We start from the raw sequence: 144,179 nt of genomic DNA on the forward strand, positions 1-144,179 counted from the left end.
TTTTTTCAAAACTTAACTATTCAATGAAAATAAATTATATTTAGACAATCTTCAGTTATTTGTGCATCATCTTTACAGAACTGTGCTTTCAAAAAAACATTTTGTAAAAGACACCAATTTCACAATTAAAACATGTATTAAACACTTGAAACTAATAAAAAAAAGTAAAACAAAACATGTATTAAAAATGGGAGAACATTCAACAACATTAAATTAGTAGGAAACATATCTCATAATGCTGAGAGTCATGCTTTTCTTTATCAAATTAATTATATTTGTATTCAAAATAACATGACTTTTAACTATAGACAATTATTTCTTGTCCATTTCAGTGATTTCCTGGATCCCAAACAAAATCTGTGTATTTATTTCTTTGAGAACGTCATTCGTTGACTGTCCTTTCACTGCCATGGAATGATTTGCCTTCTCAATCCAGTAGATTTTATTAGGAGTTTGCATTTTCTGTTTCTGTTTCTGGTTGCATTTTCTGTGCCACTTTGTCCAACTAGTTCTCCAAGGAATATACCTGCAAGTTTATATTCTCCTGAGGCCTTTAGGTAACTCAAAACTGATTAATATGCCGATTAATATGTATTCTATGTACAATATTAAGGCCTTTACAGGTAAACCTCAAGCAAAAAACAAAACAAAACAAATACATGAGATGCAAGACCAGATGCCAGTGATATCAAAAGAGGAAGATGAGTATCTCCTGTTGCCCCGTGTGTAAGAATTATTCCCTATGTTAAGCTCTTGTGACGTACCAAACAGGGTCTAGTAACTTATTTCCAAAAAGTATTTTTAATTTAGCCTCTGCATGACTCATTTTCACTGCCGAATGACAAACTTAAAGTACATTACATCTGAGAAGCAAAGAATACAAGATGTGATCAAAAAGTACAGTGAATGTTTAAATTTTTAAAAAAAGAATGTATTACAGTAAAAGACACATTGCCATTATCCCCCTCAAAATACTCCCCCTTGCTTTAAACACACTTATCCCATCGTTCTTACCACTTCCTGAAGCAGTTCCGGAAGTCCTCTTCGTGAGTGTCTTTAGTTGCGCTGTCGTGACTGCCTCCATGTCCTGAATCGATTTAAAACGTTTACCTTTTATGGTCATTTTGATTTGGGGGAAGAGCCAGAAGACCATGGTAGCAGATCCAGTGAATAAGGTAAATGAGGACACCCCATAATGTTTTTATTGGACAGAAATCGCCATATATCAGAAGCGATGTGTGACACAGAACATTGTCATGATGGAAGCTGATTTACATCACACTTGAACACACACCTTCTCTTAACCGTAGCTCATACCTGACTGACTGCACCGAACAAGTTGAAACTTGTCACACACTGTTGCTAAGGTTTGACGTGCCACTTTCCATATTGAAGATCCCTGACTTTCTGTTGGATGGCAGCATTCACTGTAGTTTTTTATTATGAAGGAAAGCCTCCATGTCACACATTGCTTCTGGTATGGCAATTTCTGTCAAATAAAAACATTATGGTGTGTCCTCATCCACGTTATTCACTGGATCTGGCCCCGTGCAACTTCTGGCTCTTCCCCAAAGTCAAAACGACCATGAAAGGTAAACATTTTGAATCGATTCAGGACATCGAGGCAGCCACCACAGCGCAACCAAAGACACTCATGAAAGAGGCCTTCCAGAACTGCTTCGAAAAGTGGCAGGATGATGGGATAAGTGAGTTCGAAGCGAGGGGTGTATTTTGGGGGAGATTAATGGTAATGTGTCCTTTACTGTAATAAATTCTTTTTAATCTAAACATTCACCATCTTCGTATTGTTTGATCACACCTTGTATCTCCTGGGGAAGGGAAAGTGGCTGGGAGCACCTAACCACCCTCACTCCTTTCAGAGAGCTAACTACCACTGAGAAAGTCCTTGTTTTTGTCTGAAATTCTCTTTGCTCTCCTGGAAAGCATCCCTCTTGCTGCTATTTGACCTAATTTCCTCGGGCTTAGGTCTCAGTGGGAAAGAGGAAGCCCGTAGGACAAGAAAACAAGAAATTTCTTCCCTGCAGCTCAACTCTGGGTCAACATCTGCTCCCCTGACCCCATGACCCGTGATTCCCTGGAGAGCTTCAGATGGTTTGACTAGTCATGGGCAATGGGGTAGAAAGAAGGAGCTTTCGCTTTTTTTTTGCAGGGACCATCTGTGATAAGAGTTCGCCTCCGATTTTTTGCATGAACTCGACACCAACTATGGATGAGAACCTTTTTTACTTGGTTCACATAATCCTTTTCTCCTTGAGGTAAATACGGTAACAACCTTTCTGGCGTGCCGTCATCCCTGCCTTGATGTGGGAAATCTGGATGAATGGCAGCGCTCTGTCACCATAAGCGTTTGACCTTATGGCAACAGAGAAGGACACTGTCTTTTCCTTGGAACAGATGTTGGCATCTGGCAACATCACCACCACATTCAAGGTTTTCAGCCTCCCTACAACCCACTGGTCAGCTCGACTGTAGAGAGGAAAGACAGGAATTGAAAACTGCTGATTTTGTGTACAACCTCTCTGATCTCCGACTGCTCCCAAAAATACACACTATTTGCTCTCTGGCTCAAAAAGCCCAAGAGAGGGAGGCTCTGGTTTCTGGAGTAGGTTGGTGGGGGTCTAAAGGGACACCTGAGATTGGTTATAGGCTTGAAAGCCTGGTGCATGACAATCCTGGTTAGCAGCTGACTGGTCCTGTGGTAGGGCTGGAGAGAATCAGCGCTCAGGCCCCAGCCAGAGCCTGCAGTGTCGTTGCCATAGCGACCAGTCCCTACAGCGGTGAAGAAAACCCAGGTCTCGTTCCACACAGGCCAGGAGGAAGGCAGCAGCAGAGCTGGACCCTGGCTCCCATCCTCTGTTTCACTCCCATCTTTGTCCTTATCTCAGTCCGCTTGGGCTGCCATAACAAGTTACCATAGTCTGGTGGCTTAGACGACAGCAATTTATTTCCTCACAGTTCTTGGAAGACCAAGATCAAGGCTCTGGCCAATTTAGTTCTGGGTAAGAGCCATTTTCCTGGCTTGTAGAAGGCTACTTTCTTGCTGTATCCTCACATGGGCTTTCCTTGGTGCACACACTTGGGAACAGAGAGACAGAAATTCAACATATGAATTTGGGGGGACACAAACATTCAGTCCATAAATAGACCTTTACTATCCTAGTCCATTCAGCCTAGGGAGTGACATGTGGGCGGGGGAGACTTGTCTTCTATCATACAAACTTTACAATTACTCGGACTTTATTGAGAACATTTTGCTAAAGGTTAAAAAATGCCAGCTTTAAAAATAAAACCTGATTATAGTCATTTATTCATTTTTAGATGCATAGCAAAGACGTTAATATGTATCTGGGTGAAAGACAAACAGTTCCATCTTAGGTCATGCATCTTTCCTATGGAAAGACACTTTAGCACAGGATATGAAGGGAAAACAGGGAAATTGTCCCTCTGGTCAAATTAATTAAATATAGCTGATTTCACCTCGACTCCCTTTCTTCGAAGAGGACTGGCAGTGAGTGGCAGCTTACCTGAGCCACAGTAAAAAGTAACTGGGCAGAAAACTCCAGGGTCAGTGGCAAAATTGTAGTCAAGGATATTTAGTATTCTGAGTCTGGGGACCAGTGAGGCCTGCTGCAATCCCAGTTCTGCTTATGGTGTTAGCAATGTGGTTTACTACCCACTGGATGCTGCTCCTTCCTGGCTCTGGTATCTGTGCCTTCCCTGCCTTACCCTTGCTCTCTCAGAGCAGAAGGGAAGAAAACCAGGAGTTAGTGTGAAGGGGGCCCATCCCCAACCCCAGCAGTTGTGATGTCTAACTGGGGGCCATGCTGAGTCCAGGTAACTGGAATGACCTCCACTGTCAGCTGGGCTTGCCCAGGTGAGATCTCCTCCCCTGGCAATGACTGATTCAGTCACTCCACCAGGATTTCTTGAACCTCTGTTATGCAGTAGCACTGGGGCTGGCATTAGCTGAATGCACAGAGCCTGTTCTCACGCATTCATAGTCTAGAGAGAGAGAGACAAGTCCGTAAGCAATGTAATACAGTGCAGAAATACACTCAGCAGGAACAGAGGGAAGGAAGGGACAACCAACCAGAGAGAAGACTTCCAGGAGGAGGCGATCCCCTGATAGGTATCTTCAGGGAGGGAAAGGCATTTAAGAAAGAGCAAAAGTAGAGCAGAAAATAACATCATGGTGTGTTACTGTGGTACATCTAAATACAACGAAGTGTCTTGTTGAGAGTGACTGAACTCTCTGAGGAATAAGAACCATGACTACTTTTCTATACACTGTGTGTTACACTTATATACACAACCCCAAACTATAAAATGTTCCCCCAAATGCCCACCCTACTGGAAGCCTGTCCAGGAGAAATGATCCAAGTTGACCAAGTGCTCCCAGTTATCCCAGGGTCTTGTCTTCTCCCGGAGGCTTCATTCACCCATGGTCTCTGTCCTCCCGCTCACTCCACTGGCTTGGGCATTGCAGGCAGGCGAGGTTAGCCTGGTATTTGATCCTGGCGGTGGCTTTCTAGGCTGACCAGGCCGCCCTGTATCCTGTGCGATGGTGCCCCCTGCAGGCACACAAGGAAGGTGCCCTGATTCCACCAAGCACCCTGCCGTTTGTCGGTGTGTCTCATCTGTTGCTCATAGATTCAGTGGCTTTGCCCTTGCCTATGGCTAAGATATGACCAATGTCTCTGTTAGTGGCTTTACAGAATCACAGTTGCAAGGAAGTAAGTGTGTGGTTTCTCCAAGTAACTCAGGAGCTACCACAGGGAGTGACCAGGAGGCCCTGGGTACCCCAGCCCTCAGCCAGCACTGCTCTGTCTTTCCTATTACATTCAGCTCCACATAAAGCTTCAACCGAAAATCACAGCTCTGCTGTGGAGTTGGAAGGATTTTACAAGCTTCCCTGATGCTAGACAGAAGAGGAGCCACTTCTGAGCTGAGGGCTGCTTGGAAGGCTTACTTTCATCTATTCCTGTCCTTCTCCTATCCCTGTCCTCTTCACCCTGCTGCACTCATCCCTGCCAATTCCTTATTATTTATAAACACTTTATTTTACGAATACCAAATAGCCTCAGAGCCTCACTGTGGTGGTTAAGGTTGAAAACTTTCCATTCATCATTTCTGTGGAACTATTTAATACCAACTTACATGTGGTTTATATCAGTGGTTCTCAAACTTGAGTAAGCATCAGAGTCACCTGCAGGGCTTGTAGGTACAGAATTTGCATTTCTATCAAGTTCCCAGACCACACCTTTGAGAACCAGTGGTTTATATGAATACAATCTAAAATTTGCACAAATCATTCCTGAGGTATGAAGAATGCAGATAAGCTTAGGAACTCAAGGAAAAGGTGACACTGAGTAGCGGATGGAAAATTTGCTTAACTGGAGGTAGGCCCCCAAAAGTGACAGACATGGTGAGTGAAAAGGGGGATGTCATGCAGGGTCTCTGTTTCCGCTCCCCGTACAAGAATGCAGGACATGGTGAGGCCAAAAAGGAAAACCCACGGAGCCACAGATAGAGGAGTCATACCACTATATTCTCGCTGGCAGCTGGGTTGGAGACACAGGAAGCAGGAGCCACACAATCTGCAATCTGCCAACTGCTTCCCTGCCAACTGCTTCTCTGCCAACCAACCAACTAACGAAGCCACGGCAGTTATATCAGTGGCTAATGGCTAACTGGTAACAGCTGATGGCCAACTAGTCACAGCTGATGGCCATCTGCTACCCGAGCCAGCACCTTTCCACGTGAGGCCGAGAGCCTGGAAACTGCTCTCTGGGACTCTGTCCCCACAGGGGGTTAATAGAGAGAGGGATGCTGGGGTAGGAAGTGAGGTTAAAGATTCCATGTGATATATAGAAAGTCCCCGCTCAACTCCTTTCACACTGTAGGGACTCAAATTATGTTAGGTCCCATATCCTTGTTGACAATTATATAGCGCTAAAGGGGATTTTAAAATATTGTCATGCATGTTCATTCATTGACTTGTTCATTAAATATTTGTGTCCACTACTTTCAGAGCACAATGTGGGGACATTGTGGATACAATGACACAGTTATCTTGCCTGCCTTTGAGCTTCCTACAGTAGGTGAGCCAAATGAATGAACACACACAATAGGGTGTGGCAGAGAAGGCAGTGGTGGTGGAGGGGGGGGGTGGTGATTGTGATGGTGGAAGTGACCTGGTGGCAGTACTAATAATATCTTCCTCTACCAGGCTCTACCTGTGTGCCAGGCATAGGGGTAAGCACTTTCAATACCTTATTTACTCTCTCACAACACTAACAGACAGGCACTCTTATCCCTATTTTATAGATGTCGGGCCCAACTTGTCCATGGTCTACAGCTCAAAATTAACTGGCAAAGCAAGATTCACACCCAGGTCTGTCTCACTGAGAACTCCCAGCCCTTCACCACCAGTCTGTGTGGCACCAGATGTTTTCTATGGGCACTGGGCCTCGAATTTTGTCAGGGGAAAAAGATGCGGTTAGGTCAAGTCTCCCAGAGGATGTACTTCTGTTTGAGCCATGACCATGATGGGCAAGGTAGAGGAAACCTCTCCAACCAAAAGAGCAGTGTTCAGAGTTTGAGACGTAAACCTGCTTAGTGAAAACTGCCATGTTTTAGAGAATCAAAGTTTAAAGAATGTCGACGTCGCTAGGCTGCCCAGACAGACTTTCCAGAGAGACACTGAGAGTCTGCTTCAGGCATGATAAGTGAGGTTCCTGGGAAAGTGGAAAGGAGCTGAAGTTGGCCAAACGACAGCTACACTCCGACAAAGAACATCCATCAAAATGAAGGCAGTCGTGGAAAAGTCTGGAATTCAGAGTCATAGGAGGGACAGTGGGGGCATCAGCCAAAGAAAATTATAATTTAAAAATACTCTGGAGAGAGATGTTTCTAAAAGGTATATTCCACAGATGGAATTGCTGAAGCACTTCCATATTTGTAAATGGAAATTCAGTTACTATGGCTGCCTAATGAGCCACCCCAACTTAGTGACATGAAGCAGCTATTTATTATGCTCACAGAGTCTGGGGGTCAGGAATTTGGACAAGGCATAGCAGGCACAGCTTGTCTTTGCTCCCTGGTGGCCTCAGCTGAATGACTCAAAAGCTTAGGACTTAAAATCAGTTAAAGGTTTATTCTTATACATGTTGGTTGATGTTGGCTGAGGGCCTCATTTCCTCTCCACAGGAGCATGTGACTTCTGCTGGTTTAGTTTTGGGCTTCCTAGGGGCTGGGTACCAAGGGTGAACATCCTAAGAGAGAGAGAGAGAGAAAGAGAGAGAGAACTAGGTAGAAAACGTCACTTTGTGTGATTTGGTCTTGGAAGTCATGCACTACCACAGGTGTTTTTCAAGCCAGCTACAAAAGCCAGCCCAGGTTCCAGGTCCCATGGTAAGATTCTGGAAAATATGTGGGACTGGAAATATTGCTTTGATGAACTTTGGAAAATGCAATCTGTCACAACAAACAAAAGAAGTAGACTCTACACTAAAATTAATCTATAAACATACTTTAGTCTTCTCTGTGACTCGACTTAGCTGTGGGATCATAAGCTGGTATCCTACAGTCCACACATTCCGGCTGCTGTTTACATTTTTGTATTTAGCCTGCATGAGACTCAAGAGTACAGATAGTCTTGAAAACTCAGAAGATCTTGCAATATGAGCTGAAATTCTTGCATGTCAATAATCTGAGCAGCAGTATCAGCTGTTCCATTTAAACCAAGCATGTCCCCCCGCTTTACCTATTCACTACAAGCCCTATCACTTGGATGTGTTCCTTGGTGAAATAGGCATTTCAGCCTATTTCATTACGTGTCTGGTCCCCGCAGATGTGGACTTTATGATCCTCGGCATAGAAGATTTGGCTGCCCCTCGTCTAACCACCTAGGGTAACTAGCAGAAGAGATCAGGTCTAAGGTTGATCTTCAAAAGCATGAATATAGGTGAAATCATTCCCTTTAATACACGTTTGAATTGGCTACCGTGTCTGCTTGTGTTTGTCCTAAATTTGCCTCCCTGAGACCTGGTAATAAAAACATTATTTGCTCTTAGCTCTAATTGTCTTGGATTTGAACAAAGATCTGAGGAGCATTGGGGTCTTGAAGGGACAAACAGAGTTTACAAGACCTTTGTGTTACCGGAGCTGAAGGAACGTCAGTAGATAAGCCTAGAGTAAGGCTTTCTTATCCTGGGATCAGGGATTACGGAGTCTGTGAATTCCTGAAATTATAATACATAATTGTATGGATTATGTGGAGAAAGAGCACATATTTGTATAGGTTTCTCAAAGAGTCCCTAATCCCAAAGGGAAGGGAATGCTGAGCTTGGGGCAGGCAAGCAGCTAGTAGGGCAGGAACACAGGCCCAGAAGCTTGTGCAAACTTGCCTGAAGCTTCTCTGATCAAGGTCACCAGTAACGTCCATGTTGTTAACCCAAGGTCAGTTCTCAGCCCCACCCCCCTTCCCCCACTTGACCTATCAGACAGCTGGCCAATGGATCATTCTTCATCCTTGAAATGCTTCCTTCATCTGGCTTCCACAATTTCAAATTCTCCTGGATTTGTTCTGCCTCACTGGCTGCTGCTTCTTAATTCTCTGCTGGGTCCACATCTTCTCCCTGACTTCTAATCTTTGGAAGGTCCTGGGGCTTTTCTCTTCTCTGTAAATATTCACTTCCTTGGTGATATTATCTAGTCCCATGGATTTAAATAACACCTATATCTGAATGTTCCCAAGTCCTCTCTATTTATGTCTATTATATCTTTCATCTTAACCTTTTTTCAGAACGCCATACGTAGAGACCTTCTGCCTACTCTGCATCATGACATGGATGATATAAAAGGGATCTCAAACTTTCCAAACTGAACTCTTGTTCCCCTTGCCTCCCCTTTCCCCGACCAATTTCTCCCCAAGGCTTCCACCTATAGTGCAGGAATCCAGAACCCTCTCTTACCTCAGGTGGCACTGCATGCTTTCCTGAATTTTTCCTACTTGAGATTCAGGGCTGCCACAATCAGACCAGGGAACCAGAGATCACCTGGCCAGTCCACAGTTATTAAAGGTGGACAGGGAGAAAGAAAACACAAACTTCCCCGTGATCCACCAAGTGGACCCCAAATGAGGGTAATTGACATGTGGCCAAGGAGCAGACCACCTTACTGGAAATGTCAGCCATGGCCATCTCCCAGAAGAAGCTTGAGGAACAGAAACACACGAGATGTGAGCCTGAAGGTTGCATTTGTTTTAGGAGAAGCCTAGTGGGGGACGTGCAGGAAATGAAAGTTGTAAAGGCAGAATATGAACTAATCAAGAGTAACACAATTTGAAGGATGTTCAGTCTGAGCAGGAGACAGGTGGCAGTTCCCCCAAGAGATGGAGTGGAGGTCCTTCATGGGGTGCTGGCACCTCATGCAATTATTCTATTAATGACCTGCAATAAAAGAAAGGAAAAGGCCCTGATGTGTTCCCCCATGCACATAGTTACATAGGTTTCTCAAAACATTCAGAGATGAGCATTGTTTATAAATTGCTTAAAAGGAACAGATGATAGGCTGGAAACCATCGTTATTATTTCTGATTCGCTGTGTAGTTCTGCCATTTATACATCATATATACGGTCTGAGAGGCAGCTGGTTCCTGTAAAGCAACGCCTCCCTGAAAGCACACGCAGTTTTCCCCAGACCAGATGATGGCAGAGGATAAATATGATGCCCAACATGTTTTTCTTTCCACAGGGCTTCTTTCTACATATCCCCAGGCCCTGTGGCTCTAGATTTTGACATTTAGGAATCAGGTAAAGGATCTATTTTTCCAGAATGTCTTTCCTGATGTCCAGCTGAATTTCTCCCTCTTCTCTACTCTTTTAGCACTTTATCCAGACTTCCACTAAAATTCTCATGATTTTCTACCCTTTATATAGTTGCTTTTTGTGCCTATACTTTCTCTCTTCTTAGAATGTGGTGTTGTGGAGGGCAAGAACTGTATTTGATTCATCTTTGATTCTCTGGCATTTCCCAAAGTGCCTCCCACCTACAGATGTTCAATAAATGTTTAGTAAATAAAAGAATGAACAGGAAAAATTAAGGCAGAGACTACATCTAACAGTGCTCATGGTAGAGATAGCTACCATTTTGAATGTTTACTATGTCTCAGGGCTTAAGCTAACAACTTTATATCTGATTCTAAAGCCAGACAGAATATGAAGTCGGACAATTAAGTTTGTGAACTCGTCCTAGAAAAAGTGCTACTTACCTCATTGCTGAATATCACTATGGTCACCTTCAAAGTCCTCCCCTTGGGAAGCTATGCACTGATGCCAGCCCCTAGTCCACCCTTCAAAGCAATTTTGGAACTCGTTTTCAGGAATAACCACCAGAGCTGTCATCGTATTACCCTTGATGTCCTGAATGTCATCAAAATGTCTTCCTTTCAATATTTCCTTTATCTTCGGGTAAAGAAAGAAGTCATTGGGGGCCAGATCAGGTGAGTAGTGGGGAGGGTGTTCCAATAGAGTTATTTGTTTATTAGCTAAAACTGCCTCACAGACAGTGCTGTGTGAGCTGGTCCATTGTCGTGATTCAAGAGTCATGAATTGTTGGCAAAAAGTTCAGGTCGTCTACCTTTTTCATGCAACCTTTTCAGCACTTCCAAATAGTAAACTTGGTTAAGTGTTTGTCCAGTTGGTACAAATTCATAATGAATAATCCCTCTGATATCAAAAAAGGTTAGAAACATCGTTGCAACAAGTTCGCAAACTTAGATACCAGCCTACATGGCACGATATGAAGATTCCTTAAAGCTTTCTGCCAGCCTGTTTGAAATGCCCAGCAGAAGTTTTCACATAGGATACACTGAAAGGCAAAATTTCAAAGGCAAAATTGTTCATGGGAAACACATCATATTAATATGAACAAATTAACTTTGACTCAGAACTTATTAATTTTTAAATTAATTGTCTTAGTCCATTCAGGCTGCTATAACAAAATACCTTAGACCAGATAGCTTATAAACATGAGAAATTCATTTCTCACAGTTCTAAAGGCTAAAAGTCCATGATCGGGGTGCCAGCACGGCTGGGTGAGGGCCCTCCCTCTTCTGGGTTGGAGAAGCCTAGTGGGGGCTAGGCTAGTCTGCTCAAGCTGCTATTAAAAAATACTATAGAGCAGCCTAGTGAGTCTGCTCAAGCTGCTATTAAAAAATACTATAGACTAGGTGGTTTAAGCAACAAACATGTATCTCTCACAGTTCTGGAAGCTGGGAAGTCCAAGATCAACATCCCAGCCAATTTGGTGTCTGGTAAGAGCTCTCTTCCTGGTTTGCAATGGCACCTTCTTGCTGTATCCTCACATGGCTGAGAGATCATCTCTCTCATGTCTCTTCTTATAAGAGCACTAATCCCACACATAAGGGTTCCACCCTAATTACCTCCCAAAGTCTCCCACTTCCTAATACCATCACATTGAGCATTAGGACTTCACTGTATGTCTTCTGGGAGCACATAGACATTTATTCCATAGAAACCTCTTATTTTGACTATAAGCTACTGAAGAACATTAAATGTATGTACAAGAAACTGTTAGGAAACCATTCAAGGCAACCTATAATCTCTGAAATGCTTTTATAATTTTTTTTTCTAGAAAGGTTGTGTGGTGCTTACAAAAATATATATTGCCAAAAGGAAAAAATTAAGGGTGGAAGGAATTCAGGCAAAGGAAAAATAGGGCTGGAGACTAACTAGCAGAGACCAGTGAGATGCAAGAGGTCTGCACAGATCTGCCTTGGAACCTCCTTGGAGCGAAGAGGAGCACCTGGCCTCCAAGTCTGTGAGGCAAACCCAATCCAGTTCTTCCAGAAGATGCACTGCTTTTCCAGCCAAGACCTGGTGCCAAGTGGAATCTTCCCATGGCTCCTCCTTGGGAGACCCCATTGTGATGGGGTGTCGGGTCCTAAACAACACCCTAGAAAAGCTACAATCAGATATTGCTCAGGGCTGTTTCTCCTGATGCTCTGGAGAACAATGACCATTCTGAGCAACTGTTCAGTGAAAGTGATTCTATGAGGGTCAAATTCATTGGTCCAAGAGCATAGCTGTTGCATGATCTAGCTGATCCAATCATAGAACTTGTAGATGAATGAAGAAACTAGGTGTTCTTCCTTCATCCCCCCACAAACACGATTTCTCATAAATCAGGCTCTTATAATGAGTAGAATGCGCCAGAGTTCATGGCTGTCGCCTTTTGTGAGAACTGAGGTATAATTATTGTGTTGCTGTAAGGGGCAAGTCCATGTGCTTTGCCAATCACCTGGAGAGGACAGGGTTAAATTTCTATTTAGAAAATGGAGGGACCTAATTAAGACTGGTGCCTGGAAATAGTATAAAGGGAGATAACCTCCAAACAGGCACTAAATTTGCACTTACAGCAAATGTGAAGGAAAGGAAGAGGAAAGGGAGAAAACCTTAGGCAATCCCTGTCACCCAGGGGCACTCCACCATGGCCTCGTCATTACCCTGTTGTTCTAAATGATAGCACAGCAGCAGTGCATTTCTCAGGGGCACCCAGCCAAGAAGTGGCAGAGACAATATCTAAGCCAGGGCTCTTTCTACTCTATTAATTTGAATGCTAAATCCAGGCACTGATCCCTCTAACTCAAGATATGATGGTGCTGTGGGCTTAAATTTCAGGACTAGCTTAAGTCACCACTGAAGATTTGGCCTAATTGAGAAACACAAATTGAGTTTAATGGAGAATTCAAGCAAAGAAAGAGATGGGATTCTGGGGCGGTCAAGTTATGTCTGTATCCAAGTGAATGACTCATAATCACATCAATTCCACTGCCTCTCAGGCCCCGTTTCTCTGAAGTGAGAGAATCAGAACGGATGGTTATTTTTCATGGAACATTATCTCCATATGAACTATGCTTGTTATTAATCTCCCTTCATGCTTTAGCAATGGGAAACTGACAGCTCCTTCCTTTCTATAAGGACTAAAGTAGATGAAAGGGGAGTTTAAATGATGCCCTTGGTGTTGCAGGACACATGCATTTCTCTCTTTTTCAGAGCAAGAAATGCTAGGAGAGGAAATGTGCTTTGTAGTAACAGCGGGAACCGGGGCGGGGTGGGCCAGCAACGTCAACATTTCCTTCTGAGTACACATTTAGCTCTATCAAGGGCAGGGGGCTAGGTGGTCTCCTGCCTTTCTCAAAGCATCTGCTACGGAATTAACTGCTTGACAAGGAAGGTAGCAAAGAAGATATTATTGCACTAAATACTAAGGATATGAGCCACTAACATTTGGAAAGAAATTTGCATTTTACTGCATTCTCACATCATCCTGGGAGCAAGCTGCCATCCACCCCATGTGACAGCTGAGGAAACCTAGGCCCAGTCCCCATGGTCTATGATCTTGCTCAAGGTCGCCCTGTTTGGATGTGCTAGGGCGAGAACTTGAACCCAAATACACAAAATCGTGCTCCTCACTACTGGAGATTTGTCAGCGTTATAGGAAACAAAAGAGGAAAGTGATATTTAAGGACCTGAGACTATGAATTAAGCGTTGTCCCACAGTCATTCATAACATAATAAATAGCTGCATTGCTCTTTTTCTCATGGACCCAGGATATGAAGAGACAAACGGAAACTGACTGTAAATTGGAGTTTTGGTTTTGCTTGCTTGTTTTCTTTATTTGCTTGTTTTTCATTTGCTTGTGGAGGAGAGGATAATGTGTAGTAACTTACCCAATTCGAGCAAGTAAAAATCAAGTGTTGAGCACCCATTGTTTTTTCAAGTGGGAGAAAGTGAGAATAAGTAACACAAAGCCTCTAAGAGAGGCCAGAATCTCCTAATCTAGTGTGGGAGAGAGTTACACACATGAGATCTTTAATATATCTATAAAGAAAATGCTGTGGAGAAGTGGAAGGGGAATTGCTGATTGCACCTGTGGGGATCTGGGAAGGTTCCTAATAGATTTAAGCTGGACCAGGAGACTGGGCATAATTTGGAAGGACAGTGTGGGAAGGGGAGGTGGCAGCTGAGGGAGAAAGAACAGTGTGAGTGAGAGGGCAAGAAGCTAGAACAGTGCTGGAACGTTTCAGAAACTACAAGGAGACCAGCATAGGGGCTGAGGGAAATGGTGGTTATTATCTTGAACAACAAAATTTGCACAATTATTTAGGAAGTGGGAAAATTCCAAGTGAGGTTTAGAGTGGCCACAAGTAACAATAATTGACTTCCTTAGAAGACGGTTTCTAAAACAGGGCAATTAGCAGAATCAGAGCCTGCAGGGTTGCAAGGGTGTAGAGGGGTCGTCTCACCCCCTTCCCACCATGCAGCACGTAAGCCAGATCATTCCTTAACATACTTGCAAACATTCAGCCTCCACTCTCACCTCTCACCACCGCCAAAAGGCGCCTCTCGGAATCCTGATGACTGCCCGCAGAAAATGCTTCCTCCCACCGCGCTGAAATCTGTCTAGATCCAAGCCCATCAAGGCTCATTCCCGTCCACACAACAGCCTCCTCCACAGGTGAATACAGGCCTCCAACCCCTCCTACCCAAACCCTGAATCTTCTCTTCTCTGGAGTAAATGTAGGGTTCCTTCAATAGTTTCCATTCACCAGTTCTCCTCTGAACACGTTCATTTACTTCTCCTAAAGTCCAGCTTTGCCCTTTGACACCGGTCTCCCTACCCCACCTCGTGTGTCAGTGTGCACCCCTTTTAGGCACTGGGAACACAGCAATGAAGGAAACAGGCCCCTTGTAGATATGAGGGGTGGGAGAAGGCGGGGTGTGGAGAGAACTGAGGTTTATTGATCATTTACTATGTACCAGGCATTATGGAAAGAGCTTTACATGTGTTTTGTCTTATTCTTACAAAATGGGTTCTTTAAACCCATTTTGCAAATCAGCAAACTGAGGCTCGGGGAGATGAAATGATGCAACCAAAGTGAAGTAAGTGGCACAGCTGGGATTCAAACACACCTCTGTCTGACCCCAGACAAGCACACAGCTATGTTAGACTAGCACTGTGTCCTAAATATCTTTGAATATCCACATTTAGAACAGTGTTTTGGACATAGTACGTGCTCAGTGGTAATGACCATCTTTTGAAGGCACTGACTATTATAAGCAAAACACATTCTAGATGTATTTCCTCCATATATTTTATTTCTTTCTTTCGCTTTCTCTCTCTTTTTCTTTTTTCCTGCTTCAGAACTACAAACTTCTCCATGTGAGCGATCTTTCCCTTTTCCTGGTAGGCTGCCTTGGTGCTCTCAGGCTTCTGACAGCCTGTTAAATAAGTATGTTCTGTCTTCACATGTTTTATGAGTTTTTTCCAATGACCCAGCGCAGGAGGTAATAGGAGGATGGATATAGCGGTATTCATCCAGGACTGATGGATGTGCCTGCAGCCTTCAGCAATTTTCAAGTGGGACTAAAATTGAAATTCAAGAGAAACACTTGTTTTTCCTCTCTCTGATTTATTTGGCCTCCGTGAAACAACTCCCTCTTGCTCAGCTTGGCCAGTGTCCTCAGGTACATAACCAGCTCCAGTGGGCTCTGGACTGGAGCCCCTTTGTATGGTGACAAGAAAGCCAGGATGAGCCCAACCTTCTCTGTCCTCATCACCTGCCTCCTCTCGCCTCTCACGTTGAGTCTCAGTAAATAAAAAAGTGGTAAAACATGTCAACTCAGAGGATCACTTTCCTTTTGAGACTCTCATGCTTCGCTTCTCTGTCTAAAGCACATTTTCTGCCTTTCAGTTCAAGCACATTCTCTTTGGCAACTCAATGAACTTTGCTTTTTCCCTAAATTGAGAATTGTCTTCCTCCAGAAAAGAGAGAAGGATGGAAAGAAAGGAATTGAGAGGGACAGGAGGAGAGGAACTAACATTTGCTGGACACCTAGGCTTTTTCCATGTATAATATCATTTCAATTCCCACAGAAATTATTGTTCTCAGGGTACATACCAATGAAGAAGTGGCAGTATTGTCCTAAATCATGGTGTTGAAGGCAGAGATGGAAATGGGCGGGCTCTCTCTTGGAGATGTTTGTTGAGTGTGAGTTGTTTGTGGACCGTGAGTGGAGCTGCTCAACAGACAGTCAGAAATCAGGGCGAGAGCTCTGCGAGTAGACGTGGCTGGAGATGCACTTACGGGCTCAGTGACATCAGCCTGTGCCATGCTTTCTGAAATTGCTTAACCCCCGTGGAACAAACTTCTTCCCATCTCTCCCCAACCTCCACACCCACAATCCCCCAAGTGCAGAATTTTCAAAACCCAGGGGACAGTGACTTTGTTATTCTATGGGGGTCTTCCTTAGAATGTTAACGGTGGAGGAGCAGCGAAGGGTAACAGGCAGGAAGGGCTTAAGTGGAGTAGACTATGAAACAGAAGGAAGAAAGTGAGGTTAACACCTTGGACGACCCTCATAGACAAGGTCCATATACAGCGTTCTCAGAAATGGAGGCAGCAAGGGAACAATAAGGTAGCTGTAGTTGGGGTCCGATCCCTGGCACTCCCCTGTTAGCCTGCCCAGCTGGTCGCAGAAGGACTTTGAGCAACTGCCCAAGCTTATTCAGCATAGCACTGCTCAAATCCTCTGGCTTTATTACAGTATTGTTCACAGTGGGGAGTGGAGGCAGAAAGGAAATCGAAAAAAGAAGTAAAATGAACAGCCAGTCAGGAGGTGATTGCTTGCATACATCATTGTAACTTTTACTGGTGGTATGCCAGCTTTCTGAAAAAAACCAAGGTCCTGATTTTTAGTGTTTGCCAATTTCCATGGTCTAAATTCTACCATTATGGATAATTTCAAGCTACTTGTGACGTTATAAGTAGCTTACAATATTCTTGAATATTTAATAAGTAGCTCTTGCAAGATGTAATTATTAAATACCAGATGATTCCAGAACACCACTGAGTCTTGCACTTAGCCATTAAGAAAAATGAATTAGAACCATACTAGTTATCTTGGAACTATTTCTGTAAAATGATTGATTGAGATGTAAAATGATTGATTAAGAATAACAAAGTTAGAGAATTATGTCATATGATCCCATATATATGAAACAAACAATGCCTGTGTGTGTGTGTGTGTGTGTGTGTGAGAGAGAGAGAGAGAGAGAGAGAGAGAGAGAGAGAGAGAGAGAGAGAGAGAGACAGAGACAGAGACAAAGACAGAGACAGAGAGAGAATATGAGCACAGAGAAAAATGTGGACTAGGTTGTGACCATGGGTTGCCTGGTGGATGGCCGTGTGGAAGAAGTAAGAGAAGAGAGAAAAAGGAAAGCAAGCAACAAAGTAAAACACTAAGTCTTTTTATCTTTTTTTTTTTTGAAAAACACACATAATATATGAGACATAATTACATTTATTTTATGTGAAATTAAATATATGTATTAAAAATTTTAAAAACAGAGGCAAAAGCAATGTAAATAAGGTCAGTGGTAAACAGTACATATAAACTGCCATATGATGAGACTTTTACACAATAATTATTAAGGAGGAAGAATAAATAATGCATCAATAAAATAATACATTATATTTTAAAAATTCTCACTAGGGACAACGTGGATGCTGTTTGGGAAATGAGGGGAAGATAAGAAGGGAAGTCGGAAGGGAGGAAGTCTGTCATCTGATGCATGTTGACCTTGTGTTCACAGTGGACCACCAGGCAGGAAGGGATCCACACACAGATCGTTGCTCTCCTGGAGAAACAGTAAGACAAACCCTGACCTTCCCTGCCCCAAGGTGGCCACAAAGTCAACCCTGGGACAGAGAGGAGGGTTCCTATCACCCAAGTGATCCAAACTTACTAGAGAATAACTTTTACAACACTTCTAAATGAACTATAACATTATATAAAAATACACTTGTGGATATAAAAAAAATCAATTCACACAGTCACAGAATCACTCACTTCAAGAGCTGAACTTTTTGGAACGAATCACTTAGATACTTTAATGCAGCAGCAATAAAATTTTCCCCCTGACATTAGAACATTCTCCCAAGATCAGAAACAGATATCCCAAGAACTTTGGGCTTCACTGTGCATCTAGAATTCCCATACAACATTTAATTAGTTTAGCTCTGGCCAAGCTACTCTGGGATTTAACCCATAAGTCAGCTTGAAGAATGCTTCAGTGTGGGTTAAAAATACATTCAGAACCTATACGGTTTCCTAACATGATAGGGCACCTTATACTTGGTGTTCTGAAAGTATGCTATAAATACCAGAGCTGTTTGAATCAGCAGGGAAAGGCAGAGGGCTGAGTTCGGTTTCCAGCCTTGTCAAGGACAACTTATCATCTGCCCTGGGACCGGGGCAGTCCCTTCTCAGTGTGCTTTCTCTGAGAGTAGTGGATGCAGCCACCACTGCATGCCACTTCCTGGATCATGGAGAAGCAACTGGGATGGTGAAAGCTTCATGCAGTGTGACAATTTGGAATAGACTGAGGAAAACAGATTATGTGCATGGACGTGTACACACAGGTGTGTGTAGAATAGACAGATAGCAAGTGTGCATGTGTGCTTGACTGTAAAAGCCTTTCATCACAACTCTTTGAGCCCAGACTAGCCCATGAACACCTACCTGCCCTGATATCTAGGTAAAAGCACAGAATGCAATGTAGATAAAATGACTGTTATGTGTAATGTTACATGTTGGGAACTTGAAATGCATAACATGCAGTTTCTCTTTTCTAGAGAGAAAAATACAGCCTATAATAAACTGTCAAGTCATCAATTTTCCAGAACCTTCCAGATGGAATAGTGGTCCCAGCATGAGTGTTAATGATAGAACCGCCTTTTAATGCTTTCCCACGTAGAACCCCATATTTTCAGTGTCCCATGTCTTTCTCCTTGATATGTTCCTCTCTTTCCATGGAATACATCCTGAAGTAACTTCTTAGGAAAGGATGAATGTGAGGTGACTGACATATCTGAGTCCTTGTATGTTTACATCCAACTTTAGTCTACCCCCACCCTTTAATTGATAGTTTTCCTGAGTATGGGTTTAAAATAAATTTCTCTTAGAATTTAAAAGCTTTGTTGATTTCTTTAAAACTTCAGTATTGCTCTTGAAAACTCTGATGTCAATCTTTTTCATATTCCTTTATGTATGTCCTAGTATTTTGTGTTAATGTTTGCAGTCTTTTGATATGTTCTCTTGTCTCTCTCCCTCTTTTTCTTTTTCTGTTCTAAAAGTTCATAATGATGTACCTAGCTATGAGTCTATTACCATTTATAATATTTGATTTTCAGTGAGTCCTTTGCTGATTCATGGCTTTCAGTTCTGGAAAAAAATTCTCATTTCTTTGAAAAATTCCCTCCTCCATTTCCTCTGTTCTCTCTGTTCAGAACTCCAATTGTTTGGTATATTAAGCCTCTATTTTTTCCTCATACTTTTGTCTCTGTCTTTTTGTTCTTTCTAGGGCATTTACTACCTGTTTTTTTAAATTCTTTTGCTGATTTTTTTTGTTTATTTAATTTTGGCAAGCATATTTAAAATTTTCAAGATCTTTTCTTTATTCTCTAACCTCTCTCCTAGTATCCCAGTGGTTTTCAACTTTGGCTGCACATTAGAACTACCTGGGCTCTTTTAAAAACCCTGATGCCAAGGCCACACCAACAAATTACATCAGAATCTTTGGGGATAAAACCTAGGCATCCACATTTTTTAAAGTTCTCTAGTTGATTCCAATCTTTATCTTAGTTTGAGAATCACTGCATTATCCCATCCCTGTTTTAGACCTACAATATCTTTTTCTTTAATATTATATATAAGATAGATAGATGATAGATAGACAGATAAATTATCATCTTAAAATGTAATTCCTGCCCTGTCTATAGCAGGCATAATTCTCAGACCATAGACTCAGGTATGCAAATATACCAGGGGTACCAAAAAAATGTATACAAGTGGACACTTTGGTCAACGTTACTCAAGCAGTAGTTCACCGTAATCAGAAGTGTCTGGACACTGATGGTAACCACTTTGAGCACCTCTTGTAATTGCAGAAGTCAAACGTGGCTTGTATTCATCTTTTGTTATTACTATATATTGAGTATTACAATTTTAATAAAGTTTTCCTTTCTTAAAATGTATATACATTTTTGGCACCCTCTGTATATATACTTTTGTTTTGCCATAATTAAATTTATTTTTTATTTCCAGCCCCTATCCTTTCAGATAGAAGAAACTTAATCTTAGTCACTTCAATTTTTATTTCAGTTCCGTATTTGGATATGCAATGTCTTTTGACTCTCTCTTAGGTTACTTACTAGGGAGAAGAGAGAAATGTGCATGGTCATTACTTTTAAACTCAGGCACCTCTTGAATAAATTACTGGATGTCAAAATAAAGTAGGGCTATCAACGTTTTGTATTTCCTCTTAAACTTTATTTATACTAAGAAATGGATGTCATTGGTTCTGATACACCATAAATATTAACGTATATTCTGTCTTTTATAAAAAAAAAAACTTCATTTGTCCCCATTAGTTTCAGATGTATAAAACAATGTAATAGTTAGACATTTATACCCCTCATAAAGAGATAACCCCCCTCCCTCAATCTACTACCCCTCTGACATCGCATACAGCCATTACATTTCTACTGTCTCTATTCCTTATGCTGTATTCCAGTTCTTGTGAATATATATATATGTATATATATATACACATATATATGTGTATATATATATACATATATATATATATATATATATATATATATATAAAATTATAGCTGACATTCATTATTGTTCAGCTTCAGGTAATCAGGCATCTACACCATCCCTAAAGTGGGCTCCCTAATAAGACAAGTGTTCATCGGATAATTGATATCTTTATACTATTGATACTTCCCTTCCAGAAATAGGTATTTCTCCACGTTTATTAAAGCTTTTTTTTTCAATGCCCCCAGTAGAGTATTAGTGTTTTCTTCAGAGAGGTCCTGCGCATTTCTTGTTAGGTTTGTGACTATGTGTTATCCATTTTCTGTAGCTATCATGAATGGGATCGCTTTCCATTATCTTTCCTAAATGGTGATTGTTTATTGAAGGGTTTAAACAGGGAGGTGGGTGGCAGCTCTTCCAGGGGTGGTGGGTACACAGAGGCCTGGCGGTACACAGAGGTCTGGTTAGGAACTACGGTGTCTGTAGGGTCTGTTGTCAAGGGGAGCAGACTTTGATGCTCTGTGAGATTTATCACTTCTATTATCCCAGTTTTTCTCCTCATTGGCAGCTTTTTCTTTCCTTGGGGGCTCCTTTGAAGTAAACGCTTCAAAAGGGTGACTCAACTCCCAGCATTTATTTAACCTACCCTCTGCAAATAGGCCTCTGAAGCCAAGAGTTAGAGGAGCTGTGCTCATTGAGAAAATCTCAGAATGACATTAGAACCCTTCCCTCTGAAAAAGTCAAAAGATTATTTAAGCCACCCACCGCTTTCCTCCTTCCTCAGACTCTAGCACATTCAGAGATGGCTGAGCTCTCAGGAAACTGCTTCCAATTAGTTTGGGGCCATTAGGTGTCGTTCCTCTGCCTATTTCTCAAAAGGGAAGCAGTTTGAAAATATGGTGAGATGAAAAGTCACTCCAGAGAGAAAAGCTGGCAGATGCCTCTCAGGAGTGTGAACAGACTGATTTCTTCCTCCTCCTCTTTCCTCTCTTTAAGTGCCTCTGAGAACTAGGCCAGGAGAGAACAGGATATTTTTTAAAAAATGAAAATGAAAAACCCCTAAAGAGTTTCTGTATAAAAAGATTCCAAGAGATATGCTTATGTGGGGACCTCCTTCCTTCCTTCTTTCCTTCCTTCCTTCCTTCCTTCCTTCCTTCCTTCCTTCCTTCCTTCCTTCCTTCCTTCCTTCCTTCCTTCCTTCCTTCCTTCTCCTTTCCCCACCCCATCCCTTTCTATCTATGTTTAACATATTCAGGCTGCATTTTATCTAAGCGTGTGTGTGTGTGTGTGTGTGTGTGTGTGTGTGTCTCCGATTACCTACTTATCTATATTTAGCACATCTTATGAATGCTGCTGTTGTCTCACAAGCTACTTCCATCTACACTTAGTTTCTTTACTCTATTTGCTTTCTTGTCTCTAACAGATTCTAACCTTCTCATGTTAGATATGTGTAACATAGATGTCAGATATGTGCCATATATAATAACATGGCATATGCACATGACAGATATCTTTTTTCATTGATTTTCTGTTTTTGTTTTCACTCCATTGAATTCTGATGTAACATTTATCTTCCCTTGTGTTTGCTTTTAAAAAAAATTTTATTAAATGTATTGGGGTGACATTGGTTAGTAAAATAATATAGGAGGTGCCTTTGAAGTATTAAGATGAACCTCTGTTTCATTTGATTTCTGTTACTGGGTTTCTAATCCTAGCAACCAAGCAAAAGCATCCTTGTCCGGCCATACATACCTATTGCCCAACCTTAGGTCTGAGGAGCTAGAGAAACTCTTAAAAACCGCACCTTTATGATAGAACAAAACAGGCTTTCAAACTTTTAGCCAGCCCCTGGCTCTGTGTTGGTAGAAGCAGGTAGAGAGAACATGTGTGAAATCCCTACTATGTGCCTGCCAGACCTTGTATTTATTAATTCCCACCAAACTCCCTTACAATTGTCTCATTATATTATCATTATTTCATAGGTGAGAAAGTCAGATGGGCAAATTAACACACTAGTCAAGCACACTAGTTAAGAGGATGGGCTTTAGAATACAGCTCCATGTTTGAATCCAGCCCTATCCCCTTCAAGATTTATGACTGCTTGTTTTTCAAGTTCTCTTACAAACTTGTTTCCTTCTCTACGAAACAGAAAAGAATGCCTACGTTACAGGGCGTGGTGTCAATTAAATGGCTGCTGTACAAGCACACTTGGTGAACATTCAGTTGCTTTAGTAAAGCCCAAAGAGACAGAGCTGGGTGTCACATTCAGGTCCTTCTGGGTTCAAAGCCCTGGCTCTTACTCAGGTTGGACTCTTGATTGATTCCTCAATCAAGTCAATGCAAGATGTCTGGCACTGAAGAAGCAAGGCATTTTAGTGAAGAAGGCTGTTACGTTACCTGCTCTGCAAATCTGAGAGCTGAAACTAACATTTACGTGTATCCTGGATTTCTGCCCAGTTATACAATGTTGTTTTACATTGGAAAATATTCAGGAACGGGAGAAAGAAATCACTGAAATTAGCCTTACTCTGATTCTTCCTGAACCTGTCAGGCTCAAATAGGGAATTTGATCTTGGAGTAATAGTGCATCTAAATCAGACCCGTTATATGCCTTCCAGATGTTAGTTTATATAGTGAAATGCTGCCGCTTTTCCTCAAAATTTACTAAGCCCAAAGACCAGTTTTGGAAATGTAATGCCGCTCACATCTGTAAGCACATTTTCATGTAATTTTAAGGCACTCATACATGTCCTATTACGTATTAACCTTGATCCATCCTGAATTTCATTTTCATTAACTTTGAATAACCTAGTACTTCCTATGTAACTGTTGCTATGAAGAAAATTGAATGTAAACGCACCTTATAATTGTCAAGTTGGAGGTAAAAACATTTTAATATCGGAAAACAAACTAACACTAGTTGGGGTGGCCGGTTAGCTCAGCTGGTTAGTGTGGTGCTGGTGACACCAAGGTTGTCAGTGTGACCTGTGCCCTTAAAAAAACAAACAAAAACCCCACTAGTTAAAGTATTCAAAATTCTCCTGTGTAAATAGCTCAGTCGGGAAATAAAGTACGGAGTATGAACATGGAGTTGAGACCTGGGCTCCATTTTCAGCTCTACTCCTGACTCAGGCTACATACCTGTGTCCAGGATTCCACTGTGAAATGCTGGAGTGAGTAGTGAATAAGGACTTCGAATGGGTCTCTATCTGTAGAAGGCTCACTTTTTGGTCCCAAACTTTCTATCAAAGTGATACCCTTAACATAAGAGCCCAGGTTTAGGAAAACTCATTTCTCAGCTGTGTAGAGAGAGACTCCCACTTACCATATATATATGCTCCAAGATAAACAAACAAGCAAAATTCTATTTCCAAAGGTTTTATTTCATGTATTACTTGGTGTTAAACTTTCCTAGGCTTTGCATCTAATGTGTCAGTGCGCAAACTCTATCTCATTCAACAGAAACACGGCAGTTGAGTTTCCAGAACACAAGTGAGTGTCACATGCTTCCTAGGCACACTTCAGGAGCTCTTGTCTTGGGCCAACAGAAAAGAAAGGAGCACCTGCAGAAGTTAAGGGATACCCCATGCTCCCTCAGACACACAATTGGGGCACTTCCTGATTGATGACACTCTTTTATAAAACATGGGGTCCAAAATGGAACCCCCTGAAGCTTTCATCATACTCAAAAAAAAACACAGATATCATGAGTTAACTGACCTTAAATCAATGTTAGAGAAATAAGGAGAAAAAGCTGATGCACAAAGAAATACAATACACTGAAGAAAATATACAATGTTTTATAAGCTGCATACATTTCAACAAAAAAGTTGGGGACACAGATTTATTTAGATTATTAAAAATATCTATTACATGAAGATTCCCTTTCACATATTAAAAAAAATATGACCGGAAACAAAGATGGAAACTGGGTTAAACCAATCCCCAAGTCCTTGGGGGATCAAATAAGGTATCAATAAAGGACAAGATATTTTGGAACTTAAAATTAGGGGAGACTATACACAATTTAAGTAGGGGGAGAAAAAAAACTAAACTAATCAAAACGAAGTCAAAATGATCATTTACATTTTAGTCTTTAATTTAAGCACATAAAACTGTACTACTTAATATATTTCTCCATGAACTTTTTGTGAAATTCAGATCGCAGCGTATCATTTACAAATCTTTTGTCTTTCTTCTGATCATCTACACCTTTTGCACAGTTCTTGAAAACGACATCATCATCCCACCTGAAGGAAAAAAAAAGAATACTCTTATTTATCATGCGTGAATCAGGAGACAACACTGTGTGAATTGCAAAATTAGTCACTACACAAAAAGATGCCAGCACGGACCATGTTTCCCCGAAAACAAGACCTAGCCAGACAATCACCTCCAATTCGTCTTTTGGAGCAAAAATTACTATAAGACCCGGTCTTACAGTAAAATAAGACCCGGTCTTATATCATGTAAGACCGGGTCTTATAGTAATTTTTGCTCCAAAAGACGCATTATAGCTGATTGTCCGGCTAGGTCTTATTTTCAGGGAAACAGGGTACATCACTGGATGCAGCAATTACACACAAAAGAATAAAGTAATTCTGAATAGGTTGTAAGCTTGTTTTATAATAGCAGAAGGAGCAATTCCTATTTAGAACATATAAAACATTCTTATTACTTCTCCACTATAAGAAGCTTTGAGTTAAAACACAGAAATACATACATTTTAATTGCATAAACACTGAATGTGTTCAGGTCGAAAACAAAGAAGAAAAAAAAAAGAAAACAAAGAAGAGGCAGCACGTGGTACCACCCCGATTAGTACAGACAGCTCTAGATGGTGAACTGACCAACTTACTGCAGTTCAGATTAGGTTGTTTTCAGGATGTTATTTATATGCTGCTAAATTTATATACATTTAGTAATCATCCACTGTATTTAGATTTTAGGATAACAAAAGTAGAAGAAACTACTAGGGTCTAACAATTTAACAATTAAGTCTCATATGGGCACACATCTACATTAACAAAGAAACAGCAGCTGAAGAGCTTTGGCAGGACTCTGGTTGGATTCTTCTGGTTGGATTTCATCATGTACAAGCATAAAAAAATACTCATGGATGGGCCATAAAATACATGTTTTATAGATAACAAAGAGTATAATTTCAAAACATCATCTAAAATATCATATAAAAGACAAAACTGTACATGCAATATATATACTCACAAATAGATATAAAATGAAAGCCCATGTAAGAATACGTTTGTGTGTGCATGTCTGCATGTCAGAGGAAACTGCACATGGAAAATAAGCAAAGAACGTGCGCATATTTGGAAAAGTGTTAGCCAAGTCATCACTGCATGACACAAAAACTTGAAAAGCTGAGCACAGCTGGGTCAAATGTGACCTGCATCTTAACACATGTTCCAATCTCCAAACAATTCCATCTGCATCCAAACAAGGCAAAAGAACAAACGATACAGTTTGGTATTAATATAATCAATGTAGCTTTATTCCTCTATCCACTCTCTCAACTCGCTCCCGAAAGGCTTTTTAATCCCTCCATCTCAACACCAAAACTGCTCTCCTACGTTGCTATGCCAACAGCCACGTCACAGTACTCGTCTTGTCATCAATATTTGATCTGGATTATCACTCCCCTCCTCTTGAAAGCAAGCTTTGTTTGTTTGGCTTCCCAGACACCCAACCCATCTCTTTTGGTTCTCCTCCTTCCTCACTGGCTGCTAGTGACTTCTCACTCACTTCTCAGCCTACTTTTTTTCATTCAAAATTCACTCGATCCGTATTTACTGAACACCTAGTACATACCGGGCACTGTTCCAGGTATTGATAGCTAATCGTCTACCCAACCTCTAAACATTATCCCAGGCTCAGTCCTCTGACTTCTCCTCTCTGACTATACTCATTACCTCGGTGATCTGGTTTTATAAATGTCTGTTGAAAATAAATTACTTTCTTTCATTCTTCTTCTTCCATTATTCCCAAATCTGATAGAGTAGCAGTGCAAAGCAGGATTTTAGAAACTTTACATAATATCATTTGCTATAAAACTCATAACCTGTGTGTATGTATTTCCAGCCCATTATTGAATAGTACCTTCTTTTAACTTTGAAGTTGGCCTGAGGCTGGGATGGGCCAGTGAGATTAAGGAGAGGGTTTCCACTCAGAATGTTTTCCATACGAATCCTTTCTTCTTCAGCTTTTTGTTCTTGTTCCTGTTAATGACAGGGGAAAATTCATATGTACTTATATTCACTCCAGGGTCAATCTTCTTCTACAGCTCATATTTTAAAAGATTATTAGGGATAAACACCAAGGTCGTGTTGTTTTTTGTTTGTTTTCAAGACATACCACAAAAGTCTCACCTAGCAAAATAAATTTAGCACTTCTATTATAAATATTTCATGGCTTGCTATTTACACATTAATTAGTTTCTTCTGACTCTGTAATTCTTAAGACATATTTAAATCTATTTTCTTTCTTGAAGTACATACAAAATTGCTTATTTTCAGAAAGTATACCAATAAACATATTCTAATAATTTAAGAACATATTAAACATCAAAGACATGTTTAGTAAAACAATTACTTCAACTTTTAAAGAAGGGCTATATATAACTGTGATTAAAAAATCACTTTATTTTGAATTGACTAACAAGGTAAACTTGTATCTCTAGGATTGAGACAAGTTATTATTAACAAAGAAGTATTTCGTAAAGTAAGACAAACTACTAAAATGTGTCAGTGTGCATATATTCAGTTAACATGCATTTCTAATTTACCTGAGGTTTATACATTTTGTTCTTATGATTTATTATTATTGACTTTCTATTTTTATACCTCTCATACCTTTTCAGTTACAAGCTTGTCTTTCTCCACTTTTATTTTAGCATTAACCTCTTTAAATTCAAATCCCTTTCAGTTTCATTCTTAGAACTAGGAATATAAAGTGTCTAAAATCCTTAACCATAACTTCTAGTTCTACCCGATTCGAAGCTATCTTATACCAAGATAAATCCCACTTTGCTGCATTTTGGGGATAACCAGAATTGATGATTGAATAGATCAAGCAAAAAGAGACTTTCTGGGAGTCCATTGAAAATAAACCTGTTAAACCAGTTGGAAAAACAACCTGATTTTCTATGCAGGTTAATGATAACTTCACTTTAATATCCAAATGTAAACATTAGATTTCATTTTTATGATGCCAAATAACTGGGAGGTGAGAAGATACAATTCTCGGGGGGGGGGGGGGACGGGGAGAATTCTTTTAAGTCACTGCTCAGATCTTAAACAAAGGAACATCCATTATACATTAAGAACAGATAGCTTTCTAAAAACTAATTATTTTTAACAAATTATATTGATGCTGTAAGTAAAAAGACATTTCTCTGAGATGTTAGAAAACTATAAGCTCAAGCATATAATGTATCCAGACTTATAATTAATAATGTGTGTGAATATAGTAAGGTCCTGGCCATTCTATGTTTGAAATATTATTTCCTTTAGAGTCACTGGTTGGTTGCTACACACAGCTCTGGAAAAAAAGGTACCAATTCTTTTCATACTTAAGTTATCAGGCACATTATACTTCATGAATACAGGCAAAAGGTTTAACAGCCTGTGGGTCAAATCCAAACCACTCCGTTTTTGTAAATAAAATTTCACTGGAAGATAGTCACATTCATTTATTTATGCACTGTCTATGGCTGCTTGTGCTACAACAAGCAGAGTCTGTGTGGCCCGCAAGCCTAAAATATTTACTATGTAGCCCTTTACAGAAAGTTTCCCAGCCCGACATAGGCTGACTGGTTTGGAAATGTTACTTTGGGACACCTCAAAAATCAGCCACTACAATGCCAAACCAGAAAACAGGGACAAAAGACATAAAATTGTCATTCAACCCCAAGAAACACCAACACATTTTTGTACAAAAATTAGATGAAACTCACAAAATTTCTTGTCTAAAATGCTTATCTTCCCTAAGGGTTAACCAATGTATTTAAATTGCTCATTTCTTTATGTATTCAGAGCTGTTAGACAAGCCAAAAATTTGGAATAGAATTGCCCTCTAGTGGTGTGCAAGTGATATCAGGAATGTTCTTATACTTGGATTTCTAGATATAAAAATTACAAGCTATTACAGAAGTTATTCTACCCTATGCCAAACTTTGATGAGAATTGTATTTTAAAATATTTTTCTTCTTCCAATCTGAATTCTAGCAGTCTTCAAAGCCTATCCCAAATTTGAGCTCTTTTCTGAATTCTTCCCTGACCCTTCTGACAAACATGATTCTCATAACTGTATGTGAGGATTACTAGAACAGCCTCCTAAATCAGTTCTTTCCAATTTACCCTCCATACTTCTGCCAGAATAATCTTTCTAAAATGCATATCCAATCTTACGAATCTTCTGCTGAAACTGACTAGCTCCTCGTATCGTTCAGATACATTCAATATCGTTCAAAAAGATAAAACTCCTTTAGCATTGGTTTGAACCTCTAAAGCTCTGACCTGTTCTTGCTTCCCCAGTTTCATCTTCCATTTTTATTACTTTAAAGGTTTAAGGTATGTACTGTGGATCCTATTAAATCCTTATAACTACCTTTGCATTAAACACTCTTTTCTTCCATTGTGTAAACTGACAAACTGTGGAGACTCAGAGAAGTTAGGTAAACTACCCTAGGTTATATGAAATCTATTGACAGACAAGTTCCTGGAAAGAAGGCTGAGGCAGGAAACAAGAGATGAGGATGGCCTCATTACATCCATGGGTTCTTTGTATGCTACAACTATATTTTAATCATCTTTGATTCTTGATAGACTAAATGTTTGTTGAACAAATGATCAAACAAGTGACTGAAGAACAATTTGATGAGTATTATTAAGCATGTCTGAACTATTTGAGAGAATTTCTAACATAACCAAGACACTTAGGATGTCACAAAAATTATCACATTTATAGATCTGCAGCTGCTGTAATATCTAGACATGGCAAGAATGATTTCTAATATACAATTGGAATTGAAAAATACTTCCACTTTAGTTATGTAAGATGTAAATATTGAACACTTTAATTTTGATTTTACCTTCCTGGCTTGCTCTTCAGCTCTTTCTTTTTTAATTTTTTCCAGTTCTGCAAGAAGAGCTGCAGTATCGTCATCATCACTCTCCTCTTCAAAATCTTCATCTTCATCTTCCTCCTAAAAAAGAATGGTGATGGTCCAGGAGATTGGAGAGAAAATGCACATTATTCATTTTTATCCAAAAAAACCTGCACTTATCAAATCTTAGATGCAGGACTAATTTTCCTAATGGGAAAGATAAATGCACCTAAATATGATTGAAATCAACAGCCAACCAAAAAATAAAACTCCACATAAAAGCTTATGAATTCATACTAAAATGTCAACCCCTGATGTGTTTTAGAGATAATAGCAAATAGTATAATAAAGTACCTTTCAAATTTACATGGTCAAAAGGGAATTTACATACGAAAATATTTCTAAAACCAGAAAAGGAACACCTTACACTGATGCACAGCATGTATTACCCTGAGAATAAAAAATAATTTTATAATATACAGCTCGAAACAACCTTAAGGTAGGAAGTAAGGATGATCAAAAGTACAAAAAGGGTGCTAAAGTCTCAGATAAAAACTAATTTCAAATGAAACTTATTTCAAACTATTTTCATTAAGTGTCTTAAAATTGAGTTCCTTATATTTAATTAGTGAGTTATTTAATTCAATCTGTCAACTCTAGAATTAATTGCTGATATATAGAGGGTGCCAAAAAAAATGTATACACATTTTAAGAAAGGAAAAAACTGTATTCAAATTGTAATACTCAACGATAACAAAAAATGAACACAAGTCATGTGTATATTTTTTGGCACCCCCGTAGGTGCTTAATTAGACGCTACTCATGAAAGGTGAGATTTTTCTCACTGTATGTAGAAAAATGCAAATTAATTATAGACTATGGGTCCCACTAAATTTTAATATTAATTGAAGTGCTAATCCTTAAAAACGTTCCAGTTACATCACTTCCCTCCCTAAGCATAGAGAGCACCATTAAGTGCACTGCACATCTGGAGGGGCATTACTGGTATCTAATGTGGAAAAGCCCCTGGGTTCAACTCTAGGAGGCGCTGCCCACTATGGAGTGCTCTCTGGAGGTCTACAACATGTTAACCCAATCTTTATGATTTAATATAGAGAATTATTTCTTAAAGAAGCATATTCTTTAATAGACCACTTCCTTATTTGGTTCTCCAGAGATCAAACTTGTTCTTGAAGTTTGATTAATCACGTAACACTTTTTGTTTTAAAATCAATTATAAAGTTTAGCATTGAAATCAGGGCTGCATTTGAATAACAGCTAAGTAAAAACAAATACAGGGCAATGAAAGCCAAAATAAAATAGTATTTCAGAAAACATGATATAAATAAATTACTACATGGAGACAAAGGAGTTAACAAAACATACGTCTGTTAGAGGATCATCTGCATCGAGGTTGGCAGCAGGAATCTGGTCTAACCGAGGCTTCTTTGACACGGAAGAGGAGGTTGTATGTTCTGGAGAAAAACAAACATCACTTAGCTTCCTGAAACAAATACTGTACTTCTTAAAACATTTTTGGGACGTGGGCACAAAGAGCTTCGACTATAACCATCATGATAACAGGGATCAAAACCATGGTGCCTGGCAAATAAATCCTTGTTAAATATTTGTTGACAGAATGAACGAAAGTATTGATTTTCATCTGGGAACTGCAGCCTCTCTCAGGGGAATTTAGAGAATAGTTTACATATGCTGGAAATATAAAAGACATTATGTTAATAACTGATGTCCCTAAACCCCTTCCTATAGCCAGTGACAAAAATGGGAAAATTTCATAGACTGAAATCAAGGGGCTCCAAAAAGTGTGGCTCTTGTAAATAATCAATAACTCCTTGATCTGAACTGAAACAATGGCTGCTAAATAGCCCCAATCACCCTTTTCCTTCTAATATAGAATCATAAAAAGATGGACCTGAAATTGACCTCATTTATTACCTCTCATCATTTAAGAAAGTTTTGCAGGTCATAGCAATATTTAAAAGAAAACAGAAGACATAATCTATTCCAATTACTCCATGAAAGAAAAACTACTGTCAACATAATTTTATGGGACGAATGTCGGGGTCGTGTTTGTACCTCGGGCTGGACGATCTCTATTTTTCTCTCTGGCAGCAGCTCGCTCTCTCTCTTCCAACTCCCGCCTGAAGTCCCGGTTCCGAACCTCTTCAGGGGCATCCTGAGTGGTCTGTCTAGAAACAAACCAGGGTAAAAGTGTTAAACAACAACCCCAGGATGTAGCAATGGAAGATAATTCACAAAAAGCAACTTTGTCCTCGAGTCCCTCAAGTATCAAAGAGGGAACTGGACAAAATTATTATCCTAATGTGAAGGTTATTAACAGGCATCCTTGTGATACTTCCATATTTCAAGAAGCCCAAACTGAAATCATATATGTCCTTATAAGGCTGCAGATTGATGTCTTTATTTTTTTGTTAGTATGTTAACTCAGGTCCTGCTACAGTAATACTTTTGATCTCATATTGATTACTAGTAATAGTGCATGGTCCCTCTGAGTTAATATATTAGTTATTGTTCTATCTACATACAGAAATTCCTGGTTAAACAGGAATTTCTGCTAGTATTTTACAATCACAGAACGTAATTTTAGTGTTATACACTACTGCATTCTATTCCCATGAAAATAGATAACTTAAGCAATGTAAGCTAAACATGCTACTATCTCGTGACCATGCTATTTAACAGATTTGATTTTGCTTTGTGAACACGAAAAAAATGAAAGTCTTCATTACCTGTATTTTATCTTTGTGTGAGAAGGTAGGTCTCTACTTGAATATTGCTTTGAGAGTTGGCTCAAATCACCTTCTCCTTTTCCTCTTCCACCTCTTGCAGGTTCAAAAGTTGGCCTAGCTGCTGTTGTCATCTTTTACGCTTTGAAGAAAAATAATATCACATTATTTTCCATATGACAAAATCTCATTTTATAAAGTATTAATCAACATTCACCCTTGTGAAATAATTTCCGCAGCTCATTCCCCAAAACTTACTTAAATAACCTCAAACAAAAGTTCTAAGGGGAAAAAAAATGAGGTTCAGGGGGGTACAAGGAATATGGCTTGGTAGGCAGCTCCTATCTGGTACAAAAAGTTCTAGTCACGAAGATCTGAATTTGTGTTCCTGTTCTCCTTCTGGTTCTGTGGCCTTGGGCAAGTCACCAAGCTTAAGTTTCTCTCATCTGTGCAATGGGGATATTCGTCATAGAATTATTATGTGATTTGACATGGCAAACTCTTGTAAAATATAATACTGCCATGACTGAGGTTTAAAAATTCTCAACTCAACCTTACTCCACCAGACTCCTTCAAGTTCGCATTTTATCTATTAGGTTGGTGCTGTTTAAAAGGTTAAAATTTGCAAAAACCGCAATTACTTTTGCAACAACCTACTAAACCCCACGCAACAGAAAATAGGCTAGTAACAAAACCAAAATATTTTAAAAATCACAAAAAAGATACCTTAATTACAATCACTGAGTGTCCTGGAGAAAAGTGTGCTAAACTTCAACGACAGTTACATGGGAAGAATTGTCCCACAACCTTCTGTTGACCCCACTTTCTCTTACAGCAGCCAACGGCATCTAAAATCACGTCTTTTGTAGGTTATAACTTCAGGAATGCTCAAAGACAGGAATCTCACCCCCCAAGAACTGTTGTAAGATCAGAGACTCGTTCTTGACGTTACTTTTGGTTCTGAACAGTCGAAAGCATACCGCACCCAGCAGCCGTGGCTACTAACATCCCGTTACGGGTCAGAAAACCTAGTGCGTGGAGGAAGGTGGGGTAACTAACTGGTAGTAAACGTCTCTAGATTTTCAAAAAAGGTAAAAGGATGTATCCAGCGGAGGAGAAACAGGGCTTCCTGCCGCTGGGGGCGCCGCTGCCTCCCACACCCGCTCCGCACAATTGTCACTCTGGCCACCCGGGAGTTCGCCTTCGGGAGGTCACCGGGAACTCGCGGACTCTCCACCTTGCCCTACCCCGCGGTAGATGCGAGGCCCAGACCCTGCTTAACGCGGTCTGCAGTGTTGCCTCGGCGCTGCTCTCTCCGGGGCCCCCGGGACTGCAGAGGCGCCCACAGGTGCTGAGCTCCACCACCCCCCACCCCAGCTCCAGGGCCTGCTCCGCCCGCGCTCGGTTCTCCGTCGGCGACTCCGATCCAAACCGCCCTTTCCCGCCCCAGTCGGATAACGAAGACAATCTGCTATCTTCCCACCGCTCACGTTGGCCGAGCTCCGATGCAGCAGCCGTGGAGGATGATTCAGACACCATTACAACTCCTGACTCCCAGAATCCTCTGCGCCAGGGGCCAAAGCCGAAGACCCGGAAGCGAACCGCTCGCGCCGTAGCCGCCCTGCAGAGGCGGAGGCCTCGACCAATCCTCGGAGACCGAGGTGGAAGTCGGCGTGACGACAGCGAGGGGCGGGGCCGAAACAGCCCAGGGGGCGGGCGTTTGAAATCCGTGCTTTAGAGCAGACCCTAAACATGATTTTATACCTTCAAGAACCAATTACTTAATGTCTCTTCCGTCTTTTCCTTCCCCGACCCCCTCCCAGACTCCTTCATTCCGGTACTGCGTGGACGGAAAGCCCCGGGTAGCCGACACCACGTCCCCGGCTAGCGAGAGAGAGCGTAGACAAGGATTCCACCAAACTGTTTAAATCCAACGGCTCCTGCTGCCTTTCTCCTGAGCTAGACCCAACAAGCCTAGAGAGTTGGGCTACGGAAAAACTAGTATTGTCCTTTAATTGGATATGAAGAAAGAACAAATATGTACGGGGGCAACCACGATCTTTATAAAGGTACCATTCCTGCAAAAATATTAGTCTTCAAAGCAAAGGTTGTATTCGTATTGTTGGGGAAAATTTTTTACTTTTGAAAAAAGCTTAAGTTCTAGCGGGAGGGGAGATGTCACTATGAGCGATTCATTGACTTAATGGAGCGTTTGGAACGGTGGGCCCAACTGCCAGGGGCACGAGATGCCATGATTGTAAGATGGCTACTCATGCGTCAGGTGAAGTTTTAAAAAGACAGCGACCAGGGGGAAAAAAAGCATTAATTGTTCTTCCGTCTCTCCTCCGCCCCTCCCCACCCCCCACCCCCCCAAAAAAAAAACACTCGGGGCGGGGATCTCGTTTGCTTAGTTTATTTTGGTATCTCATCACTTGGCCATAGTAGGTCCTCAAGAAATGGTTAAACACATGAAAATTCAGCTCCTTCAACTTAGTTTCAGATGTAAAAGAGCTTGTAAAATTAAACATCGCAATGATTCTTTGCCCAGAACTCTTTCTTTGAAACTTTTAAATGGAAAAAAAAAAAAAAAGTAGAAAAACTCCTTCTCCATAAAATTCAAGATGTAAATCTTGATTTTTCTTACTGAAGGGAGTACTCAAGTCTCACACATTTCACTAACGGACAGTACTATACTATTACCGAAACCCAAACCCCAAGGCTTCTACTTAAATTGCTTTCTCTTCACTCTTCACATCCAGTTCCTCTGCAAGTCTTGCCAATTCGACCTCCAAAATACACCCTAAATTTCATTCTACTGCCAATATCCCACATGGATTGTTACTGCCTCCTAATGGGTCTTCCTGCTTCCACCTTTGTCCTACATTCTACGTGCTACAATTTTGCATGTAGCAGTGAGAGTGATGTGTTTAAAATTAGGAATTACATAGTGTTACTGTCCTGCGTAAAAAATCCATCACCGTTAGAATAAAATCATATTTCTTAATTTGGCCTGGGGACGCATCAGGCCTCCCCTCCTGCCTACCTCCCTGACTTCTAATCAGTCCCTTTCTTACACCCTAAGTTCTAGCACCGCCAACTGGGCATCTCGGTTTCGCAAACAAGGAAAGTCTCCTCTACACTCGCTCTTCTCTGCTGCCTGTGCTCCAAGATAACTCTATTTCCGTCCTTCCAGTCTCAGTCCAAATGTCACCTCCTCAGCGACGTTTTCCCTGACATCTACGTTTGCATCGCTACCCCTCCAACACACAAATATTGTCACATCACCCCGTTTTATTTTTTCATAATACTAAACCTACCTGAATTTGTTCATTATTTGCTTATTGCCTTATTTATTGTCTGAAAGGGCGGCATAGCAAAGTCATTAAGAGAAAGAAACCTGTAGCTCGACAGGCTTGGTTCTGAATTCCAGTTCTGCCCTTTCCTGGCTGTGTACCCTTAGGCAAGTTACTTTCCCTTTCTGTGCCCTCAGTTTCCAAGTATAAAATGGGAAAATTCTACACTGTACTTCATAATGTTATTATAAGGATTAGTTGCATTAATGTTTGTAAAGTGCTTAAAACTGTCTCAGCAAACAGTACTTGCTAAATAAATGCTAGCTATTATTATTATTAATATTATTTTTATTATTGTCTATCTCCCTATATTAGAACATAAGTTCCAGAAAATCAGGAACCTTGTCTCTCTTGTTCACTGCTGTACCCTCTGCATATAGAACAGTGCCTGGCACATAATAGGTGCTGAGTAAGTATTTGTTGAATGAGTGAATGATTGATGCACTATGAAGTGGAGGAATGAAGTAGCAATGACAAGGTGGTGACACAATTATAGAAAATACCCTTGACTTTTGTGTTCCAACTGCCCTTATCAACCCTGAGCCAATCACCCTGATTCATTTAACTACTGGCCCACGGCCTAATCTTTTGATCATTATCCATGGTTAAACAACCACGCTTGTAATTTACCAGCAGTGGTATAATTAACACCAACGTGCAATATAATCAGTCCACAAAATTAAAAGTTTTGACTTAAATGTTCTGAAAGTAGTAATAAGAAAAAGAAACTAATTTTTTTTTTACTTAAGTGATTGTAAAATACTAATAAGAAAATGAAACTGTAAAGCTTTTGACTTAAATGATTTGAAAATCTTAGAAAAAGAAATGAAGAGTAAGTTTACTAAAAATTTAAAATTCATCCTTTCGGCTACGCTTGCTGGCAAAAATCATTTATTACCTCCCAAGAATTCTCATTTTAAACCTATTACCACAAAAATCTAGTTGAACCCTTAATTCTGCCTGCCAGTCCTCTTATATTGTCCTAATTGTTTATTTTCTCACTCTGCAATATATGATTTCTCACGTTCCTCTCTTTCCTCAAATCCGTGTGCCTCTTCTACCTTCTTGGCCTTCCTCATCTTCTTTCCCAAGAGTGGACAATCGTCTAACTTTTTAGGGAAATAAAAGCTCTTAAACAAGGATTCCTCATCTGCTCCCCAGCAGACCTACTAAGCTGCCTTTGACTTTTCCCATGCCCTCAGCTTTCCGTGTGTTAGAGGTGAGGTGACCCAACCCTCTCCCTTGTCCTCTGGGTCCCAATCCCTCCAGTCTGCTTAGTGACTGGCATCCTACTGTATTTTCTGTCTCTCATAATCTATTACACCATCCCTTTCAGTTCATTCCTACCAGCTTTTGGATATGGTGTAGTACATATTAACCTTAAAAATTGCTCCTTCGTTTTAACATGACACGGTTGTATTTTAATTCAATATGAAAAGGATGTTTTGTATAACTATGATAGCAAAACTGACTATTCTTATAGCAGGATGTAATGTAGGAATTCTAGCTTCAAAGCCTACACAAACACTACGTCCAGTTGAATTAAACACCCCGAAGGAAAAAAGTAACTGTAGAAATCTAAGAAGGAAATTTAAGACTATTTATACAAACTAGGGTTTGTAAAAGATAAACTCCAGATTAGCAGGTGAATTCTGTAATGTGTCTAACATATGAAGGATTACAACTACCACCACTATTATTAATACACACATAATGTAAAAAATACAAACAACACAATAAAAAAATTGGGCAACGAATGTAAGCAGGCTATTAAGAAAAAGCAATTCCAAATAGATAATAAACATGAAAGACTCAAGCACCTCATTAAGAAAATGAAAGCAAATTAACAATTATCACATTATAACATCAGCTTGGCAACAATTTGAAAAATTAATAATGCCGTTAGATGCAATTGGGCACAAAGGGGATCCAGTCAGACAGTGGGGAGGCATTGACTCCACTTCCCTTACAGTCAAAGTCAAAGGTGCTCACAGTGACTTACAAGGCTCTCCTCAAAGTGTTGACCTCTCTTGATCATGCCTCTCTAGACTACACACCTTCCTAGTGTTGTTTGAGCATAGCTCCTTCATTAGCTGTTTCCCTGGCCAAGAACACTCTTGCCTGTCTTATTCAAGTCTTTGTTCAAATAAGGTCAGCCAATTAAGACAGCCCTGTTTATAGCTGGCAACCCTCCTCCGCCTTTGTCCTGTAACATCCTGCACTCCTTATCTCGCTTATCCTGCTCTACTTTTCCTTTAGCACATATCATTTTTCATGATCCTATAAATCTAGTTATGTTTATTCTTTCTTTCTCTATCCACATGCAGGATATAAATTCTACAAGGGAGGAGTCTTTGTTTTGCCCAGTGATGTAGTCCCCACATCTAAAATAATGTCTAGCACCAAAAGGCGCCCATAAACCTTTTACAAAAGAATGAATAAATGAATGAATGAATGAATGAGTTTTAACGGGGGAGGGATCACATTTTGATGTAAAAAGGATTGCCTTAATAGTTTTATATTTTAAAGGAGAAAAAGGTAATTTGTGTTCTGCTAGTCTGAAATTCATATTTGAAATGAACATACACCAAGACCCAGAAAGATGATTTTTCAGGAATCTCTAAATGAAAAATCATGTGATTATCAGGCATATATGTCCCTCAAAATTCTAATTCAATCAGCCCCACCCCCAATCCAATCCCAACTCTAATGTAATCCAACCTCCCTCTTCTTTAATTGAATTAATTATCCCCAGTTCTAGTAAGTCCCCTTATTTACAAAGTCATCAGCCCACAAAATGTGAAAATTTTGCTTGAAAATGTTTCTTTGAGACTTTTACTAAGAAAACGGAGGGAAAAAAACCCAATGGGCATAAGGGGCAGAAATCACATTTTAAAATAAATTAATATAAATAATGGCATCTGTTAAAATGTAACTTGAAAATGACCAATTTTCTAATATGAGAAGATGGTGCTTTAATCTGTTTTGACAAGCGAAAAGAATAGAAAAATAAGGTAGCTTGCTTTCTACCAACAAAATCCTGATTTTAAACGAAGACATTCTGGGGCCCAGAGAGATGATTTCCTGGAGAGAGCCTCAAAATGAAATTTGCTGATGGTCCAGGCAAGATTACTGGATAATATTAAAATTGAATCACCTCTTACCTATTCTGAGCACATGGCTACCTCACTAGCTGGCTAGTCCAGTATTACTCTGACAATTAAATACAAATGTTAAAAAACAGTTAAACCTAAACAACTAGAATATAGAAAATAAAGGGATAGAAAAAGATACACCAGGCAAATTCTAAACAACAACAAAAAGAACTTTATATAGTAATATTATCAAAAATATTTTTTAAAGAGAGTAGCATTAACAAGGACATTTATAGGGGCATTTCCTTGCATCACAAAAATCACTAGTGAAATACTACCATCACGAACATGTATGCAACTAACTACATACTGTGTTTCCCTGAAAATAAGACTGGGTCTTATATTGATTTTTACTCTAAAAGACACATTAGGGCTTATATTCCGGGGATGCCATCCTGAAAAGTCATGCTAGGGCTTATTTTCCAGTTAGGTCTTATTTTCCGAAAAACATGGTAGTCTGGAAAAATATGAAACGAAAATAATTAAAAGGGAAAACTGACAAATCAGCAATTATGGTGGGAATTTTTTTTAACACAAATTTCAGATTGATCGACAACTTAACATTGATGAATTATGTGCATAGATATGTATGCTTATTGCATTTGTATATGCATTTATATTTATATGTTGTAATTATTATATGTATATAAAATCCTTCAACCAAAACAGGAGAATATAAATTCTTTTCAGTGAACACTGAACATTTACAAAATTTAATCAAATATAAAGCCATCCCATACATTTCGATAAATACCTATGTATTCATTTCTAAATCATAATGTTTACTCTTGCCAATTTTTGACCTTTATATAAATTTTCAAAATGTCTATACATAAATGAATCATATGTGTTCTTTTCTGGTTTACTTTTTTCCTTCTACTTTATATGTAGCTATGGTATATACTATATAGAATTTCATTGTATAAAAATACACAGTGTAATTCTAATAACTATGTTTCTGGTGGGGTATTACTATATTAGTTTGGTGCAAAAGTAATTGCGGTTTTTGCAATTGCTTTTAACCTTTTAAACCACAATTACTTTTGCACCAAACTAATAGATAATGCCACTATGAACATTCTTATAAGTGTGCAGAGGTGCATGTATGTGTATATATTCTATTAGAGCGCTAAGAGTTCTCCTTTTTCCATAATCTCACCACTCTTGATGTCCAGCTTTTCAGTTTTAGCTCATCTGGTGGGTGTATAATGATATCTCATTCCTAATTTGCATTTCTTTGATTACTAATCACCTTTCATATGAGGTTGAACAATTAAGTTCGTGAACTTGTTTCAACTTGTTGCTAACCTTTTTTGATATCAGAGGGATTATTCATTATGAATTTGTACCAACTGGACAAACGGTTAACCAAGTTTACTATTTGGAAGTGCTGAAAAGGCTGCGTGAAAAAGTTAGACGACGTGAACTTTTCGCCAACAATTCATGTCTCTTGCATCACGACAATACATCAGCTCACATAGCACTGTCTGTGAGGGAGTTTTTAGCCAGTAAACAAATCACTGTATTGGAACACCCTCCCTACTCACCTGATCTGGCCCCCAATGGCTTCTTTCTTTACCCAAAGATAAAGGAAATATTGAGAGGAAGACACTTTGATGACATTCAGGACATCAAGGGTAATACGATGACAGCTCTGATGACCATTCCAGAAAAAGAGTTTCAATATTACTTTGAAGGGTGGACTAGGGGCTGGCATCGGTGCATAGCTTCCCAAAGGGAGTACTTCGAAGGTGACCATAGTGATATTCAGCAATGAGGTATGTAGCACTTTTTCTAAGATGAGTTCGCGAACTTAATTTTCAGACCTTGTGTGTTTATTGGCCATTTGGATTTCTTCTTTTATAAAGGGTCTGTTCAAGTTTTTCTACTGAGTTGTCTTTTTCTTATTGGTTTCTATGAGTTCTTAATACTTTAGGCACCAGTTCTCAGTCTTTTTTGTGCTACACGTATATTTTCCACTTCTTGGCTTCTCTTTTGGTATATTTTGATATACAAACATCTTTAATATTAAAGTAGTTCAATTTGTCAGTCTTGTCCTTTTTGCTTAATGCATGGTATTTCTTAATTAAGAAATTGTTCCTTACTTTGAGCTTATGTTGATATTCTTAGGTATTATCTTCTGGAAGGTTTTATAGTTATGCCTTTCACAATTCCACCAGGAATGCATTTGTTTACATGGTGTAATGGAGAGGTCTTGTAATCTGGTAAAGCAATTCTTCTTACCTTGTCTTTCTTTTATGAATGCTTTACTATTCTTGGCCTTTTGCACTTCAATATAAAATTTAAAATGTTATGTGCTACAAAAATACTTTTGAGATTTTTATTGGGATAATGTTGAATCTATATCGATTTAAGAAGACTTGACATTTCTGCAATATTGAGTCTTAAATCTATTAACAAGTTATGTCTTTCCATTTATTTAGGTCTTTAATTGTCTCTAAATTTATATTATCATCTTCATAGAAGTCTTGCACATTTTTTTTAGCTTTAGCCCTAGGTACTACTTAATTTTTAATGCTATTATAAATGGTATCTTTCTTAAATTTTGATTCTCTGTCTACGTGCACTTTATTCAATTAAAAACATCCCTACAATTTTTAGTTTGCTAAATGGATGGTGAATTTTATCAAACACTGTTTTGCATCTAATGAGATCCTCTTTTAATCTGTTAGTATGTGTTATGATATTAATTTATTTGACTATCACCTCACCTTTCATTCCTTGAATAAACCCATCTTAATCATGATGAATATATTGCAGGAATAATTATTCTCAGATTCTATTTAAGACTTTTACATCTATGTTCATAAGTGAGATTGGCCTATTCCTTTCTCATAGTGTGTTTGTTGGAGACTTGTATCATAAAGTTTGTATCATAAAATGTGTGGGGAATAGTCTTTCTTTTCTGTTCTCTGGGAAAATTTGTCTAAGATTGGAATTAAATTTGCTAATGTAGCCATCTGGGCCTAAAGTTTTCGTTGTGAAAAGAGTTTTGACTACTGCTTCAGTTTCCTTGATGGTTATAGATATACTCACATTCCATTTCTTCTTGTGTCAATTTTGCAATTATGTTTTCTTGAGAATTCATTTATTTATTCTAAATTTTAGAATATTGGATTAAAGTTGTTTAAAGTTTTAGCATCTATGTTGCTGACCTCTTTGTCTTTCCTAATACTGGTTGTTTGTACCTCCTATTTTTTGGTCTTTACCGTTTGCACCAGAGATTTGTCAATTTTATTAGATTTCTTTCAAAACACCAACTTCTGATTTTATTCATCTCTCTATTTTATATTGGTTTTCTATTTCATCAATTTCTAGTCTTACTTTTATTATTTTTTTCTGTATTCTTTACTGTACTTTTTTTTCTAACTTCCTGTGATGGATACTTAGCTCGTTTAGTTTTCCAGCCTTTCTTTTCTTAGCTGTTGATTTTAGTCTATAAATCTGTTTATCAGCATCCCATAAGACTTGAAATGTAGACTGTTTACTTTCATTTAGTTTAAAATATTTCCTAATTTCCATTTTTTTTTATTTCTGATTAAAGGTGTATTTAAAAAATGCGTTCTTTTACAGAATTGGGGGTTTTCTAGTTATCTTTTTAATATTAATTTCTCTTTATTATTTTGTGTTTAGAGAGCATGTCCTTCCTGCTTTCAACCTTTTGACATTTGTTAAAATTTGTTATATGGCCACAGTTTTATGGCCAATTTTGTAACGTTTCCATGGTACTTGAAAAAAAATTATAGTCTGCAGTTTGGAATTACCAAATTCAATATATGCCCATTAGGTCAATTTTTAAATTTCATTGCTCAAATATTCTATATTGCTTTTCAACTGCTTTACCAATTAGCAGGGACCTGGCTTATGCCTGTCTTCCCTGAGTCCCTGTCACTCTCAAAGTATTTCAGATTAAGTGATAAAAGATAGGATGTAACTTAGAGCCACTCATTAAAATATGAAATAACTGTAGAATTTCTACAAACTCAGTCAATGTTTAACATTTTACTAGAGATCATATTTAATTATGTAAGACTTCCATTCCTTCCCAGCTCCAAAATAAACAAAATAAAATAAAGAATAAGAGCTATGACCACTGGAAAAGAAAAATTAATTTTTGTATTTTTTTCTGAAAATATGAATACATGGAAAACTCTAGAATCAGTGTTCAAGCTAGTAGAACTAATAGAAAATAAGAGGTGTAAGGTTTGAAAAGAGAAGATTCATAAATAATAATAAATAATAGAAAAATGTATCCATTCACATAGTACTCAGACACTCAAAAAATTATAAAATTCCTAAGACTATATGAGGTCTAACAATTAAGTTCACAAACTTGCCACTGTGTCCTTACATTGGCAACACTGTACAAACAGCTCGGAAGGTTTCATAACCTTGGTATATCAGTGACTCACAGCTGTGTTCGTGTTGACCTGTGGCAGTGTCTTGCTGAGTGGTGTTCATTATTGTTGTATGTTTTTGTGCCATGATGAGAATGTCTGAGCTTGAATTAGAGCAATGAACAAGCATTTACATTTCTTGTTAAACTTGGCAAGAGTGGAAGTGAAATCAGGGACATGTTAGTCCAAGTTTCTGGGGATAATACCATTTGTACAGTAGTGTACAAACGGATTGAACGTTTTTCTGAGGGGAGAGAATGAGTCACTGATGAAGAGAGGTCAGAGCAGCCAGTAACGAGCAGAACTGACAAAAACATTGCAAAAATTTATCCACCTGTGCATCAAAATCATTGGGTGACTATGAGAAGCATAGCAGACCAAGTAAATATCGACAGAGAAACAGGAAAATTTTAACTGAAAATCTTGGCATGAGAAAGGTGTGTGCAATAAAGGTCCCAAAGGAGCTCACTGATGAACAAAAGTAAAAGAGAGTCAAAGTTTGCCAAGACCTTTTGGAAAGGCAAGACGATGTTTTGGGCCATGTTATCACTGGTGATGAAACATGGGTGTACCAATACAACCCTGAAACAAAGCATCAAAGTTCACAGTGGAAATCAGCCAATTCTCCATGACCAAAAAAGTTCCATCAGTCCAAATCAAGAGTCAAAATGATGTTACTAACCTTTTTTGATATCAGACGGATTATTCATTATGAATTTGTACCAACTGGACAAACAGTTCGCCAAGTTTACTATTTGGAAGTGCTGAAAAAGCTGTGTGAAAAAGTTAGATGAAAACGACCTGAACTTTTCACCAACAATTCATGGCCCTTACATCACGACAATGCACCAGCTCACATGGCACTGTCTGTGAGGGAGTTTTTAGCCAGTAAACAAATCACTGTATTGGAACACCCTCCCTACTCACCTGACCTGGCCCCCAATGACTTCTTTCTTTACCTGAAGATAAAGGAAATATTGAAAGGAAGACATTTTGATGACATTCAGAACATCAAGGGTAATATGACGGCTGCTGTGATGGTCATTCCAGAAAAAGAGTTCCAAAATTTCTTTGAACGGTGGACGAGGTGCTGACATCGATGCATAGCTTCCCAAGGGAGTACCTGGAAGGTGACCGTAATGATATTCAGCAGTGAGGTATTAGCACTTTTTCTAGGATGAGTTCACGAACTTAATTTGTCAGACCTAGTATCTAAGGAAACACACATTATTTTTATGGATACAGTTTATTGAAGCTTTATTGAAATACACACAAGATTTGAATAAATGGAAGAATATACAAGTTAATGGATAGGAATACTCAATATAGGAGCTATGTTCACCCCAAATTTTTCTTTAGCTTCATGCAATTTCAATTAAAATCAATAGGATTTTTATAGAACTTGAAAAATATATTCTAAAATGACTACTGAGGTTTAACTGTACTAATCTAGCCAAATTAATTCTGAAAACGATGTATAAGGACACGGACACTTGCCTTACCCCTTACCAATACTAAGTGTAAAACTATGGTAATTAAGACAATAAACAATACAGTTTCAGCATAGATATGAACAAATAAATCAATGGACTTCAATGAAGAGTTTAGAAAGAGACCCATGCTTATATTGGAACTTGGCATATGAGACTAGAGGATTCCAACTAGATGGGGAAAATGGTGGTAGACTATTGGATTTCAAGAAAAAAAATCCCAACAGCAACAACAATATAGATTCTTACCTCTCAACAACAATGACATAATGTTATAAATGGGTGAAACAAATGAAGATGAAAACCAAAGAAATTAAAACAATTAAAAGAAAAGAAAATATTTGTAACTTCAAGGAAGAGCAGATTAAACAGGATGTAAGGGAACAAATCATAATGGAAAAGATTAATAAGTTTGATTGCGTTTGATTTTTCAAAATATCTGAAAAAAGACACCATAAACAAATTTAAACGGAGGTGGTGACCTGGGGTAAGATATTTGCAACAATACAATAGACATGGAATTAATATCCAAAATATTTAAAGAACTTTTACTAATCAGCAGGGGAAAAAAGCAAACCCTAACTGAATAAATGATCAAAGGATATAACTGGTAATTCACAAAACTGAAACCGCCAAAAGGCCAAAAAATCAATGAAAAACCAGGTCACCTCACCAGAAACCACACAATAGTAATAATAACACAAAAGAAGATAAATTTTTTTGCCAATCAAATTACCAACAGCTAAATATTTGACTTTATCAGGTGTATCTGGGGGTGTGGAGAAAGAAACTTTCCTACTCTATTAGTGAGTGTATTAATTAGGAAAATTACTAGGTAAAGCAACTTTACAATGCCTGACATGTAGTTTCTATAGCACCTAAAAATAACACTTCAAATATCTACTCTAGATAATTTCTCACATATAATTACAAGGACACATGTAAAAGGTTTTTAATGCAGAATTGTTTATAATAAAAACACTGAAAGTAATATAAATACCCTCCAATAGAAAAATGCATTAATAAGATACAGTCTTATGACAGACTATATGTATGTATATATGTACATATGAATTATCTTGAAACTGTTAATGTTAAATTTAAAAGTTGCAAAAATATTAGCATATTTGGTATAAAATTTGTATAAAATTTAAAATAGCAGATACACAAAACAATACTCTTTATTATTAGAGGATACACAACACACACACACACACACACACACACAAATGAAAAGATAACCACAGATAGGAAATGCACCAAATTCATGATAGTTGTTGCTTATGGGGCTGGAAAGGAGAAGGAACTTAGAATTTGGAGTTTGGATCTCAAAGGGAATTCCATGTCATCTGAAATATTTGTTTTTAAAAACTACTTGAAGCAGGATCTAGAACTTCAGATGTCTGTTGTCACTACTTTTATTCAGTATTACACTGGTAATTAGGGCAGGCCTAGTCAGGCCAGTAAAACAAGGAAAAGAAAAGGCACCCAAATTGGAAAGGAAAAACGTACAACTATATTGACAGGTGACATGATTTTATAAAGAGAAAATTTAAGTAACCAATTAAAAAACTGCTAGAACTAATAAGTTCAGCAAGATTGCAGGATACAAGATCATACACAAAAATCAACTGATTCCTATACTCTCACAATGAAGACTCTGAAAGTTAAAACAATTCCACAGCAACAAAAAGAATAAAATGCTTAGGAATAGGAATAAATTTAACAAAAAGAGTGCAAGCCTTATACACTGGAAACTACAAAACATTGTTAAAGAAGAGCTAAATAAATGAAAGACATTCTATATTCATGGATCAGAAGATTTAATAATGTGAAGATGGCAGTATTCCCAAAAGTGATCTACAGATTCAGTGCAATCCCTATTATAATTCCTGCTGCTTTTTTTTAAGAAATTAAAAATTGATCCTAAAATTGACATATAAACACAAAGGACCCAGAATCGCCGGTCTTGAAAAAAAAAAACACAAAAAAATGATGGACTCACACTTTAAAAACTTACTACAAAGCTATAATAACCAAATGGTGGTATAAGAATAGCTATATAGTTCAATGGAATAGAATTGAAAGTTCAAAATAAACTTACCATTTGTGGTCAATTGATTTCAACAAAGGTTTCAAGACAATTCAACAGTGAAATCATAGTCTTTTCAACAAATGTTGCTGAAACAGTGGCTATCCACGTACAAAACAATAAATTTGCATCCCTGCCTCACAGCAGACACAAAAATTAAGTCAAAATTGATCATAGACCTAAAATATGAACTGAAACCATGAAAGTCTTAGAAGAAAACGTGGGAGTATATCTTCATGACCTTGAACTAGGCAACACCAAAAAGCAAAAGCAACAAAGAAAATAAATTGGACTTCATCAAATCTTAATAGTTGTGCACTTCAAAAGACATAATTAAGAAAATGAAAAGATAACCCATAGACTGGGAGAAAATATTTGCAAATCATATTCAACAAGGGAATTATATCTATGACATGTAGCGACCTCTTGCAAGTCATTAAGACAAAAAACGAGCAAAGGATTTGAATAGAAATTTCTTCAAAAAAGATACATGAATGGCTTGCAAGTGTAGGAGAACATGCTCAACATCATTAGTCATTAAAAAACCACAATATCCGACTTCCACTTCTAGTCCACCAACTAGAAGTGCTATTTTAAAAAAGACAGTGTTGTTGAGGATGTGGAGAAGTTGGGACCCTCATATATTGCTGGTGGACATTTAAAATGCTGCAGTCATTTTGGAAAAACAGCATAGCAATTTCTCAAAATGTTAGAGATAGGGTTACCATATGAGCCAGTAATTTCACTCCTAGGTATCTATCTACCCAAGAATAATAAAACCATATGTCTCACACGTAGACTTGTATATGAATGTTCATAATGGCATTATTCGTAATAGCCAAAGAATGAAACCAACCCAAATATTATCAACTGATGAATGGATAAATAAAATGTGATATTCACAACAATGGGATGTTATTCAACCATAAAAATACTGATATGTGCTCTACCGTGGATGAACCTCAAAATCGTGCTGAGTGAAATAAGCCACACACAAAAGACCACATAATTGCATTTATATGAAATGTCCAGAATAGGCAAATCTGTAAAGACAGAAAATAGATTAGTGGTTGCCTAGAGCTGAGCGTGGAAATGGGCTGTGGCTGCAAGTGGGCACAAGGTTTCTTTTTGGAGTGATGGAAATGTTCAAAAACTAGATTGTGGTGATGGTTGCGCAGCTCTGTAAATACACCAAAAATCACTGAATTGTACACTTAAAATCGGTGAAATTTCTGTTATGTAAATTATATCTCAATAAAGCTGTTTAAAAAAACCACTTGAAACAAGTATGACAAAATATTAAGATGTCAATTCTGAGTGTTTGGAATCGATTGGAAAGCAGGTTTTTGTTACACTATTATTTCTATTTTTCATGTTTCTCAAAAACAAAAAATTAAGACATCATAAATTCCTGGACCCCAATTTCAACTCAGATTGATGCATAAATTTTGAGTCTTTTCATTATACTTACCTTCACATACTGACAATTGCCCCCCTCCTCAAAGGAAATGACTGGATCCTTGTCAGAGCACTCTCAGGGGTCTACCAATCCTTCATAGCAAATGCAACTCGTTAGTGCCTGGCTCTTAAACATAAGCCAAGAAAAACTAGACACGAGGAAGGCATTTTACGTGAAAGACAGAAACAAAAAGACATCTTGGAAGGATAAATTCTGAGGAAACAGACACAATGTAGAGCAAATGAAACTTAAAAAGAAAAATCCTGATAAATACTTCTAAAGAAAGAAGAGAAAATATGCAGCCATGGAAAATATCAGAAATCTGTAATAAAAGGAATATTCAGAGGAGAAAAAAGAATTTGTGGAAATTAAAAATAATTGCTAGAAGGTTTCAAATATAAAATATTACAAAAGAACAAAAAGATGGAAAATAGGAGAACAAAGTTATGAAAATGAGAAGGTCAGTTCAAGAGCTTTCATATCCAACTAACTGTATTTACAGAGAGAGAACAGAAAATATACTGAGAAGGAATATATTGATTAGAGAAAATTTCACAGCAACGAAAACATGAGTTTCTCCATGGGAAGGTTAGCACAATAGTTGACAAAAAAGACCAATCATATCTTAGTGAAATCTCTGAAAATAAGGTGCAAAGGAATATCCTAAATATTCAGAGTAAAAACAGATTGCACAAAATCGATCAGAAAACAAATTGGTTTTGGATTTCTAGTAGCTGGAATTCAGTGAAACAATGTCTTCAGAATCCTCAAAGAAAAGCTTTAAGGATAGAACAAAGATACTTTCAGACATGCGAACTCTGGTAGACAGTAATATTTGTGACCCATCGGTAAGTTTAGAATTCTCTTCTTATATTTGGGGAAATCCCCACATTATGAACCCTGCCTTGCCAGAGTTGAAGTCAGAATAGCATCTACTGCAGCAAAGATAGGCATATGAACTAAGCTCTTTCCATCAGACACTTCCACAGCAGTTTGAAGAAATAATTTGAGGAAGTTGATTTTGCACAGGATCTGTTCCCAGAGGAGGGAGAGGAGAGACAGTGAGCTTTCGGAGGCAGCAGTGGTTCTAGTTGATAGTGTCCCTTACTCAGGGTCTTTGGTGTCTTTGACCAGAGGAGGTATTGGAATATCTTAATACAGATTGTTGGATGATTTGGGCATCGTTCCTGGCTGCACCGTCTCCAAACCCTATTCTCTAGCCTTCTAGAGATTCTGTGAGCTACTTCATAATCCTAATGAAGCTTCCAAGGTTGCCTCTGGTGGATATGCTCCACTGGAACAAGGGAGTAAACCAGGAAAGAAAACTGAGATGGAGAAACCCAGAGGACATGACCTACTAAGAAGGAAAGGGAATCCCTAGGATCACGGTGACTAGAAATTCCAGAATGCAGGCTGTGCAACAATCTAAGGATTAACCAGTCCAGATTCAAGTAAGCACATAGAAGCTCCAGGAAGAATATTTCTGAAAAGAGAAACTTGGTTTCGTAACTGATGTGTTTTATGTATTTAGAAGAGATGTACACTACTGGAAGTGAATTTGGGAATGAACGTATAAACCAAATAAATGGAATAATGAAACAGGATAATTTTTTTTACATGAAAGGCAATGCAATCATAGTAAACTACATGGTTCAGCTGTAACTAGTGTTACATGGTAAATATTCAGACTTAATAAAAAATGTTGATATAGGTATATGAGAGGATGGGTAGGGGAAAGTCTATGTGTGTTGTGATGGAGCATAAGAGAACTAAATCAATGTCTTTGACAGTATGAGAGTCCACAATATCTAAAACTGAAAAATCTAGAAATATTGGGGATAAAACAGAAGAAACAGCTAAAATACATAAGAGTGATTGCATTTGAGGAGTGGGAATAAAGGAGAGGAAGTATATTGGTCAGGGTTCTTTAGTTGCATACATAGAATTCACTCTATTTAGTATAAGCCAAAGGAATTTTTTTTTTTTAAGTACTAAGTAGTTTGCAGAATCTCTGGGAGAGTGCAAGAACCAGGCTTACATGCTATTCAAGAAATGTGTTTCAAATTTACTGACAGTTCAGAGATGTACATATGTTAAAAGTTGCCTCAAAACTCAGTAGAGTGGCAGTGTCTTGGAGATAGAGGGTCCAAGAAGACTTCTGGTTCCTGCCTTTCTCACTGCCAGACACCGCTGTGACTGCCACAGTATCCACGTAACAGGAAAGTTGTTGATGTGAAGGCCAAGTCCCAATCTTTGTCATGATTTAGTCTATGCTGTTCATGCTTGACACTTCCCACCATGTATCTTTCTCTATATCCCCACTCTTGGATGTTCCTAAATAGGAAATCCACACCAGATCTTGGCATTTGAGGTACAAAGGGTGCAGGAAAAGTCACCTTTTTTTTTTCTTTTAATCTCTTTTTCATGCATCTTATCAAGAAGGGAATGTTGAAGACTGGGGGGCAGAAATATGCAGATATCTTGGAGAGAGAAGCAAGCACATCTCATGGCAGGGATTTATTATTTTTGACACGTACCCATTAGAGGTGAAAGCTAGCTGTCAAGTAAAACATTCTGGAGAACTCCCACCTCAGCAGTTTGTATTAAGAACCCAAACCCAATAAATGGTCCAAGCAAATAGTTCTCACGGAGTGTAGAAGATAGAATCTTCACTAGGGGAAGGATAACTCCAGTAGGAGATTCGTCTGGAAGGCAGTGGTCATAATTTAGAAAAGGGTAGAGAGGTGAGGGAGGAAATGCATAGGAAAAATGTCTAGAAATATTTGACTGGAGCCAAGAGTTTGTATAAGGAACTATTGAGGGATAAAGGTAAGAAAACAAAAAGAGATAAAGACGGTGGTTTAAACACAATCATTTACTTTGCTCCCTCCCAAACTCCACTACAATGACATGAACAAGATTTTTGTTTTAAGAAAAAACTTACAAAGAGAGAACTGGTAAAGGAGATAAGATAGGAGCAAAATTTGAAAACAGATGAATAAGTAGGAGCTAACTGACTTACCAAACCCTGAAAAGTTGAATCTTAAATTGGCAGTGAGGAAAGCCAAGAAAGAAGCAACACAATTCTCTCTACAGAATCACAAAGGCTTAGGATTTCACAGCACTGCATACCTCTGGATGTGGTAGTTAAAATGAGACTAAGGAGGATTCATTGAAAGTCCAAGAAGAGATTAGAGCCTTAGATCCCCTCCCTTCCTTTGGGCAGCAGGGTAAACTGCTCCTCTCTCACCCTGACAAGACTAATCTTCATTTTCCAGAGAGGTGACAAAGATGGCTTATGGACTGGGAATTTCCAGGAATCATTAAGACTGTGGTTGTCATAGGGAGAACAAGTTGATTTAGTTGACTTCATTCCCTTTCTAGCTTACATTTCCTACTTTTCTAACAGAATTATTTGATCAAACGGAGAAATTTAGCCATTCTGAATTTTAGCCATTCGGAACAGAATCGAATACTGCTCTTTTTCCATTATCAACCTCATGTTCTCATTTCCTTTTTCACCCAAACTAGATTCATTGGCCCATCATCATAAGTATTCTCTTGTCCCTCCACGCAGTCCATTGATACCCTCATCCTCTCTCCCTGAGATGTACTTGTTTGGAAAAACCGTAACCCTGATGCAAGCCTTACTATTTGCTTTCTTCCCATCTTTTGAATGCTCCTTTTCTATGGGGAAAAATTCTGTCACACTAAATTAGCTCTTGTGGGGCTGCCACCTGTTGTACAAGGTGTGGGGAGAAATACCACAAAGTTATACAGTGTGAGCTAAGGAAACGCATCAAGACTAAGGTACACACAGTCTCTGCATTTCTTCAGCATCCCCACAGAGAGGCATCCCATGTTCAGGAGAGATGCTGGATATGCCTTGGGTTTTGTTCTAGTGGAGGGGTCCCTTCCGCCATTGTTCTTCCTTCATATAGGGCTTCGATGACAGCAACATTACCGGGAAAGAGCCATACAGACTGCTGGGGGGAATCAAGCTGCTTAGATGTCATGCCAGTCATATACAGGAATTGTCTGGGAAAGCCAGAGGCCCTGTACTTCAGGAGGCAGGTGGGGACTTTGGATCCTTTTGGATGATATAGTCCTCCAGCCATAGGAAGGAAGCCATGATTCCCTTGGGAAGCTGTTTGAAAGTGAGCACTTCTCATCCAGCTGATAAGGCTCTGGGCTAGCTCATTGTTCAAGCATTCCAGTCTGAACATCTAGGGTCATTTTGGATAAAGCTGTTCCTTCATAACAATCTGTCCCTGACACTGAGTACTCGTCAGGTATATTGAATAGGAAAAGAGCGATGTTATTTGATTTCCACTCAATCTAAATTAATTGGCATTTGTCATACTCCTCAAGGATAAGCCAGATTGTCATCTAGTTCCCCGCCCCTCACCTCCATTTATTAGCAATAAGTTCTATAGAGACCTAGAGATTGTTTCACCAGCTGTAACCCTCCGTTCATCCTTTGACATTAAAGTTGGAAAAGGAAAGGAGTGTACTGACCCCCTTCATCTCATCCTCTGCAGATTCCTTGGTGCATGAGGGTCCAACTAGGGCAGAGGTGCTACTCACGCAAAAGGCCCCTGCCATTAGCATTTGGGTCAGTGGTAAACATTTACTCTCATAAAAGCCACAAGTGGGTAGTTACAGAGAGCAAGCCCTTCCTTGGCTGTTTTTGCTCCAGACCTCAGACCCAAAGGAAAAAGGATTTATGTTTGCTCAAAGAAGCCAATTTGTAGTCACCTCCCTAGAGATGGAGGTGGTGGAGGATTGAGCCCCAGCCCCAGCTTTCTCTTGTCTGAACGGACCTCCGTCCGGTGCCAAGACTCTAGGAGACCATGGGAGATGTGGGGGTGTTGGGAGTCTATTATTTTGAGCAGTGGCAAGCAAACTGATACTTTGTAGTCTTACTGGGAGACTGCAGGCTGAGGAAGATTAAATGCCTTGATCTCTAAAGGGAATGGGGTTACCTCTTCCCCAGGAGTGCCTCCTCTCCATGTTTCTTGTGCAGACCTGAATGTTAATGGAGTTTTGTGCCCTGACGGTTGTGCTGGCTTTACTGTACTACTTTTTCTCCCATTCTGGCAGCTTTCCCAGGGAACTCTTTCTATTCCTAAGAGGGCTCTGAAATTTGTATAACCTCAGACCCCAAAAACCCTGGATTTGTTCTTGGTTTCTAGCAAATTTCTAAGTAATTTATCCAGAACCAGTAACTCAGAAATTTCAAATAATTTTATAAGGTGACTCCAAGTGGATTCAAAACCTCTAGGAAGTCTCTGATTCATGCACCAATTTAAGACAGGAGGAGGCATGGTGAATCAAGGTAATTTTTCTTGTACTAGGGAGCCCAGCATTAACCCTTATCTCCTGCCAGCCAGTCCTCTGTATTCGGTTATATGCTGTCTTTTGTCTTCTTAGCAATTCCTCCAGACACAGTAGCTCTCTCTGGCTGTGGAGGGAGCTGTTTGTTTGAGCTTACAAATTGTTTTTATTTTTTAAATATGATTTCAGATTTGTTGAGGGGTGGCAGTCCTTTCCGTCCTAGATTTTCTTGTCAGTAATCTCAAAGAAAAAAATTTTAGGCAAAATACCTATGTTTTGTGAGCTGATAACATTGACGATGAGGGCATTTACTAGGACAAGGAAAGGTGGTTCAATTGGGAGTGATAGATAGCTGATGGATTCAACTGTGATTGGACTAGGGATGATGGAATGAGGGTGGGGCTGATCGGACTAGAATTTTGAAAAGACACATATATGGGTCCTGATTATCAGTACATGTTTCATTTGGAGGTTTTCTTCAGAGAAAAGTCATCTCTATTTTTTTTTCTAACACAAGACTATCGGAGACCTTACTGAGAAGGTGATATTTGAACTGAGACTTGAGGGAGGTAAGAGTTGCCTGTGTGCAAAGACCATCAGGCAGGAGAATACCAAGCATTTCTGAGACACAGCCAGGAATATGGTTGGAATTGAGAGGGCAAAGGGTGGAGTAAGAAGAGGTGAAATCACAAGGTAATTGTGGGCCAGATCAAGTAGGGAGCTTAGGGAGCTTTGAAGGATTCTAAGTGCGATGTAGTAGGCGTGCCTGAAGTTTGAGAGAGAAGGTGAAATAGAATATTTGGAGAGTGGACAAATTTAGAAATTAGGAGAGTGTAAGAGGATTACACTCTTAAACAGTATTAAGGAATCACTTGAGGTTGCATTAATGAAATAGTTTGCTGATGCGTCTTTTTTCTAACTTTAAAAAGAATGTTTCCTTTGTTTCACTATTAAGAATGATACTTGCTATTTATTTTTTACATTGAAACCCTGTACCTTACTTACAGACATTTTTCTTAATGTTTTACAAGGAAAACATTTTTAAATGATGAATCAATGTTGAATTTCATCAAATGCGTTTTGGTAACTACAAGATGATGATATTTTTCATTTCTTTTGTTAATATTCTGAATTATATCAATAGATTTTCTAATCTTGAATCATTCTTGCATTCCTGGGGTACGTCCTATTTGGTTGTGATGTATTATTCTTTTACTATACACATAATGATGTACTTGACTGGATAATATTCTACTTAGCAAGCTTTCATCTATGCTTATATATAAAGATGGCTTATAGCATTATTTTCTGTTATCCTTTTCTGATTTTGCTATCAGACATAAGAATAGACGCATCTGAGTAGCTCTCAAACTCTTACTATATACTCTGAAAGAATTTGCATACTAGTAGTTAACTGTTCCTTAACAGTTTTTTGGGGTCGTACTTTGAACCAGATTTTTATACTGGGGTGTTCAAGCTTTCTAGTTTTTCTTGGATCCATTTTGGATGTATTTCCTCTCTAGAAAATTGTTCTCTTTTGAAGATTTTGATGTCAAATTGCTAAGATTCTCTTTTGAGATTTAAAAAATTATCTACTATATTACTAGTTTTGTGCACTATTTAATTCTTAGTATTGTTTATTCCTAACTTCTCTCTTTTCTCATGATCATGTATGCCCAGGTTTGTTGCTTTTACTAGTCTCTTCAAAGAACATGTTTGGTCATCATCTCTCTGTTTTGCATGCATTATCTTTCATTAATTTAATCTTTATTCTTTGTTATTTCTTTACTCTTCCTCCTCCTACTTTTTTGGCTTTTTCTTTTTTTTAGCTGCATGTTTAGTTTTTTTAAAAATATTTTTATTAAAATATAGCTAACATACAATATTATATTAGTTTCAGGTGTACACCATAGTTATTCAACACTTATATACCTAAAAAAGTGATCACCATGATAAGTCCAGTAATCATCTGACACCTTACTATACTATCACAATATTATTGACTGTATTCCCCATGCTGTACTTTATATCCCAAGATTTATTTGTTTTATACATGGAACTTTGAACTTCTTATTCCCCTTTATATTCTCCCCCTTTTACATTTTTCAGTTATAGCTGACATATAGTCTGTATTATTTTAGATTAATTTCAGGTGTACAGCATAGTGGTTAGACATATAATTTATGAAGTGATTCCCCTGACTAGTACCCATCTGGCACTATACATAGTTATTACCATATTATTAATTATATTCCCTATACTTAACTTTACATCTCCATGACTAATTTATAACTACCAATTTATATTTCTTAATCCCTTCACTTTTTTCACCCTGCTCCCAACCCCATCTATCACCTGGATAAATCTAGTCCCCATCTGACACAATACACAGTTATTACAATATTACTGACAATATTCCTTATGCTATACCCTACATCCCCATGACTACTGTGTAACAACCAATTTATACTTCTTAATCCCTTCCCCTTCTTTTCCCATACCAAACCCCCTCCCATCTGGCAACCATCAAAATGTTCTGTGTCTATGAGTTTGTTTCTGTTTCATTTGTTTATTTTGTTCTTTAGATTCCACTTATAAGTGAAAGCATATGAAATTTGTCTTTTGCTGTCTAACTTATGACATTCAACAATATGCTCTAGGTCCACCCGTGTTGTTTTAGATGGCTAGATTTCATTCTTTTTTATGGCTGAGTAATATTCCATTGTATATATTTACTATCTCTTTATTCATTCATCCTTTCAGGGACGTCCAGGTTGCATTCATATCTTGACCATTGTAAATAATGCTGCAGTGAACATATGGATGACCATGTCCCTTCGAAGTAGCATTTTGGGTTTCTTGAGATAAATCCCAGAAGTGGGATTACTGGGTCCTTTTTGTCTCCTGTTCTAGCCTTTGTTTTAAAGTCTATTTTGCCTGGTATAAGTATTGCTACCGCAACTTTTTTGTTTGTTTCGATTTTCATGAAATACCTTTTTCCATCTCTTTACTTTCAGTCTGTATGTGTCTTTTGATCTGAAGTGCGTCTCTTGTAGGCAGCATATGTAAGGGTCTTGTTTTCTTATCCATTCTGACTCCCTATGTTTTGATTGGAGCATTTAATCCATTTACATGGAAAGTAATTATTGATAAGTATGTAGTTGTTGCCAATTTATTATTCATACATATATTTTTTTCATCTTAAAGAAGTCCCTTGAAGATTCCATGTAATACTGGTTTGGTGGTGATGAACTCCTTTAGCGTTTTCTTGTCGGGGAAACTCTTTATTTGTCCTTTGATTCTAAATGACAGCTTTGCTGTGTAGAGTAATCTTGATTGTAGGTCCTTGCTTTTATCACTTTGAATATTTTGTGCCAATCCCTTCTGGCCTGAAAAGTTTCTGTTGAGAAATCAGCTGACAGTCTTATGGGAGCTCCCTTGTAGGTAACTACCTGCTTTCCTCTTGCTCCTTTTAAGATACTCTCTTTGTCTTTAACCTTTGACATTTAAATTATGATGTGTCTTACTGTTGGCCTCTTTGGGTTCATCTTTTTTTTTTTTTTTAAAGATTTTATTTGGGATGGGGAACAGGACTTTATTGGAGAACAGTGTGTACTTCCAGGCCTTTTTTCCAAGTCAAGTTGTTGTCCTTTCAGTCTTAGTTGTGGAGGGCGCTGTTCAGCTTCAAGTTGTTGTCCTTTTAGTCTTAGTTGTGGAGGGCGCAGTTCAGCTCCAGGTCCAGTTGCCGTTTTTTTCCTAGTTGCTGGGGGCACAGCCCACCATCCCTTGCGGGAGTCAAACCGGCAACCTTGTGGTTGAGAGGACGTGCTCCAACCAACTGAACCATCCGGGAGCTCAGCAGCAGCTCAGCTCAAGGTACCGTGTTCAATTTTAGTTGCAGGGGGCGCTGCCCACCATCTTTTGCGGGACTCGAGGAATTGAACTGGCAACCTTGTGGTTGAGAGTCCACTGGCCCATGTGGGAATCGAACCGGCAGCTTCGGAGTAAAGAGCATGGAGCTCTAACCGCCTGAGCCACTAGGCCGGCCGCTTTGGGTTCATCTTGTTTGGGACTCTCTGCACTTCCTAGGGTTACATATCTATTTCCCTCACCAGGTTAGGGAAGTTTTTTCATAATGACTTCTTCAAATAGATTTTCAATTCTTTTTTTTTCTCTCTCTCTCTTCTCCTTCTGGTATTCCTATGATATGAATATTGGTATGCTTAATGTTGTCCAAGAGGCCTCTTAAACTATCCTCATCTTTTTGTATTCTTTTTTCTTTTTGCTATTATGATCGAGTGTTTTCTGCTACCTTATCTTCTAAATCACGATTTGATCCTCTGCTTCATCTAATCTACTCTTGATTCCCTGTAATATATTCTTCATTTCTGTTATTGTATTCTTTACTGCTGATTGGTTCTTTTTTATGTTTCCTATCTCTTTGTTGAAGTTCTCCCTGAGATCAGTGAGCATCTTTATTAACCAGTGTTTGGAACTCTGCATCTCGTAGATTGCTTGTCTCCATTTTCTTTAGTTCTTCTTCTGGAGCTTTGTTCTGTTCTTTTATTTGGGACATGTTTCTTTGTCTCCCCATTTTGGCTGCCTCCCTTTGTTTTTTTTTATGTATTAGGATGGCTGCTATGTCTCCCGGTCTTAGTAGAGTGTTCTTATGTAGTATTTGTGCTGTGGGGCCCAGTGGCACAGACTTCCTGGTCACCTGAGCTGTGCACTCCACGTCTGTCCTTTGTGTGGGTTGTGTGTGCCCCCGTGTTGTTGTTGAGCCTTGGTTGATGTTTGCACATCAATGAGAGGGACTGACTCTCAGGCTCATTGGTTGTAAGGACTGGCCATGACTCCAGTGGAGGAGCTTTGGTATAGGGGCTGACCCTACAATGCAGAATCTGCCTCAGCAGGGCTGTGGTACACCTCTTGGGTGTGTCATCCTTGGAGGCAGCTGGGTGATGCTCCAGCTCATTTCAAAGCTGGCCACTGGGCATGCAAGCCCCAGGACCACCTGGGAGGGGGCCCACTGCAGGTCAAGTTCAGCTGCAGCCCATGCCCCACCCAGGACCACCCAGCAAGAGCCACAAAGCTATTGCAGATGGCCACAACCTACACTGTGCTTGGAAGTGCATTGAGAGGCCAAGCTGCAAACCAAGGCCAGCTGCCACTAGTGCCGGGCTTAGGGCTGCTGAGCCAGTGGTATGGGACATGCTTCAGCCAGATGCTGCTTGTCTGGGTTCTGCGAACCTTTGAGAGACCCTAAGAAAGTCTGCAGCATGAGCCAAGGCAGGCAGTTTGTACAAAAAAAGCCACTGGAAGCGGCTTAGGTGTGCCCGAAAGATGGTTGAGGTGGGGTTTTATCACAAGGGTGTGGTGCACGAATGGTGTTAGCCAGCTTGATGGATACTCAGATATGGCAGCTGCCTGCTTCTGCACACCAGGAAGTGGGAGGGCTCAACAAAGAAATAATGGCTTCCACCATCTCCTCCATCCAGGAGAAATCTGCCCCTCCAGCCCTTGTCCTGCAGCCAGACAACTTATTCGCCCCACCCCTTTTGTCCCTGTTGCCTCTCCAGCTGCTGCCCCAACACTGGAGCTCAGAGCGAGTGATTCTGTCAATGGAGTAAGACTGTGCTTGGTACCTTTAAGAGGAGCACCTGGGACTCCAGCCACCCTCCGTCTCACTTGGCCACAATCTCCACTGGTTTTAACAACCAAATATTATGGGGGCTTCTCTCCCTGGCACTGGGTTGGAGGGCCTGGTGTGGTGCTGGGACCCTTTGCTCTTTCAGGAGTAACCTCCCTAGTTGAGATATCCCTCCCAGTTTTTAATGGTCGCACGTGGGTATGGGACCAGCCTGTTCCACGTCTCTGCCCTTCCTACCATTCTCAAGGTGGCTTCTTCCATATGTCCTTAGTAGTAGGGCTTTGGTTCAGCAAAATTTCAGACAATTCTCAATGATGGTTGCTTTGTAGTTTAGTTGTAATTTTGATATGGTCATGAGAGAAGGCACGCATAGCATTTATCTACTGCGCCATCTTGACTGGAACTCCTCTAGCTTCTTCAATTGAATGTTTAGTTCATTTATTTTCAATCATTCTTCCTTTTCCTTTGAATACAGTGCAATATGTTTCTTACTCTTCTTTAATGCTCTTCATCCTAAACTCTATTTTAAAAATAAATACACAGAAATTTGTGAAAGTCATCATAACTTGATGAATTATCACATTAGCTATTGTGATGGCTTTATAACTAGCACCTAGGTTCAGAACAGATTATTAACATCACTTCAGGGACCCCCTTTTGCCCTCATTTACAATCTCTTTCCCAAAGGTAACCACTACTCTGACTTATAACATAAATTACTTTGCCTCCTTTTAATCTTGATATTAATGGAATTATAGAATAGGTATTATTTTGAGTATGGATAATTTTGTTCAGAATTATGTTTATAAAATTATTCCTATACTTTCGTGTAGTTTTTCTTTTCTTTCATGTAGTTTTTGTTCATTTTCATTGCTGTACTGAATTCCATTGTGTGAATACACCACAGTATATTTACCCATTCTAAGGCTGATGGACATTTGGGTTGTTTCCAGTATTTGACTACTAGAAATAAAGTAGTTACGAACGTTCTGGAATGTGACTTTCAGTTCACAGCTGTACACATTTCTTAGGCATGTGGTAACAGTTGGATCATAGCACATGCATATGTTCTCTTTTACACATGCATATGCTTAATTTTAGTAAATAACTGTCCAGGTAGTTTTCCAAAGTGAATGTAATGATTTCCATTGTCTTTACTAAGGTATGAAAATTCTAATTGTTTCACATCCAACCATTTCTTGTATTGTCCATCTTATAAAATTGTAGCCTTTCTATGACTGTGCAATAATATTCCATGGTGGTATTTTATTTGTAGTTACCTAATAACTTTTTACAACCATTAATTTTCAATCTTTCTGTATTCTTTCTTGTAGGTTTTGTTGAAACACTGCTCTGAAGACACTACATTTAGGATACATATGCAGGACTGGGTGATTCAATAGACCTTAAGAGGACAGAACCAGATTCCAACTGAGGAACATAACAGAGTTGCAGGCTCAGCCAACATCAGTTCTGGGCAAAACTTCTGCCCAAACTTCTGCCCAGGGTAGAGTCTCTAGGTGAAATCAGCAAGCCAAAGAGATATTATCATCTCATTTGCATAAAAGTCCACTGGTAGGTCCTGCTGGCTGGCTCATAGATACTCAAACCAAGTAGCATTTTCCAACATCCTCAACTATCTAAAAAATACATAAAATCTTGGGAGTCTGTTACTCATTGATGGAAGCTATGAAGTCTAAGGCCAACCGCGCTCAGAACCCAAGTTGTAAGATAATGATATTTCATCCAACCAAAGAAGAGTTTCATGATTTCGATAAATATATTGCTTACATGGAATCCCAAGGTGCACACCGAGCTGGCCTGGCCAAGATAATTCCACCCAAGGAATGGAAAGCCAGACAGACCTATGACGATATCAACGACATCTTAATCGCCACCCCCCTCCAGCAGGTGGCCTCTGGGCGGGCAGGCGTGTTCATTCAATACCACAAAAAGAAGAAAGCCATGACAGTCGGGGAGTATCGCCAGTTGGCAAACAGTGGGAAATACCGCACCCCACCACACTTGGACTTTGAGGATTTGGAGCGAAAATACTGGAAAACCCGCCTGTATGATTCCCCGATATACGGCGCGGACATCAGTGGCTCCCTGTTTGATGCAAACACTAAACAGTGGAACCTGGGACACCTCGGAACCATTCAGGACCTGCTGGAGCAGGAGTGTGGCGTGGTCATCGAAGGCGTCAACACGCCCTACCTGTACTTCGGCATGTGGAAGACCACCTTCGCCTGGCACACGGAGGACATGGACCTGTACAGCATCAACTACCTGCACTTCGGGGAGCCCAAGACGTGGTACGCGGTGCCCCCGGAGCACGGCCGGCGCCTGGAGCGCCTGGCCCAGGAGCTGTTCCCGGGCAGTTCGCGGAGCTGCGAGGCCTTCCTGCGGCACAAGGTGGCTCTCGTGTCGCCCACTGTCCTCAGGGAGAACGGGATCCCCTTCGGCCGGATCACTCAGGAGGCCGGGGAGTTCATGGTGACGTTTCCCTACGGCTACCACGCCGGCTTCAACCACGGCTTCAACTGCGCGGAGGCCATCAACTTCGCCACCCCGCGGTGGATCGACTACGGCAAAGTGGCCTCGCAGTGCAGCTGCGGGGAGGCCAGGGTCAGCTTCTCCATGGACGCCTTCGTGCGCATCCTGCAACCCGAGCGCTACGAGCTGTGGAAACGCGGGCAGGACCAGGCCGTTGTGGACCACGTGGAGCCCACGGCGCCGGGCGGCCGGGAGCTGAGCGCCTGGCGGGAGGGCCGCGCGCCCGGGAGAGCCCCGCTGGGCCTGAGGCGCCTCCAGCCCCGGAGGGCCGCACGCACCCCGCGGCGGGCGGCGACCAGCAGTGCGCCCCGCCGTCGCCGGGCCCCTGTGCGCCAGGCGTCCTTGCGCCCCTCGCAGTCCCGGGGTTCCGCCTCGGCGGCCCTGTGTGGGGCTGCTGCCGCCCGCAGCTCCCCGGAGCCCGGCCCGTCATCTGTGCCGCCAACCCCGGGTCAGTGTGCCGCAGATCTCCAGCCAAATGGTCGATGTGGTCATGGTCGTCGTCTTCGGGAACAGGAGACTCAAGAGTCCGTTGTCCAGGCCCGGGCTAAGAGGTGCCCCTCAGTGGGCTCCGCGCGCACAGCTCATGACCTTGATGCTGAGCACAGCTGAACCCTGCCCATCCCCCAACCCCTATCTCTACATCGTGCAAAGGCTTCCGGGTGGTGCTGTGCCCCTGTCCCTAAAGCCCAGGGTATGCCTTTGTTTCCTACTGCTCTTGTGTTTGGAGACTCATTGATAGTGGTCACATTTACATCTCAGAGCTTTGGGCACATTTGTAGGTCACTGGCCTTGCATGAGAGTCCCCATTGTTGCCTCTGATCCGGTTGAACCTTGGTATTTACCAAGTTTGCTATGGTTTGTTCTTCCTTCCAGCCCCTACAATGTCTTTGGACATTGCTAACTCCTGTGTTGCCAACCGAGGTTTTATCCACTGGACACTCTTGTATCTTTGCAAAGTAGGTTCTCCCGAGTTTGCCAGGGCCTGATCTACCCAGACTCCCACCCTCTGGGACAACTCTGAATGCTGCCCAGCTTCTGAAGAATCCTGGCCTTTGGTTCCCCTCCAATCTCCCTCCCTTTTTTCTTCCTCCTCCCCCTCCCACTTCCTTGCAACACTTGGCCTTTTTGACCAATTAGGTCAGTAGAGCTCAGAAAATAATTTATGGTCTTTCTGAGTTAGTGATGTATTTAAAATGTGTTATCATCAGTATTTGTTCACAAATATGTTAAAGGTAACCAAAATGTTAATATCTGGCTTTATTTCTAATATTGTCCATTCAACCAATTGTGAAGCATTGTGGTTGTTTTCTTCACTTTTCTTAATAATTATATCAAACTATTTTAAGCAAAACTTGTTTTTATGGGCTGGTGAATTGTGTGGTGTTTGTGAATGAAGTTGGAGGTGGCAGTTGGGTTCTGGCTGGCTGGCTGGCAGGTTGTGGGGATTGGGGGGGGGGGCGGATTGTAGCCATTTTCTTAAAGATGAGTTCTTGGAAATCATCTGGTACTTGACTGGGCAGTAGATCCCAAATTGCTGGGAGAAATGAAGAAGCATAGGACAAAAGTGCCCTCATCCAAATAGCTTCCCTCCAAGTCTGCACTGCTGTTTCAAGCCTGTATGTATATTTCCCATGGTTAATTCATTGATTCATCCTAATAAACAAGTCCACAAATAAGTGAACAAGATAATCTTAATTGGTCATAGGTACTGTGAACAAATTAAAGGGGATGGGGCAACACAGCAGAATGGGCAGGGGTTGGCCTGGGTTCTAATGATCAGGGAAAGCTTCTTAGACCAGGAGACCTTTCCGAGACCCAACTGACAAGAAGAGAGGTCCAGAGCTGATTTCCACTTGAAGGAACAGCAAGTGTAATGGACCTAATGGGGAACTTGGTGTTTTTGTTTTTCCAGGAATAGAAAGGAAGCTCATTTGTGTCTGGGGTATAGGAAGGAAGAAGGAGAGAAGCAGGGTCTAGGGTATGCAGGACCTTGTGATTCATGTTAAGCATTTGAATGGTTTTCAACTTGAAATAAGAAGGCATTGGAAATTTAAAACAGCACTTGACACGATCTAATTTGCATGTTTAAATAATCAGCTTAATTCTGTGGACAATATGGGGAAAGGAGAAGTAGTTAGAAAATCTAAGTAATACCAGTGAGAATTGGGGTTACTTAGACTTACGTGTTAGTACTGAAAATGCACAGAAGTGGACAAATTCAGAATAAATTTGGGAAATTGAAAATGATAGTTTGGATACAGAAGGAAACATTTCAAAGATGCAAACCACCTCCCCTCCTCCTAGTTATCCGCCATAGAATTTCAGTAAGGCTCAGGAATTTGAAGCACCATATAAAACTGAAGGCAGAAGTAATGAAAAAGTAGTGATTGTTTGAAGTTCTGATGGAGGAGCAGCAAAAATCCATGTCACACCCCTTCCACCATGCAGCTAGGCAACTTTATTTTTCCTAATGTAACAGGAAATGGAAGTGTATTCTGTGGAAAATCAAAGCTGAGAGTCTGAACTCAGGAACTCCAGGCATAGTGGAGGAAGGGAGTGAGATACTTAACTGAAAAGGAGGTATTGAGATGGTGGAACCACAAGATGGAAGCAAACTGGAATCACTTGGAAGGTAGCGGCCCTGGAGAGCAACTGGCAAGAAATAAACTTTTATGTGATAAGTAACTGAGATCCTAAGTGTTTTTTTTTTGTCGTTCAATTTAGGTTAACTGTGGATATGGTAGTGCAGAGAAATAAAGAAATTCTGAAAAATTCTCTCTGAAGACAGTAGAAACTGAAATTTTTCTTGTTCAGAAATATTACAGTCTTTTCCCTGGCAGATAGATACTCTGGAAATCCTAAGATAAAAACATTTGGGTTTTTGAAGAATAAGAAGAAATTTTTTTTCCAGAAAATATTGCTTTCATTATACTCATATATGTTTTCACTCAGTTACTTTCATACATTTTTCATTTATTTTTGTCCAATGAGGACACGCAATATTAAGAATATAGTTTAGCTGTACCAATAAACTGGTTTCTAAATTACTCTTCTTGGAAGGACAGGGAACTGGGGGTGGTGCTAAAGGAGATTCTTCAAACCTATTCAAAACTCTATTTTCATATCTACACAATTTAGACACTCAATGTGGACCACTCTTCTCAGTAAAAGATGCCCGTATCCAGCTGTTTCTCCACATCCAATAAGTTTTTGCTCTACTTGGTCTTGGAAAAACAAAGGACATTGATCATGAAAATTATGTGAAGGCAAGAATAGAGCCACCTTTATCTCGCTGCCATGATCTCTCTCCTAGGTCTCTCTTCACTTCTGAGAAATAACAACAGGAGTTTAGTGTATATTCTTCAAGTTTAGAGATGAACGTCTTCATAGCCAAAAGTCATATGTCGTGTGCTTTTATCAACTTATCCCCAACACCACCATCTTTTTAAAAAGTCAATATTATACTTATAAGATCTAAAGACATTGTTATATATAGATCCTAGTCAGTCCAGCAAAGTCAACTAGATCTGTGTAATTTTTTATTCATTCCCCTGCTGGTGGACAATAAGATTATTTCCAAATCTTTGTTAATTTAAACAATGCTTTACTAAATAGTTTTGTACATAGAAATAGAATTATTGGGTTGTATTTATGTTCATTTTTGACTTTTCTAGGAACAACCCGATTGGCCTCCAATTTCTACCTCCATTGGCAGTGTGGGAGAGTTCTGGTTTCTCCATATCTTGGGCCATTTTTATATTGTCAGACCTTTTCATTCTTCTTCATCTAAATGGGTGAAAAATACTACCTTGTTGCATTTCCCTGATTACTAGTGATCCTGCACATCTTTTCACATTTATCGGCCATTTGGATTTCTTCTTTTGTGAATTGCATACCCTAAGGCTTTGTCCACTTTTTTGAGGTTTTTATTTATTTTATTTTATTTTATTTTTTTAATCTGTGGTAGTTTTGTGATTTTCAGGATACTGATTCATTGTCTATTTTATGTATGATAAAAAAGTTTCCCCTGGCTTGTAATTTCTTTTAATTTTTAAAAATGTTATTGTATTAGGGTTCTGCAGAGAAACGGAATCCATAAGGGAGATACAGATATATATATATGAGGAGCTTTATTACAGGAATTAGTTCAAGTGGTGATGGAGACCAAGAATTCCCAGGATCAGGCAGATCGGCTGCCTGCAAGCTGGAGAACCAGGAATATGGTGGCATAATTCCATCTGAGTCTGAACACCTGAGAACCTGGGTGCCAGTGGTATAAATCCAAGTCTTGGGCTGCAAGCCCAGGAACCGCGAATACCTAGGAGTATGTAAGCTGCCCCAGGGTAGGCAAAGAAGAAGGTGTCAGCTCCAGCTCAAAGTGAATTCGTCCTTCCTCTGCTCTTGTGTTCTATTCAGGCTCTGAATGGTTTGGATGATCACACATGTATAGGTGAAAGCATCTTTACTCAGTCTAGTGATGCAAATGCTAATCTCTTCCCAAGACACCCAGGCAGACATACCCAGAAATAATGCTCTACCGGCTGTCTGAGCATCTCTTAGCCCAGTCAAGTCCATACATAAAAATCACCATCACATTTGTCACTACATTGGAATCAGGTAAATATATCAGACATTTCCATCTTGGTGCTTTGGTTCTTTAAGACATTTTTTTTCACCCTGAGTTCATAAAGACATTCTTCAATATTTTCTCTCATAGTCTTTTTAAAAAGTTATGTTTTGTATCTTCAGTCTGTAATCGATCTAAATTTAAGTAAGTATCACATATTGAATAGTCCTTTCCTCCCCACCAGTTTGATATGCCACCTCCATTATATACGGGGTCCCACATACACATATATTGTTCCTGGCCCTTCTGTACATAGATGTATTTATCCACTGGAGCTCAAATATTGCAGTTTGATAAGGGAGAAGCCACCCCTCTTTGTTCTCTTCTTAAGAATCATCTTGGAGATTCTTATTTGTCTGACTCCACCACTGACTAGATGTGTCACCTTGAGTAAATTGCTTAATGTCTCCTTGACTCAGTTTCCTCATCTGAGAAATAAGGCTAATGGGATTTCCCTTATGGCTAATAGAGTCATTATAAGGATTAAAAGAGTTATTATGTGCAGAATACATTGAACAGTGTCTAGCATTAAATAGTCACCATATGTGTGACTTTTAATAATAAAGAGGGACTTCTGTTCATTAAAAGATATGAAAAAGAGAGTGAAAAGAGAAATCAAGGAGTGAAAGATTGTATTACTCATATCCAGAATATATAAAGAAGTACTATAAAGACAGAAAGACTGATAGCGCAACAGAAAAAAGGACAAAATATTTGATTAGGCACTTCATGAAGGAGCATATCCAACTGGCCAATAAACACACAAAAAATTGCTCACCCTCATTAGTAATCAAGGAAATGCAAATTATAATCAGACACTCCTATGCCTTCACCTGATTGGCCAAAACTAAAAAGGCTGATTATCAACAAAGGTTTGCAAAAGTTAAGAGCAACAAGCACCCTCATATAAAGCTAGTGAACGTGTAATTTGGTAAAAACTGTTCAAAAACTGTCTGGCAAAATAAAGTTTGAATTCACATAACCCATGACCAAGAGATCCACTTTTAGGCATGAGTGAGGGGTGCTCCAATATACAAGTGGGAGAATGTTCAGAGCAACGGTGTAAGAGGCCAAAAGTGGAAACAACCCAAAGGCCCAGCAACAATAGAAATGTTCGTGGAATTGAATACTTTACAGCCCCCAAGCTGAACAAAGTCCAGCAATATGCAACCACATAATGAAGGAAAAATACACACAAAAGAATACATTAAAGTACATGAAATATGAGTCTGTTTCTTAAGGTCTTATAACATTTTCAAAAATGGGTATAGTTTTAATTTTGTATTCTTTACGAAAACGAATACGCCTGTAATTAGGATAGAGTTATTCTAAGAGGCAGATGGGGCTGTCCTCCCAGAGGCTCCTGGGTGCTTGGCAATGCTGTATTTCTTGACCTGGATGGTGGTTCCACTGTTGTTCACGCTGCAGTTATTAATAGTTATTAATATATGTACAGTTAAGCTGTACATATATGCTTTATGACTCTGTAAGCTCATTATAGTTTATAATTTTAAAGTGTTAAAAAAAACCTGCTTTCTACTTTAAAAAATTATCACGTAGTGGTTTATAGAATCATTCGGTTTATAGTGTGTTGTTTTATAGACTTTTAAAAATCTAAATTATATTTCTAATTTTTTTCATTCTAATATTATTGATGCCTTCTTTTATTATTGTGTTACATTTAGTGATACTGTTTTTTCAGAACAGTTTTAGATTTACAAGAAATTGAGCAGATAGTTGGCGATTTTCCATATAACCACCCCTAACCCACCCACTCACATTTTCTTCTGTAATTAACATCTTACATTACTATGGTACGTTTGTTACAATTAATGAACCAATACCAACATGTTACTGTTCATTAAAGACCATCGTTTATTCAGATTTCCTCAGTTTTTACCCAATGTCCTTTTTCCAAAATACCAAATTACATTTAGTTTTTATGTCTCTTTATGATTCTCTCAGCTGTAACAGATTGTCAGGACTTTTCCTTATTTTCAACAAAATGTACAGAAACATGACAATTTGGGGAAGTATTGTACACGTATATTTACAATGCCCCTCTTGGAATTTGTCTGATGTTTTTCTCATGATCGGCTTGGGTTTATGCATTTTCTGGAAGAAGATTACAGAGGTAAAGTGTAATTTTTATCACATCATATCAAGGACATATACTATCAATATAATTTAGGACTCTCGATGTTGACCTTGCTGAAATAGTGTTTGTCTCCACTATAAAATTACTATCCCCACCCTACTTACCACTCTGTACTCCTGAAGACAGTCAATATTCGTAGGCCACACTCAGTGGGCAGTGTGTTACACTTCCTTCCTTTAGGGTGGAGTACTATATAATTTATTTAGAGTCTTCTGCAAGAGATTTATTTGTCTTCTCCTCCCAATTTTTGATTTACTCAACCATTTGTTTATATCATTATGACTCATAGATACTTATTTTATACTTTGGGCTATCATTTAATACTACTTTACTTTGTTGCTGAAATTGTTTCCTTTGGTTCCTGTGCCCTCATCAATGTGTTTGTTTTTAGCACATCCTTAATTTCAGGCACTACAAGATGCTTCAGGCTCATGTGTATTTCCTGCCCCAGTGCTTGAAACATTTTTTCCTTCATCAGTATCACCAGTTTTTTATTTTAATTTTCTTTGAAAGTATCGTATTTCTGTTTTTATTTATCATCTATAGTTTTGTCTATGTTTGTTTTCCCTTTTGTTTATCATTCTATCATTATATTTTATCTTTCCTTTTCTTTTGCATAATTCTGTCTTATTTTTTGCAAATGACTTGAGTTGAACATAAAAATCAATATTTTTTTAATGTTATATCAATATTGTAGATATTATGTGGATATTAATTTTCAAATAATATGTTTCGGTTCAGTATTTTTATTGGTTTTTTTTAAAGATTTTTATTGGGGAAGGGGAACAAGACTTTATTGGGGAACAGTGTGTACTTGCAGGACTTTTTTCCAAGTCAAGTTGTTGTCCTTTCAGTCTTAGTTGTGGAGGGCACAGCTCAGCTCCAGGTCCAGTTGCCGTTTTCTAGTTGCAGGGGGCGGAGCCCACCATCCCTTGCGGGACTTGAGTAGTTGAACTGGCAACCTTGTGGCTGAGAGCCGACTGGCCCATGTGGGAATCGAACCGGCAGCCTTTGGAGTTAGGAGCATGGAGCTCTAACCGCCTGAGCCACCGGGCCGGCCCCAGTATTTTTATTGTTGACTTTCAATTTTATTTCATGTGGTCAAGATTGTTCTCAATATATTGATTCTATGGAATTTTTATTGATATTTTTGTGGTCCTACATTGGTACATTTTTGTAAATGTTTTATATGTATTGAAAAGCATTTTCCATTTGCTATGTGATTGTTACAGGTCAACGTTGTTAAAGTTGTTCAAACTTTCAGAGCATTATTAATTTTCTTCCCTGCTCATCTACCAGTTTCTGAGAGAATGTTTAAAAAAAAAACTCCCACCATGATAACAAATATGTCAAGTTTATCTTATAATTCTCGGTCTTTGTATTCTGTCTCAGTCTACATGGTTAGATGCATAAAGTTCATCACTGTAATATTTTCTTAGTGAGTTTTTTTTTTGATAACTATAAGAAGTCCTTCCTTTACCCTAAATACATTTGATATTAATTACTGCTTGATCAGGTTTTTGTTGTTGTTTAATATTTGCATGGTTTTACTTTCCCACTCCTTTATTTTCAATCTCTTTGCTTGCTTTGTTTTAAGATTGCTTCAAAGAAACAAAAGGGCATCTTCTCTTTTGGTGGATGCCGCTGAGTAAGTATGGTTAAAGTCTCCTCTCCCATGGTCGTCCTGTCTAAGGTGGAGTCTCCCAAGAAGCCAGAACAGCAGCAGAAGTTCTTCATTGGAGGTTTGAGCTTTGAAACAACCGATGAGAATCTGAGGAGCCATTTTGAGCAATGGGGAATGCTCACAGACTGTGTGGTGACGAGAGACCCAAACGCCAAGTGCTCCAGAGGCTTTGGGTTTGTCACCTGTGCCACTGTGGAGGAGGTGGGTGCAGCCATGAAGGCAACGCCACACAAGGTGGAGGGAGGAGTTGTGGAACCAAAGAGGGCTGCTCAAGAGAAGATTCTCAAATACCTGGTGCCCACTTCACTGTGAGAAAGATTTGTGTCAGTGGTATAAAAGAAGACGCTGAAGAGCATCGCCTAATAAATTATTTTGAACAGTGTGGGAACATTGAAGTGATTGAAATCATGGTTGACCGAGGGGGTGGCAAGAAGAGAGGCTTTGCTTTTGTAATCCCTTGCTGTCCTGGGACTCTGTCCCCACAGTGGCAGTTGTGGTGGTGGAGGACCTGGTGGCAAGGGATTTGGTAATGATGGAAGCAATTTTGGAGGTGGCGGAAGCTACAAAGATTCTGGCAGTTACAACAATCAGTTTTCAAAGTGTATAACCTGTGATGACCATGACTCTGTAGACTAGATTGTCATGTACAAATACCATACTGTGAATGGCCACGACTATAAGGAAAGCCCTGTCTAAGCAGGAAATGGCTAGTGCTTCATCCCGCCAAAGAGGTCGAATTGATTCTGGAAACTTCAGTGATGGTTGAGGAGGTGGTTTTGGTGGGAATGACAGCTTTGGTCATGGAAGAAAAGTCAGTGGTCGAGGTGGCTTTGGTGGCTGTCATACAGGGTGTCAAGCGAGGTATCTGGTCCCGTTCCCCACATAAGAACGCATGATATGGATAGAGCAAAAGGAACAGCCACGGAGCCATAGATAGGGGGTTCATACCACTATATTCTCGCTGGTGGCCTGGTCAGACACACGAAGTAGGATCTACATAATGCACAATCTGCCATCCACTCTGGCTGCCAACCAACTAACCGACACAGTCATGGCAGTTATGTCAGTGCAAATTGGCTAACTGGTTACAGTTGATGGCCAATCAGTCACAGCGGATGGCCATCTAATAACCGAGCCATCACCTTCCCACGTGAGGCCGAGAACCTGGAACTGCTCTCCTGGGACTCTGTCCCCACAGTGGCAGTTGTGGTGGTGGAGGACCTGGTGGCAAGGGATTTGGTAATGATGGAAGCAATTTTGGAGGTGGCGGAAGCTACAAAGATTCTGGCAGTTACAACAATCAGTTTTCAAAGTGTGGACTCATGAAAGGAGAAAATATGGGAGACAGAAGCTCTGGTCTTTATGGTGGTAGAGGCTAGTAGTTCGCCAAACCACGAAACCAAGGGGGCTATGTTCGTTCCAGAAGCAGCAGTAGCTATGACAGTGGCAGAAGGTTTTAATTATTGCCAGGAAGCAAATGTAGCAGGAGAGGAGAGCCAGGAAGTGATAGGGAAGCTACAGTTTCGTGAATGCAGCCAAGCACCGCGGTGGCAGGGTCTACCTGCTACAAAGAAGACATGTTTTAGACAACACTCATGTGTATGGGGAAAGAACTTGACGACTGTATTTGTGACTAATTGTATAACAGGTTATTTTAGTTTCTGTTTTGTGCAAAGTGAAAAGATTTCCAACAAAGGGTTTTAATTATTTTTTTTTGCACCCATGCTATTGATTGCTAAATGTAATAGTCTGATCATCATGCTGAATAAATGTGTCTTTAAACACACACATACACACACAAACAAACAAACAAAGGGGCATGGACAAAGTGAGATCACTAAGCAGGACACTAGCTACAGTGATTACAGAATGTGGTTACTGATTAGATTAGCCTTTTACCCAGGTATAAAGCCAGGCCCATCAGGATGTGGGAGGCTAGTTATCAAGACCACACTCTCTCTGGGTCCTGCAGGAACTTCACCTGGAATAAGGATTTTGCTGGTAGAAGGTAGGTCACTTTATTTTTGCTATTTGTGCTTGCAAGCAAAAGAATTATTTTCCTATTACATGTTTAAAGAAGTGACTATAGTTATATACATGAGATTATGTATATTATATATAATTATTTATTATATATATACTATATATAATGTATATATAGTATATATATAATATATATGCGCATTGGGGTATACTTTCCTTGAGTTAAAACAAGGTTTATTTTTAAACTGTTTTTCAAACTTGTGGTGTTAATTTTTTTCTTAGTATTTTCTTGGTAAAAGTCACAAAGATTTTCAGGAACAAGTACAGCATTTAGGGTGTTGGTATCAAATGGAAATAAGAGCATTTCTAGAACTGGGAAAGGAATCAATCAATTGGAAGGAACTTGGAAACTATGTGGGATTAAATTAGAGACTTTGATTGGATAATGGGGGTATTGTAATTGGGACATTGTTGATTGCATTAGATTTGTTAAGTGGCCTGACCTTGAGCAGAGCATGTTTCATTTACAGGCTGAATCCTTAAAGGAAATCCCGGGCAACCACTTTTCTATTCTGTTTCTATAAATTCCACTCGCTGAATTATATGGTAGTTCTATTAATTTTTTGAGGAAACTCCATACCATTTTCCATAGTGGCTGCACCAATCTGCATTGCTACCAACAATGAGGTAGCAATAAGTTCTCCCTTAAGTTCTAATTGTGAAATTAACATTGCCATGCCAATTTTCTTTAACTTGGTGCTAAATCAATATTTCTTTTGCCATTTACTTATTTTCAAATATTCTGTACTTTTCTTTCGGTTTAGCTTTTAATCTTCCTTGAAGAGACTTTCCATTATAGTGTGATAAGAAGCCATCCATGCACTCAAGCCTGTGACTCAGGAGAGCCCTCAGTGATACCAACACCCCAACTGAGGAACCTCACAGAACTGCAGCTTGAGCCGTGACTTGGTTCAGAGTGCCTGCTCCCCTAGGATATACTCCCATTTCCTTTGGGCACAAAATGCTGACCAAAGTTCCAGTCAGCGAGCCTGGAAAAGATACCACCTCATTTGTTTAAAAGCTCAATCAAGTCTGAGTAACTGCCTCACAGATTCACGAAACCGTTTTTAAAATAAATAAGGAATAGTGAAGACATTACTCCCATCATTCTCAGAACTCTAAAACATACCTAAGAACCTGGGAGCCCACTGTACTATATTGCAGCCATGAAGCCTAATAAGCACTGTGGTACCCAGGGTTCAAGTTATACAATCATGACCTTCCATCCAACCATGGAAGAATTTAAAGATTTCAACAAATATATTGCTTACATGGAATCCCAAGGTGCACACCGAGCTGGCCTGGCCAAGATAATTCCACCCAAGGAATGGAAAGCCAGACAGACCTATGACGATATCAACGACATCTTAATCGCCACCCCCCTCCAGCAGGTGGCCTCTGGGCGGGCAGGCGTGTTCATTCAATACCACAAAAAGAAGAAAGCCATGACAGTCGGGGAGTATCGCCAGTTGGCAAACAGTGGGAAATACCGCACCCCACCACACTTGGACTTTGAGGATTTGGAGCGAAAATACTGGAAAACCCGCCTGTATGATTCCCCGATATACGGCGCGGACATCAGTGGCTCCCTGTTTGATGCAAACACTAAACAGTGGAACCTGGGACACCTCGGAACCATTCAGGACCTGCTGGAGCAGGAGTGTGGCGTGGTCATCGAAGGCGTCAACACGCCCTACCTGTACTTCGGCATGTGGAAGACCACCTTCGCCTGGCACACGGAGGACATGGACCTGTACAGCATCAACTACCTGCACTTCGGGGAGCCCAAGACGTGGTACGCGGTGCCCCCGGAGCACGGCCGGCGCCTGGAGCGCCTGGCCCAGGAGCTGTTCCCGGGCAGTTCGCGGAGCTGCGAGGCCTTCCTGCGGCACAAGGTGGCTCTCGTGTCGCCCACTGTCCTCAGGGAGAACGGGATCCCCTTCGGCCGGATCACTCAGGAGGCCGGGGAGTTCATGGTGACGTTTCCCTACGGCTACCACGCCGGCTTCAACCACGGCTTCAACTGCGCGGAGGCCATCAACTTCGCCACCCCGCGGTGGATCGACTACGGCAAAGTGGCCTCGCAGTGCAGCTGCGGGGAGGCCAGGGTCAGCTTCTCCATGGACGCCTTCGTGCGCATCCTGCAACCCGAGCGCTACGAGCTGTGGCAACGCGGGCAGGACCAGGCCGTTGTGGACCACGTGGAGCCCACGGCGCCGGGCGGCCGGGAGCTGAGCGCCTGGCGGGAGGGCCGCGCGCCCGGGAGAGCCCCGCTGGGCCTGAGGCGCCTCCAGCCCCGGAGGGCCGCACGCACCCCGCGGCGGGCGGCGACCAGCAGTGCGCCCCGCCGTCGCCGGGCCCCTGTGCGCCAGGCGTCCTTGCGCCCCTCGCAGTCCCGGGGTTCCGCCTCGGCGGCCCTGTGTGGGGCTGCTGCCGCCCGCAGCTCCCCGGAGCCCGGCCCGTCATCTGTGCCGCCAACCCCGGGTCAGTGTGCCGCAGATCTCCAGCCAAATGGTCGATGTGGTCATGGTCGTCGTCTTCGGGAACAGGAGACTCAAGAGTCCGTTGTCCAGGCCCGGGCTAAGAGGTGCCCCTCGGTGGGCTCCGCGCGCACAGCCCCGAACCTCAAGGCCTGGCCTCTGCCCGCGGATGCACTTTCCATAGACAACCTCGCGCCGCTGAGCCCGGGGGCCCCGCATCCTGTTAAGCCTTCCGGGTGCTGCTGTGCCCCTGATCTTCAACCCTTGGGGCCCCCATTGGATCCCGATGAACTCATGCACCCTGGCCATTGCCTGCAATCTCTGGACAGTATTACAGCCACTCTCCTTGACAGTGTCCCACTAACTCCTCCCAATGTCCTTGGGACTCAGAGATGGTTTTCCAGGGACGATGCTGGAGACTGCAACGCCCCTGTGAACCTCCCTGAGGTTGTAAGGATGGACCACTCTTATGCTCGAATGGTCCTGGCCCCGGATGCCGTTCCCAAACTCTCTTGGGCCCCTGACTGTGATCTCCTGGGGCTAAAGCTGGAGGCAGCTGCTTCTCTTGAGCCCTGGAACATGTTCACCACCAACGGACAGTCTTCAGTCTTTGAGCCCATGACTATTGAAGATTTTGCCCAATATGACTGTATCTGACCTTCAGTCCTGGGAACCACAGAATCTCACAGCCAAGCAACAATGTGGGCTGGACTTGTCTCCAGTCATGATGCTTTAACTTCTAGAAATGACACATTTCCTAAGCTGCTAGATGTTTCTACTATGACAACCAGGGCTCCCAGTTGCCACTGCAGTGGACTTCCCCATCCGGAGAGCTGTCATCAAATGCCATAGTACCTCTCAGGGATTCTCAGCTGACTCCTGAATATTGATGGGCTTTTGGCCTCTGTCTTGCCCTAGATGCCATGGACACTGCTTGTTTTGATGGCATCCTCAGAATAATACCTCCTTGCAGTGGTGTACCTCAAGGAGAAAATTCTGAGATGTTCTAAGTTAAATTATAGCAGCCATAGAGTGCGAGAGACAGAACTGTTAGTCAGTTCATAGCTGTGGGCCAGCTACTTCTCACATTCCTGTGGATGTCTGTTGGAATTTCGGATTAATTTCCAGATGGCTATTTCCTCAGATTGTTTTATCAAGGCACCATCGAACTCCAGGAGCCTCCATGTGTTGTTTACATGTGGGCTTTCCCTTCTGCTACCCACTGCCAATCTACAGGAGCAGACATTTCTTTATGCGGACTCTGCGTCTATCCCACAGCTGGTCTTGTTTTACCTTCCACCCGTTTGCCTATGGCTAATGTAAATTTCTTTCAGCTTACCTCTTTCTTCCCTTTTTCCCCTACTTGATGTATAAAAATGCGGTAAAACTCTGGGACAATGGGCATGTCTTTCCTACCTAGCCATGCCACTGCTGATTTAGACTCCATGCTCCAAGATTGGTCTTCCGTTTGTGTAGCATTTGGCTCAGTAAAACCTTACTTACAAAAAGACGTTAGGCATGGAAATTTAAGATTGTTTGTTTGTTTGTTTAACAGCTTCCAGCCCCCAATAATCTGGGGCAACATTGGATGATGCTGAGCACCTGGCTGTGCCCTTTCATCTCCAAGTTGCATCTGGGTCTCTGGGCCCCTGGCTTCCACTGGCATTAATTGCTACGGCCACAACTGAGCCCCAGGAACTTTTCATAGTCCTGCAACTCTGACACACGCGACCTTCCAGGCCAACACACAGGCCACTGCTCATGCTGAAACTAGACCTTTTGCCCAGTGAGTCTGTCAGTCAGTGCTGCCTCAGGAATGTTCGTAATTTTATTGATGTATATTAAACTTGTTATCATAGGTGTATCTGCAAAACAAAGAAAGGTAAAATCCAAAAGAAAATTTTTTTTTAAACCAGAATTATGTAAAAGGTATATCTTGTTACAAACAAGACAACAAGGACCAAAATGGAGTCACTTATGCTAAGCTTCACATCACCAAACCAAGACTTAATTACAGTTTCCGTTTTTCCAGAAATGGAATCTTAAACCCATCAGTCAGGAATCACCTGATCAGCACTGCTGATAATCTGCCTGACAGAGCCCTGCCATCTCCTAAAGAAAAGTAACCTTACATTAACTAACCCCCGTGTCTTGCCTCATAGTATAACGTTCTTCCCATTCCCTTTTGAGTTTCATTTTGTATAGTTCTTCCGAGCTCCTTTCTATTTGCTAGATTGGATGTTGCCCAATTTGAATCTATTTTTGCTCAAATAAACTCTTAACATTTTAAATATGCCTCAGCTTATCTTTTGACAATCTAAAACAAAGTGATTTTTAAAAGTTAAAGGTAAAATAACAGGCAAAACTCTATCAAGCAAAATACAAACAGAAAGCAGGAGTTCTGTACCTAAATATCAGACAAACTAGAACTGAGTTTCAAATGTACTTTATAAAGCTAAAGGCTAAATTTCACCATGAAAATATGGCACTCATGAATATCCATGCAACTTTGATAAAGTATAAGTCACAGAAAATAAAACGAGTTAAAAGATGCACATTAAAATACGATATTATATGTGATATTGTGACTTATAATATTTGGTCTTCATCCTAGATTCTGTCACAGGGCTTCTAAAATCCTTGGAATTTCCTAAGAGATAAAGTTATAAAGTTGTCTTTTGTTATGTTAGTAAGGCAACTTTTGGAATGCATCTTAGTCACCTAAGGATGGGGATTTGTCACCAGAGAGACCAACAGAGTGATTAGAGGGTTGGAACTTTAAGTCTCACCGCCCACCCCACCCCCCACCCCCGTCTCCCCCCCACCCCCCAGACCCTGGGAGGGGAAGGCTGGAGGCTAAGTCAATCACCAGTGGCCAGTGATTTAATCAGTTATATAAGTTCTTCACAAAAACCTCCCTAAAAACCCAAAAGAACAGGGTTCGAGGATTTTCCAGGTTAGTGAACCCGTGGAGGTGTTGGGAGAGTCGCATTCCTGGAGAGAGCATGGAAGCTCCATCCCCTATCTCCATACCTTGCTCCATGCCTCTCTTCCATCTGGCTGTTCCTGAGTTATGTCCTTTTATAATAAACTGGTAATCTATGAGTAACATTTTTTCTGCATTCTGTGAGATGCTCTAGCAAATGAATTAAACCCAAGGAGGGGCTCATGGGAACCTCTGATTTAAAGCCCATCTGTCAGAGTACCTGGGCTTGTAACTGGCATCTGAAGGGCTGCTGGCAGTCTTGTAGGACTGAGCTCTTACTTAACCTGTACAACCTGATGCTGCCTCCAGGTAGAGAGTGTCAGAATTGAGTTGAATGGTAGGACAACCTGCTGGTGTCCCGAGCATTGTTGGTGTTGGTACATTGGAATTGGGTGTTCAGAAGCTCCTTTTTCCTCACTTAGTACAAGACAGAAAAAGATAGACAAGCTTAAGGATACAGAAAACTTAACATTAACAATAAGGTAGAATTTTTGTACCTGGTAATAGCGTACTACCTTTTTTCACGTGCCAACAGATCAATAACAAAATAAACAATATATTAGGGTGAAAAGAATATCAATAAATCCAAAATAAAAAATAAAATCAAACTTCTTAATTTTCATGCAATAAAAGTAGACATTAATTTTTAAAAAATCAGAAAATATTTCTTTCTGGTTTCTTTCTGGAAAGTTAGAAATTCTCAATGGAATGATTTGTAGATTAAAGGACAATAACCAAATTCCCAGGAAACAGAATATTTAACTCTATGAACTCCGGAGACAGACTGCCTGGTTTTGAATCCCAGATTCACTCTTTACAGTTTGTGTGACCTTAGCAAATTACTTAACTTCATAGTGACTCAGTTTCCTCAACTGTAAAATGGAGATAGTAATAGCACCTTCCTCATATGACCGATGTAACAGTTCTACGAGTTAATTTTCTAAAGCACTAAGATAGATACCTGGGGCAAGCAATAAGCATTATTGAAGAGTTTTTAGATTTAAAAATGAATGAAATACATATAGGAATATACACGATTCCGTTAAAATAGCACTGAGGAAAATTTACAGTCTTAAGTGTGTTTTTATCAAAAAAAATTGAAAGAAAAATTAACTAGATTCAGCCTGTCTCATAAAATTAGGAAAAAACAAAATGGAAAAAAAAATAGCAGGAAGGAATTAATAAAGATATACACAGAAATTAATGAGTTGGAAAAACTATACAATGACATAACTAATAAATCAACAAAAAGCTCAGATAATGTGGATACTTTTCTAGGAAAAATTAATGAACTAAAAGTGATTTCAGAAGAGTTAGAAAATCTGAGACATAAATTTCTATGTGAGAAATATAGAAAGATGTTAAAAGATCTGCGTCTTCAAAAATCACCAGTACCAGATTATTCCAAGGAAATGTGTAAAACCTTGAAGAGCAGATATTTCCAAATCTATGTCGGCATTGAAAGAAAAGAAAAACTCAAGGTTTTAAGCTAAGCTCAATGTTGATAGAGAAACCTGACTAATTGCATAATGAGAAAAAATAATAGACAAGTTATTTATGAACATCTATGCAAAATTTTAAATTAAAATTAGCTAAGACAACAGAACTACATTAAAAGAATAACAAAATGACTAAATGGGGTCTATTGCAGAAAGGCAATTATGGTTTAAAATAAGGAAATCAGCATTATAACTTATCTTAGTAATAGATCTAAGAAGAAAAGTTATATGGTCATTTCATGGATGCTGATAGACATTTGACAAAATTCAACAGTCAACCTTGTTTTAAACCCAAACCTCATAGAAATCAATGAATACTTCCTTAAAAATGAAAACATTTTCTTTATTTATCTACTTAGCTATTTTAGCCCCAAAGCCAGTATTTTACTTAAGAGGGAAATATTTGAGCCATTTCTGCCAGTAATTAAAATAGAATTAGAAGTATTAACCAATACACAAATATTAGCGCTGTAAGTGATAGAAAGGAAATGATAATTTTTTATTTTTTTAGTGGATATGATTGAAAACTAGGAAAAAGTGGTTAGTTATATCTTTTTCTCTTTTCACCTTTGCAGGGCTCTGTGCTGCCCAGATTTTACTTCTTGCATATTTGGGACACAATCAAGAGCATTTCTGTAGTGAGAAGGCAGACATTAATCCTAAACCAAAAAAGTGAGGGGGAGGGGGATTGGAGATGGAGGTGGGGAGGAGATAAAGCAGAACTCAATCAGAACTTTCAGTATATCTAAAATGAATGAAAATAAAGGGAAAGAACCAAAGAGGGGCAAGCATTCAGAGCTTGTCAATTAGGTAAAAAACTATTGGGTACTATTGTATGTACACTGAAAGGGTAGTCAGCCTTAGTTAAGGATTCTTAAAATCAAGATTTCAGAAAAGATGAGATTACAAGGGTGACTCAGTTGGGGTGGGGAAAAACACCATTTAAGAAAGGGGAGGTGAAGGAACTGAGACGCGAGCCTGCTGAGCATTGTTAGAAAACTTTCTCAATATCTTTCACATGTTTCCCATTTATGTCAATGGTCACCCACAAGCAGTCAATATTTCAAATTTTCTACGTTTCCCAGAGCTTCCATTTTTATTACTCCTCTCATTTTTAGGCACATGACCTTGACCCCTACTTCCCATGATGGGACCATACCAAGCATAAAGATGAGCAGTTCACTTAATACACAAAATCACCCTATGAGCTAGAGACTATCATTATCTCATTACATGGCTGAAGAAACAATTATAGTAGTGACCCCTTATCCTTGGTTTCATATTCTGTAGTTTCAGTCAACCACAATAAAAAAATAAATAAATAAAAAATTCCAGAAACATATAATTCATAAGTTTTCAATTCCACGCTGTTCAGAGCAGCGTTGATGAAATCTTTCACCACCCCTCTCTTTCCCATCTGGGATGTGACTTATCATTTTGTCCAGCATCTCCATGCTGTATACATTCCCCTTTAGTCACTTAGAAGCCATCTAGGTTATCAAATTGATTGTCAGGGTATTGCAGCCCTTGTGTTCAAGTAAGCCTTATATTACTTATTGTTATATTTTTCTGTTGTATTATTAGTTATTGTTGTTAATCTCTTCCTGTGCCTAATTTATAAGTTAAACTTCATCATAGTGTGTATCCATAGAAAAGAAAGACATGATATATATAGGGTTCTGTACTATTCCTGGTTTCAGGCATCCAAGGGGGTCTTGGATACCAAGGGGATACTTGGATAAGGGGAACTCCTACATAGAAATGTTGAATAATACTTAAGGTCACCACTTAGTAAATATTGAGGTTAGTATTCAAATCCAAATTATCAATTAATGCTAATTCTGCACTTGTCTTATCTTCCTCATGGAAATAAACACCTTTTCAGGAAAGTCTAAGTCTTGATATATTTTTTTTTTGTATTCTCCGTTGAACCTATATTGATCCCTTAAGCATGATAGTCATTCAATTCATATTTATTTGAACAATGACTAAGTGAAATTATCTAACTAGAGTTTCTCATTTTTCTCCTGACTGAAAATTTCCCTGGATCCTCACCTTTCAACTTTTTTTTGTGGCTTTTAAGTTTAATTCTATCTTGAATTACAATGAAAAGCCATGGGATTGGATTAGGATATGGTTGATTTAATTAAAATATTATTGGCCTAACAGCTCATTCCCTTTCAGGAAAAAGCACTGTATGAGGCTGGGATTGTCTCATGTGAAACCAGGATTTCAGATTAGTGGAAAGTAAGTAGGCTATGAATTATTCTGTCCATTTTTCCTTGTTAAATATGAAATTGATAGAAAGGGAGAACTTTCTTTGTTAAAAATTTAAAACATTTATTTATTTATTTTTTAATTAAAGTTTATTGGGGTGACAATTGTTAGTAAAGTTACATAGATTTCAGGTGTACAATTCTGTATTACATCATCTATAAATCCCATTGTGTGTTCACCACCCAGAGTCAGTTCTCCTTCCATCACCATATATTTGATCCCCCTTACTCTCATCTCCCTTCCCCCTCCCCCATACTCTCTGGTAACCGCAAAACTCTTGTCTGTGTCTATGAGTTTTTGTTTCTCATTTGTTTGTCTTGTTCTTTTGCTGTTTTTGGTTTATATACCACATATCAGTGAAATCATATGGTTCTCTGCTTTTTCTGACTTATTTCACTTACCATTATAATCTCACGATCCATCCATGTTGTCACAAATGGTTCTATTTCATCTTTTCTTACTGCCGAATAGTATTCCATTGTGTATATATACCACAACTTCTTTATCCATTCATCTATCGAAGGACATTTTGGTTGTTTCCATGTCTTGACCACCGTAAACAAAGCTGCAATGAACATTGGAGCACACTTGTCTTTATGTATAAATGTTTTCAGATTTTTTTGGTAGATACCCAGGAGACGGATTGCTGGGTTACAGGGTAGTTCTATTTGTAATTTTTTGTGGAACCTCCACCCTGCCTTCCATAGCAGCTGCACCAGTCTGCATTCCCATCAACATTTATTTTTTTTAGTTGTGGGAACATTTTTTGTTTTTACATTGGAAACTGCAATAGATGATGTTTCCATTTCTCCTAGATTAAAATGAATATATTAATTTTATTAGAAATGAATATATATACATGTATATGTGTATATATATATTTAGCTAGTTTTGTTATGTTGTCATGTTGAAAGTTTTAAATACAGATTTTTATCAGGCAAAATCTTTTCATTTCATGGAAAACTGAGGGAGTAGAGCAAAGCTGGATATGAATGATTTTGGAGGATGTTGAAGGATTAGATATGGATGATGCTAAATGCATTCAATTTTTGCTGGAACACCTAGAGCCAGACCATCAATCCATGCTGCTTCATTTTGAGATTGAGTCCAAGGGGAAAGCATATTTTTGGATCTTGGAAAATGTTCATGTGAAATCGGGATTTCATATTATTGGGCAATTGCCTGCTTATCCCTCTATACTTGTTTTTTATTTTTAAAAATGTTCAAAGAGATTAAGGCAAGAACTATATAAACATTTGAAATGGACTTAAAAATGTTTAAACCTTTACTTTTTGTTTTGGTGATTAAGTTATTTTATTTGATTTGATCAAATTTTCAGTTTATGGAGGCATGTATGGGTTTTTATATCTTTCTATGTTCAGATTTCAAAGAAATATTTTCACTCAAAATAGTTTCCTTTGGTAAAATGATGGACTGAGGTTTACTAGCAGTGGAAAAGAACATTTTGGAATCTGCGATTGATCTGACAATGGAGCTGATTGAATAAAATCATTTTTTCAATCATAGCTATCTTACTAATATTTTTTTGACTAAACTATCAGTCAAAAATATTTTCTTTTTTGCAAGAAATTGCTCAATCCAGGATTCAGTTCCTGGATGAATTGGCAAGCTGGGGAATATTTTTATAATTGTAGTCGCTTAAAGAGTTCAAGTTAGAAGTGGTGGTGGTGTGTGACATACATGAAAGGTTTTATTGTTGTAGACGTTAATAGTTACGCTTTATATGATAATGGTGTGAAGTGGATACTCATGCAACTTCAGCTATGGTCAGAAAATACCTTGGGATTTGGGAGTTTGATGTTTATTAATTTAAACCAGAGCATCGGAAAAACACGGCATCTAGAATCTAAGATTTAAAATAATGACATTTCATCCAGTTGTGGGGAAAAAAATTGAAGTATTTCAAAAATGTGTTGATTACATGGAATCCAAAGACACGCAGAAGTGTTGCCTGGCTAAGAAATGCGAAGCCAGGAGGTCTGACACCATTGTAATAACCACTCCTGTCCAGGAGGTGGCGCAGGGAGGTGTGTTTACTAAACGCAGGAAAAGGAAAAGCCCTGGAAGCGGGGCGATAGCGACACTTTTGGGAAAAGGCGAAAAGTATCAGACCCACGCACCTAGGGTGTTGAAGATTTGCAGAGAAAACATTTGAAGAAACCCTTATGCACACAAGCAAATTCCAAAAAGAACAAGACAAACAAATGAGAAACAAAAACTCATAGACACAGACAATAATTTAGTGGTTACCAGAGGGTAAAGGGGGGTGGGTGATGAGGGTAAGGGGGATCAAATATATGGTGATGGAAGGAGAACTGACTCTGGGTGGTGAACACACAATGGGATTTATAGACGATGTAATACAGAATTGTACACCTGAAATCTATGTGAATTTACTAACAATTGTCACCCCAATAAAATTAATTAAAAAAAAAATCAATGACTCCTCGTGTGATGAAAGCTCTGAAATCTGGCAACCGTTCAGGACCTGCTGGAGCAGGAGTGTGGCGTGGTCATCGAAGGCGTCAACACGCCCTACCTGTACTTGGGCATGTGGAAGACCACCTTCGCCTGGCACACGGAGGACATGGACCTCTACAGCATCAACTACCTGCACTTCGGGGAGCCCAAGACGTGGTACGCGGTGCCCCCGGAGCGGGAGGGCCGGGCGCCCGGGAGAGCCCCGCTGGGCCTGAGGCGCCTCCAGCCCCGGAGGGCATGGTCCTGGCTGTCGTCCTTCGGAAGAGGAGGCTCAACAAGCCACTGTCCAGGCCTGGGTCAAGGAGCTTCTCCGTGAGCACAGAGCACGCAGCTCGGGACCCCAAGGCCAAGGCCCAGCCCCCAGACAATCTGGACCCCCGAGACCTGCAGCTTCTCATCTTGCTAAAACTTGCGTGGCTGAGGGTCCTTTGGTGGCACCCGGATCTGGCTTCCTCCTGTCCCTCCGCACTTGTTCCTTGTTACCTCGTGTGGGCCATCACTTAATACTGTTAACAATCATTGGAGCTCTGGGCCAGAGTGAAGTTTGCAAAACGCTATTATGTTTCTGATAGAGCTCCAAAAACACTGCCGAACACTGCTGAATTCTGGATTTCTGGCAGTAGCCGAAGTCCCTGGTTTCGTTTGTACGTCTGAGCTGCTTGTGGTTACGAGGATTAGGTTTGGCATCCAGCAGATTCACACCCTAACTCTGTCACTCACTGCAAGTTATGGGAACTTGGGCAAGTGAATACACCCTCTCAAAGCCTCACATGCCTCATCTGTGAAATGTGGATATTATGCCCATCTCACAGTTTGCTGTAAAGACCATATTAGCTAATTCATAGAACCATCTTTAACTGTGCCTACCATATACTAAGGGTTCAATTACCAGTAATTATCATTTTACCTTGATTGACTTTTTATAGACGACCTGGGAATAGACGTTCTGCATGACCTTTGGACAAGTCTGGGTAAGGCCAAGAGGGCCTATAATTACCATCGGGGAACAGAAATGGAGGTTAGACTAATAACATTAAGACAAGAGCTTTGTAAGGTACTGAAATTCTGTGTGTGTGTGTGTATTACCTCCTGCTTTCTTGCAGCAATAAGGAGTGAAGCCTTTGTTTTCTTCTTGGAGCAGCAAGGAAGTAGGGAGGTGGTGAGATGTTGTCTTCCTCTCCAGCCAGGTTTGGAGATAGAAGAATACAATGGGTGCTGCAATGAAGAGGTACAGAAGATGAGCCGAATCTCTGGGATGCAGTGTAGAGAAGAAAAGACACTTGGGAGGCTTGCTTGGGTCTAGAGAGATCTAGAAAATTAACAACGAAACAGCCTTTGTGCTATTCTTCATGCAGTGCTGAGGAGAGGGACTTCCCCGTTCTCTTAACAGCATAATCAGAACTGTGGAGAGAAGTTCTGGTGTCTGTAGAAATGCCAGCTGTAGGTGTCTGTAGAAATGCCAGCTGTAGGCGGCTGTATGGGAGAAGGTCTGTCTGCCTCCTACTAGGGATTCTGTTGTAAGACAGGCCTCAGGATGGCGGGTTACACAATATCTTTGGGGACCTGAGACTTGCTATTGGCCAAGGAAGACAATCAGTCCTGTGGGTGGAGAACCCTCTGTAGTGCCTGGAGTTACAAAGGACATCTTGCAGCACCTGAGATAAAAAGTTTAAAAGGTTTGAGTCACTGCAGTGAGGGGCACTAGGAAGAATTCATGTGCTGGACTGGAGTTTTAGATTGACTGTCCTAAAACAGAGGCATTGGGAGCATGCTGGAGTCCTGGATAGCATGAAGCTTTCTACTCTGAGCTCTCCCACTGCTTGCCCTCCATCACTCTGCACGTCTGCACCTTCTTGCCACTTCAGTCCTCCCATTAGTAAACCCTGAGCCATGAGGCCTGCTTCAAAGTGGTAGCTGTGATAACTAACCCAGATTTCCCAGGTCTGAGCCACTCCCTGCATTGCCACCAGGCTGTGAGGCAATCTTCCCTGGCCTAGCTCCAGAAGGCAGAGGCTTTCCTCTTCATCCTCCCAGAGAGGGTGACTCCCAAGGGTCACCAGGAAAGTCTGACTCTGCTTATCCATTATGAATGGCCTTTCATCCTTGGGCAAAAGGATTACTCTGGATAGTGATAGTGATTCTCCATTTGTTATTCCTTTCCTATTGCCTCTCCCACACCTCTCATTTTTCTTTTAATGATGAAGTGAATAAATGATGATGTTGTTTATGGGATTTATGTTTTCCCTCCATCCACGTACTCAATCCTCGACATATCCGTTCTGTATGCGTATGTGCAAAGTTGATTCTGTGGCATAATGTGTTTAGTAAAGGAAACCTTTCCGTAGTCACTGTATTTACCTTCCCAGCCGTTAGTTAGAGGGGAGAACTGGACTTCGAGTCAGAAGAATGTCATTCAAACTTACACTTTGCCACTTTCTGGCTGTGTGACCTTTAGCAGAGAAATCATTGATTTTCTCTGAGCCAAAGTTACAGTGCAAGAAGCTTGTGAAGATGCTGTGGGATGTGAAGGTGGCGGGCACGTAGGAGGCGCTCAGTCAGTTTGGAAGTGCCTCCATACACTCTCCCTACCTCTAAGGCCAGCACAAGGCCAAGGACGTTCTCTCACATTCTCTCTTTCTATGATGCTCAGTTCCACTGTTGCTCTCATCTCCACCCCCATAGGCTTGGCCATTACTTTTTTAAAAAATCAAGAGTTTATTTTTTAGAGTGGTTCACAGCAAAATTAAGTGGAAAGGACAGAGAATTTCCACGTACCCCTCCCCTGCCGCCTCCACCAGGATCCATACCAACCTAGTAAATTTGTTACAAGTCATGAACCTTCACTGACACATCATTATCCTCCAAAGTCCACAGGTTACATGAGGGTTCGTTCTGGGTGTTGTCGTTCTATGGGTTTGGATAAATATCCAGTGGCATGTGTCTGCCTTCTAGTACCACACAGAACAGTTTCACTGCCTAAAAATCCTCTGCCTGTTCGTCTCTCCCTCCTTCCAAACCCCTGGAACCACTGATCTTTTCACTGCCCTCATCGTTCTGCTTTTTTTAGAATGACGTCTAGCTGGAATCCTACAGTATGTTGTCTTCAGATTGGCTTCTTTCACTTAGTAATATGCATTCAGGTTTCCTCCATGTCTTGTGGTTTGATAGCTCATTTCTTTTTATCTCTGAATAATATTCCTTTGTCTGGATGGACCACGATGCATTTATCCATTCACCTGTTGAAGGACATTTGGTTGATTCCAAGTTTGGACAATTATGAATAAAACTCTCATAAATATTCCTGTACAGGTTTTGTGTGAAAGTAAGTTTTCAACTCATTTGGGTAAATACTAAGGAACAATTGCTGAATCATATGAGAAGAGCATATTTAGATTTGTAAGAAAACCCATTGTTTTTACTGGTAGAAACTATTCTATTTTCTATCATCTACCACATAGTATTTGCACAAAAGGTCACATATGCTTATTTGCAAATTCCACTTCTTGTCGTATTTGGCCGGTTTGCAGTGTTACCAAAGCAAGGTCAAGATTTCAGAAACAGTCAGCAGCTGGAAGACCCAGCCTTTGTTCAGACGCCTACACTGACTTGTTGAGTAATCTTTCAATAAATCGGCTCTTTCCTCTGGCTCGCCATTTCCCCCATTTAGCCACATCACACCTGTGCGGGAGTTTGCAAACAAGTCCAGACCTGTGCAAACATAATTTGTGCTAAATAAATTTTAGCTATTATCATTATTACTCATAAGCGAAAACTTTTAAGACACATTAGAAGTTGTACTTGAATGCAACTTGGAGATATTGATTTTCAGGACTTGGGACTCTTCTAAGACTTATAAAAATTTCAGTTATGGATTTGTCTGATTACCTGGCCACACTGAATTATTCATAAAGATTACCCATTATACCAATTCAGCTTCTGTGTGTGCAAGGAGTCCTTTTCAGATACTTAAAAATAACTCCACATGATATTTATTTTACTGGATTGTGGCTATATATGGAATCAGAGTTGCTTTCCCCCGCCAGTGTTGGTGTTACCTCTCATCACTTTAAATAGGAAACCACAAACAGTTGCTAGGAATTGGCTGTAGAGATAAACAGAAAGAAAACCGATCTGACTTGAAGAGAACCCTCGTGGGGGACAGCCCCTCACTCCAGCTGCCTTGCCCAGCTGCTCTGTGCACCAGCCTCTCAAACTGAAATTCCTCACATGCTCTTGCTGTCCCTCTCTGCCACTGACCTTCAGTGAGTGCAGTGCAATAGTGAGACCCTCTATTATTATTCGGGTGGATGTTATGGAGGTGAGCCATTTCAGGGAGGATCTAGGAGGGGAAGAACTAAACACTGTGGGGGAAGGGTGTCATTGTTGCAGGTGCCACAATGGTGACTCTACAAAAACGTAGCTGACCTTTTGTAGGTGACCCTACCAAAATGTCACATTTGTGTTGCTGGCTTTCTGCATTTTCTTCATTCACCTCTAGTATCCTTGTGCCCTAATTGTTAATGGCTCCCTGCCCAAAAAAGGACTGTACCCAGGCCTGCGGACCTCAGGGAACATGAGGCTAAGCACAGGAAAATCTTGGCTCTAGATAAAGATAATATTCAGGGAAATGCTAGGATTAGGAATTTACAAGTATACCAGGATCCATTCCCTGTGAATGCCAAGGGTCCACGGAAGAAATTTCTTCTATGAGAGAAACTGTTTAGGAACTAGGTGGCCTGGTCTCACCTCTCTTGTGATACCACCTTGACTGTACTTACAGACGACCCTCTAGGACCCTAAGAACTTTATTTTACCTGTAGTTTACCTTATGAATTAAGAACAATACAAGTAGTTATTATCTCTCCTTGTTTTCTCTGTACAGTGAGGACTCAAATGAATATTATTGATTGAAGGAATAAATGACATGAAACCATCAATAGAAATGAGAAAAGGGCTAGCGTCATAAGAAACAGCTAAAATAAATGAACAGCCCCTGTTATAGCTTTATTGATCTCACAGTAATTATCTTTTAAAATAAGATATCCAGTTCTAAGCTGGGGGTTGAATCAACATGCGGAGCCAGAGAATAAACTCTGGTTCTCATATTCCAGTATAAGACCTTCATTCATTCACTCAACAAACATAGTTCGGCACCCTCACTGTCAGGCACTGTTCTAGATGCTCAGAATAGAACATAACATGGAGTTTACAGTCTGCTTGGAGACACAGATAAGCAAGTAGGCCGTTTCACCATGCCACAGCTTCTTCTCAGCAGCCATAACAATATCCAGGCTCTCCCCAAGCTGATGGTTTGGGAGCCCCTCAAGAAATTATCTTTCATTAGGGACAGTCAGTCTCAAATATAGGGCCAAAGCCCCGTGGGGCTCTCAGAGCTGTTTCAGTCTGTTCTGGGCTCATGGCAGCCTGCTTGGTCACTTTTTCTCAATTTTGCCTGACAAATGGACGCATGCCAACTGTTGGGGGGGAATGATGACTGCCCCAGGCATCTACAGTCCTTGCTTGCCATTTCTATAGGACGTGGGGTCTGGCTTTGAATGCCCTTACTAGCTGCTTCACTCCAGAAGGGGAGTGTGGCTTACACGTCAGATCCCTCCCTTCCTCCGTCCATGCCATTGACATACCTTGGCTCCTGTAGGGAGCTGGGTTATTTAAATTCTATTTTCTAATTCCATTCTGTCTTCCTACTGTCTATACTCCTGCTATGGACTGAATGTCCCCCCCCTCCAAATTCATATATTGAAACCCTAATTCCCAATGTGATGATATTTGCAGGTCGGGCCTTTGGGAAGGGATTAGATCACGAGGGTGGAGCCCTTAGGAATGGGATCAGTGCCCTTCTAAGAAGAGACAGAGAGATAATTTCTCCACCACACGATGATACAGCAAGAAGGTTGCTGCCTGTAAACCATGAAATGGGCCCTCACCAGCAACCCAACCATGTTGGCACCCCGATCTTGGACTTCTGGCCTCCAGAACTGTGAGAAATAAATGCTGAAGCTCCCCCACCCCCCTAGCTTATGGTATTATGTTATAGCAGCTGGAATAGGCAAAGACATACCGCAAACTGCTTGTCTAAAGTTCACACCATCTACTCTAGGAGAAAGGTAAAACGAAGACTAAAAGGACAGGTAAACACAGGGTCTGTGTGATGAGGGTCTGCAGGGTGCCGAAACTCTGACTTGTAGTTTATATACATCATTCATTTTCCTTTCCAAGAGCTCAGTCCGTAGAGTCAAGCAGACGGCAAGCTGAAGCCCAGCTCTGTCATTTATTAGGGTGACTGTGGACAAGTGACTCACAGGGACCCCAGCTCTGTGGAGAGACAGTGGAGCTGTGTGGTCACTGCACACACCCTGCATTCAAACCTAGCTCTACGCTTAGGCGCTGTGTGACTCCGCACGCTGCTGCATCTGCTTTCCCTTCCTTTTCCCTAGAATGGAAATGGCCATAACAGTGCCTGTAGCAATAAGGTGGTGGTGAAGGTCAAATGCATTCACATAAGTAAGACACTTTGAACAATAACCAGCTTGAGGTAAGAACAAGCTATCATTGCACATCTTATTAAATATTTTAAAAAAGTAACTTCGGCACCATTTTTGGCAAGAAGCACACACGCGTCTGGCTATCATTGATGTTTTTTTTTCTTTCAGGACTTTATTGGGGAACAGTGTCTACTTCCAGGACTTTTTTCCAAGTCAAGTTGTTGTCCTTTCAGTCTTAGTTGTGGAGGGCGCAGCTCAGCTCCAGGTCCAGTTGCCGTTGCTAGTTGCAGGGGGCACAGCCCACTATCCCTTGCAGGAGTCGAACCAGCAACCTTGTGGTTGAGAGCCCACTGGCCCATGTGGGAATCGAACTGGCAGCCTTCAGAGTTAGGAGCATGGAGCTCTAACCTCCTGAGCCACCAGGCCGGCCCCTATCATTGATATTTTTTATTATGATTATTTATTTTGTATTATTTTAATAACATTATTAGTATTAATTTTGTTATTTTTTAGTATTATTATTACTTTCAGAGTTACTTAGAGGTGACAGACCTGCAGTCTTCCCTGCTAAAGTACTTTGCCTTCCTGGCAAAGGAACAGGGCTGTAGCTTTTTGTCACTCAAAGCACAGTCCAGATACAAAGCATGGACATCACCTTTGAACTTGGTACGCATGCAGAAGCTCTGACTCCTGTTCAGTCCTATGACTCAGAATCTGCATTTTTTAAACTAGATCCCAGGTGAGTCACGGGCGAACTTAAGGCTGGAAAGCACTGCTCCAGCATGCTAGTTCTTGACACATTGGAATTACATTTGAAACATAATGATGCCTGGACCCCCACGGCCCCTCTCCTCCAAAATTCCATTTAATTGGCTGGAGTACAAGATCTCCCTGGGCAATGCCCATGTGCATCAAGTTGCCCATGGGGAGTTAGGCTGCAGGGGGAGATGGGAGTTTAGTTTCTTCAGCAACTACCAATGAGAGTTCTGGTTTATTTTGTTTCATTTCAGGCCCTGTGGAAGTACAAAGGGACACGGAGAGGACACATTCTTCTCTCCCGCCCCCGCCATTCCCCCGTCTTCATTCCAGCTAACGGGACACGTGACATGGCTCTGTGCAGGCTTTTTGGCCAACATTTCTATTTCTCTTTGTCATCAGTTACAGGGTGCAGGCTGCATTGGCTGGCACTGACTCTCTCACTCCATCCCATGTGGATGGGGTGTGGCTGTGCTGCAGTGGGAGTTTGCATTTCCTTGAAATGGGGTCCTTCTCCTTCCTTCATCCCCTGTCCATTGTTCACAGCTCCTGTTGCTCACAGCACCCAGAGAAAACCCAGCCAGAGATTCCACCTTTCCCGTGAGCCCCTTCTTCCTGGTGGAAAATTCATGTTCCCACCGGGCTCAGGCAAGTTATCTAAGTGAGCATTGCTGTTAGGATGACGGCTCATGCCCCATCATAAGGCCAAGGACTTTCCCCAGGGCCAGCTTACTGTTTTGTAGGAAGCAGGGTCACAGGGTTGTCATTTTCTGAATTTTCAAGAGAAATTGCAAAAATTGGAATTTTATAAAAAACATCTTCAGAGTTTTAAATGTTGGCAACTAATTCAAAAAATTTAAAAGCCCTATTGGCTAAATGAAACATTTACAGAGGCCAGAGCTGGCCCACTGACCTCAGCAACGTGCCCCTTGTTCTAAACTTCATTTGCGTTGCTAAGGTTCAGCAAGCCCATGGCAACTACCCACAATGATCTCGCTCTACATCTGAAGCTCATCAAAAAGGTGAGACAACTAGAATCCGCTAAGTCACGTGGCCAAAGACTTGTAATTCAGGTGACTTGTTAGTTAGTTAGACCCTCAGACGAAGCGTCCATGTGCCTAGGCCTAAGCAAGACTGTTTCTGACTCTCGCAGTCTAAGATCACTGTATGTCCTCTACGGTCTCAGTGCACCTCTGCCTGACCTGGGGCCAGATATCGTAGGAGGTGTGCAGTGTATTGTATTTCCCCAGGACAGCAAATTAGAGGAAAGAAGGATTTATACTCTCCATTTTTTCCCTTCTAACCCTCCTCCCTCCCTGAATAACAAACAGACAGCCAGCATTTGACAGAGCTCCTTGTTTCATGCTGACACGTCTCTCCTAGTGACTGAATGTTTCTCCCTCAATATTCTCTTTATATAAGATGATGTGACTTGTGCTTGTTGCTAATATTAGATTTGCAACAGATGCTCTCATTGTTGGGTCCTGGGTACATGTGGAACAGATTAACAAAGCAAAGACAAAGCCCTCAAATGCCCAGCGAGTTCAATAGTAGGATTTGCTGCAAGGTGCAGGGGGCTTCCACTATGTTAGAAAAGGTGAATAAGACAGGTGAGAGACCCAGGAACTGAGTCCACAGTCTAGATGCCTTTGGAAATGTAGGGAGAGCTCTTAGGAGCATCAAGAGGAGGCATCTTCATGTGGAGACAAACAGTAACACCCAGATCCGTGGTGAAAATGACAAGTCATCTATCTAGTCACCACTGGTGGCCAAAATTAGGATGCAGAGGAACCAGATAGCAAGTCTAGAGGGACAGTAAATAGTTCAATAAACATGACTGATGTCCTGGTTCTTTCTGCTCCTTTGCGTTTTTCTCAATACAATCAAGTCTTTTTAGACAAATCAGAGGAGTGTAGTTATATACGATGAACCTGCTCGGTCTTAGCACGAAATGCTGGGACTTTCTTTGTGTCTCCCTTGTCTTCAGAATGTTCTCATTTCACTTCTGTAAGATAATTTAAGTGTTTCTTAATAGCTACTGAATGTGCTTTTTCCCCCCTCTTATTTTCAGTTAGTTGCCTGAACCCTTCTGGAAATTAATGCTGTACAGTGTGGTAGAGATCATATTTATCTGACTCTGTTGCCTCCTACACATACCAAATATTAACAGACGTTGTCCTAATGCCCACAATGATTCCAGTGCTAATGCATCAGAAGGTGAGCTGATACTTGGTCAAAGCCGATGGACCCAGGAGGGTCTTTTGGTTTCAGGAGGGTTGTGCTGTAAAGGTTCTGTGCCCTGAAGATGCTGCCTTGATTTAGAATTGAATTGCCAAGTTGAATCTTGCAGCTAACCTATCTATAAACTACATTTAATCTTTCTGAAAATAAAACCAAAGCCCTAAAATACTGTGTTGTAATTTCCAGATTTTTGTAATTGTGGGTTATTAGTTTTTTTCCTAAATGAAAGTCTGGCCACCTACCTGTAGAGGAACTCTATGGAAGAAACGAACTAGTATTTACTGAGTTTTGCAACAGGTTAGGTACTTCATATTGGTTATTTAATTTAATTCTCATGTCCACAATATGAGGTAGGTATTATTGCCATTTTACAGATGAGAGATTTAAGGTTGAGAAAGCTCATATAACTTGTAAGTGGCAGAGCTCAAATTTAAACCAAAGTCTCTTGATGCCCATACCTATGCTTTTTCCATTTATCTGCACTTTTGGAGCTTTTTTACAATTCGCATAAGCTGTTACATGCAGACTAAGACAGACACACATACGTAGAGATAGGACTGAATATTTTCCTTAATTATTTTTTAGTGACAAACAGTAATTGTTTTAAATTCTTAAGTAATTATAATGGAATAGATACTTGGACAGATGGATTTCTGAAATAAATGTTTGAACTTCTGTGTTTAAAATACAGGTGACCTGGTACCTTAGACAGGGAGTTCCAGGACAGCTGAGACCATGTTTTATTCACTCTGTGTCCCCAGCAATTAGCACTGAGCCTGGCCCACAAGGGGAAGGGGGGCACTCAGTGTTTGTTGAATGAATAACTAAGTTTCTCTTCTATGCACATCAATATTTGGAAGAAAGAGATCATCTATGTAATTTAAACAGACTTCCTTCACCCACTGAGCAGACTGTTGTCTTCAGTAATATTGCTGTAGACTGAATGTTTGTGTCCCCTCAAAGTTCAGACATAGGAACCTATTGCAGGATTGTATTTAGAAGTAGGGCCTTTGAAAAGTAATTAGGTTAGAGAGTGGAGTCCTCACGAAAGTGATTAGTGCTCTTATAAAAGAGCACCCAGAGAGCTCACTTGCCCCTTCTATGTGGGGACACCTGTCTATGAACCAGGAAGTGGGCTCTAACCAGACACTGATTCTACTGGCGCTTTGATCTTGGACTTCCCAGCCTCCAGAACTGTGCAAAATAAATGTTTGTTGTTTATAAGCAACCCAGTCTATGACATTTTGTTTTAATCTGAAAGGACTATGACAAATATTAAATAATATTAATACAGGTTAGGCAAGAGAGCCAAGCCAAGCAATTTATCCATATTTGAGAATGTAGATTTTGTCATCTTGCTTCATCAGAAACTTCATTTCGTATTTGTAGCATAAGGTAGAATGACTTAGTGATCTATGAACAACTAGTGAAAATGAAATCCTCCTGAGATTTTTCTAAAATTTATACTTACTAAATCTACAGTGGTTTCCAAACTTCAACTGACTTTAATATTATTTGTTTTAAAAAAGTACTTTGGTTTTCTCTCTTCCAAGATAGTTTCTCTATATAAAATTTTAAATATATAAAAATAGAATAAAATAATTTTACTTATCCTATCATACAAAGACAATTATTGAACTCTCTCAGTCTCCTATTATCCTTTGCATATGTTCACACAGTGTGATCATATGATGGATAACATTTTTTATTCTACTTTCCTAATTTTTCTATTAGAATCATGTTAATAGCACTTTAACAAAAAGTTTCCTTTTTTTCCCGGAAAGTTGTTTTTTGTTGTTGTTTTGTTTTATTTTTTTTACTTTCTTAATACAAAGGCAATATATATTCTAGATAAATAAAAATATAGATCAAAAACATAAATATTATTTAAAATGGAGAAAATTAAAAATGTGGAAGTTTAAAACAGAATGTTGCACATTCTCACATTGATAGCTGAATACATTTTAAAAGGGAACATGTAATCAGCAAGAAACAAAAAGCCAGGGAAGTTCGTTTATTCCCCTTTCTAAATATACAATATTCAGTCATGTCTGTATGTCTGTTATCTGAATAAACTCTTTTTGGGGCACAGAAATTGAGCTAAATTAAGGTTGATGGGAAGAGGCTTGAGAGTCTCTTTAATTTCAGAGAAATTAAAATGTGAAAAAAAATGCATATCTTAGAATCAATGAAACATGGTATATGAATACATTTAAAACTTAAAACAACACTAGGAGGTAGGTTCATTATCCTCATTTTATAGATGAGAGAATTGAGGCACAGAGCGGCTCAATAATTTGCCCAAGATCACATGGCCATTAAAAGGAGACAGCATTACTCTCTCCCAGACAGTCTGACTCCAGAGTTCAATCTCATAATCACTACACTCTTCTCCCTATATATATGGAAAGCCAAAAGAAAGTTTCAGAAAAATTATTTTTAAAATTTTTATTTATGAATTTATTTTTTATTGAGGTATATCAAAAAATTATTTCAAATGTTTCTCTTCATGAAGGATTCAAAGCTATCCCAGTCTGAAGTAATTCTCTAACATCTGGACAAATATTCAAAAGACAGTTGAACACTCCAGAAGTGCCCATTAGTTGGACCAGGTGTCTTTTTTAGTGCAGTCTAACGGGGAGAGAGTGTGTATGTGTACACAGGTGCACTTCTTCCAGGGGCATTGAAGTTGTCTAATATTACTTTTAGACATCATCCAAAGTGTAGCTTTGCTAGAAAGAAGACAGCTCTGCCCACAATTTTAGTTGAGCATGACTCAGCCTTCTGTTGGCCTGGGTGTCAACAACCCTTTTGACTCAGAGGCCTTCTGCCTCTCACTAGAGGATTTGAAGCAGCCACGCTGTCTTAGATTTAGTCACTATTAGGAAAATAAATCAGGGATTCTAACCCAAGTAGGAGCTACTCCTCGGCCTCCTAACCTCTCCTAGTAATCCAAAGGGGGTTAACTTACTTATTATTTGTCAAATTCATACGCGTGCTAGATAATCTACAGATAGAAGAGCCAAAGAAGTAGCTTCAGGCACCTAGAAATTACTATTCTAGTTTATGAGCCACTATTTCAATGTATGTTATCATTAAGTGTGATTTTCTATTATACCATTCCCATTGTCTTTCCAGACTAGCTTCTCCCCAGATTAGCCTAAGTGACCCTTATCTGCCCTCATAACACACTTCCTTCACACTGTATTGTAGTTGCTTGTCCATCTGTCTTTCCTACCAACTTCAAGTTCTGTGGTACAATGGTCTATGTCAGTCTTGCACTGGAATGAAGTTGGAGACAGCATGAAGTCAATGTTACAGAACTCACTGGCTGAGTGAAAGTTCCCAGCATTGCCTTTACTTGGTCGAAGGCAGAGCAGCTTGCCCAGTTAATGTCATCCTTTAGGTCTCAGCTCAGACACCACTTCTTCAAGCAATCCCCAGACCATACCTGAATCGCTGTAGGGGTCTGGTTTTCACAGATTCATGTTCAGTGTTTAATCATTCCTTTAATAGAATGCTTCTTTGACTAATGACAAGCTTTGCCACTAGACTGTCGTCTTCATGACCAAGGGGACTCTAACCTTATTTACCACTGCACCCTGCCACCTGACCCAGGCTGGCCCGTAGGCGCTCAGTGGGATGAATGAAGCAATGAATCAATGTATCTATTAACCAATGATGCTGGCTGGTCTTGTTTTCTTGGTATTGATTTTGTTTCTAAGCTTTGCCCCAAGTAAAGCACAAGGGCCATTCTGTCTATCTAGGTTAGGAATTTCCTACAACAGGATTCCTTAACTTGGGTCTCCGGGCTTCTGATCTGCCATAACGGCGTCAAAATTGTGTTCCTGTGAAAGCGCTTGAGCCTTTCGTTGGGAGGGGAGATTAATTTTCATTGGATTTCAGAGGAGGTCTCTGCCCAGCCACTAAGAAGAACCGCAGTTCCGTGAGCATCTCACACCGCCCCTTTGCATTCCCGAGGGTCCCTGGGGCACGCAGCCCAAGGGACCGTCCCTTCCCGGTCCTTCGGATTAGGCTGACTCCGCTCAAATCTTCCACTCTTCGGAGCGCGCGTTCCCGCGGACTGCGGAGACGAGGCAGTGCAGTGGCAGGTGCCCTGCGTCTCCAGGCCGGCCGAAGCCCAGGGGACGTTGGCAGCATCCTCCGGCCCGGGCACTGGGCCTCTGCAGCCATCTTCAGGGAGGGCGGGTGCGCGGGAGGCGCGGCCCGGGGACGTGGACCCGCCCCTGCCGCCGGGGCCGCCCAGCTTGGCCCAGCTCTGCAGCGCCGCGCCGGGGTTCCGACTTCCCCTCCCCGCCGCGCTCGCGGCCTCGCGCTCCCCTCCCGGCCGCAGAGCCCGCGCTGTGGCCGCCCCGCGCTCGCAGAGGCCGCCATGGGCCCCGCGCGCTGGCTCGCGCTGGGCAGCATCCTCGCCCTGGGCGCGCTGCTGGAGGGCCGGCTGGTGGGCCAGGAGGACGCCGGCTTTGCAGAATGTGACCGGTTCTTCTACGCCGAGACCCCGCCTGCGGGGCTGGCGGCCGAGGGACACGTGAAGATCTGTCAGCGCTCCGAGGGCACCGAGCGCTTCGCCACTTTGTACAGCACCCGGGACCACATCCCCGTGTACTCGGCCTTCCGCGCCCCGCGCCTGGCGCCCCGCGGCGCCGAAGAGCGCTGGCTGGTGGAGCCGCAGGTAAGCAGGGTGGTCCCCCAGCCCGACAGCGGGGCTGGCCTCCGGGGGCGCTCTGCTGCCACCGCTAGGGGTAGGGCGGGAAAAGGGAGCCCCCACGCCCTCGGCGGCAGCGGCAGGAAACGCGGGTTTCGGATCCACCCCACTGCGCCCCCGGAGTTGCGGCGTGCCTCGCCCGCCCCTGTCAACGCCACCGCGGGAGCTCAGCGATCTGCGAGCTTTCACTTAAACCGCACGGACGGAGGTCTCCAGTGGGCGGTTCCCAGTGGGAGGTAGTTCTCCGTACATTTCTGTGTAGACGTCTGCAGTGTCTCATTCATTTCCTGAAGAGTGAGGATGGTGAGACCGAGACCCAGGAGACCATTCATCTCAGCAGGAAGCCTAAGCTGGGAGCTCATAGGCCTTGGAGCAGGTCATTGCCACAATTTGGGGGCAGTGGGTAGGTGCGTGGGCATTTTCATGCACATTTTGCAAAAGGGTAGATCAAGACCTGGGGTGGTGAAAAGATTTGTCAAAGACCACCCAGCTGGTAAGAGAGGGTAGGTCTTTTGGCTAGAAGTTCACTGCCCTTTATATTAGGGGAAAGCTTCCATTTTGCAGAGGCCTCCTGCAGCTGAAAATCCTTCCTATCTGTGCACCACATCAGTCTGAAGTGTGTTGAGTTAGGACAATAAAGGTATAGATTTTTAGAAAGGCAATGGGATAATTATAAATGATAGGGAAACATTGACTACTTCCAGTTAATGGGGAGGACAAACCAGTTTTTCCTGACTCTTTATATTATCAGACTACTTGGAAATCATGTCACCTCTCAGGGTGTACTGTCCTGTCTGGTAAAGGTGACCAAACACTTAGGCCCCCAGATGCCCTGCTGACCCTGACTTAACCCATCTTGCCCCACCTCTGCTCAGCCAGCCTCCTCTCTAGAACACCCAGCCATCCTCCCCTCTGGCCATTTCTTGCCCTCACCGGCCTCCCACCTGCCTCTGCACCTGCCACAGCTTGCCAAGGCCACCCTAGCTGGGGGAGGAGCTGACCCACTCAGCCAGCTATTCCTGATGGTCACAGCTGCCCGGAACCACATGGGTGAACAGGAGACCCACTTTCAGGTGCTTCATTCAGAACCCTGGGTTGTAATCTCTGATCTCATTCAGATATTTCTAGTCTGAGAGCTTGACTAGATCTCATGCAATCTACACCTTAGTCTCCTTACCTTCTCTGCATCCATTCCACCCCCCTTCACCTTTTGATGTCAGGACCTATGAGATCAGGCATCTGAAAAAGCCTTTGTAAATTGTGCACCCTTAAGACATATATTAATCTAAAACTAGTTTGCCCCCAACTGCACCCCTCAGAGCTCTCTTCTTATTCCCCAGCTCATTATGCATTGTGATTGTGGGCCTGTGGAATAAAACAGATGATCTGGTCTTTCTCCTTGAAGATCCCATGGATGTCTTGGGGAGGAAAAACATACCCTATTTCTCCGAAAATAAGACCTAGCCGGACAATCAGCTCTACTGTGTCTTTTGGAGCAAAAATTAATATAAGACCTGGTATTATATTATATATCATATTATATTATATTATATTAATTATATCATATTATATTTATTGTATTATATAAGACCCGGTCTTATAGCATAGTAAAATAAAACCGGGTCTTATATTAATTTTTGCTCCAAAAGACGCATTAGAGCTGATTGTCCGTCTAGGTCTTATTTTGGGGAAACAAGTGAGAAAGACACAGGAATGCATACTAAACAAATTTCAGTTAAATTCAGAACACGTTTAGTAATCAATTGCTGTATGCCAGGCACTTAGAGTACCAGGAGAACAGAGTATAGCTCTTGAACTTCAAAGGCTTCCTGGTCTGTAGATGAAGCATGCTGGGTGGAGAGGTGGTGCTTAAGCCATGCTGTGTGTGTTCAAGTCTTAGTTCCTCCACTGACTAGCTGTAAACCTGGAGATAATAACAGGGTAGATTAAATGAGTTATTACATAGAAAGTTCTCTGAGAGGTGCCTGGCACCCAAGTAGGAGCTGTTATTGTCACATGAGCAAAAGCCCATAATTTACTAAACGTAAACAAAGTTCTACTGGATGTAATCTGTCTTGGACGTGACAGGGGAAAGCCTCAGGGTCAGGATGACATTTGAGCTGTGCCTGGAAGGATGAGGGGAGTTCAGAAGGGACACGAGGAGGAGGAGGACATTCCAAGTAGAGGGAACATCACAAGTGAGAAATGCAGAGTCAGGTATTAGTGTGTGGGGAGTGGGTGGAGCATCTCACTTGTGCAATTGAATAGATTACAGTCTACTCACATGTTCAGAATGACGAGGAAGAGTGGAAGGGAGGGGTCATGTATAAAGGCCTCGTCAAGGAGGCGTTAGGTAGGCAGCGCCGTGTATGCCGTTGTTGGAGCAGTCACAAAGGAGCAAGATTCGGCAGAGAGGAAGTGGTCAGAACCATCACCTAGGCAGTGGAGAGCCTGGGCCCCTGGGGTGGACGGGTAATAAGGAATGGGACTAAGGAGATAAAAGAGGTTGGGAAAGGAGGGGGGAAATAGTTCCAAATGGCAGCTCTAGAAGTGAGATATACAGTGTTTTGGAAAAGTACAGGACCCAGAGTTCCCAGAGAGAGGGGTTGGGATGTCACAGTGGCTGATGCTTTTTCCTGCGTGATGGTCTTATATCCCACTGCCCCCTTCCTGTGAAGTCAGCTAGGAGCCAGAGGGTATTAGGAGCGAGGCAGTGGAATAGGGTGGGAGAAGCTGCAAGAAGAGAAGCAGGCAGGCTCTGGAGCACACTGCAGCAAACCTGACAGCTGTGGTGCCTGCTCCCTGAGGCCTGCCTCACTGCCAAGGTCCCCACTGCAGAAAGATGCCCAGGGCTCAGTATGGACTTCTGGCTGCTTCAAAACACTTGGTAATGCTGAGTCGTCTTAGGTCCACATCACCTTTTTATGAGGTCAGCGTTACCGAGAGGCCTGGCACACAGGAGAGGAAGAGGTCAGATACCAAAGGTGCTTTGGGCTTACCTTCAGTAATGAGTTGGGCAGGGCTGCACTGGCCCTGGGGTTCCCAAAACCCAACTCAGCAGGTTTAATGGCTGTCCTTGCAATTTCCCTCTGAAAAAAACAAAAAACAAAAGAAAACAACTCCTAAATCAAAGATCATAGAAACTGAGTCACTCTTTCCTTAACACCTTTAAGGTGTTGGCTGCCCCACACCTGCAGAACAAAGTACATCCTGCAAAATGCACTGTACAAGGCCCCCATGCCTTGGCTCCTGTTCCAGCCCCACCTTGTTTCTCAGTCCTCTCCGCCCTCACTTGTTAGGTTCTAGTATTATCCAGCTGCCTGGAGGGCCTCATAAGCCATACTGTTTGTTACATCTGTTTCTTGGCTTATGCTGATTCCTTTTGCCGCTAATGCCCTTTCTACACTGCCCCCATCTTGCCTCTCACTTCCTCCACTACTCCATCTTTTAAAACTGCCGAAGTGTCACCTTTTCCAGAAAGAATTGCCCATCTGAGTTAAGTCCACTTCCTGAGTTAGATCTGCCTCTCAGTGCTCCTATAATCTCTCTATTTTTGTACTTACCACATTGTTTTATAATTACCTGCTTATGTGTTTGCTCACCGTCATGAGCCCTTGAGTGCTGAAGACTGAGTCTTACTCATGCTCGTTTTCCAAGTGCCGAGGATGTGGAAAGCACTCGTAAGTGTTGAATAACAGAGTTTGATGGTAGGGTCAGTCAGGCTGGATGTTCAGTGTGAGCTTTGCTGGTGGGGTGCTAACCGCTTCAGAAGCTTATCCCATGACTGGCCAGCAGCCCCCGTTACAAACGTTCCATATGCAGAGCTGCAGCCTTCCTCTAAGGCTGCCCCATCAGACCTAGCTCTACCCCCAAATGATTTGAATCTCTTCTCTGGATAACAGCTCTTTGCTGTCAGACACAGGACCCCATGTCTACCTACACTGGAGGAATTTAAATGGGATCTTCTGAGGGATGGAATGAGAACTTTAAAAGGAAGCAGGGAAAACAGTGCTGGTGTAGGTTTTATATGAAATGTGGTCTCCTTTAAAGTGAGAACGGGGAGAAGGAAGAAAAAAAAAAAGAAGATGAGAAAATGTGTCTACATTAGCATGATGGAGATAGTGTGAAGGTTTCCAGTCAAGACTCCAGAGAACTGAGAACTAGATTCTCAGTTCAGTACAGCCTCAAACCTTTTGGTCTCTGAACTCCTTTCCATTTAATGGAAGAATTTGTGGTGAGGATACCAGTGATGGCTTTCCAAAGCACATTGTCAGTTTATGCTAGAAGCCAATGTGTAAGACTTTATCATTTTATAAATATGAATGCTGGAAGGATCTGGCTTTATATTCAGCTTATACTTGATATTTTATCTTACAAAATACTGTGCAGTAGATATTGTCTTCATTGTAGAGATGAGAAAACTGGCTCAGAGAGGTTAATTGATGTGCCCAAGGTCACACAGCTTGGATTAGAACTCTAGTTCAAGTGCTCTTTTGATATACTATGGAGATTCTTTGATTTCACAGTGGATCCACTGCATGAATGGTTATTGGAATTTAATGCTCATCTTTTATATGGAAATCATGATTTCTGCTCCATTTCTCTTTCTCAACAGTTGTAGGGCAAGTAAGAACACATGTTTGGCCACATAAATGTTGCTTAGGTGTTAGTGGCTCTGCAGTGAAAAGATATTCTGGTTAACTCAAAAGCATTTTCCTAACGGGCCCAGTGAGGTCATATTTCAAATCTTAGTAAATGCATGTGAACAAGTTAGAACTTTAATTAAGTTCTTGATCTTTAATTTCCAACAGTGACTTCTTGATTACATACCCTGAAACTGTTAGACACATTAATTTATTCTAACATCCGTCCTCTTTTCATTGTGTCAGAGAATAGATATATGGAAGATATCATACACGTAAATCTCTGTGTAAGGGATGCAGCAAACAGGACAATTCTGATTCTCACAATTTTTTCCTTACTGGAGTGCAAATAGCAAAAAAAAAAAAAAAAGAAGTGCTCATGAAGGCTATCCTTTATTGCATTTTTCTCCTTTTCTGATTTTTTTCTTTATCTCTGAATTCAGTGCTTCAATTTGATTCACAGTCATTCTCAGGAGCAACTTAAGGTACTTGCCCTATGTTGGCAGAACATTGTAGGGACATTTTGTCCTGAAATAATCCAGTGGTGGCAGATATGTACACCGTTCTTTCAGTTCTGACTTAAATTTGGACAATCCAGGGAAGGATCTATCATTTATTGATTCCTTACTATGGGCAAGGGTCTTCACAAAATAACTCATTCATACAAGTCTAGGTATTACCGTGTTTCCCCGAAAATAAGACCTAGCCGGACCATCAGCTCTAATGTGTCTTTTGGAGCAAAAATTAATATAAGACCTGGTATTATATTATATTATATTATGTTATATTATATTACATTATATTATACTCAGTCTTATATTATATTATCTAAGACCCAGTCTTATAGTAATATAAGCACGGATCGTACCGTGTTTCCCCCAAAATAAGACCTAGCCAGACAATCAGCTCTAATGCGTCTTTTGGAGCAAAAATTAATATAAGACCCGGTCTTATTTTACTACACTATGAGACCGGGTCTTATGTAATATAAGACCCAGTCTTACAGTAATTTTTGTTCCAAAAGGTGCATTAGAGCTGATGGTCTGGCTGGGTCTTATTTTTTGGGAAAAACTGTATGATCCGTGCTTTATAGTTTAGGAACCTGAGGTTCAGAGTGATTACATAACTTATTCAAGGTCATACAGCTGCTAAGTGGCAAAGCTTGGATTAAAGCTTATGGTTGCCCAACTCCAAAGCTCTTAGACCTTCTCTCTACTCTGTCATGCTATCTTCCCATTACAGTGTCAGTGTTTTCTCTCCAGATTTCAAATTGACCGACTGGATTTGTTATTTTATTTTTATTTTACTGAATTAATCCAGTTCTTTGGGTGATTTATGTATGGCTTTGCTTCTAACACACTATTCTCAAAAACCCCACCTTCAAATTGTCATTAGCTCAGTTATTAGCTCCTGGTGATTGAACGGTGCTTTCCTTGAGGAATAAAGATTTTATTCTTTTTCTTTTAATTAAATTTTTTTTTTTTTTTTGAATATTGGGAAACAGTGTGTTTCTCCAGGGCCCATCAGCTCCAAGTCGTTGTCCTTCAATCTAGTTGTGGAGGGTGCAGCTCACTGGCCCATGGGGGAATCGAACCGGCAACCCTGTTCAGAGCTTGCGCTCTAACCAACTGAGCCATTCGGCCGCCCTAAAGATTTTATTCTTTGGGTTTCAGATTTCTCTTTCTTTTAACCTGTCAGCTCGACAAGTGGAAATATGAGAAAATAAATCCTCCTACTTGCCGGTAGCTTTTCCTTCCAGTGATCTGGTCTTGCTCCTAGAATTACTGTTAGTTCAAGAATGTGTTCTCCTTCAAGTTGCCTATCATGTCTCCTGAGTAGTCACATACCCTTTTGTTGCACAGACCTTGACATCTGTGGCAGTAATAATTTGTTGCCTGCTGATATATTTATGTGGCCACTGAAAGGAAGGAGAAATAAAAAAGAAAACTACTCATAGGGTAAACCAAAAATAGAAGTACCAGTGAGTACTCCAGTCATGCTTTTATTGACCCAGTGCCTGACAGGAGTGCGGCTCAATCCAAAGAGGTCAAGCTAAGGGCGTTTTATAATTGTAATCAAAGCTGAAAATATGGGTACAGTTCATTTTGTAGAATAAACAGATGGCTGCAATAGTATATGAATATATAAGTTAACTTCCATGTTCCCATTGACTTGCACCATAGTTTTAGGGATGATTGGTCTTGTGTTTTGACTGACCTTCAGTCTGTAGGAATACCTTATGCTTTAACAAAGCCCTGGGCCCTCTGCTGATCAATTCTTTAAATCAACAAATATTTACTTGAGCACCTGTTATGTGTCAGGCACTGTTCTAGGCCCTGAGAATAGAGCAGTGAATCAAACAGACAAAAATAACTAGGCTCATGGAGCTGAATGTCTAATAGAGGATACAGGTGATAAAATAAATAAGTCAAAGACATAGCATATTAAACAGTGAAACGTGCTAAGGAGAAAAATAAAGCAAGGCAGGAGGATATAAGCTATCAGGGAAAAGGTGAAGTTTTAAAAGGGAAGACATCACTGAGGAGGTAGGTGACTGTGTGTATAGACCTGAAGGAAGTGACAAAGCCAATAATGCAGGTATCTGGAGGAAGAATGTCCCAGGCGGGGGAACAGTATGTGCAAAGGCCCTGAGGCACAAGTGTTCCTCGTGTTTAAAGAAGAAGCCAGTGTGACTAGAGAAGGCTAAATGAAGAGAGTAGCAGGAGACGAGGTCAGACAGGTGGGGCGGGAGATGGCAGATCATTTAGGGCCTTCTGGACTATTTGAAGGAAATTTGGCTTTTACTCCATGTGAGACAGGAAGTGGATTTGGATGTGATCTGATTTACATTTTAATAGCATCATTTTGTTGCATTGAGAACAGACTGGGGGTTCAAAGACAGAAACAGAGAGACCAGATAGAAGGTTTCTGTAATCTGGCAAGAGACAGTGGTGACTTGGACCAGGGTGGTGGCAGTCCAGTTCTGGATATATTTTGAAGAAAGAACCAAGAGTCTTCGGGATGAGAGAAAGGGAGGAGTCACAGATGACACCAAGGACTTTGGTCAGAACAACTGGAAGAATGGCGTTGCCATGAATAAGATGAGAATACTAACAGAGAAGCTGGTGTGTTAGATGCGCTAAGTGTGAGATGCCTTCGGTTTTCACTGGAGCTCCAGTAGGGGTCTAGAGCTCACTGGGTCCTTACCACATACCGGGCACTTTTCTAGGCATTTGTTTTCCACATGTAATTTCAGTTCTCACAACAGCCATAGGAAATAGGTGCTATTATTATTCTCTACACAGAGGAACAAACTGAGTCACAGAGAGGGTAAATTACTGTTCCATATTCATGCAGCTAGAAGTGATGGAACTGGGGTTTAAACCCAAGCTGTCTGACACCAGAGAACACATGGAGCTGCCTCTGTTACCAAACCTATTAATGTATTAGGAAACTTATTACCAAATCTATTAATCTATTTAACTCTCCATAAGGCACCAGATTGGGGTGGAGAGGAATAGAGTGTCTAAAAACTCTGTCCAGCAACGAGTATTATCCCATGGGTCTCTGAGTATGGCAGGGAGAAGGGAGGGGTTTGGGCGTGGAGCTGTTGCTGCTGGAGGTGGGTTGGGTGCAGTACATGAGCCTGAGGAAGGCCTAGCCCTGACCAGATGCCAGTTGCCCAAAGGGGAGGGGTGCAGGCAAATCACACCGGCCAGAGACCCACCTCTGGAGCAGAGGTAGAGGACCCACTCATTGATCCGTCCTTCAGCCATAGTCAATTCAGTAACCTCTCCTATGTACCCAGCCTGGTTCCCCAGGGAAGTAAAGCCAGCTGAACCCAGCACATTCTGAAAGTTAATAACCCCGTAATGCAGTAAGCTCTGCTCTGGCACCAAAAGAGGGCCTTGCTTCAACTCAGAACACCACACCTCCTTGAAAGTGCAGAAATTCCTTTTTCCTTTATGATGGGTAGTAAGCTGAAGTCCTTTCCCTGTGCAAGGTCTTACCTTTGCCCTCATATCCTAGGTAATCTGGCTTCAACTCAGCTTGGTAAATGAGCCTTCCTTATGTATGTGGGAGATGGCAGTGTTGATTTCAGAAAATCTCCTTGCCATTATCTTAGTGTTTCTAACTAAGGGAAGAAGTTGATTCATATCACATTAGTTTGTTGACTGCATGTACCAAGATGCGTGACTGACCAGGAACCATGTTAAGGAAATGGCCACTATTCATGTTCCAGAAAGACTGGGCATCCACTATACGGGTAGTCTTAGGACACACGAAATCATGGGGAAAGGAAAGCCAAGCTTAGGAATTATAAAAGGTCTTTTCTCATTCTTGGACATCTCCATTGTATCTCGACCAAGGTATCTGTGATAACATTGGACGGCTCCTTCATGGCTGAGTGGACCATTTGGGATGGTTGATAATCTTGCTTCTGCACCTCAGTTGGATAGACTTCACCCCGTAATTCCTACCTTCTACATTCTGAAGTATAATCTCCCATCGTCTGTGTTCAGGCCTCTGCAAAACAGCTTCCTGACTGGTTAACCCCTTCTGCCTGAGTCTCCTCTAGACTTTTTCCATTCTGAAACCAAAGAAATGCTCTCAAAACATTAATCCCATTATGTTTCCCACAGTCTCACTGGAAACCCTTCAGGACTCCCTAGTTTTTCTTCAGGTAAAGATAAGCCTTTATCTTTTGGTCTCCAGACTCCTGCGTGGTCCGTCTCCCATTTCCCTCTTGGCCTTATCTGGTGTCATAAGCCTTGCCATACCTTTACCTCTAGCCATTTTGGCTTATTTCTGTGTCTTTTAAATTTTTATTTATTTCCATGTTCTCTTCCATCATAGGGCCTTTGTAGCTGCTGTTTGTAGTAGTAGTTGTTGTTGTTTTATTATCTTTCATGATATTCCCAACTAGGTCAACTGCCCAAAATACTCTAGTAGCACCAAATATACCTTTCTTTGTTAGCATATTGTAATTATACATTTCTTTGTGTGGCTAATTAAGTGCCACCCAACTAGACTCTAAGTTCCATGAGCGTAGGGCCCAGGGCTATTACTGCACCTCACTGAATCCTCATTGTCTAACACAGGGGCCAGCACACTTTTTCTGTAAAGGGTCAAATAGTAAATATTTTAGGCTTTGTGCGGCCATATAGTCTCTGTTGCAACTATTCAACTGGGCTGTTTTAGCACAAAAATAGCCACAGACGATATAAAAATGAATGAGTGTGGCTGTGTTCCAAGGGAACATTATTTATAAAAACACGTGGTAGGTTGGATTTGGCTCACAGGCTGCAGTTTGCTAATCATGGTCTAGCATAATGCCAGCACTCAGTAAGTGATTAATAAATGTTGAATGTTGAGCACTCGGCAAGTGTGGATGGAATTGAAGTTTGAAAGCTGTATGATCCTCCTTTTTAATGCGATTGTGGTTGTCATTATTTATAATATTTAGGGTTTGGGGGGATTATAAAAGTAATATATAGTTGCAATAAAAGTGTTTGGAGCATTTTCAAAGTGTATAAAGAAAAAGATCTCCCTTCTCACAGATAACAAATCTTTACAGTGTGTGTGTGCACGCGCGCATGCGCACTACCATTCCAGAAATTTCCATTATGCATAGAGATACATGTATGTCTGCATTTCCTTTATTCTAGTCAACAAGTTTCAGCACCTTTTTGGACTCTGTGAAGCCACATTTAACAAGCTCTTCAAATAACCATCACAGCCATGGAGTGGGAGAGTCAAGGGACTCTTTTGATAAGCATAAACAATTTATTTCATTTAGAAATAGAAGACCTGGGAATTTCAAATGCAAACTCGAATTCATCACATTTTTCTTTCAAGTTTGTATCCTGTGTAGCTCGTGGATGGCTTGAAATAATCCTGCCTTCTTTCCTCTTCCTGTGTTCCTGAGCACAGATTATCCTTCTCCTTATAGGAGACAGAGGCCCAGGGAGTCACTGTCTACCCAAAGTCACAAGGCCATAAATGGCAGAGCTGTCAAATTTCATTTCTAATCTGGTGTTCTATTCCTAAACCCTGCTGCCATATAGTCTTACATTTAGAGGAACTTGGGGAAGAATGACATTCAAAAACCCCAGGAGAAAAGATCAAAGAAATGGAAATGATTTTGCCTGAAGGCAGACTTACTAGCCTCCCGATGGTATTTATTACACAACGTGGACTAGCAGATGCTGTCTCTTTTGTGCTTAGGATAAGAGGTCATAAGCTTTAACAGCTCAAGGAGGGTTTAGGTTGGATGCAAGTAAACCACTTCCTGACAGTGAGAGTTGTTATGCTGTGGAAAAAGGTCTCAGAACTGTCAATTGTCCTCTAATGATCTTTAAAATGTATGGTAAATTTTGTCTGTTGCCTTGGAGAAAAGCTGTGTCTTATAGCTAAACTGTGTAGAGACAGTCTATGAGCCTTTCCTAATTTTTAGATGAGGGTGACTCCATAATTGAGGTGACAGTGGTATCTTGCAGACCTCAGTTCCATGCTCAAGTGACTCACTGACCAGGCTTCTTTCTGCTGTTGCTTTTGCTGCTGTCAATATTGGGTACCATTCTGTTCCTCTAGTGCCGACAGGCCAGTGCCCATGTATTTCTTCTCTTCATTTACGTAATAAATGTAGTTAAAGCCAATCAGAGACAAGAGTTTATCGTAAATTTGTTCTCTGTCAAATGAATTGGAATTTAGAGGTGGGCATGGAATTACTGGGATCTTCTGTGATAGAAACAAGCCCTGCTTATTATCTGGTCATTTATTCATTTCTGGTCAGCAGGTCTAGACTTTTAGCACAGCAAAGGATCAGCAGTCAGATATCCAGCTGCTGATTGATACTTTTATCAGCATTGACATTATTATCAGCAACAAAATCATTTATTGAGTTCTCCGGCCTTAAGCCAAGAAATAGGAGGCTAAGGCGTAGTCCTGGAACAAGACCCAGTCGCTGCCTGCAAGTGTCTTGTTACTTAGTCTAGAAGGCAGATCGTGACCCAGAAGAAGTGGCTATCTTAACTCTGTCTCACCAGACTGTGAGCCCCAGAGGGGCAAGGATTGAGAAACAGAGTGGTTAAGAAAATGGGTTTTGCCGAGAGACAAAGTTGGGCTGAGTCCCAGCTCTGTCATTTACCAGCTGTGTCACCTTAGAAATGTTACTGAAGCTCGTGGAGCTTAGTTTCCCCATCTGTGGCATGGGGCTAATAGATGACCCATATCCTACAGAGGAGTTAGGAAGATTCAGTATGAGTATGTGCAAAAGGCATTCTGTATTGTGTCTAAGCACTCAATACATATACGTAAAGCATGTTGAATGAATAAGTAACCTTTGCTTCCTGGACCATACCTGCCTTGAAAAACAACTGGGATGAGGGTTACTGTGCTCCTTGCTCTGACCCAGTATTATTGCTGAAAGGGTTCCGTGGCTCATGCTGGGAAAGTGAGAGGTCAGACTCCCAAGATGGACAAATAGGAGAAGAAGAAAACAGGCCGGGCCAAGTGTCAGATATAGTCAACTGGCGCTTTGTCAATGTCGTGCCCATCTTGGGCAAAAAGAAGGGCCCCAACGCCACCTTTGAAGTCCTTTGTCATCTGGCTTCCTCTAATAAAGCCACATAGCTCCATCAAAAAAAAAACCCACCTTCCTGCTCCATTGCCACCTTACCTGTGACTGGTCTTGGTTTTTTCTCTGAGTTCAGTTGCTCCTGCACCATCCTCTGTGTTACTTTGCCCATTGATACATTCTCTCTTGAAGGATTTGGTAGAAGTTCTCTCTGTGTGTCCTCTGGGGTACCACTCTGATCTGCTCTCAGACTTCTGGGACCAAGGCAGCCTTGTCCCTTTATTTGTTCTCGAGATTTAATCCAGGTATCTTGAAGTTTCCATGCTTACAATGTCCCTGCCCCGATTCCCACAGGGGGCTTGCTGGGTTCTCATGAGAATAGGACTCCTGATGTCTCAGGCTTGTTGGGGCATGAGTCATAAGCTTACCCAAGTTTGTTCACATTCAGGGCAGGGCTGTTGTAACAAATCACTAGTAGAATCACAGGCACAGGAACAGAGAGATACACAAAGGCCTCAAAGGACAGAGCTAGGAAACTTCTAGAAACCAAATGGTCCCACAGAATCTTCTGGATCTTTCTCCCACCCTCCTCTGTCTTCTCTTTGCTTTCCCATGAGTCCACCTGGCTACCAACCCTAAACAGCATGTAGCAACCTTCACACCCTGACACTTGTCAGTCTCTCAGTTTCTTGGATTGACACCCCTGAGAGCCAGCTGGTTGGTTGCTGGCCAGATTGGCTGTCCGTGGGTTGTGACTGGCAAGGAGGTGGTAGGAGGGGTCATGTGGTAACAAATGCTGCTCTTTCAGAAATGGTGTCAGAACTACTCCGTTAAGTCAGAAGTGGAAGTTGACTGTGGCACACTGGCTGACAGGGCTGGTATACCTGGTAGTTGGCTGGGAGAGCCCAGAGGGGGCAGCCCAATTAGACCACTCAGGAGGTGCTCACTACTCAGTACCAACCAAGCATGTAATTCATGCTCTCTAGGCCCTGAGATGGACGTGCTCTCCCAGGACTGGGTGAGCTGGGGTCTCGGGAAAGATCTCACTGAGGCTGTTTCAACCAGAGCCCTGGCAGGAAATAGATGGAACTCTTAAAGTAGTTTAACCAACAGAATTGAATGAAGAAACGATTTACAGAGAATGAAGGGAGTCAACAAGATATGGCGAAGCACCTAGGGCCTAGCCATTGCAGGAAGCTGTCACCATCCCAGTCCTGTGGGGCCCGGGGGGAGCCAGGACTGCAGAGAAACTCAGCCACAGCCAGAACTGCAGCGACCAGGCAGGGTGGGAGCAAGAAAATACTCTGTCCCACCCTCCCTTCGGCTGCTGCAGAGAGCTCAGATGATGTGGTCCCTAAAAGTTAGCCTCTTGGGACACAGAACAGGGCAGGGAAGAGTGGAGAATGGCTCTGGGAGGCCAAAGGAGGCCACCCAGCACAGATCCTGTGAGGTTGGAGCTCAGCCTGGAGAGCCAGGTTGACAGTAAGTAGCAGAGAAGAAGGTGACAGCGTCCCCCAGCTAGTGATGCCATGGGTAGCAGTGCAGACGGAAGCAGGGAAGGAGTTACATTACAGCCGTGTAACTGACATGGTGGAGGGACAGGGATTCGTCTGTTTTGGTTGAATATAAAGGAATATAAAGGATTTGAGAGAAGAGGTTGGATGAGTTTTGGGGGGACCCCATGAGCATGCAGTTTGTCATTTAACCAGGAAGAATAGGATGCTTTTGAAGATATTAGAGTATCAAGATATGCTCAAAAGAGTATAAAAGTAAAAAAACAGACTTCTCATTCCACATGTGAATCAGGCAGGAGATCCATGTTTACAAATTTTTATGATCAGAATCTTAGCTGCTCTGATAGGTGGCAGATCCAAATGGCCCTGTGATACTTTGTTCTCTCCCTTGCTGTCGTCAGAACTCTTGCTATTCATGGATAATACGTCCCACAAAGTATGAATATCATGGGAATCAATTGAGCCCAGTTGGGGCACTACCAAAGATGACTGAAACATTTGTTTTTCAGGGTGGGGTTCATGGACCCCAGTGTCAGCATAACCTGGGGTGCTGGTTACACATGTACTTTCAAGCCCCACTCCAGACCTCCTGGGTAGGTCTCTGACATGAAGCGCGAGAATCTGCATTTTTCCGTAAGGACCAAGGTGCTTCTAATACAAAGTGAATTTTGAGAACTATCGATTTAAGGAGACATCATGAATTTCTTGTGGTGGCTGTCTAGGCAGGAGCTTAATTTCACTGCATGCTGAGAAATGAGAGTGTGATAAATTTCTCGCTCAGCCAGTTCTCAATTTAAAAATCATCTGGAGAACTTTAAAAAATACCCTGATTCCCAACTCTGCCCCTACCCCAGATTCTGATTTACTTGGTCTGGGGTAAGACCTGGAGGTTTTTTTTAAGCTTCCACATTATTTTGACTGGGCAGCCAGGCCTACGAACCTCTAATCTCCAAGCTCAGAAGGTGGAAAAAATTAGAAATGGAGACCTCCACTGAACTGACTTTTCTGAGTTCTGTCCCACATAGTCAAAGCCTAAGAATAATTGCTCTGGAAAAAAAAGCAGAGTCCAGAGTGGAAAACAGGCTTCAGTGAGTAATGAGGAAGGAAACCAGAGAAGACCAGGGATGATGTAACCTGAGAAGGTACTGCAGTTCTGGAAAGGTCTTAAAGGAGTCGATTCACTTTCTTAGGCTCCCAGAGGAGTTTGAAACTTGGAGCTTTGTGTGAGAAGAGCAGTCAGAGGAGTCCCACGGGAGTGTTTGCCCTCAAGGCCACCCACTGGCCTCCCTCAGGCCTCCTTTGCCTGCATGTATTGCCAGTTAGGGTTAGTACATTTTTTCATTTCCCCCTTTATTATTATTATTTTTTTATTTTCAAGTAAATGGAAATGGAACATGCTTTCATTCTTTCTTCTGTTCCATCATCTTCTAATGTAGGCGAGAACCCGTCACCATCTGTCTTTGCATCTCCACAGTTCACCCAACACATGCTAAGCGCCGAAGGTGAGCTCGGCACAGAGAGCTGGAAAAGCCGGCTTCTCCCCCAAGGCAGGAAGGTGTGTGAGTGGAGCTGGGAGCCCAGAGGAAGGGTGATTCACGGGGAGGATGGCAGGGAGGACCTGAATGTCCGTCTGAGTGCTAGAGGGCTGGTCGGGAAATGAAGAGCCAGGCATTTCTCGTTCCTTAAAAAACACAGAACAAGAGAGAGAAGGAGAGGGAGAGAGAAGAGAGAGAGAGGGAATGAAAGAAAGAGAGAAAGAGAGGAGGAGAAAAGAAGAAAGAATCCTTCTAATTCTTCTAAAGCTGTTTCATTCCCAAGAGGATGAAGAATATTTTGAATGCCAAGCAGGGAGGATATTTTTTCTCAAATGGGTGGGTCAGAACTCTGTTCATTCCTTTCCTGAGAGCTGAAAGTCTGGTTTATTCCGCCTCAATGTCCTTCATCTGCTCTGTGGCCCCACGAGCCTCCTGCTGCTTTTCTGAAAGGCAGCTCTTTCTTTGAGCTGGGTATTTTCCGTGCTGAGTAGATTCTGTCAGGATTCACCCAAGGCCTCAGATCTAATTCATTCTAACGTGCGTGACTTGCAGAGGGCCTGTCTGCTCTGTGCAGCTCCAGCTCTGATCAGATTATCTGATGTTCCGATGATCAGCTACACTTCCAGTTCCTTGTAAGGAGGGGTCCACCCATCCACCTGGTCGTGGGCAATGGGGTGATAGCATCTCTGTAATGTCTGTGTGTGCGTGTGTGTATGTGCGTATCATACTTCACAAAGTTGTGAACAGGAACAAGATTGGAACACACTATTCATCTGATTATTTAACTCTTGTTGAAAAATAAAACACACCCCAAAGGACATAGCTTCTCTGTCCCCACGGAGTTAGGAGCTCATCTCCTGATCACAGGCTCTGGTCTGAATTATATTCACATGTGCTTATCTAGCCTCAGCTTGAGATTCTCCAGGGGAAGGAAACACCACCCTTCCCGAATCATTGCAGTTTCATAACCATTTTGATGGTCCTTCGTGGTGACCACTTTTCCTCGGGCAGACTCTGGAGCATATCTAGGGGACAGCCCATTCTCTCTGGAGCCTGGCTTTTCTCATCTGCAAATCGGAGAAAATCGTATCTGCATCAGAAGATTGTTGTGGAGGTAAAATGAGATCATTCTTTCAACAAACACCAGTCACTTCCTGGTTGAAGGGCCACCGTGGTGGGTGCAGGGAGCACAGAGATAACTGGGCACTGGCCTGGACCCCTCAACTCAGTGGGATAGACTTATGGATAAACTTAGTTTCTCTGCCTGGCAGACTTCTTCCCATTTTGTCTTTGGTGGCCAGCCTGCCTTAGCTGACTGTCCAGCCGTGTCCCACACTGAGCACTGTTGATGCTAATGCCACTGCCCATCAGCATCCGTGTCACACCTGGCCCCTCCCCCTGCCAGCTGCTCACACACCGCTCCTCCTCAGCCTCCCTCTCCCCGTAACCCCTGAACCTGTCTTGCTCCTCATCCCCGTTTGCCCCCACTCAGTTTCCCCACATTAGCAATGTCCCCTGCTCACCGGGACTCTGAGGTCAGGTTCTTCAATTCTCTTTGCAGTGACAAGGCCCCCACACTTCATCCCCGCCACGGCATGTAGGCCAGTCCTCTCTCTGCACCTATCCCTGGACTATAGGTCATGGCTGCGGGTAAATAAAATCAGTACCAAACAAGAAGCCGGCCTCGGCAGCGCGGCCTGCCCCATTAATGCTTCCTGGCCTCCCTGGAGCCTTTCTTTCTTTTCAGCAGCCCTTCTTTCCTCTCTTATGAATTCCTGGCAGTGACCTCAGGAGGCTTGCAGATGGTCCCTGTTCTCCCTACGCTCTGGCCACCATGTCCCCACTTATGACAGAGAGCCTACGCGCTGCTTCCCTGAGAACGCCATGCACCGTCCTCTCCAGCCTTCTCTAAAGCGCTGCCCTCATCTCAGGCTGGCAAGTCCGTGTGCGCCCAGTGCCTGTGATTCCCTTTGCTGCCTCCCTCCGCTTTCCCACCCCTGCAGTCATAGCATAGCAATCAGCAAACACCTACCGAGAACCTGCCGTAGGCAGTCTTCATGTGAGTTAGGCAGACAGAAGTGCAAGAAATGATCCCAAAGCTTGAGGAACTTAGAGTCTGTAAAACTGTAAGTAGCAAATGTGCAGGAGTCCACTCTCCCACACAGATTCCCCTCTCTGATAACTTTATTTTTCTTTTACTTTAAAACAATATATTGTTTTTAATTTTTTTTTTTTATTGGGGAACAGTGTGTTTTTCCAGGACCCATCAGCTCCAAGTCAAGTCATTGTTTTCAATCTAGTTGCAGAGGGCGCAGCTCACTGGCCCGTGTGGGAATCGAACCGGCAACCTTGGTGTTATGAGCACTGCGCTCTAACCAACTGAGCCAACCGGCCGCCCTCTGATAACTTTCCTCTTGACTTTTAAACCCCCATAGGGTCCATTGTGGGTGCTCCTTAAAACTAATCTTGGTAACTAATTATAAGCTCCCCATTCCCATCCTCCCTACCCAGTCATCCCAGCTCTTTACAAAGCTTCCGTGTGCGCCTGTGTGTTCTGGGACACTCTGGGGCCCTCTGCCCATGCTCAGGGCTGCCCGCACTCCCTTGCCCCGTGGCACAGACCCTGACTGGTCTTAGAAGTCTCGGATGGGACCCTCCCTGACTTCCTAGTCTTCTGACTCTGTGGGGTCTTCTGTCACATGAAGACACTTGTGTAGGTGTGAGCAGGGAAGAGCTAAGGGGACTCCCCTGTACCTACCATGTCTCTGAGCTATTTCAGAGAACGTGCTTGTGCAGTTAGTGTGGCTCTGTCCTTAGAGGAGTTGAGAGAGAGGAAGGACAGAAGAGGAGGCAGAGGAGGAGAGACTAGGTGAGGTGAGCAGGGTTCTTCTGACACGTCTGAAGCTTCTTGTTTGTGTTCTGCAGATCACTGTCACTCAATAAGCAGCTCCACTTCTCAGTGACAAACTCCCTGGTGGCAAATATGTACCAGGTGACTCCAGTCTCTGAAGTTTGCATGGATTTTGCAGCCCAGAAGCCCTTAGGAACTGGGGCTCTGCTCAGTGGCTCACTGCTCCTCTAGCTTGTCACCTCATTGTCCCCCCGAGATGCTCCCTTGTAGAGACTGAAATAACCCATCTTCCTTGGGTAGCATGTGGGGGCTGGAAGACAGTCTTTGCTTATCCCTGTAAACCTTACTCCTCCAACTAAGGTCCTGCTCATCTCCCGCCTTCACTAAAGACTTCTCTCTCAAACAAGAGGTCTGTTTCTGCAGACTCCTCTTGCCCGTGTCCAGTCACCGCCTTCCTTCCTGAGCCCTCTGAGGAAATTGCTTTCTGAGGTCTCACTAAGGATTCTCTAATCATCAAAGGCCTTCGGCTTTGTCTCCATCCTTCCCTTCCCTGTCTGCGGCAGGTGCCACACTGTCGACCCTCCTCTAGCCGAAGCCTTCTCCTCCCTTTGGATGTGACAGTAGACGATTGATTCCTCTATAGTTCCGGCCATGTCTCCCAGCTTCTCTTCACCCTCCTGTCCTCCAGCGTGGCCACCTGGTGGCTCTCGGCAATCCCTTCCTCCTCAAGGGATGTGGGCTGCTGCTGGCACATGGCGAGTAGCTTTGGAGTCTAAGGAGCTGGGCATAAGCCTTGGCTCTGCCACTTTTATACTTATGACCTTGTACCTGCCACTTACCAATTACTAATTGCCACTTACTAATTTTCCCATGTGTATGATAATAATGCCTACCTGGTAGGGTTAGGTCAAGAATGAACAGGATGAAGCACTGCTATGTTTTCCAAGTCATAGTCATGTGCGATTTCCCCCTTATCTAAGTACTGCCTTTACTGTTGTTTCCTTGAAATTGGTCTTGACATTGAAAATTAGTCAGCTCCCTGGAAAACCAGTTTAGTTTTGTCCTAAATAATAATATTCATGAAATCCTATATATGAAATGCTGGTTTTGTTGTCCCAGGACACATTAACCATAAATGTATAGCAATTAAAATAAAAATATTCATTTGTATACTTCCACTTATTCTTGGTAGCACAGGGTCACATGCACTACCGTGCAAATCTTTTATCTAAGTCTCCCGCCAGTGTCTGCCCCGCAGAAAGCGTGTGTACAGTGTTGTTTCGTTGTTAATACTGCGTGTGGCTGACTCCTGGTCTGTGGTTCCAACCTTGCTTCTGCTCCCGAGCTCCGGTTCTGTATTTCCAGCTGCAATAATATACTTCTGCCTGTCAGTTCAGTCTCATTTAAAGGTCAGCCTCAAAGGACAGTTTCCTCACAGTTTCCTCACTGTCCCTCACTTCCCGGTGACCTTGGCGCCAGCCATTGACATCATCGCTGAGTTTCCACGGACCCTCCCAGATCAGCGCCTGCATCCTGAGCTTCCGGAATCTTGTGCATGTCCTTCCCTTTCCATTCCCTTAGCTGCCTCCAGGGTCCCGGCGTTCCTGCCAGTGCAGCCAGGTGTATCTCCCTAGAATTCCGTGACGCTAATGATGCCTCAGTCCACAGAAACCATTGGGCATTCCCACTGTGTGCAGGCAAACACCAAAGTCGGCAGCATAGCATGGAAGCGCCCAGAAAGTGGAGTGGAGCAGTAGTGACTTTTAGTCACTGAGGTCAGACCATGTAGGTTTGTGACCTCACCCATCCTCACTAACTGTGTGACTGACCTGGGCATGCCACTCCGTGTCTGCGAGCCTCGGTTTGTCCTTTGGTGAAGGAAGGTAATAGGGAGCCTGTTAGAATTTAAAAAGATACTTTATGGAACTTCTGGTCAAGATGGTGGAGTAGAAGAAAAGCTATAAGAATCTCACTAGATTCAGAAAGAAAAAAGAAAAGATACTGAATGGGAAGCGCTTACCCTGGTGCCTGGTACATAGTGAGTGTTCAATAAGTGGGAGTTATAATTATTCTATAATACGATTGTTATCTGCAATGTGTGTCAGGTCATTTATAATCTGTCCCCTGCCATCGTTTCTGATTAAATCTTTCACTTTCCTTACTTAGAGTCCTATTTTCACAAGCTGCTTGTGTCGGCCCTAAGCCTTTGTGCAGAAGTTTCGTTCAGCCTTACTGACCTTTCTGTTTCTCTAAGTTTGTCAAAGTCTTGCATGTCCTTCTAACCCGACCTCAGCTTTTTTCTCCAAGTAAGAAGTCTTCATTCACTGAACTCACTGTGCTCTTCCTTCCTCTGAAATTCTAATGCTCTTTTTCTTTGCACCATTTATCTGGCACTTAATATAAACTGCATTACACTGTTGGTTTTTTTCTTCTTGCTTTTCTGTGTAACGTTATATGTAGCTATGTCTTGTTTTCCTGAATAGATGGTGCATCTCTTGATGTGAAGGCCTACTTTGAGGCATATAAAGCAGTGACTAAGAATACCAGCTACAGGGTTGGATTTGTGCCACCACTCACAAACTGTGTGACCTTGAGCAAGTTACTTAATCTTGATGTGCCTCAGTTTCTTCACCTGTCAAAAGGTGATAGGATAATACTAGTACCTAGTTTTTGTGAGTTTAAATGAGTGAACACTTAGCACAGTCACTGACTGATTTAATGCACGTGAAATTCTTAGAATAGTGCTAGGCATGTAGTGCTCGGAAACTGTTGGTGGTTGTTATTATTATTAGCAGTCCTAATAATAATGCCGCCTCCCACAGTACTAGTCACACAAATATATGCTTATTAAATATTGTGGAATGGGTGACTATTTCCCCCCAACCACTCCTTTTCAATTTTCTGTCAGTCTGTTTTTCTTACATGCATAGTAGCAGGAAAATTGAAAGTCTCATTTAATTCCAAAGCAAAAAGAAATAGCATAGGTTTAAAAAGCTTTTACTGTCTGGCAGGAAGAAACAGACCAACATGTTGAGAGAAACAATTTTTTTTCTTGGTACTAAATTTGAAAAGGAATTTATTGTAAGATTGTTTATGGGGCAGGATGCTGGTGTAGGGGAGAGCTCATTCTTTTAAAACCTATTTAACGTGTTGTGATTAGAAAAGAAACTTTCCATTAAGTACAGGAACTGTTTCAAATTACCTCTGCAGCCCAAGGGGGACTAGGTCAGTGGGGAGGAGAATTACACAGAGAGATCTTTGTACCTGCCCCTACTTCAGAGATTCCGCTGGGAAACCAAAGAGTGAGATTAGTGGTGAATACAAAAGGGCAAGTATAATCCCGAAATTGTAATCTGAAATTACCTCTTACATCATAGGTGTATTTCTGTCTTTAGGAAGCAGTGTTGTCAGTAATTTACTGTACTCGCAAGAACCAGATCATTGAGTTGCGTCTGCAGAGAGCCTGGAAAAATACATCTGCCCTTTATGGGACAGCGTAGCAAAAAATATATTGGACTTTTTCAATCAAATACTCATACTATTTTTAATAGTTTCCTATACATGTGTTAGGTATTTTAGTTACATGCACACACTTTGACATGCCTTCAGAAAGTGAGAGCCTGCCAAGACATCCTTGGTTGTTCTGCAGAGTTAAGTAAGCATAGCGATGAGGGGGAGCTGGTATAGAGATATTATTTAGGTTTTTCAGATGATTCTTTAACAAATGATATTAAAACATTAGTCATCATGCGATCAGAAGAAAGGTTTGTCATAGGTTACAAATGCTGCTTTTAAGGCAGCAAGTAGGAATCGTAACAGGCATTTCTCTCAGTGGAAGTCAGTTAGGAGACTATTATAAGGCCCTGGCATTTAATATGTTTTATAAATGATATGGTAAAGTGATTTCATAATGTCATATCCAATTTTGTGAATGACTCCAAGTTTCAAAATACGAAATCAATGGAATTAAATTTCAGGAAGACAGAAATACCTACATGAACAGACCAAAAAAAAAAAAATATATATATATGTATATATATATATATATATATACATATATATATACATATATATGTAATATGTAATAGATAATACACAGGAATTGATAAAAAACAAACAATCGGATTGTCTGTAAGCTGGCTGATGTGATTTAGGAAAGAGCTGGGAGCCCCTATATCCTATTCTTAGTGAGAGACTTCAGCCTATAAAGTTATTGACAGCACCGGTAAAGGTACTGAAAACTGTTCTGTTTACACCAAACACTTATCCAGGAGGTGGTCTAAATAGAAGAAAAAGAGTGACTTAAGCAAAGTAAATAAATTTAGGGATAATAAATCTATAATGAGTTATAAAAGGAATGAAGGCATGCTTTAGGAGAAACTTTGTAAAGCTCGGACAGTGGGTAAAACAAAATGCCTGGGCAGGTGTGGAATTTCTCCCCTCCCACTGCAAACACATAGAAATATTAGAATATTGGAATGGATATTTATGGGATATATGGAATATAGAATATAAGGAATGGATATTCATATATATATATACCAGGGGTGCCAAAAAATGTATATAATGTATACAAGTAGACACTTTGGTCAACGTTGCTCAAGCAGTAGTTTGCCGTAATCAGAAGTGTCTGGACGCTGATGCCTCTTGTAATTGCAGAAGTCAAATGTGACTTGTACTCATCTTTTGTTATCGGTATATATTGAGTATTACAATTTTAATATAGTTTTTCTTTCTTAAAATGTGTATACATTTTTGGGCACCCTCTGTATATATTTAAATTAGTATTTCAGCAAAAAAGTAAAAATAGGGAAATTTTCAAGTGCCAGAAATGTATAAGAAACCGGTAGCCAAAGCTATGTGTGGAAGCCACATGGATGCTAGGGGCTGGGGCTGTCACCTGCCTGGGGACAGGAGTCAAGGTTACATTCCCTATTCGTGACGTGAAACTGGAACTAGGCTCACTGAGTCAAGCTAGCAGTGTGCTGCAGGACTGGTGAAGCAGGCAGGAAAGCCGCCTGCAAGTTATATTTAGAAAATAGATGCCCACACCACGTCATGAGTGGAAATAGTCACCCACCCACTCTTCGTATGGGTCCAAATTTGCCCTGCTCCCTCCCTATGGAAACCCTGAGCTGAGAAAATAAGTCAGAAACTAGTCCAGAATCACTGAACTTTTTAGGGCTCTAGCAAAGACAACTGCAAAGGTATTAAATTTGTTTGCTTTTCAACAAAGCACCATAGACCCTTTAGGAAGACAAAATCACCAGCAAAAATTGCAAAGTACTTAATATACCCAATGCCTTGATGTCGACTAGTAGAATCAACAGAATAAACTGAGAAATCAAATAAAATACAGAAATCTTCAAGGGACTTTGAGATAAGCATGTTTAAATTATTGAAAGATAAAAAAGAATTTCACAAGAGAAAAAAATGCAAATTTGAAATAGAACTAAATAGAAACACTGGAAAAGAAAAAAAGAGTCATTAAGATGAAAAAAGAAAAACACCTCCACAAATAAGTACACTAGACATCGCTAAAGAGAGATCTAATGAATTAGAAGATAGATCTGAGGAACGCACCTTGTATACAATATAGAGAGTCAATGAGGTATAACATGTGAAAAAGAAGATAAGACACAGAAAGGATGGAAAGAGGTTTTGATGTATATCCAGTTGGATCCTCCAAGGAGAGAATTGAGGGTTCATGAAAGATGAGCATGTCGTCTTTCTTATAAAACATCCTTTGGTATTTTTGTCAGAGATTTAATATAGGATTAGATAAACCTTGAGAAATTTATCTATTTTTCATGTCGTGTTTTAACTTTGGCTAGTAGTATTCACACTCAGTTATCTACATTAGTGTATTGAACCAAGTTTATGACTAGACAAGACAAGCCTAGAATGCCTGACCCTTAAATGGTCCCTGATGGAGGGGATGCCCTATGTGGATCACCAGAGTTCTTTCTCCAGCACCCAGCCACACTTAACTTGGTGAACACTTAACTCAAGGATAGCGGTTCCATAGGCGTGTCTTGACATGGCCTGATATGAAAAGATGATCTGGGTGAATCAGACTCTGTCTCTTGGGCATTTGCAGTAGGAAATTAAGTAACAGAAGAAACTACAATTGCAGGCCAGTGATACAGTTAGTGGCTAGGGAGGCCGTGATGGTCTTTGTGCAAGCTCAAGGTGTGATACACAGAGACCATAAGTAAATAGAAGCCATGAAGTAGAGAAGAGCTATGTGGAAAGAAGTAGGTGAAGAAGCCAGGAGGGAGAGAGAGAAAAAGTCTGACAGGTGGAATGCGACTGAGTCTCAGTAATGGCAAACATTAATGTCTAATTAGTCCCAACCACAGGGGCTTGCTTCCAGAATTCCCTAGGGCTGCCTGGAATCCTTTTCTGATTCCAGTAACGCCAAGCTGCACCACACTTCCTGGGTCTTTGTGGAGCCTATTGGTTCAACTTTTCTTGGGTTCAGTGCTTTCGTATTCTTCCAGTGAGCCCATCCTTATCGGAGGCAACAGGAATGAGTCTTTGTTCATTGAAAATAGAAAGTCTTAAGGGACATAGTCCAGATTCAGTTAAGCCATACAATCTATCTAGGTGACCTTCACTGTATAGAGTCTCTTTCCTAACTGTTTAATTCCATTCTGTGCGGTGGGAGTGGAGGAGGTTGTGGTGAGCGGGCTGATTTTACAGTTTTTCTCCAAGAGATTTTGCTGTGCTTGTTTTTCTCTGCTACCCCTGTTGGTGTAGAGGGGGGAAGGGAGTGGCCAAGTGACACGCTAATTAGGAACCCTGGGGACCAGCCACCTGACCAGTTCCTAAGGGCAGCCGTACTGTGGGAACAGCTCTGGCCAGCTGCCCACTGCCTGTACTGCCACAGGTTTGGACTGTGAAGCTAGTGGCTCAGCTGCCATGTGCCCTGACGAAGGCAGAAAGGAGGCATGCAGGCCAGCCTGTCCTGTGTCCTTTTACCTTCTCCTTTCCGTTCTCGCTTCAGTTTGAGACTGCAACCCCAGGGGCTCAGATACCAGCTTCCCTTCCTGCCACCTTGAAGAACTTCATTTATTCCATGCCACAGAGACAAAAGGAGATTACAGATAGTGCAGTATTTTTTCTCCTACTCTCTGATAGAGAAAACTGGTACAACAGTGTCAATGAAGATGGGGAAAAGTATGGCTTAGGAATAAAGAACATATGCTTTAAGAATAAAAAGGCTGACCTCAGTTCAAATGCTGTTCCTGCTAAATATTGGGGGTGGCTTTGGAAAAGTTACTTCATCTTTCTGTGTCTTAGTTTCCCCATCCGTAAAGTAAGGTGAAAATGCCTTCTGTATCCTGTCGTATTGGAAACAGTTCATTGGTAGCTCAAACCATGTGAGTCCCTGACTCCCCCAGCCCATCACTATATGAGTACAGCACACAGGCGTTCTGTCTTGATTTCAGACACTATCTTCTATCTTGTCATTAAATCATGGAGCCAGATGTGGAGATCATAAAAATATAGTGACCATGGATATAGGATTCTGAGAAAGCAAGAAGGGGAGGGAAGATATGCCCTCTTCTGCCTGTATATCCAGAACTATAGCCTAGTTACTGCTTTGCCTGGGGGAGCCCAGGGCAGGGAGGTGCACAGGCGCATTGTAGTAGGCCCTGGCCTTCCCAGCCACTTCAGCTCCACCCTGGCACTTTGCCCTCGTACCTGTGATGTGTGGGCAGAAAAGGTTTACCCTGCACAGCCACAGCAGAAATCTGAAGCCCCATGAACTCACGTGGCCCAAGGGTGCAGAAGCACCTCCATAAGTCTCCTCTGACCGTGGCAGCTGGGAGCCCATGTTCTAACATGTTCTAAAGCTCAGGGGTAAATCAACCCACGGTCTTAGTTTTTGTCTAAAAGCAGAATATTGTGTTGTATCTTACAGCCCCCACCCACACACACACTTTTCTATCTCTCTCATTCACTCTGTCCTTTTCTTCCCCCTCTTTTATCTCTTCTCTTCTGCCCCTGTCTCTTTTTCTCCTTCCCTTTCCTCATCCAAGAGTCTGTCTTCTCTGCTCATGTTTCAGGCCTGACATCTCTTCAAGTAGATACTTTTTCATCCCTGGATGACCCTTGAGCTGAAAACACACCAGCATGCCGCCTATCCTCTGTCACAGGGTTACCAATTCAAAAACCGGCTCCAGACTTTCCCTTAAGCGGGGATCAAGAAGCTATATTAGCAGGCTAAATGCAGACACAGTGCCCTAGTAACCATGGAGATACATGCATCTTGAAATCTCTGACCTTACACCCAAGACTCCACAATCTTGGCTCTGCCATATCTTGATCTCATATTTCAGGAATGAGGCTAATGTTTCCATGGAGTATATCTTTCAGCCATAGTAGAGCAGCAGGAGATGCTTTACAAAATGAATGAGCTGCTTATCTCTGTCCTCTGGGGATCTGGTGGGAGTGGAGAGCATCTAGGATGGTGCTAATTCTAAAACTCAAGGAAGGGATGGAATACCCTTGAAGTGTGAGGCTATGGATTAGTCCACTAGACTTTAGCAAATATTCCTGCTTTCACACCAATTTGCTCATCCACTGCCTTCCCCCTACCCATACTGCTGTGAGCCTGGCTACATTTTCCATTGCACGGTTGGTTGTCCCACTGACAAAAGGTACAACACAATTCACACAGCCTTGATTTCCTTCAGTTTAGCGATGGGTTTAGTGAGTAGCACCAACTCTAGGGAATCAATTATTAAGAATTTACTTATTTTTTTAATTAATTTCTTTTTTGTTTGTTTCCTTTTGGAAGTAACACATAAATAATTTGTGGGTTGGTATCAGTAGGAGAGATGTAGAGAAAAACACACACAAGAAAATAGAGAAAAAAATAGTCACTAGCATCCCCAGGAATCAGACAACTATTGCAGATATTTTCATGTGTTTCCTTCCAAAGTTTCTCTTGCCTATTTTTAGATTTTAAAAAAAAGTTTTCATTTAATTTTATATCCTACCTTTTGCTTTCAACATTATAGCATATATTTTCCCATCATTACAAATTATAAAATCATAATAATTACAAGTGCTTTTTAATGGATTTGAGATATTTCTTGGATGGATATAACATCATTTACTTAATCTTTTCTTTTCGAAAATGTGGGTTGGTTCAACATCCTGCTATTAGGAATACTGCCATGATGACCATCTCAGGGCGTATATGAACAAGAGTGCCTTGAGATTCTAGTATGTGTCAATCCTTGCCTGGTTCCTATGGGGGATATACAGGGTCCCTGAAAGTCTAATTTGGGAGCTACAAACAGTTGTGGGTCAATCGTAGCCTGTTTCCTTTCCTCCTTCAAATTGGTAAAGTGAAAGTGTACATTATACTGCTGAATTAAAAAAAAAAAAGGAGAACCAAGAAGGGATGTATATATTGATCATTATTGGTATATAGCACATATCTAAATTGACCTAGACCGAAAATGAATTCTTAATAATAACAAATGTCATGGGGAGATTAAGTTCAAACAGCTATTGGTCAAATTTGGATTTTAGCTTGGCCTAGTAAGTATCTAATAACTAACAATGAGCTATATATCTGCCCCCATTTGAATTAAATGTTTTGATTAGAGTTGATTGTTTTTCATACATCCCAAAGTGTATAAACATTCATCAAGAATATGTTTATTCAGTTGCAGCCATCGTTGCTGACTGAATATCTGAATTGCGGTTCTGGTTTTTATGGGCCTGTTGAGATCTACTTTCTCCTTGTTTTCATTTTTACAATCACTTTGAATCTCATGGAAAAATATTCCAAAAAAACAGTTATGAGGGTGGCCGGTTAGCGTGGTTGGTTGGAGCGCGGTGCTCTTAACAGCAGGGTTGCCGGTTCAATCCCCACATGGGCCACTGTGAGCTGCACCCTCCACAACTGGATTGAAACAACTACTTGACATGGAGCTGATGGGTTTTGGGAAAACACACTTAAAATAAATAAAAGTTTAAAAAAAAAGAGCTATGAAATTCTTAGAACCATAGCAGATTAAAAATGAATGTCACTGTGGTGTATTTGTGTGTGTGTGTGTGTGTGTGTGTGTGTGTGTGTGTGTGAAGGGGTGTGATTGCTGAGTAGAAATGGAGGATACACAGAGTGAAAAATAGGAAACGGCCCATTTGAAAGATGCTTTCAAATACCAGGATTATGAGCTATAAGAATGAAGTATGTGTGCACACTGGAGAGCCAAGCTCTTCCAGACCAAGGTGTGAGTGTAATAGGGACTTCTCTAGAGTCTTGAGAGAACGATTCAAGGGCACCCTCTCTGCTGCAAAGATGCAACTCAACATTTGCTCTCTTCTTTCAGATTGATGACCCGAACAGCAGCCTTGAGGAGGTGATTAATGAGGCTGACGCCATCACCTCTGTGAACAGTCTGGGAAGCAAGCAGGCCCTGAGTACAGATTACCTGGATTCTGATTACCAGAGAGGACAGCTCTACCCATTCTCCCTTAGCAAGGATTTCCACACGGCCACATTCACTCTCACAAATGCAGCTCCGATGACCCCATCTTTCCAGGAACGGTGGTACATGAATCTCAACAGCCTCATGGACCGGGCCCTGACCCCACAGTGTGGCGGTGGGGACGACCTATATATCATCACAGGCGCCGTGCCCTCAGGGCACAAAGTCAAAGACAAAGTGACCGTCCCTGAGTTTGTTTGGCTGGCAGCTTGCTGTGCTATCCCTGGAGGAGGCTGGGCCATGGGATTTGTCAAGCACACCCGGGACGGTGACGTCATAGAAGATGTGATGGTCAAAGACCTCGAGAAACTGCTGCCATTGAACCCTCAGCTGTTCCAGAACAACTGTGGTGAAACTGAACAAGACACAGAGAAAATGAAGAAAATCCTGGAAATGGTTAACCAAGTCCAGGATGAAGAGCGAATGGTGCACTCCAAAGAGAGTTCTCGTCCCCTTTCCAGCACGGAGAGCAAGAAGTCTGCTCTGCTGCCTCCAGAGGCATCTGAGGAAAGGAGTAGCTTTTTCGGAAAACTCATGGGCTTCATTGCTTCCCCATTCCTCAAGCTTTTCCAATTAATCTGTTACCTTGTGGTAGGAATCCTGAAAAGCACTGTGTATTTCCTGTGGTGTGTCACCAAGCAGGTGATTAATGGCATAGAAAGTTGCCTTTACCGCCTCGGTTCCGCCACCATCTCGTACTTCTTGGCTATTGGGGAAGAGTTGGCAAGCATTCCCTGGAAGGTGCTCAAAGTCATAATGAGAATCATCAGGGCCATTCTGCGGATCCTCTGCTGTCTGCTGAAGGCCGTTTGTCGCCTCCTGGGCTTCCCTGTCCGGATCCTCGTGGACGTGGCCACTTTCCCTGTGCACACCATAGGCGCGATTCCAGTTGTGTGCAAGGACATTGCCGTGGGGCTCGGTGGCATCGTCTCTCTGCTCTTTGACACTGCTTTTGGCACCGTGGGGGGCCTCTTTCAGGTTGTTTTCAGTGTCTGCAAGCGAATTGGCTACAGGGTTACTTTCGACAATTCTGGGGAGTTGTAGAACTCAACACTAATAGCGTCCCGTCACAGTGAATTTGATTTTTTTTTTTAATAGAAAAAGCTGGAATACTTTGTACAGTGGGTTTCTGTTCATTGTCGCTGATCATTATGTTTTGGCCTTTGGTGGGGATGTCTGCATGTTTTTGCAAAGGAAGATGGTACAATTTAGACTTGACCCAAGAGAAATGTTCAGGGTGGAGTTACGTGTGGGTCGTCTATCTGCTATAATATGGGCAAACTTCTAAACCATAACCTTCCGTTTTTTACTCTGATACAGATGACCACCTGAGATACCCTGGTGTTCATTTGTGATAATTAAAAATTACAGAAGAGGGAAGAGGACGACTTTAAACCAAAGGGTTTCTGAGAAAAGGCGAGAGGCCTCCTGTTTCTGCTGTTACTCTCTGAGACTTAAGGCAACACCGATATAAATATTCTTGGCCAATTTGTTATCATTTGCTTCTCTTTCTCCCCCACTCAGCTGACCGTGGTGAGGTACAGACATGCTTTCCTGTTGAAATAACTTTCTTAGAATATAGAATCTGCTATATCTCTTAGCTTCCCATGGCTCCCAAGATCCTATAAGATTTTTTTTCTTTTTCTCCAAAGTTGAATTTGCTGCATTTTTCTTTTGCATAATGATAAACATTTTATGCCAAATGTGGCATAACAAACTGAATGCAAGGGTGAAAATTGTGTACAGGTCTTCTCAGGTATAGAGAAAGCACTGGGTCAGAGCCTTTTTCTGAGTAAGTGCTGTAGTTCCGAGGATATCCCTAGCAAACTTGCATTAACTTGACATGTATTAAATCAGTGACTGACAAGATGGAGCTTAAAGACCTACATGTTAAGCTAGTATGAAAATCCATATTCTGCAGCATACTAGAATCAGTCTTTCTTATTCATCAAGCACATACCCTGTCTGTCCTTAAATGATTGTTTTGGTATAAATGTATAGAAAAGAGCCACAAAATAAGAACTCTTCTAGTCGTTTTGGAGGGGGGAAAAATCTATCATCTATCTATCTGTCTGTCTGTCTGTCTATGTATCTATGTATCTATAGATAGATAGATAAATCTCCATGTACATATATATCCAGTTTATATATGTATAAACTTGATTGAGAATTATCTCTTAGGCAAATTTTTTGTAGAGTATTTGAGGTTAGAAAACATAACTGTCCCATCAATGAAAATTTGATTTGAGAGCTAATCTGCAATGTTTTGTTCAAGTACTTGTCATTTGAAATCCTTCGCTGAAAATGATAAGGGAGGAAGCAGAATCTCCCAAACTTTGCTCTGCCTCCCACAGCTGAGAATGAATCATGTGGATTTTCCTGAGTGTTCGACAGCATTGCTGTGAAGTGAAAAATGGCCAAGTGTAAAATACTGACCTTGAGGGTGCAGCACACCATTCATCTGAAAGTCAGATACAAAAACTTGGGGTCTAGAAAAGCAACAGGGAGAGAACGATGGGTGAACTATTCTGCATCGGGTTGGTGGACGAGAAATGTAAGTGTAGTGAGATAAGTTTTGCAGAAAAATAATTGAATAGGACCCAAAGTGGAGGAGTAGCCAGCAAGCTGTCCTGACCAATCTGTGAGGCAGGGTTAGGGTGTATGACACCAGACTGGGAGCTATGAACTAAATTTAAGAATCTTGAGCAGTATTTTATCAACACTTCTGTTTGTGAACATAGACATCTATAACTGGGCTTCCCTTCTTCTCAGCAGCGTGAAGGCACATGGAAGGGTGAGGGTACTGATGGGTCAAGAATCCTGCCGCATGAAAGAAAGAGAATCTTAGAAGTGACCAAAGAGACAGTCTAGCGAAACCCTCATTTAATGCGTGAGGCACCGGGAGTTGCCTTCAGTTTCATGGCTAACTGTTGGCATTTTAGGAGTCAAGGTCTTTTGCACATGTCCCATCACACCTGGGATGTCAGATAGGCAGTGTGGTACTATTCAGATGCCTCGCTGGACCACGGCAGAGTTTTCTCCGTCATCCATCCCGTCATCATCCAGTTGGATTTGGCCTACGTGATGACGTGATCAGCCATCTATGCACGTCTTGCTTACTGTCTCCCATGGACTCTATATTCCCTTGAAGTACACGCTTGCAAACTGAAAGGCCCAAAGAGGTCATTGATGGCAGCTCGAACCCCATGGCACCATGCAAGGAGCATGGTATCCAGACTGCTTCTTGAGAGCCATTTGAAAGTGTCTTCTGTTTCACTGATAGTTGTTTTCACTGATAGTTGTGTCTTATTTATTGATTTTTGTGTGGCCATTTTTGAAATCTGGGAAGGGATAGTAAAGCAGAAAATGTCCTTAAGGTTAGGTGGCTGAGATCCTCCACGCTGGACCACTCGTGTTGGCTGTATCTCTGGTTCACTGGCTCTGACTCCAGCAGGTAACTAAACTGCTGGGCTGCTCCCAAAGAGCTATTATGGGCTTTGAGATGGGAGTTTGGGTTGATGAACCCCATCTCAACCCCAGCTTGAAGATTTTTTTCTGTGGCTCTGTTATGTTCTCCGGCCGTTGGAGGTCAACCAACTCTTCACCATTATGGAGCTGCTTTCCTAGTGTGTGGATCGGCCATGCTTTGGGGAACTCCTCTTTTCCATTGTGTCTTTTGGGTATTGCCTCCTCTCTCAGCATCAATACTTCCACCTAAATGCAGAATAGGGAATTGGGAGAAGGTACTAGAGTGAAGCACTAGAGTGGTCATCCATTCATTCATTCATTTATCTACCAAATATGTACTTGAACATCAAGGTTGTAGAGAACACTACATGGATCCCATCTTTGCAGGGTTCAGAAATCTAGTGGGGAGACCACCTGGTACAACTGATACATGTAATACAGCATAGTGAGTGCTGCAGCAAAGGTACTAGCAGAATGCTTTCTGGAGCACAGGAGGAAAGACCACAGAACCATGGCTCTTCGGGAAGCTTTTATAGAGCGTGTCACAAAGCATTTTGACATTTTCAAGCTATGTACAATGCTCTGCACCTTGCAATGCTCAATAAAGTAATTGCTGATGACTCATTAGCCGTTTTGCAAAATGTCTGAAGGGGAAGAATCCTAATGGTTGATACGAGGTTTGGGAGTTTTGTTTTTAATTCCATTTTCTTCTTGATCCACATTAACTCAAGCAACTTTCCACTTACATCTGGCTTTTGTTTGTTTTCTAATTTTTTAATCCTACATGGGAAAACAGAGGTTAGATCAGTGAAATAGGCCTTAGGACTACTTTCATCGTTGTTTCTCTGAAAAGCTATCTGGTATATCAAGATTTGTGGTATGTCCTTCATAAATGAGCACCAAAAGGCTTATTCACTGAATCTGAATCACAAAAAATAATAGAAACCCTCTTAATTATTGGTTTATTCATTGGAAACTCCCACAGTGTCAGAAATAACAAGCAGTCTGAAGAGGGACTGTCCTTTCTGTGGCTTTTAGTAGGGCATCCACTCTGGGTGGAGGTGGCAGTAATTCTCAGCTGCCTTTCCAACATCGTCAAGATCTTATGGGTGATTCTGTGTCTTGTTCAGCATTTCCCCTAAGCTCACCACACAATACACGTTTTTCAGAATGTTACACTCTGAGCAATATAATATGGACTCCATGGCTTTCATAAATGGGTTCTCAGATTTCACGTCTCTTTTTCCGTAGGTATTTTCCCCCAGGTCATGGCTTGATTTCTAACAATTAAACTCCAGACTAATTACAGTTGACCCTTGAACAACTCAGGCTTGAATTGCGTGGGTCTACTCATACGTGGATTTTTTTCAATAAATACCTGTATTGTTTTTGATCCATGGTCAAGAATCCACAGATGTGGAGGGCTGACTATATGCATGGTTCTATACCATTTTACATAGGATACTTAAGCATCTGTGGATTTTGGTATTCACAGGGGGTTCTGGAATGAATCACCCGTGGATACCAAGGGACAACTTAAATTCTGGGGTAGTCAAAAGTTATACATGGCCTTCGATTGTGCAGGTGTCAGCGCCACTAACCCCCATGTTCAAGGGTCAACTGTATTTTTAAGCTTAAATTTCAACAAAGGAAGTGCACATAACCACTAATCATTATTTATTATATTGAGTGTATAGGCGTCCACAGTGACATGCTCTCAGGAGGTGGATCAGAGTTTCTCCTGGAGACAGTATCGCCGAATGGTTAGGAACCCAGGCTCTGGAATCAAAAGCACTTAGGCTCAAATCCTGGCTTTACCAGTTACTGGTTTTGTAGTGAAGTGGGAAGCTTACTAACTTGGCCAAATTACTATCCAAAGCCTCAACTTCTTCATCTATAAAATGGGGCTATTAGTACCTAGCTCAGGGGGTTGTTATGAGAATTCAATGAGTTAATGTAGCTGCAGGATTTATTACCACACCTATCACATGGTAAGTGCTCAGTAAGTGTTAATTATTGCTTCTGTGGCTGTTGGTAATATCCACGATGAAATTGGCTGGAAGTTGCCTTGGAACTCAGGCTATTTCTAGATCAGAACTGGAATGGCCAGGGTTAAAGTACAGTCTGGGAGTTGAGGTCATGAATGAAAATGAAGGAATCCAGGGCTTCATCAGTGGTGTCAACAAATCTGAAGAACACAGGTGATGGTTGCACCGAGAATCTAGAAAAGAGGCTCCGAGAACAGGAACTCTACCTGTTTCCAGCACTTCAGGAAGGGAGGCATGAGCATTTCTGGTCTCTGGAATAGAGAGGCATTTGGACCTCCACTCCTCTAAGGCCCCTTTCTTGCTCAGTTCACGGACTTATAAAAGATAAGTTCTGTTTCCCAGGAACACTATGGCTTGGAAGGGAATGAACTAGACAGAGAATATATACATTTTAGCTGCTGAAAAGAATTATGGCCCTTACTGTAAATAGTCATTTTTCTTTATTCTTTAGCCTCTTGTGAGTTAAGGCATGAATTAGTGCCCTGAGACTAATTCATCATGGGGTATTGATAAGGTAGACTTGCTGGACCCCCAAAGCTGATCGCTGTACTAGAATGATGACCCACCTACCCCCCGACCAACTCACCCTCACTAGGTACAGTCTCCAAGAGGCCTCGCCTCATCCCACCTGTAATACCTACACCCAAAGCAGATGCTGACAGCATCTTTGGACTTTGCGGGAATGTGTATGATATAAAACTGCATGCTCTCTGTGAAGATTGAATAATTTTAAAATAAGAGATTTTTTTTTTAAATGACAACACAGGATGTTGTGGGATGCTGAGGGTCATTTCTTTTTCTTTTTTTTAAATTGGGGAATATTGGGGAACTGTGTGCTTCTCCAGGGCCCATCAGCTCCAAGACATTGTCCTTCAACCTAGTTGTAAAGGGCGCAGCTCAGTTCCAAGTCCAGTCGCCGTTTTCAATCTTGGGTTGAAGAGGGTACAGCCCACCATCCCATGTGGGAATTGAACCAGCAACCTGTTGTTGAGAGCTCGTGCTCTAACCAACTGAGCCGCCCCTCTGGCAGCTCAGCAGCAGCTCAGCAGAAGCTTGTTGTCTTCAATCTAGTTGTGGAGAGTGCAGCTCCCTGGCCCATATGGGAATCGAACCGGCAACCCTGTTGTTCAGAACTCGCACTCTAACCAACTGAGCCATCCGGTTGCCCCAAGAGATTATTTTTATAAAGAAGAATCCACACTAATCAGATGAACCACAAGATAATTTTGATGATTAAGAAATATTAAGAGGTCTACGTATTCTGTGTCCTGACTTGGCCCACTTAATAAATCACTCTGGTTCAAACATTAAAAAAGAGTCGTGTTTTCAGATGCTCAGAGCTCGTGGACTTAGCTCCTCAACCACCCTTTTTATTGGTAAGTTCCACTCTCTCCTCCTGGCTGGGCAGCTTGTCATCCTTCTCTGCCTCCCACTCCAACTGATGCACCTATTAGGTGCCTCCTGGGTTTCTAAGATTTGACCCTTCAGGACTGGCTTGCTTCTTTCATTTTGAAATAGTTAAACCTCAGAAAGATCACTTTTCCAACCCAGAACCCCTTCCACAGGAACCCCTTCCTGTGGACACTGCTCAGATAGCCCCAGCCAAGAGAGGTACTGTCTCAGGGGTACCTTAAACATTCCTAGGCTCCTGGGTGATGGGGGAAAATTTACAAGGGGAACAAGGGGGCTTTGGCTCATGTTACCACCCAGAGTTAAACTTCCATGATTTTAAAAGTATAGAAAAATGTAATTCATGCTTAATGAAAAGGGCTTTGAGAATAAATATAATTTGGTGGTAGTAGGGAAGCAGGGAAACATCTAAAGATGTTTTAAAACAGCTCTCATTAAGATTCTCATATATATCTATAGGTCCTTCCTAAATACAAGTATAATGTTGGACTCCCATTGTTCATCTGAAAAAGTTTCTGGGCTTCCTTTTCATCTGCCAATGACAGACTCACTCATATAGAACCCTGGAGTCTTCAGAAGTATTTTCACCTACAAGGATTTATCTGATCTACCCGAATACTGCATAGATTAGTGTATTAGTGGTTCACCCACAGTCGTCCAGACACTGACAGGAGTCTAGGAGTCGTCCAACAGGAGTCTAGGACTCCCATCCTCTGTCCTTAGGGAGTATTTGATTCTCCTTTGGATAGGAAATGAGCACACTCACTGAGATGGACCAATATTCAGTAAACAACAGGTGTGTGTGTGTGTGTGTTTTAACTTTATGGGTACAAAGAGTAGTTCCACCCAGTACTGTGCTGAGCAATACTAGTCTGATTTGGACCATCACAATCAAGAAGCATCCTGAAGACTCACTGTTATAGGAAAGGCCAGTCATAATAAGAGCATCCAGAAATTCTGGCATCTTTGGAAGGAAAATGAAGTTCAAGGTCAAATTTGCCATGAATTCTGCATGGAAGTTTCTATAAAGAGCTATTGTATAGAGTTTTGGACTTTTTTGGTTCTGTTTGTTTATTTGTTTGTTTGTAAGCCTGCCCTCTGGGTTCTATAGACCTGGGTTCAAGTCTTCATTCTCCTGTGATACTTTGGGGAAAGCCTACAAACCTCTGTGAGCTTTAATTCCTTATCTATAAAATGCAGATAATAAAAACCTCATGGGGTTTTGTAAGGATCGAATGAGATAATATGCTCAATTTTCTGTAAATTATCATAGAAATATGAAGATTTATTGTTCTAGGAGGCTCCAGGATTGGTTCTATTTCCTTAAAAATTGTTGCATGGTTCATTTTTTAAAAGGTGACATCCAGAAAATGTAAATGGCTTAGCCAAAAATTGGATTTGATAGTAGATGTTGAATGTTATGCCCTGGGAAGGCTTTGAACTTAAGCTCCTCAGAATACTGCTTATTACTTACTCTTAAGTCCTATTTTCTTAAAACTCAATAAATCCCCTCTTCAGTAGACTTCTCTGCACATATCACACGCCTCTTTGCTTTCCATCTGAGTCAGCTGAATCTCTAAAATATTAGGCATTGGAAAGAGACACTATATGAGTCATATAACAATAAGAGCTGAACAAGAAGCAGGCGCCAGAGTGAAAAGTCACAGGGGAGCCTCTGAGAATGGGCAGCAGCCGCCCAGACCTCTCCTGACAGCCTGCAGACTGAAGGCCAGCCCAGGCCTGCCACTGAGTCATCCATCCCCAAGAATACCAGGCAGCAGCTCCTAGGATTAAGTTTCTGGACGTTCTCTGAAGTGTGTGTTTTCTCAAGATATCTGTTGATTGGACAAATCATGGATATCCTGTTCCCTGCATTTAGAAGCAAACTTTCAAGCAAATGGAAGTCTCAGAGGTGAGGAATCAGCAGGCTGTTGAAAGGGAAGGGTGCTCCTAGGACACACAAGACCTGAGTTGACTTCCTGTGACTCACGGTACCTTTTCTGGATGGCACCACTGATATATTTACAAAATAAGAAGTAAGGGATGGACAGGACGATCCTTAGGGTCTAGCCAAATTGCAGGTAATTAATCTTTGCTTTTCAACAAATACTTTCCTATCATTGAGTCAGAGATGCTGATCAGTTTTATCAACTTATCTCTCCTATGTGAGGGTTACCAAAAGTCAGAGAAATCGTCTGGCACAGTATTGGGAAGGACTCTGTAACATCATCACTATCATCATCATCATCATCATCATCATCAGCATTTCTTCTTTCCAGACTTGCAAAAATAGTTGGTGGAGTTACCTTTAGGTGGTAGTCAATCTAAGAGCTTTTGCAAATGTCCTAAACTCCTTGCTCCCAAATAACTCCCCACCACCCCGCAGTCTGCACTGTTGAAATTTCACCCTTGGCTCTCTTCCCTTTGGCTTTCTCTCTTTCCCATGAAAAATACAAACAGTCGGAGGAGAGTTTGCACATTGTGTCAGTACTAACAACTTAGAATAAACGGTCTTATGAAATCCCTCCCACTATATGGAACAACTCCTACACGCCGCAGTAGTTTTAATAGGTGAGAGGCATGGTGGGAAGCTCTGTGCTGAGGATCAGGGGTGCCTGTCTTACCTTCCCATAGGGCCAGAGCCTTGCACAGGTGAGCCCTTTATTGTGAGGTCTGAGGATAAAGCAAGGTGCCCTTTAAGAAACAACGCCAACAAATTGCTCTCTATGAGTCAAATAGAAGGTCAGCCTGTAATGGATCTAGTAGAAATATACACCAAAAAGAAGTGGCAAGGTGTTCGGACTGAGTCCGAGTTGTTCCCGGATTTGTGCCTGAGAAGCTGCAAGTCCAAAGAGGGCACCAGGTGGCTGAGTCTAAGACCTAGGTTTATTGAGACTTACTGACTGGGGACAGTCTCCAGTGACCGCCAGCCGCAGAGGGGTAGTGATCCGCGCACAAGTGGAGAAGAAGCAGGGTTCCATGGGAGGAATCGTGTGGCAGACCCTGCTTCCCAGGAAGCATCCCAGGAAGACGGAGACCTTGCCTGCTGCCAGGTCAGCTGCCTGTGGGCCAGGACCCTACACAAGCTGTTGTGCCTGCTGCACTCATAAACAGCAGTGTGCTGGTTAATGTTGAACAACCAGCTTTTTTTGGGGGGAAAAAAACCTGATCTGTAGTGTTTGCCAGTTTCTCTAGTATAAATACTCCCACCACAGCTGATTTCCAGCTGCAGGTGTTGCTGAAAGAGGAGTTGGGTGCAGAGGCACGCAGTCCGGGTTGCTACGCTGGTACAATTGTTGGGAGCTGCCCCAGCACCCCGCAACCTCATAACCCAGTTGAGTGCATGAAGATTTATACAGAAAAAAAAATTATTATAGAAAAAAATTAAAAGATTTATATAGAAAAAAAGGAATTGATCAGCCATAGGATGGCAGAGAAAGAAAAATCACCGAGACAGACACCGACCATGCCCATATGACTGCTGCCCAGGAGAGAGATAGGCTTGGCAACTTAAACTTTGAATATCTACAGATCCAAAGGCTATGTCACCTGCCCTGCAAAATGAATGCATCGGGTTGTTTTTAGCTCCATGCCATTAAACCTTAACTTACCTAACACCTCTTTTTTCCATCCCATTCTTTCATCATGACCTGGCTTCCCATGTTGGCTTGACTCTATGGTGAGAGAACACCGAACACATAGATTTCAAACCCCCTTCACAACGCTTTATCGTAGCAAGTTTTAACAAAGTGGCTTCCCATGTAGCTTATGAATGTAATATGTTAAGACGCTAATAGAAGTGTTCCAGTCTATATATCAGTTTTATTCTTTAGTGTAAACTACATATCACTGTGGTGTTGCCCTTAACCTCTCATGTGCTCACATGCAAATAAATCCTTGTTTCTAGAGCCCATCACTTCTGGAAGCTCATTACAGCCTACATCTGAGTTTTCAAATCTGAGAAAATACCTCAGGTTGTGGTATCCAAATCAACACAGAGAATTCTGCACAGCCCTGGTTAGCTTTCCCTGAAATACCACTGCCATATTTCCGTCTCCTCTCTCAAGACTGAACTTCTTAGCCCTGTAACCTCTATCCATGAATCAAATGTGGTAAGGATGTGTTGAGAATCAGTAAATACTCATCTGCTGCCATTATACTTCAAGATTGTGAAATGCATTCATCAGGATTCCGTTGGTCGCACACAACAGAAACCCCTTTCAAGCTAGCTTAGTGCCAAATTTACTGGATCATGTAACAAAAGCTTGGAGAGGGCCTATTCTTTGTATTTTTTTATTGGGGAATATTGGGGAACAGTGTGTTTTTCCAGGACCCATCAGTTCCGAGTCAAATCGTTGTTTTCAATCTAGTTGTGGAGGGTGCAGCTCACTGGCCCGTATGGGAATCAAACTGGCGACCTTGGTGTTATGAGCACTGCACTCTAACTGAGCTAACTGGCTTCCCCGGAGAGGGCCTATTGATATGAAGGACTCACATGATGACATGTCACCCCTCTGTGTTGTCTTCATTCTCCCCTAGAGTAGATGGTCTTTCTTTATACAGCATGGAACATGGTCACGGGTTGCCCTGGATATCTACCCTTATGGCCTCATAGCCTGTGAGGGAGAGAAGCTTCTCTGTTATCTCTGTCTAGAAAAATCCCCAGGGAAGTTTTTTTGTTTTTTGTTGTGTGTTTTTTTTTTTCCTGCCCAGTTTGGTACAGTCCATGTTGGGCCAATCACTGTGGCCAGAAGGATATGATAAGATGAGTGACCCAGTCTGTGTCATGGACCCATGTGACGGTGGTAGTAATTGTCATAAGAAAGACAGAGGAGGGGGTGCAAGGTAGATTACTACGATAGTCTTTCATAGACTGACCCACAGCTTGACGTAACACATAATAATGGCCTTTAAATATTTAAGATGCCTCATGATTTACAAAGTTCTTTCACATTTATCAGTGGATTCCATCTGAACCATGGATATGTTGGCTTCCATCTTCTCATTTAAAACAGAAGCTCTGGTAACTCTGTGCCAGGATTTTTACAAGGCCATTTTTTACAATCTGGCATTTTTACAATCAGCCGGAGCTGAGCAGACAGTTTGTCATGGGTCCTATCATTTCTCTATCAGTTGTCTGACCTGACCAACTTTGCTCATTTAAGTTATTTGCTTAGCTCCTGTAGCCACTTGGCTTTGTTAATCCCTAACATGATCTCATTTCATTCATGTCTATCCTGTGAGCACTGATTATCTCAATTTTATAGATTTTAAATCAAGATTTAGAGATTCAACTGACTTTCCTCGGATCACACAGTGAGAAGGTGAGACCCAGAGATTAAGGTTGACCTTAGAGTATAAGGCTGCTCAGGGTCTCTCTATCAGGTAGAGCAGGTTGTACACGGCACAACCTCTGGGAATTCCTTTCACACCATAGGCTGTGGGAATGGAGCCTGCAGGATCTGTGTCGTCAACACTATACATGGAAACCCGGAAATTAATTTCCCTTCTATTTCATCATAGTTATAATACTGTCACAAACTTGGTTAAAATAAGTCAGTTCTTTCAAATGTTTATTATAGAACAAATGTTCAGATGACTAAGTGAAATGATGAATGATCAATTTGGAATAAAGACCAGTGAGTTTTACTACAGATGGCTACCTTGTCCAACATATGGAAATGATGTAGTTAGATCTGCAATGAAGAACTTGCTCCCTAATGGCCACATTGTTTTAAAGGTTGATATTGTTATGTTTTCATTTTCTTTGCTTTACAAGTAACCAATCTTTTTTGCTCCCTTCAACTTGAGCCACTGTCCAGAATTGTCAGTTAAGTCTTCTAGTGCATTGGTCTGCAGAGATAACATTGAGTCAGATGAGGAACCTATCCTCCAGGAACCTATCCTCAAGTTGACCCTCTGATTGATTAGTTCCCTAAGTGTCCTGGCCTGTTTGTTTACATATTCCCAGAACAATGTGACCCTGGAGAAGTATTTATTTATTACCTGTTAGTATTATGTTGTGAGAGTGAGAAGGCGGATGAAAACGGCTTAGCCCATTGCTGGGCACATAGAAAGTGCTTCCTCAATAGCCTCTATTAGGAAGAAACGTCATGAGCCATGGTGTCCTGCTTCCTAAGTCCCTTGACAGGCTGTTGTGTGGAAGGTAGGAAGTCCAGCTGCAGATTTCTGATTCTGTTGCAAGTGCTCACATGCCACAGCCCTGGGAGCCATGCCTCTTCTCTGAGAAGCGTTCGCTGCTACTCTACGCAGGGCCCCAAACTCCAAACTGTTGGAAGTTTGGAAGGTGATCTGATCATCCGCACACATCTCTCTCCAGTACACTTACAGAAGGACTGATTCTCAGAATGACTCACTGTGAGAAATTAGAAATTGGCTAGGCCTTTCTCCAAATGCTAACCTTATGTAAGGATATTACACTGCTTTCTTTGCAAGGGTAAATAAGCACAATTTTAGGGGGTCAACTTAGACGAAGTCAGTGAAAAGAGCAAAGAAGGAATCAGTTGTTCAATAATGAGAAACTATGTCCACCCCCACTCAGGGAGAGAGTGGTTTTGAATATAAAGAAAATGCCACCGATCAGTAAACAAACTCCAAGATCTATTTACATTTTTTTAATTACTGAAAAATGTAAGCAGATCTTATCCTTGAAAACTATTTTATTCCTACCCTTTATCACACAAATAGTCTTTCCCTTGAGTGACTGTCCTAATCAAAGAGTTCATCCCCCTGTATCAAGAGTACACAGTGATCCCCAGCTCCCCAAAGAAGAGGTTCCCACTGTCTCTGAAGTTGCTGGAAACATTCCGCCCCCTCTGCCAATTGAAAAGTTCTGCCGTTTCCCCACAAACCTTTAATTTTTTTCCTTCTGATTTCCTGTATTTTTCTCTATAGGAAAGCTTTGGTGATTTTTGTAAAGGGGATGCACTATCTGTAGAGCTGATTAAGCAGGTTCTGTCTTCCTCCCTATGCTATGAATACACTGTAGCAGCAAAAAAATGTAATAAAATAGCTAAAGACAAGAGCCCTGTACTCTGTTTTGATATAAACTACAATTGCAGTCAGGCGGAGAAAATACAAACCAACAAGTGATAACATTTTCAAATAAAGAAGAAGAGAATGAGGAGGAGGGATCTGACTTCAAATTAAAGGCAAACTGTAAGGCAACGAAGCAAGCTTTGGTCTCTTCACATACATTGCTCCTGCCCCTAATGCCTGTGAGGAATGGGCTGGCTCCTCAGCAGGTGAGTAAGCCTGGGAAGAAAGGGCCCGATTCAGAGGGTTGTGTGCTCTGTGCTGGTGGGTTTTAAAGGTTTATATTCTCCTTCTGTTTCTCAAGAGAAGAAGACAAGAGCTTTCTCAGAAGTGACACAGAACTCTTTATCATTTAAAATGAAAATTCTAACCCCTAGATTTGTGTGAAGCTCATGGTGTGTGGAACATTTTTAAAGATAATTTTCCAAAGCCATAAAACATGGCTGTGTGTGGGAAACAGTGGTGGCTCCTAAATTGTAGCAGCTATGAGCTACTTGGCTGTAATGAACTCAAAGTGAACTCTTCCAGGCTTTTAAAAAACTGGTTTCACCCACCTATTAAAACCCCAGCCTATTAAAGACTTAGCGTTACTTGTGAAACTTGAGAAAGCCACTTATACTGGTAATTTGCTCTGCTGTCCTTGTTTGAAATGAACTTGAATTAAAGGAATTTTTGGCATTTTTCTGAACCCACAAGTAATGGGTTGCATTTTTTTGGTTCTTTTCTTTTTCCTTCATTCCTTCCTTTTTCTTTTCCCTTCCTTTCTCTTCTTTTCCCTTCCCTTCCCTTCCCTTCCCTTCCCTTCCCTTCCCTTCCCTTCCCTTCCCTTCCCTTCCCTTCCCTTCCCTTTCTTTTCCACTCTAGGAGCTGAGACCCCAGAGGTGAACAAGACCCAGGCACTGCCTTCAAAGAGCCCACGGGTTGGTGTTCAGGTGCCAGGCGAAGCCTGCTTTCCTTGACAAGGGTCAGCTTGAACAGAGATGAGTAAGAAGATGTGTAAATAGCCAACTTCAGGAAGTCTTCAGCAAGTCTTCAGCAAGAAGACAAAGAGCCTGAAAACTGCCACTCAAAATACAAGTCGGTACACAGAAAACATACCAGAGTTGGCCAACAATGAAATGACTCACTGCATTTGATGCAAGGGGAATGGGTACCTCTTCTCTGCAGATATTATGCTGTGCATGCCCCTGGCACTGGTCTTAGTCATCTCTGTATCACGCTCCCCAGACTTACCATCTACCACACTTCCTGGCACAGAGCAGGGTTAATAAATAATTGTTGGATTAAACAAACATTCAAGAAGGAATGTCCTCACTGGGTGGGAGTTTGAACTATTAGGTTGGTGCAAAGGTAATCACGGTTTTCGCAATTATTTTTAACCTTTTAAACCACAATTACTTTTGCACCAGCCCAATAGAAGAATTCCAAGATTTCTTTCTACTGAGAGATTCTATGATCATGTAGAGAGCCTGGCGTGTGACAGGTGCTCCCAAAATATGGAATCAGATGATGCCTGCTTAGTATTGAGGTTACATGTACCCATGTTTTATCTCCCCATATAATTAGCTCACCCTTTCCTACAAGCATGGTAATATTTACAGAGCACTTTGTTAATCAATTTGCATGTATTATCTCACTTAATTTTCACAACACTCCTAGGAGGTAGTGTTTTGGTTTCTATTTCTGTGTAACAAACCACCCCATAACTTAATGGTTTGAAACAACAGTTTATTATTGTCTCACGTGTTGTGGGTTGACTGGGCTTGGTTGGGCATTCTTACTGGGGTCTCATGGGATTGCTGAGGCTGCAGGCATCTGAAGGCTCAAAGGGGCTGGACGTCCAATATGGCAGCTAATGCTGACTGTTCAAAAGGCATCTACACCACGGGCTCTCCAATGCTTGGGTTTCTCACAGCATCATGGCTGAGTTCCAACAAGAGACCAGACAAAATGACTTAGTCTCACATGATCTCGACTTGAAAATTCCAGATCATTGCTCCTGTGACATTCTCATGGTCAAGTAAGTCACTAAGGCCAGCCCAGATTCAAGGGGCCAGAACTAGACTCCATCTATTGATGGAAGAAAGGCAAGGTCATTTCAGAAGAGCAGCTAAGATGGGAAATATGGTTGTAAGCATTTAAGGAAAATACCATCTGCTGTAAGTATCAAGTATTAATATCCCATTCTATAGGTGAAAATATTTTGAAATAACTAGTTAGGGCATATGGTTAGCTTGCTTCTTTAAAGTCAACCAAATCCACATTCCCTCTGATTTCTTAACCATTATGCTCCACTTAAGACACTACTCTAAAAGTTAAATAATGAAAGAATCACCCCTTTAAAAGATGCAGTATTAGTGTCGAGAATATAAAAACATAAATTCTAGTAAAACTTATAAACTAGAAAGATGTGTTCTAGTAGGATTTGGGATGTCATGTTTGCGAAACATTATTGAAGGAAGAACTGCCTTTTGCAGAGCTGCTTCAGGGATCCAGGTAGTTATACACGATAAATAAACTCAGTCAATCCTCCCAATCTTTTTCCTCAGATGAAAAATGAAATTTAGAGAGGTTAAATAGCTCACCCAAAGTCACATAGTCACTAAATGATAGAGGCAGGATTTAACACAGGTATGTATCAGTCCACTTCCTATGTGCATTCCCTGCTGCAGGTTGGGCTCCTCAGGAAGCTGACTCTGGGATGAGGTCAGCATAACGGAAGTTAACTGAGGAGTGCTCAAGGGCAACAAACACCCATGGGGGTGGGGTGGGGAAGCAGGAGGCAGGGCAAGAAGACACAGCATTGGGCAAAGGAGAAGATGGGTTGTGATGCAGTCACAACAAAGAACTCAGCAAGTCCTTGGAGACCTCTGAAGATGAGATAACCCTTCAGAGTTGTCCCGAATAGGGGCAAGGGATTTGGGCCTTTATTCCCACGCCATCGGCCGTAGCAGGC

The 144,179-nt window shown here is 41.4% G+C and overlaps 4 protein-coding genes, 1 long non-coding RNA gene and 1 pseudogene across 8 annotated transcripts; 3 read left to right on the forward strand and 3 right to left on the reverse strand.

Moving 5' to 3' along the window:
- Nucleotides 1-401: 401 nt before the first annotated feature.
- LOC308503449 (testis-expressed protein 30-like) lies at nucleotides 402-826 on the reverse strand (annotated as a pseudogene). Its single transcript has one exon. The product of its transcript is annotated as a testis-expressed protein 30-like (transcript).
- A 23,255-nt stretch (nucleotides 827-24,081) lies between these two features.
- CWC15 (CWC15 spliceosome associated protein homolog) lies at nucleotides 24,082-34,239 on the reverse strand. Of its 3 annotated transcripts, XM_081064238.1 has the most exons (8): nucleotides 34,094-34,181; nucleotides 33,337-33,638; nucleotides 32,614-32,752; nucleotides 31,940-32,052; nucleotides 31,229-31,317; nucleotides 29,828-29,941; nucleotides 26,836-26,954; nucleotides 24,082-24,968 (listed from the first exon to the last, which is right to left on the reverse strand). In XM_081064238.1, exons 3-8 carry the CDS (start codon nucleotides 32,742-32,744, stop codon nucleotides 24,839-24,841), a joined length of 696 nt encoding a protein of 231 aa, XP_080920364.1. In that variant the 5' UTR covers nucleotides 32,745-32,752; nucleotides 33,337-33,638; nucleotides 34,094-34,181; the 3' UTR covers nucleotides 24,082-24,838. The 3 variants fall into 3 exon arrangements, with proteins under 3 accessions (XP_080920364.1, XP_080920363.1, XP_080920362.1); XM_081064237.1 differs by lacking the exon at nucleotides 33,337-33,638 and having other exon boundaries at nucleotides 34,094-34,239; XM_081064236.1 differs by lacking the exon at nucleotides 33,337-33,638 and having other exon boundaries at nucleotides 34,101-34,230.
- A 129-nt stretch (nucleotides 34,240-34,368) lies between these two features.
- On the forward strand, nucleotides 34,369-62,729 carry KDM4D (lysine demethylase 4D; the record flags this gene model as incomplete). Its single annotated transcript, XM_081062302.1, has 3 exons — nucleotides 34,369-34,679; nucleotides 36,279-36,372; nucleotides 60,899-62,729. Exon 3 carries the CDS (start codon nucleotides 61,245-61,247, stop codon nucleotides 62,727-62,729), a length of 1,485 nt encoding a protein of 494 aa, XP_080918428.1. The 5' UTR covers nucleotides 34,369-34,679; nucleotides 36,279-36,372; nucleotides 60,899-61,244.
- Nucleotides 62,730-73,798: 11,069 nt separating this feature from the next.
- LOC308503450 (lysine-specific demethylase 4D-like) lies at nucleotides 73,799-75,769 on the forward strand (the record flags this gene model as incomplete). Its single annotated transcript, XM_081062733.1, has 1 exon — nucleotides 73,799-75,769. The coding sequence occupies one exon, from the start codon at nucleotides 73,799-73,801 to the stop codon at nucleotides 75,767-75,769; it is 1,971 nt and encodes a 656-aa protein (XP_080918859.1).
- Nucleotides 75,770-97,836: 22,067 nt separating this feature from the next.
- On the forward strand, nucleotides 97,837-131,333 carry ENDOD1 (endonuclease domain containing 1). The gene is made up of 2 exons (XM_081064239.1): nucleotides 97,837-98,569; nucleotides 127,083-131,333. Exons 1-2 carry the CDS (start codon nucleotides 98,270-98,272, stop codon nucleotides 128,283-128,285), a joined length of 1,503 nt encoding a protein of 500 aa, XP_080920365.1. The 5' UTR covers nucleotides 97,837-98,269; the 3' UTR covers nucleotides 128,286-131,333.
- LOC308504113 lies at nucleotides 100,434-111,062 on the reverse strand. The gene is made up of 3 exons (XR_013994316.1): nucleotides 110,927-111,062; nucleotides 101,602-101,691; nucleotides 100,434-100,526 (listed from the first exon to the last, which is right to left on the reverse strand). It is a non-coding gene; the product is annotated as an uncharacterized lncRNA (long non-coding RNA).
- Nucleotides 131,334-144,179: the final 12,846 nt, after the last annotated feature.

Source organism: Rhinolophus hipposideros, assembly GCF_964194185.1.
Source record: "Rhinolophus hipposideros genome assembly, chromosome: 10".
NCBI classification, from domain to species: Eukaryota; Metazoa; Chordata; class Mammalia; order Chiroptera; family Rhinolophidae; genus Rhinolophus; species Rhinolophus hipposideros.

Coding starts and splice junctions, on each gene's coding strand:
- CWC15 (XM_081064237.1), bottom strand. CDS start 32,744: ATGACAACAGCAGCTAGGCCAACTTTTGAACCTGCAAGAGGTGGAAGA. Junction 32,053..32,613: donor CACACAAAGATAAAATACAG/GTAATGAAGACT, acceptor GTTTGTTTCTAG/ACAGACCACTCAGGATGCCC. Junction 26,955..29,827: donor CTGAAGAGCAAGCCAGGAAG/GTAAAATCAAAA, acceptor TGTCATTAACAG/GAACAAGAACAAAAAGCTGA.
- ENDOD1 (XM_081064239.1), top strand. CDS start 98,270: ATGGGCCCCGCGCGCTGGCTCGCGCTGGGCAGCATCCTCGCCCTGGGC. Junction 98,570..127,082: donor GCTGGCTGGTGGAGCCGCAG/GTAAGCAGGGTG, acceptor CTCTTCTTTCAG/ATTGATGACCCGAACAGCAG.